The sequence below is a fragment of the Pleurodeles waltl genome, chromosome 3_1 (assembly GCF_031143425.1).
Source record: "Pleurodeles waltl isolate 20211129_DDA chromosome 3_1, aPleWal1.hap1.20221129, whole genome shotgun sequence".
NCBI classification, from domain to species: Eukaryota; Metazoa; Chordata; class Amphibia; order Caudata; family Salamandridae; genus Pleurodeles; species Pleurodeles waltl.
The window spans coordinates 991564285-991708463 of NC_090440.1; the positions used below are offsets into that span (position 1 = coordinate 991564285).

A 144179-nucleotide genomic window follows, 5' to 3' on the forward strand; every position below is an offset into this window, starting at 1 on the left:
CAGCACCCCTGCGATGGTGACCTGGGTGGTGTGGATGTCCCTCAGGTCCTCCCTGGTCCGCCATATTACGAGTCCATAATATCCCATGGAACTCATAATACGGTGGGCGGGATATCCGTCACATTTGGGACGCATTAAGTTAGTTTATGGTAAATTTGTTCTCAAGGAGTTGTAGGAATGGGCTGATAGGAATGCCCTCATCCTGATGGAACAGGGAGAAATTAATGAAGGGAATTCTACAGCAGATCATTGTTTCAGTCTTTGGTCAATTGCCAGGAACATAACTGGCTGTAAGTGGAACTTGTATTGTTGTTTTGTAGAGTTCAGGGTAGCAATCAACCTAGTAAACTGAAAGATTCTGTAGAATAAACTTAACTTGAAAAGCTGGGAATTTCAAGAGGTTTCCGAGGGACTCTGAAAAAAGTCCACAAAGGGAACTGGACAAGAGTGGAATTAAATAAAGATGGTAGGCTTTCAGAGAAGATTGAGATAAGGAATGGATTTTGACAAAACTGCCCTGGGACCTCCACTATTTGAACCTGTAAGAAATGTTCCTGCGGTCTTATCAGGGACTATGTCGTTCTCACCAAAGATGGGAGACCAACATGTGTCCTTTTTGCTTTAATGTGAACGATCTAGTAATTATGGACAGGACTCAGATAGGCCTTGAGAGAAAATTGGATGTATTCGCTCATTACTGTACGGAAAATAACTTAATGTTAAATATGGAGAAAAACAAAATATTGGTGTGTGTTGGCATCAGAAGAGAGACTAAGCGGTACCTGTGTAGGACACAGATAGACAAAGTGGACATGTAAAAATACCTTTATATGCATTTCTCGTCCGACCTGAATTAAAAAACACAGCGTGGAATGGTAAAACGAAATGTCACCCTGACAACAAAAGGGTTATGCAAATTTAGTAGAGGGTATGGGGGTCAGATGTTAGCCCAGTGTTAACTGCACTTAAATTAATGGTTCTGACTAAGGGGCATATTTATAAGTGGGATGCGCCATGCTTGCACCAGGCAACATGTTACCTGCCTGGCGCAAACCACTATGTCATATTTTTAAAGGCACGCAAAGCCACATTGTATGGCTTTGAATGGCTTAAAAAATATGGAGTAAGGCAACGCAGCGCAGCGCAAATCAGGCATTGTCTTACTCTGCCCCAAGTAGGCGTTCCATGGGTGTTGTGGTGGGTGTTCCAACGGAACTCCTATGGATTTTGATGCATTACCAGATTTACCAGGACTTACAAACCTGGGCATGTGCAAAAATCTTACGCCTACCCAGGAGAGGCGTAACAAGGAGAAATATCTTTATTTCTTCTCATTTGTTTCCTCTTCTACACATAGAAAGGGGAAAAAGCCTTTCCGGATTGTTTTTGTGCATGAAGAGAGGGATTGTTTTTGTGCAGAAAGGTGTCCCTTCCTGCACAAAAACAATCCTGCATGCAACGTTTGCACCCTTGCACCACGGTGAAAGGGTGCTTGCATTGGCACTAGGCTGCCAAAAGGACGCCAGCACAGGAAGGAAAGACCCAAATGTAGTTCTAGTAAACAAAATTAGAGAGTTATTGCACTTTCAGAATACCATGGGTAGCTTTGCAGTAGTGCTGTAAAATTATCACATTGCTACTGTGATGTTCCGGTTGCTAGAAAACTTTCAACCACATATTCAAGCTATCATATTCATCAGCTGCCTCTTGCAATCTACCCAACAGGATATCACAATGTATTGAATTAAAAGCAGCTGGCATGTCTGGCAATACCAAAGGTGTAACTACAGCCTGGTCTGCGGCCTATAATAATTGCTCTTTTTCATCCAAAAATGTTATTTAATTTCTTTTGTTTGGTGTAAATCCAGCAGACATACGATTTTAGTGGCAGAAGAGCTGATGATTGGTCACCTTAACAATTAGTGTAAGGAATGGATCCCATGCTATGCTTCTGTCTGCTATGCTTCTGTCTGCTTGTTTTATTGTGAGAGGATGATCCATACCTAAATATTTTAGACAAATGCTCCTGATTATTGACACATTAACGATCCCTGCACTGATATTTGAGAATAAATGCCACAGTGTTTACCCATCCAGGTAGGCCATTGATCCTAGGAACAATGAGAAGTATTCAAAGTTTGAATACTGTTGATAGAACACAGGGCAATATTTATGGCCTGGTTTGTGTTGCTCTTGCACCACGCAACATGGTGCAACAGCGACGCAAACCTTAAGTAAGATTTATGAAGCCATGCAAGGCCACTTTGCGTGGCCCTGCATGGCTTCTTAAATCTCAAGAAATGTAATGCAGCATGAGTTGCTGCATTACATTACTCAACGTCAGGGAGGCGTTTCCTGCACAAAAACAATCCTGCATGCAATGCATGCACCCTTGCACTATGGTGCAAGGGTGCCTGAGTAGACGTTAGGCTGTAAAAACGGTGCCTGCAGAGGGGGGAAAAGACAGGAATGTGCTGTATTGGATAAATACAACTAATTCCTGCCCTTTCCCTGTGACGCAGGGCAGTGCAGCAAGTCATCTTGCTGAGCTGCCGTGTATCACATGGTGACTTGCTGCACTGACCCAGAAAGCCCATAAAAATGGGACACTGTTTCTTGGATGGCATTTTAATCAAATGCATTTGTGGTACAGTAGTGGGGCTATTAAGACTGTGGTGGTCATTATGAACACAGCGGGAAACACCGCCGACCACCGTGGCGGCGGTGAACCGAAGACCGCCGCTGGCGGTGAATGGAAACCTGCCACATAATGAACGAAAACCCCAACCCTGCGAAAAATCACCAGACCACCACTCCCCGCCATGACCCTGTCAGCGGGAATCCCGGACCTTCCCACCCGCCACCGCCGAGCACACCCACATCCTGCCCTCCAAATAATGATGCACAAATCACCTTGGCGGACAGTGGAGGCCGTACGACCATTGGCGGTTCCGACTGCCACGGGCTTCAAGTGGACTGAACAGCAAGAAGTGCACACATTGGATAAGCGTGTAACTCACACACCTGACACACATCCATAACCCCATAAACACCCCTAGATATACCCCACAATCCTTTGCAACGAAACCAGGCCAAGAAGATGGAGAGCACTAGAGGCAGACACCGAACGCCACTATACACGAGACGCACACCGACCCACAGAAGTGCACCCTCACCACATTCCCAGCCCCACCACCATTCACCACACACACCAGGTCACCCCCCAAACATTCACGCTTCTCAGAAAGGGAATTTAAGACCATGGTGGACCAGATCCTGAAGGTGGAGCCACAAATATTTGGGGCCGAGGTGCAGCACACACCCATCGCAAGGAAGATGGAGCTATGGCAGACCATTGTGAACAGGGTCAATGCAGTGGGCACCATCCACGCACTAGGGACGACATCCGGAAGAGATGGATCGACCTGCGGGGGGAAGGTCAGGGGCATGGCATCAAGGCACCACATTGCAGTCCAGAAGACTGGGGGAGGACCGCCACCAACACCACCAGAATACACAGACTGGGAGGAAAAGGTACTGACCATCCTGCACCCTGAGGGACTCACTGGAGGAATGGACTCAGGTAAGTCATCAATGTATACCCCACATACACCATACCCACACCCACCAGGACCAACACCCCACCCAAACAACAGCCAATAAATCCACCCCCCCCTGCATGACAACAAACCCACAAACAGGCCCACATCTCTCCCCCTGTGCACAGCCACCTACCCATGCAAGTACCCACAATGGAACAACACCCCCCCACCACAATGCAACCCCACTGTTGAAGCTAAATGCAGTGTCAACCTCACAAAGACACCCTGTAAGGTCACTGGAAGTAACCCCAGCACAAAATAGCCCAGTCCTGTTCACCCCAAACGCTCATGCAGCTGTAACAGACATGTCTATGTCCCCCAACAGGCACCACCACCCATGCCACCCTAACGGACGGGACAAGGAATGCCATTGCCCCCCAGGGAGACAGAGCCACCTCACAGGACACTGGTAAAGGATCCCTGGACACTGATGAGCAGGCAGGCCCCTCACTGTCACCATCCTGTCACTGTCCTGGACTGTCACCATGCAGCAGCCCCACCCAGGAAACCACTGTCACCCCTACCACCCAATCAAGACCAGCAGCCCAGGGCAAGCGTCCCCACACCAGTGCATCCAGGCCACAGACTGGTGGAACACAGGTACAGAGGCCTCAGTCTCCCACTCCCAACATGCAAGAAGGCGAGGGCCCCAGTACAAGTGGTACTGCCAGACCTGTGCAGGGGACACAGGCACAGGGGGCTAGGGCAAGTGCAAGGGTGTCAGTGGGCCGGGGGGAGGCCACAGGATGGATGCAGCAGCCCAGGACATGATATCAGAGGTATTGGGGGCCTACCAGCATACCCATTACAGGTTGGCACAGAGAGTGTCCACCCTGGAGCACAGTCAGAGGATGCAGCAGGAACACCACCAACAGGCCATGGAGCAGTGGTAACAGCACAACGCCACAATGGCCACCATAGCAGGAGCACTGCTGCAGCTGGTACAAACCCAGTCAGAGACCCACACAGGACAGGAGGCCCCCACTACAGCACCGGACACCCACCATGAGATTACACCATCAGCAGAAACATCCCAGGAACTTCCCTCACAGGAAACCCAAGGGTCTACCATGTCATCCCCTCAAGATCAACAGCAGGCGCCCAAACAGACCCTCAGGCCAAGATATGGCACTGGAACCCCAGCAAAGAACAAGGCCCCCTTCAAGAAGTAACTGAGCAACAACCTGCAAAGCAACCATCCCACTCAATCAGCCACCACACATTGCTAAGAGGCAATATGAACTAATGTAAGAAAAGATGGACCCATCAATACTATCAACAAGGCTGCCACCATGTTGGCTTTGAGGACACCCACCCCTTACGACTTGCCATCACTGTAAAGAGCACTATTGACTCCCTGCAACCAATAAAACACATATCACACCTGCAACACTGTCCCCTGTGTTAAAATATGAACAAAGTGAAGTATGGATGCAACTGGCTGATAACTACTTTATTGTCAAATCTTTGCATGAAGGGAGTCCTGTGTGCCTAAATGTGGGCCCTAAGTAAATGCTGAAAATATCAATCTGTGACGTGCAGAACTGGACCATGTTTCAGCTATCATTATTACCCCCCCCCCCCATTTGACTGAGCACACTGACAGTATGTGTCACAAACCCCAATGTCAGCCCAAAGACCCACACAATTACTGGAAGTAGAGTTGTATCAGTTGGGTCCTGGAATTGACGTCTTCCTCTTCCTCATCATCACCATTACTCTTCTCCCTTCTCTGAGGTAGCTGGTTAGGACATACAGCACCCTCCACCTCCAAGAGGGGGATAGAATGTCTCACTGCCACGTTGTGCAGCATACAGCAGGCCACCACTATTCTACACACCATTTCAGGCCCATATGCCAGGGAACCCCCAGAGATATGTAGACAACGAAATCTAGTCTTCAGGAGACCTATTGTGCGCTCTATCACCCTCTTAGTACGTCCATGGGCCTCATTGTAATTCTTCTCTGCATCCGTCCTAGGATTCCTCACTGGTGTCAGGAGCCAACGCAAGTTTGGATAGCCAGAATCACCTAGAAAAAGGTTCAATACAGAGTAGCCATTGTTAAGCCCCTTAGTCAGACAGCCTGGCTGTCTGCTATGTGTCAGTTAGTGACAGACACACTTACCTATGATCCACCCTTTGTCTTCTTGGAGTTGTTCCATCCTCTGTGGCACACTACTGTTCCTCAACACAAAGGAATCATGGACTGAACCTGCGAACATGGCATTCACATGTGAGATGTACTGATCTACAGTACATACCAATTGGATGTTCATGGAGTGAAAGTTCTTTCTGTTTCTGTACACCTGTTCACTGACTCTTGGGGGGATGATCGGTATGTGGGTGCCATTGATGGCAAAATCATAGAATTCAGACTTGATGGCAGGGAGGTCAGTACTTTGGGGAAACCTCACATAGGACTGCAGGTGTCGTACAAATGCATTTAGAAATCTTGTCAGTACCATGCTGAACACTGGCTGTGAAAATCCACCCCCCAGGCCCACTGTCACTTGAAATTAACCCGTGGCCAGGAAATGGAGTGCAGAGAGCACCTGCACTTCAGTAGGGATGGCAAGCTGATTACGATTTCACGTAGTTAGTGCAGGATCCAGTAAAGCACAAAGTTCCTGAATTGTTGCACGTGTGAGTCTGTAATTGATTATGATTTGACGCTCCACCATGGTCCTCATATCCACAAGTGGTCTGTACACCGATGGTGCCCTACCTCGCCACAAGGGTCGGTACTTACGAGGGGTATCAAACGGGTTTGATGAACACACATAAATTGTCATCAATTGTGCACTGCATATTTCATTGTAGTGACTCTACATTAACTGCTTGTTGACAGATCTACATCTACTCTTCGATGAGGGAACAGTGTTTTTCATGTGTGGGATATTACGGAATGGTCACATGCATAGGTGCTTCATGTGGCTAGTAGGGCCTGCATTGTGCACATTTTTATTTATAGATGCGTAGTTACTGCCAAAATGTCTGCCCACTGTAATCCAGGCCTTTCGTTGTGGAAGTGACCTCATACCGCTAGCGGTTGACGTCACAGCGTAAGGCGGTGTTTACCGCTGTTTGCACGTCATTGGTTAACATGGATGCCAATGTGGAATCCTGGCGTATCATGATCGCTGCCGGCGGTGACGGTGCATACCGCCATGGTACGTACGCTATTTTGTCATCTATTATTCACTTGACTCCCTGATCTCGTGCGCACAGGTACTCCACTGTGTGTACTGCTGTGGCCAGCCTCTGGCAATGAATGTGGCTCGTGTTGCAGGGGAAAGGACCCCGGCCTTCACCCAGGAGGAACTGGAGAGGCTAGTGGACAGTGTCCTGCCCCTGTACGCAAAACTGTACGGACGGCCAGAGGTACAGGTGAGTCTGGGTTTGGGGGGCACTGTTTGGGTGTAATGGATGGTGTTGAATGGACATATGTGTGCACCTCTGAGCCTGCATGGGCCGTAGTGCATGGCATGCTGCATCCGTATGGCCTGTAAGTCTGAGAGTATTGTCCGTCCCATAGTGGACAATAAGCCAGCTGTACCTATCTTGCAAGTGCCTGACCTCTGTGTTCCATATCTGTGTCACCCTTTTAGGTCAGTGCCCACCAGAAGAAGGCAGTTTGGCATGCCATCGCCAAGGAGGTGCGGACCCTGGGGAACTACAACCGGCGGAGCACCCACTGCAGGAAGAGGTGGGAGGATCTGTGGCACTGGGCGCGTAAGATCTGTGAAGCCCAGCTGGGGAAGTCCTGCCAACGTGGAAGGGGTGCCTGTCGGGCACTGACCCCCCTCATGCGACGTATCCTGGCGGTGGCGTACCCAAACCTGGATGTGCGCTTGAAGGCTGCACAGCAGTCACAAGGGGATGAGTACTCATGTCACAAACTTCAGTCTGGAAGGATGTCTGTGTGTGCATTAGGATTCATGCTGCATAGAGGCAGGGACTGACTGGTTTCCATGTACATTATGGTCCCCAAAGGGTGTAGGGGTGTCTTTGTCAGGTCTCCCACACGTCACCTCCTTAGGTAGTCCAGGGGATGGGTGTAGAGCAGTATTCTGGTCAGTAGTCAGGGGCATGGCCATGGGCATAGTGAACAGTGCTGCCTGTTGGGTGTGTCTTCTGGGTGGGTGTATGTCTGGCCACTATGTACCTCCATTCAGCCATTTACAAATTTCTTGCCTTTTTTGTCTCCCCATCCCTGTTCTCTTGTGTTGGTTTGGTACAGCTTCAGCATCTGGCGAGGGAGCTGAGGCACCGGCAAGTGGGGAAGCTGCGGCCCCCAGATCCTCAGAGGCAGAGACATCCGGCGCCCAGGGGACCAGTGGGTGGGAGGGCGAGGGGAGTTCTACGGGGGAGGCAACTACCACTGGAGGTAGTGACTCCGAGACCTGCTCCGATGGGGGCTCCCCGGCGGTGGCGGACCCTAGTGGCCTCACCACTACAGTGACATCATCCGCCAACCCCCATTTCATCACCGCCCTCCCTTCTGCTCCCCACGAGTTGCCTGTGCCCGCTCACCCAGAAAGGTGGGCATCTCCTTTGCCCCAGGCACCTCCTCCCCTGCCCCAGTCATCCCTGCTGCCCTCACAGAGGAGGATATTGACCTCCTGAGAACCATCTCTGTAGGGCAGACAACCATTGTCAATACCATCCAGGGGCTAGCATCTGAGGTGCAGCAGACAAATGCCTATCTGGATGGCATTCATGGTGCCGTGTCTGCCCTACAGAGATCTTTTCAGGCTCTGGCCTCCTCTTAGATGGCAGCCAGTTTCCCTGGCCATTCCGTCCCCCCTCCAACCTCCTCTACCCCTTCCAGCACCCCACTCCCTTGCCCCGTCCAAAGCACACATTCAGACACACAGTCAAGCACATCAACAGACAAGAAGCACACTTCTAAACACAAGCACCACACCTCCCACCACAAGCATTCACACAGCCAACAGACACATGCACAAACAACAACATCCACTTCCCCCAGTGTGCCCACCTTTTCCACCCGTGTCTGTCCCCTCTACATCCACACCCTCATGCACTGCACCTTCAGTCACTGTTGCTGCTCCTCTTACTGCACTCACCACAATACCAGACATCCATACATGCACCCCATACACCACACCAGCACTTACCCCAACTACTGTAGTTGACACATGCAGCACACTCACCAGACTTGCAGACACCCACACAACATACATCCACACTAGCTGCCTGTCTTCTCCCACTGTGTCCACCCCTCTTTCAGAAACACAAACGCACCAAGACACCCACCCAACACACATCCAACACACCACAGCATACTGTCCAGTCACCTGCACCCACTACACGCACCCCTACACCACATACATCCACAGCCTCTGCCTCCACTCCCACACCCTCATCCAGTACCACCCCAATTGCACCGAAAAAACGTTTCCTCTCCCGTGCTGACCTCTTCCAACCCACTGGCCCACCCCGTCTTGTCCCTAAGCGTGATCACCTCCTTGCCCTTTCCACTCCTTCCACCTCACAGCCCGTCCCTGTCTGCCCTTCCCATTCCCATGCCCCTTCCCCAGAGAAAAAAAGGCCCAGGCAGAGCCTAGTTCATCTGGCTCCACCCGCTCAAAACACCCCCCCCTTACCTTCGAAGGACAAGCCCACACCCCCTCCACCTTCCAAACGAAAGTCCAAGGCCCACCCCATCACAAATCCCCCCCCTCCCGTCTGTCCCCGTTCCGTGAGGTGCCTGGATGCCCCTTTGTTGCCCCATTAGGTGGAGTACTGTGCACTTTTGGGAGTCAGGTTGGGTCCGTTGTGGCCCATGGCACTTGTAGCCGTATGGACTGGCCATTGGCCCTGTTTGAAGTATTTGGCTCTGTGAGCTTTAATAAAATATTTCTGTGTGGCCTGTGTTTTGGCGGCACACTGTTGAACCCTGGTCTTTCATTTAATTGTTCATGTGTGTGGGGCATTTGTATCTACTATTGTCAAGTTGGATTTGCCTTGTGTCGGGTAAGTACCTCTTGCTGTGGGGTGTATGACTTGTGCTGCTGTGAAGGGTTGGGGGGGGCGTTGCTGGGTGGGTGGAGTGGGTGGGTATGTAACTGTGCCCTTTCCTCCCTTGTTTCGAGGTTGTGGTACTTACCGTCGTCCTCTTCGTCGGCGGTTTTAGTCGTGGAGGTATATGACAAGGAGCAGGGCTGGCATGATCTGCAGCTCTCTATCCATGTCTGCTTCGGCGCGTTGTGAGAGCCTCCGGTGAGTGTTTCATTGGATTTGGTTCATTTCTGCCTGGCTTTGCGTGGCGGTGGTTCCCGCCCCGGAACTGGCGGCGGACTGGCGGTTCATAATTTGATGGGCGGGTTGGGCCTTTCCGTCGGCCTGTGGGTAGACTCTGCCGTCGTCGTTGGAGGCACTCCTCTACTGGCGGTGGGTGGTTTTCTGGATGCCTGTGTTTCGTTTGGTTCATTATTTGGCGGTCCGGACCGCTCCACTGTTGGCGGTTTTTACCGCCACCGCTGCGGTACGGACCCCGTGTTCATAATGAGGGCCTGTGTCCTGATTTCCTTCCCCCCATTAATTATGCTTTCCGCAGTCTTGACACAATCAAGGTTGGTACCAATGTATGGTGGAACATTTTGAATGTTATCCTGCCCTCCACAGGAGACACCATTGCCACAGCTGGTGCTTATATTATGCGATGGAGGTGTTAAATTCTCTATCATGATATTTGTTTCCTTATTGTACTTGTTTTATTTTCAAAATAATTGAGTAACCTCACAGGAATCCATGACACAATACCAGTTTCGCCCTGCTGGCTTGGGTGATATTCTATAAATGTCAGTCTAGAATGCCTAGGCTATGCTTATCATCCTTGACATATCAGCTGCTTTTGTCGCTACAGGTCACAAAATTCCTCCTGCATAAATCCTAATCGAAGTCCAACATCTTAAAGAACACACTCCAGTGGTTCACCTCCTTCCTGGTCAAGCACAGAAAATTTGGAGACCATCCTCACCCAATCAACCCAGTTGTCTTTGAAGTTCTTCAGGGTTCCCCCATACCACCCTTACTATTTAAGATCTACTTCGAACCCCTTGTTAATCCCCTATCTTTCAATTAAACCCACGTCCGTTCCTATGCAACAATACTAAAATATCTATGTAATGGCACAAGTAAGTAACCAATTCATAGGTCTAAGGACTCAACTTAACTCCTTTCAAGCAAATAAACACCTTATGCCTCTTCCACCTTTGCCACCCAAGCTGCACTCACCAAATCCAAGTTCGAAAACCTGAGAATTAATTGATATGCAGAGCATAAACCTCAAATCTCATACTGGAGCTGTAGTAGAAATAACCATTTGACATCCGATGTGCCACAAAAGGTCCCAGTGCAGTGGTTGTTGCAGCCCTTGTCAAATTTAATTTTCCTAAGTGCTTGTCATACCAGGTGAAAAGAGTGCAGAAAATCCAAAATCCAGCTGTACGCCTCACCTTTGAGCTTCGAAAAACACCAGCCCAACTAAAAACATGCACTGGTTGCCTGTGCAAAAAAAAAGAAGAGAATTCAGACCTTTCAAGAGAGTTCAAAGTTTACTTACACACACCCAGTAGTCTCTGCCCAATCATCTGCCCCCAAACCTTTTCCACTGACACTTCTGTGGCAAGATCTCATTGGTTATACTTTCCTGTGTGAAATGCTGATAATTGCTCTAATGGTAACTATTGTATCCTTCCAACTATTAATTCTCTGATCATTACTCCGTATACAACTACATGTTCTTGCCCTGTATGTCACTACTGTTCCTTCACAACTCCAGAGTTCCATCCAGTCAATGTGATCTCGAATCCCTCTCTCTGACTGGCAGCTTTCTGCAGCACCTAACTGAGTTGTGCACAGTTCACTGTATAAACAAACCAAAACCAACTTCTAATTTCAGATTTCTGTGTTGTGCAGGGGAAAACAATGAATAGTATCCGTCATATTACAAATAAGACCCAACAACAAGTGTTTACTTAATTCATTTAACATCTTCTACTGCTTATTGACATACACAATTTTAGGGGAAAGCTTTGCTTTACTAAAATCAAAAAAAGATGGCACGTGCAGTAGGGCAGCCCAAAAGTCCGACCTAAGTGAACAATATCTCTGACTACCTTCATGTATAAAACTTTAACAACATTAATGCCAGTGCAAAAATGTACAAGAATATTCATGTCAACTCTTTTCGATCCCACGTGGGCAGTGTTAGGGTCTGTGTGGGATCTGATGTGTGTCCAATAAAAAAATGTCTTATGGTCTAGAAGAGAGTAGTAGCTAGCATTTTTACAAACCCCAGCAACATTATTTCTTTCTTGCAGAGCTTGCATCCTTCCCTTTGAAAATAGCTTATCTGAGCCTTGTTATCACTTTGTATTGTGAACACCAGGCAAAAGGGCCAATATCAACTCCCTCCCTGAAGTGGCCAAGAGACAAGGTTAATATAAGGTTAAAAGAATAATCAAAGTAAAATGCAAAATGTTTTCCTTCATACCTAAAATCCAAGCCCACCATAAATTTCCCTGGTCAATATTGCTGTAATAAATGTCTTCTAGCATCCCATACTTGTCAATTTTACCTGTTGGTTCCTTTACTTTCCAGACTGCCTTCCCTGCTTCTGCCTTTGTTTATTTCTCTTCCTGTAATAACGAAGCTGTTAGTCCCTAAAAGCTTACTTTCTCCCTGTCGCCATAAATAACACTTATTTCTAGTACCATAACATTGTTCCCTTCCTTTTTGGGTTTTGCTTATTAGACAGTGCATGCTCTGTCTGTTGCAAGATGTACTGTCTACTTACACTTAGCTTAAAGCCTGCCCATTAGTTACCAATGGTTGACTTTATTGTACCTCTCATATGGCTGCTTCTTTTGTTTTTGTTAGTTTCGGTGGCCTTTACTTCATCTTCTTGTTTTTGCCCCGCACCTGGAGCATGGACAGATTACTTGAGACTTTCTGATGATTATTGTTCAGGCACTACTTTTTTTATGCACTCCATGAGAATGCATGTGTTTTTCAGCTGTCTCCCTTGTGTACTTGTACCCCTGCGCTGCAATGGTATTCTGTTGCTCTTTATCTGCCTGCGTGCTTCTCTCCATTCCCCTGGCCCAGCACTGCTTTCTAGCCCATGTGCTTGCCCACCACTCAGCTCTACATTGCTCTGTAGCCTGTTGGATTGCCGTCCTCCACGTTGCTCTCTCTCTGTTTGCTTCCACACACCCATTCCCCATGTTGCTTCCCCTACCTGTACCCACCATGAGGCTTTCCCACCACCGAACCTGTGTATTGCTTCCATCTACTTCCCCTGTCGCTTGTCCCCTCTGCCCTCCATTTTGCTCCCTCCACCCGCGTTGCTTCACTTTACCAGATTGCGCTATTTTTTTCTGTTTACTAATCCAACTTTACAAAAGGGACAAAAACACTTGCGTCATTTTATAGGCATGCTTGTTATGCAGTCTTACAGAAAGACACGGCTGGCCACGTCATATACTATCTTTTTTAGCCATGCTGCACAGGATCAGGGATGCTCACAGCATTGTTACAATTATCGGCAAATCCAGTGTGTCCCACACGCACAATCTATTTGCTTTGCCGGTGTTTGTTCGTTTGGGTGCTTGCTCATTATAGATGTTTGACTTCTTTACCTCACTCTGTATTTCACACACACCACTCAAACTTTCCCTTGCAACCTTAAAAACACAAATTTCCAAACCGGACTCTCCCGAAGACCAAAGCCTTTCTGTGGCTATCTGATGCCTCTGTTAGTTTCACAGATCTTCAGGTGACCTCTGTGTTCTGTATTTAATCATGGGGAGGTGTACATCTGCAGCTCATATTTACTGAAGTTTCAATAACATTAAGATTGGTTGATTCTTATTCTGAACACACAAATATCTTGGTAAAAAAAAAAACGTGCTATCCAGTGCTAATGTCTCTGTCACTCTCCACAGTTAGGAAAACTATTGTGGTTGAATGGTGGGGATCGCAGCGCCCACCAATTCACCCCTCCTGCACTGCTGACTCAGACCAGAATCCTGCTTACCTCTTAGAACCTTGGAATAAGAAAAAAACTGGACACAGGCACAAGGAAGATGCTAACCGTTTCCCCCAGATTTAAATAAGAAAGCACACAGCCTTACCTTACAAATTTGGGTTATCAGACTACTGTAGGAAAACACCACTAATCTTTAGGTTTGAGATCTATTTTATTGGTATCAATAAAGCACAAATACAAAACAGTAGCCCACCTACATCCACTGGCTGATGGGAAGTTACCACTTTAATGATCATGGGGCTAATAATGTACTGAATAACTACATAGCAAGGGGAGAAAGGTGGTTAAAAACAAAGAAAGGTGGAGTGGGGAGGGAGTGGAGGTAGACACCATTTCTAAAATGTATTGTCTGGGGAATGGTTATGGCTAGGAAGCTTAGCAGGCAGTGGGTATGGTGGGCTCTTGGTCTGGGTGAGTAATTTGGAGGATCCGCAGCTTTAGTGGGCAAGATAATTCTTGGAACTCGTCCGAGAGGTAGCAGATCCCCAAGTTTGATCAAATAGTGGTAACTAGTGGGTCGCTACAGCCGTCAGTTTTTCCATTCCTCGTAGCTCCCACAGCTCTCATCTGTGCTCCATTTAGAAAGAAGAACCTGTGTGGCGGCTCCCAGTGTCAAAGCGATTGCCCGCCCCTAGGAGACCTCAGGGGGTACGTCAGAGGACTAGGGAGGCCCAGTAGAATGTAGCTGGGGAATCTAGGAATGTCCATCTCAAACATGTCATGCACAGCAGCCAGCACCGCATCCCAGAAGGATTAAAGTTTAGGGAATTGCCATAAAATGTGGATGAGAGTGTCCGTCTGCCCGCAATGCCGCCAACATGCGCTGTCTTTATTTGCATTCCCATCAAGCAACTCTTGCTGGCATAAAATACCAGTAATAGGTGATCTTTAAGAACATCACTTTGTTTGTAGTGTTATGGGCTGAGGCATGGGTGCGGTGAAGGATATCGCTCCATTTTCTGTCAGTAAAGGTTCACACACACTCTCTTTCCCACCTACACCTCGTGAGGGATTTCAGTGGCTTCTGGGGAGTGGAAAGGAAGGTGTATATATCAGAAATAATAGCATATCTGAAGAGTGCCTGAAGAGCCACTTCTTGAAGGGCGTGATGAGTCTGTTTGCATGTGGGCGCAGCCACGGCTGCGTCAGCAAGTGGGAGATAGCCAGCTATTGCCAGTGGGCTGTGGACAGTACTCCAAATGCTGAATTAATCTGTAAGAAGTCCATGAGGCCTTTCTCATCAAATAGGTCTCCTATCCATATGCAATTGGCCTCCTGTCAGGAGACAAACGTCGAGCTATGTTGTGCCAGGAGGAAGTCCAGATTTCCTATTATTGGTGTCTGCGGGGACCGAGGTATGGAGAGTCAATGTCAAAGTTGCACCGTGTCCCACACTCCCACCGTGGCTCACACCACCAGAGAAATATACACTCCCACAGGCCAGTGTAGTTTTGGCAGTCATGGCACCGTCCAGATTGAAGTGCCCGCCACCACCTGATCAATAAAGCACCCGTGTTTACAGTGCTGGGCCGAGACCACTGCACCATGTAACGTAACTTCGCTGCCTGATAGTAACACTGTAAGTTAGGAATACCCAGTCCTCCCTCTGCCTGTGAAAGATACGCTTATGATTTAGCCATCTGTGCTTTCTTGCCTTCCCAAATAAAGTCCCAGATGAGGGTTTGCAACCTGCTGAGCACCTCAGTGGAGGTTGAAGAGGCACTCTGTGCATCATATATAGGATTTTCGGTAGGAATGTCAATTTGACTACTGCCAGGAGGCCCAGCCAGGAGAAGCCAGGAGTTTTACATCTGGAGACGTCAGACCACACAGTTGTCAAGAGGCTGTCAAAATTACAAGTCACTCTACGGTCAGGTGTGGGATATATGCAGAGGCCTAAGTAGGTGATCCCTTGGGTAACCCGTATAAAGGGGAAGTCCGAGGCAATTTGCACCTTGGTAGCCTCAGGTAGGATTAAGTTAAGTATATAGGACTTTTGAGGGTTAGCCTTAAAACAGACACTTTCCCAAAGGCCTCCAAATCCTCAGTCACAACCCACATAGATGTATGAGGGTCGGATAGTGTCAGGAGGACATCATCAGCGTTTAATATAATTTTATAGTCCCGCTCCCCATTTGGATACCTGCAATTTGTGGATGATGGCATATTCAATCCACAAATGGCTCCATACAAAGAGCAAATAATAAGGGTGACAGGAGACAACCCTGCCTAGTACCTTGGGTAATGGAAAAGGCCCAGACAGGATTCCCATTAACCTGAACTCTGGCTTTGGATGAAGTATAACAGCATTGGACCCACTGACGAAACCACTGCCTTAGGCCCAAGCATGCCGAGACAGCATGGAGATGGTGCCAGTGGACCCAATCAAAGGCTTCTTGAAGTCAATAGACAGAAGAATAGCAGGGATGGGAGAGCATTGCGTTTTGTCCAGAAGGTGACAGACTTGTTTTGTGTTATCACTGCACCCCTTCTCTGGGAGAACTCCAGTTTGATCAGGATCCACCATGCCTTGCGTTTAGGGACAGGAGTGGCTCACGGGGCTTTGTTGGGGAGGGGTGGCGCGTGGGACGGCAAATTATTAAAAAAAATAAAAATCACTTACCTGCTTTCCCGTCGCTGCCATCGTGCCGCTCCTCCCTGCACTGCAGGCACAGGCTCCCAGCCCACCCTGCAGCATTCAGATTGGCTGAGAACGCCCATCCAGGGCACTGTCAGGCAGATTGGGAACATGTGCCTGCACTCTCCAGTCTGGCAAATGTGTTGCTGTGCTGGAGAGAGACCTGTGCGCATGTATGTTTGGGCGGTCTGAGACGGCCGGCCAAACATACATGCGCACTCAGTGGCAGTGCTGAGCACTCCTTGTTCCCATCATAGCCCGTGCCCAGCCCTTTTACTACAAAATGTATTTTTTAAGAAAAGTACTGCTGCTGCTTCTGGTAGGGGGGCGACACTCTCCTCCACAGCAGAGGAGGCGTGCCTATATAAGGAGCTGGTCTATGTGCCAGGATACCAGTGAAAATCTTTGTGTTAAAGTTCAACAAAGAAATCGGGCGATTGGAGGCGCAGTGCTTGGAGACCTTGCCTGTCTTGTGAATCACTGTAATGGTGGCAAGTTGCATTGAGTCCGTCAGTGCACCACTAGTGCTAAACACATTGTACTCCATTAATCTTTATTTAACTTTTAGCCTTGTGTTGTACTGTATTGTGTTTTTATAGCATTTACCACCGATGAGTAAGTATGGAAGCATTTTATAGCACGTAGCACACTACTCTGGAACCTAAGGTTAGTAGGTAATAGCTATTGTTAGGCTGCAGGCATATGTTTCAAAGAAGGAGAGGTTGTGATCTAGGAAATGAGGTGTGGACAATTTGCAAAAATGCAGTAACAAACAGCAAAGTCAAAGGGCATATGACTTAGAACTGACTACAAGCAGAGAGAGTAAGGTATGCAGAGGATGGCTGGTAAGAAGAGGATCATTCGAAAGAAAGGAAGAACAGAGACAACTTGGTAGTTTGAAGTAAAGGTAAATTTTCCATTTTTCATCTTTAGGAACACGGAGATTATAAATGCAACTGAGGATGTGAAACTGTAGAAAGAGAGATTGCATGTCAGACATCATATCGTACTGTAGCATCAGTAGAGGATTTACTATCCATATGTGGGGTGTCCGTGCGCCTACCTTGACTGATAGCATGCTACACCAAGATATGTAAAAATATGCTAAAGTATGTAAAAAAATGACTGGCCCACAACGAAAACATACATGCAAATTTGTACAAAGCACATACTAGACAAGTAAAAGAAGCACCGAAACCACGATATAAGATGTGGGGTTGGTTATTTTATTGTTTGCTAGATGTCATTAAGAAAAGACACACAAGGTAGGTAATAAACATGCATTAAAAATTGTTACTTTCAAATAAGGGGAAATATCTTAGCATACACATGAAGTGCAACCAGGTGATGGGAGAAAACCTGTTGACTGTGACGAGCTGTCCTGGACCATGACTGTAGTGTACACCATCACCAACCATACTGCTTCACTGGCATTCTGCCTCTTGACTTTCTGAACTGCCAGTTCTCTAGGGCAAGATGTGCTACCCGTGGTTTCCTCATGTCAGAGAGTGGACACAAGGCCTTGCCCTATCCCAGGCATCTTGGTGCTACCAGATGAATCAGCAGGCCACGCCCTTGCTTCGTCTCACTCTTGGATGTGGCAAGGATCAGCCTCCATTCAGCCATAGTTCGTTTTAAGGGAGGTAACTGGAAGAAGTATGTTTTCTGGCTCCAGCAAACAACAATGAGAAACCAGCAGCTATGCTGGACCGCTTTTCAACTGACAGTGCAGGGAGTGGAGGCAAAGGCCGACCGTATATGCAGAAATGCATCCCTCACTCTTGGCGACCTCAACTAATACCAGTCATGGGGGCGCATTTGCCTTTTTACCAAGACTATGGCGGTCATTCCTACCCTGGCGGTCCGAGACCGCCAGGGTAGGGTACCGCGGATGCACCGCCAACAGGCTGGCGGTGCATCCAGGGCAATTCTGACCGCGGCGGTACAGCCGCGGTCAGAAACGGAAAACCGGCGGTGTACCACCGGTTTTCCGCTGCCCAGGGGAATCCTCCATGGCGGCGCAGCTTGCTGCGCCGCCATGGGGATTCCGACCCCCATACCGCCATCCTGTTCCTGGTGGTTTTGGCCGCCAGGAACAGGATGGCGGTATGGGGTGTCGTGGGGCCCCTGGGGGCCCCACCATGATTTTCAGTGTCTGCTATGCAGACACTGAAAATCGCGACGGGTGCTACTGCACCCGTCGCACGCCTTCAACTCCGCCGGCTCCAGTCGGAGCCGGCTTCCTCGTTGAAGGCGCTTTCCCGCTGGGCTGGCGGGCGGCCTTCTGGCGGTCGCCCGCCAGCCCAGCGGGAAAGCCAGAATCACTGCGGCGGTCTTCTGACCGCGCAGCGGTGTTCTGGTGTGGGTACTTTGGCGGGCGGCCTCTGCCGCCCGCCAAAGTAGGAATGACCCCCTATGTTACTAGATGCTACAGGAGCATGCCTTGTAGGATATCTAGGATAGCTTGCTCTTTGCTGCAGAGGCAGCAGACATACTCCAGTCAACATCTGGTAAAGGGCAGAAACCCGGCATCAGCAGTACCGCCCATTCAATAGACATTTTTGGATCACCCCTGAGAAATCTGTATCCCGCAGCTCCTGTGCACAGGTGCAAACAGTAGTACTAACAAAGTAACGGTGAGGCTGGAAGCCATGAATTGCCTTTAAATGTCAAGAGTGGTCAGGAAAACAATCTGGCTGGGTAGTACTCCTACTTCTGCTAGGTGTCATGGCTGTTATTGGGCCCTCTCTTAGGGTTGACTCTTGACTGGTCAAGATATTGACCTATCTGGCAGAAATATTCCCCATGCTTAAGTGGCTGCAGTTCTTTTTAAAAACTGAGCTGTGGCCCCACTTCTCAAAAATGGGTTAAGTGAGGGCTACAAGTGCTACTTTGGTAATGGAAAACACTTCAGTCATCAATCTATGTGAAAAAGTATAAACTTCTAGGTACTTAGATTTTCAGCTGGGTCTCTGACCTCGTGAGGGACACAAACCTGTTTTAATCTGAGAACTAGGTCAAGCAGATGGCGGCTCCACCAGGGCATTGGCACGTTAACCTTGGTGCTTTCAGCCAAATTTGACACAGTTGTTCATGAGCACATTCTATCTTGCCATCTGGACATTAGAGTGGCTAGATAGTGGTAGGCTACCATTTACTTTTTTACATGAATATCACACGTATTTCCCCTGCTTACCTGTACTTAGCAGTAACAGTTGCTACATTTGGTGTTCCCTGTGGGGTCCCCTCTCTTTCCCCCTGTCTTTTCAATGCTTATCTTGTCTCACTTGCATTTCTCATCCGTTTTCCAAATGTATATAGATGACTCCTTACCCTCCTCAATATTTGAGGCAACATGTGTGCCACGAATGATAAATTCCGACATAGTGCGGTGTTGATCTGACACCGGATGAGCAGCAATTGGTCACTTTAATAAGACTGAGACAATGATTGTTGGGGGCTGCCACAGAAGTGTCGTTCTGGACAAGGAAGAAACGTGAATCGACTATTAATAAATATCCTTCTCTTTGTAATGATTAACGCTGCAATTGCATTTTTTTATTTAATTTATGAGTAATGGGCAGAATGTTTCAGTGTTCACAAAGCGCATTGCCTTCTGAGAGAGCGTAACTTATATAATCTATATTAACATGAAATGTTTATGAATTAATGTGTGATAATGCTGCATAGAAACAATAATAATAATAATTTTTGCTTAAACGTGCACTTGAAATGTGACCACGGGGAGTGGCCGCTAATGACCAAAATGTTTTATATCACGTTTAAATAAGTTTGTACTAATGACTGCGTTATTGAATCTGTGCTGAAATTCCCATAGGCCTTAAGTTAGCATGAGCAGAAGTTTAGCTGTTTGGCTTTCATATTAAATGTATTTTCCTATTTTGCAGTGTGCTGACTCATAAAAGGACACAACCCTGCCTGTTCTTTTTCTTCAAATTAGAAGACAAATGTAACCATGTTAGATCCGTTCTCATACATACTTTTCCCTGCTCGTGGAATAAATGTTAAAAAACAAACTGAAGCAGTGTAGATTAATGTAATGTACAAGGTCATTCAAACCGGTGAAGACAATGGAACTGCGACCAAAAGATGTGCAAAGAATTACAGAAAGATTAAATCATACCGGACGTGCCACCTCTGAAGATGTCAATTATGAAGACCAATCAAAGACTTGTAAAATAATATGGGGTGAAGAATTAGGTTACCTAATGTATTTTCTGATAGGTTAAAGATAGTGGGGTATAACAATGACAATAATTTTTGGGGGAATGTACAATGGAAAAGGGATAAAAACCCATGTTACAGGGAGTCATTTAGGTGGGTTAGGGAATGCTATTGATTTTATCCAGAAACTCTGTCACTCTGTTTGGTGACTTGTTGGTTTACTTAAATCCATCCTCGCCCTTAGATTGTCAATTTTTACACTTTACCTCCTTATGAGGAAAGTGCCCTTTTGCCCCGGAGCTGCGTTTTGACTGATGGCGAATAGACTGATGTCCTGAGGACGAAGACTGAACCTGTGCGCTGACCTAAACCTTGGAGGGTAATTATGACAATGCATTTGTGATTTGTCTGTTTGCTTTTCCTTTCTAGGTACCAACTGCTTACTTTTGACAGCGACCATAGTTAGATGTTTTCCAAATTGTTGTTCTAAATTGTTTTGCATGATGCCCAACATGCGAATGCTAATCAATGGTTAGGACAGGTGTTCACCAAAACTGACGCAAATAGACAAACGACCGAGACTATGCTTTGTTGAACTGACGCATTATTGACACTCTGCTGAATTTGACCTATGTTCACGCTGTATTATGTTCCGATGTTTGTGATTCTTGCTTTAATGAAAGCTTATCAAAGTTGCCATATCGTGACTATGCTATTATGTTTCTTGATATTGAGATTAACGCATCTGCTTTTAGACTGTAATTAATAGGGAATAAAACTCATAAAATCCTACTAAATCGGTGTGGTTATTCATGGCTGAAAGGTCATGGTAGAGTCTTGATTTGATTAATTACTTTGACTAAAGTAAAATGTATTGTTGTGATAAATATTGATGACATTATTAATGTATTGATTGACATATTGAATAGCTATCTCGTCCTAAGGTGTCTCTCAACTGGGTCAAAAGATTCATTGGCCTAAAACGAGTCCTGATGTGTAAAAAATTATCATAAGGGGACGCGTTAACACTTCCAATAGGGAGTTCTGACTAGATCATGGAAATATATTTTCCCTTTAAGCAAGCCTCAGTGGATCATGCCTGCTTGCCTTTAAGATGTGACCTGATCACATTAGTCGTTTGTCCAGCAGCCAGCATTGGCGGCCTGGATTGGTTAGTATGTAGTTGAAGGCCAGGTCTAGGACTCAAGATTATGAATACATCCAGCATCATTGAAGGAGAAACTTGTGATCTGTGGTCCATATATATACATATCACACAGTAGTGATAGCCAGTCCAGCCCCTGGCACCATCAAGAGTCCAGGGGGAGCAAGAAACAATAAATACGAATTTGAAAAAAAAGAATGTGGGTTGGGTGGGGGCTGTGAATGGTTGCCCGCTCATAGGGGTTGACTCCCTTTTATTAGATGTGAACCATGGCCGGGCTACAGGCCTGAAGCCAACTCCCGCCACTCTGTGCAGGGCCGGGGATGTTGGCTGCAGACGCTGTTTCATAATAAGATATTGCTTTACATTAACAAAATAGAAATTCACTTAAAAAACAACAGTTAAAGTGGGGTTATACATTAGTAAAGTAGTAAGATTTTGGTGTAAGTTTAAAAAAAATCCAAAAAAACAAACAATAAAGTGGGGTTATATGTAGATCTTCCAATACAAAAACTGGTGTCAGTTTTACATCACTGGTGAATTTCAGTAGTTTTACAATGGTGGTTGCCAGTAGTTAGTTATAGGCAGGACATAGTTTGCATAGGAAAACCATTTTTTGTTTTGTTAATAACTTTGGTGCTGTTTGATAAAGATTCACAAAAGTTTTAAAACTAGTGTGCCAGTCACTACAGCTGCTGTCTGGAATGTTTTAGGGTGATTTGTCTATCAGTGGTCGAAAAAAAGGGGTTGGGGTCCCAAAACACATTTTCCCCTTGCAATTTCCCATAAGGATTTTAGACATCATAACCGCTGGACTAAATTACACAAAATTTGTCATAAAGCTAGATCTTGGTCCAGAAAGAGTGTTGTTTTGTAATCTGGTGTACATATGTTTCTTAGTTGTGCAGCTATTAAAGAAAAAAGATTTATGTGTATATAGAGCTGCTGATCCACCACAGTAAATTCGCGGATCCATGTGCTAAGAGCAATGCTGTGACTGGCTGGCCACAACCTGAGAAAAAAGTTGCAGTTACCATTTTGTGAATCAGGACACAGTTCCGGGATGTCAGCAATAAACATTAAATAGGACATAAGTGGTTAAAATTGATGATTTTCGACCCTATGGGACTGATGAAGGGGTCTGTAAGGTACACCTTATGGGCAAGAAATCACCCGAAAATGCTATGTTGGGGTGCGTGAAGATCTGCAACACCACCACAGCGCTCATCGCAGTACCCCGTGAAAATCAGCGATGGATCCAGACCCCAATTAAAAACACACATACACCCACTCACAGACCCACACAGCCACTTACACACTCATTCACACCCCCATACACAGCCCCACACAGCCACCCCATTCACACACTCAGACATCCACTCACATAACCATTCACACACTCACATACCCACAAAACCACTACCACACTCACTCACAGACCCACACAACATCTTGCACACCCACTCACACACCTATTCAAGCACTCATGCACCCACTCTCAGACCCACAAAATGACTATCACACCCCCTCACAGAGCCACACAGTAACTCACGCACCCATTCTCACACACCCACTCACAGACCAACAGAACCACTACCATGCCCACTTATAGAAGCACACATCCACTCACACACACTGACACACCTACAATCCCACTCCCACACCTAGTCACTGACCCACACAGTCACTCACATAGCCATTCACAGTGACACATCCACTCAAAGACCCACAAAACCACTACCACACCAACACACAGACCCACACAGCCATTCACACACCTAGTCCCACACCCATTCATATAGTCACACATCTAGCAAACCACTACCACACCCACTCACAGACCCACAACCACGCACACCCATTCAGGCACTCACACACCCACTCAGACCCACAAAACGTCTCACACACCAACACAACCACTCAGACACTCAGTCACACAACCATACAGACACCCACTCACACACCCACTTACAAATTGTAGTACAATTTATATAAATAACTGTTAAATTCACTAAAAAAACAAAGGTTACAGGGACATCTTATTTAGGAAATATCATCAAAAAATGTAGGAATTCACAGGAAAAAAACAAAGCTTACAGGGACATTATCATTATGTTCAGATTTTACACACACAAAACCACAGGAATTCACCAGTTATAGTTAATGTAACTATAAACCGTGCCCTAAAGTAACTATCACTTGTGCCCTCGCCATGCATTGCTAATTACCCCACATATTACATCAGTCATGACATAATCCATCATATAACTGATAATATCACTGCAATATTTGCAGTGAAATTATTGATGAGAAAACTGTGCATTCCGGGGGCCCAGGTTATTATTCAACTTATAGTACAAGTTATATTTACTTGAGAAAACAATAAGTATAAGTGGTGAATTTCTGTGGTTTTCTGTGTGTAAAATTTAAACCTAACTATAACATCCCTGTAACTTTTGTTTTTTAGCTATAATATATATTACCTAGTAGCTGTCGCCACTAGGTAGTTATGGTTAAGACCATGTTTCCATAGAAAAGCATTTTTTGACTTGCCTATATCTTTGGCACAGTTTGATGAATCTTCACAAAATTTTCCCAAAAAAGTATGCCGGTGATTCTTGTTGCGCTTGGGAAGTTTCAGGGTGATCTATCGAGCTGGAGCCTAGAAAAAGGTGAGGTCAACTGACATATATTTGTATATCTAGGGCCACGGATCCTCCCTGACAACTTTACGTAGAATAAGACTTGTGCACAGAGCTGCAGAGTTCTGATTGGCTGCTAACACTTCTAACCAGGAAGTGTTGGTAGCCATCCTGGGACGCAGCTTCAGTCAAGTGCCAGAAAAAAAGTGAAAAAATAAGAAAAGGAACCAAGATAGGGACTCCTGTACCCCTTAACTCTGGTGGTGGGCAAAAAAGCAATTTGCGAACTCACAACTAAAATTTCAAAAAGAACCAAGCACAGTCTCCCAATCTTGTTTTTATTAAGCCCCTGGGTGTGCCAGGACTGCTGGGCATGTTGAAATAAAGGAGGGGGCGCACCCGAGGGCGTTTCGATGCCCCAGGGACCCGCACCTCCTCAGGACTTTATTTTTAATGAATGCGAGGTGGCTGCGTGCCCCCCCCCCCCACAGCCTGGGATCCGCCACCGCCCCAGGGCTTTGATCAAATATAATGGTGGGGCTGTGTGGCCCCCCGCAGCCCCATGGACTGCCACCTCCCTGGGGCTTTAATCAAATACAATGCAGGCCGTGCAGCCCCCTGCGTCCCCAGAGGCTGCCATCACCCCAGGGCTTTAATCAAATACAATGCAGGGGGGCGCGTGTCCCCCCCCACAGCCCCGGAGACCACCAACTCCCTGGGGCTATTTTACATTGGAGGGGGGCCACGTGGCCCCCCTCGAGGAGCCATAGATGGCATTGGGGGCCGTCACCTCCCAGGGCCAGCTCCTGCGATGTCCTGGGGTGCCCACCTCTGGGACATAGCTGTATTTGTCTGACTTGGCGGGGTTTGACAGCTTGCACCAAGTCAGAGCAAACACTTCACTTTCTGCAAGTCAGAGCTGTCAAACAGCTCTCACTTGCACAAAGTCAAGTTTTTATCTGTTTCCCTGCATGCAAATATGTGTGCAGGGAAACAGATTAAAACATTGCTCCCGCAAGCAGGGAGATATTTCAAGCAGCTTCTTGCTTTTGGGGAGCAATGCCGGCTCCTGCAGGTTGTGGACAGCCGGATAGGACCGTGGGGACCTTGAGGCTCCCCCAAGGGTCCTCTCACTCTCCCTCTCTCTCTCTCCTCCATCCCATAATGAGATGGAAGTGAGAGAGATTGTTATTGCGATGATCACTCCATGCAATGACTTCAAAGGGTCAAACTAGCAAGATGTTTCGCGCAAATATGATACTTATGTTTTAATGGACAACAGAGTAGGGTCACATCTGTCCTATTGGTAAAGCTCTTGGACTGTCAGTAGGTTGAAGGCTCAAATCCTAGTATCTCACCAGTGTGTCTATTTATTCTGCAGTGTTTTGACTGTCAAACATTCCTAGTGATGGAATATTGAAGGCTTTTCCCCTGAAAATCTGTGAGATGAATTTCATAGCTAAGTCTGGACACTGCACAGGAAGGAGTCACCTCTGGCCTAGTGATTAAGGTGTCAGACATGCACACTGAAGGTTAAGGGTACCAGTCTAGATGAGTCTGTGGTCATTTCCTGCTTTAGTTTCTTTTCAACTATAGATATTTAAGTTACATAGTGAAAGGTGATCTCACTCTTTTTAAATGACAAAAACATTTTTCTTTTTAATTTGTCCAGAAATATCTCATATCCCGTATATCATTCATGAAAGCCTCAATTGCTCTCTCTCTCGCAATCTCTCACTTTCGTTCTCCCTCTCTCACTCTCTCAGGGTTGGGTGACTAGGGTGGATGGCCGCAGGCCAGGCCCTGTGGCCAACTACACTGCGCATGGCCATAGGCATGGTCGGTGCAAGGTTGGGTGATTATAGGGGGCCTGGCCGCAGGCCCTAAGGTTCTTCATTCTCCAAGGTAACTATGGGCCAGATGTAACAAAGTTCCATTTTGCATTGGCTAAATAGCAAATTTTAGGTAATCAGTATTTGGTTAATGCAAAATGGAATGTAACAAAATAGCGATTCTCTAACAGTGATTACTTAAAATTAGCAATTGCTATTAGGGCGTCGCTATTTGGGAATGAGACTCAAATTGTTCCTATGGGCATTAAGGCTCATAGCTGCGAATGGTTTCGCATTTCCTAATTTGCAAATTCCTTTTAGGAATTCACAAATTAGGAAATGCAAAACCAATGGTATTGAGGGTCTTATGCCCCCCTAAAAAATGTGCACATGTAAAGTGCACACATGCCCTAGCGGCATATGTGCACTGCATGGTACTTTTAAAAAATTATTTTTAATGCATTTTTTAAAAATGTTCCTGGTTACCACCAATTTGGAGTTGGTGGTAATTGGATTTCCTAAGTGCCCAGTTCGCATTTAGGAAATGCTTGATATATGGGCATAAGGAATCACAAATAGGAATTCCTTATTTGTGATTTCCTATTTAGGGAGTTGCAAATTGCATTTCCCTCTTTGGAGTCGCAATGTTAGGGAATTGCAAAAAATTGTGATTCCCTAAAATGGGACTGTGATGCCTTTCATACATCGTGAAAGGCTATATTGCATTCGCAAATGGTGGAATTTACCGATTTGCCCTGTTTGCGAATGCAAAATCCTTTGATACACCTGAACCTATAAATTGCGCCCTCGCCATGCACTGCTAAATACTGCATAATGACGGCACTCATGACATCTTTGATAACATCATTGATAGTATTAATGTAATATTTGAGGTAATATTTTGGATGAAACAACTGTACATGGCAGGGGCACAAGTTATAGTTACCTTAGGGCACGAGTTATAGTTACTTTAGATGGTGGGGCGCACAGCCCCTTTGCATTCAATTTTAATAATGCCCCAGGAGATAGTGGTCATTGGGGCGGGGGGGGGTGGACGCACGCTGCCCTTCTCGCATTGACTTTAACAAGGCTCTGGGGAGGTGGTGGTCCCCGGGTGGGGGGTGGAACGCGGCCCCTCCACACATCATTGTAATTTGTGCCCAGGGAGGTGTTGGTCCCTGGTGCTGCAGGGGCGTGGCCCCCGCATTACTTATACTGAATGCCCCTGGGAGGTGGTGGTCCCCAGGGCGCCACGTGCCCCTGCATATATTTTATGTATCGCCCCAGGGAGGTGGTGGTCCCCGGGGCAGTGGGGGAGGACGTTGTTCAAAAATACAATTTTTTTTTTACCCATCTACCACTTTTTTTTCTCTGCCCCCGTTTGATAGATCACCCCAAAACTTTCTGTGCACAAGAATCACTGGGACACTTATTGGGGGAAATTTTGTGAAGATTTGTGAAACGGGCCAAAGATATAGCCAAGTCAAAAAAACACTTTTTCTATGCCAGTATATATATATATATATATATATATATATATATATATACCTTCCATGATACGGCTAACACCATTGCACAGGTTTGATGCAATTACAAAGAGCTGCAAAAGGCCTATTTCAGCTCAGCATCACGCAAAGATTCCCATACTTTCATTTTCCAATACGGACTCGCAGGCTTTTGGCTTATGAATATCATCCTTGGACTGCTGATGAGCAAGCATACAGTTCCAATGTCAAAGGCCTCTTTCTAGCTTGGGAAAAACGAATTCCCAGACAGGGCCAGGTCTGTGCCCAGAATAAACCCACTCCAGACCTTCTGCGCCCAGAAATAGGACACAGTTTCTCTTCAGTGGGTATTTCAGAACTAGGCTCAGCCAACTGTGCCTCGGCTCCAATAGTGGGGGATTTAACGCTCTGAAATGTAGACAAAGGACAAGCAAAGACATTTTATTCTCATTGGGTATGTCCAAGTCCTTAGCAAAAGACACCATGATTGACCGTGCGCTACGACATGGTATTATACTGAGCGCTATACAAATGGCAACCGCATAACATTTTGGAGTGGGTTGGGGGAGGGGATGTCAGTGAAATGTGATGCATGTAACACAGGATCCAATCTCGAGTGTCAGGTATCAGAACAAGCTCAACCAAAAAACACACGCCTCGATAAACTTTCTTTATGTTCCTCCATATTGTATTAATAAAAAGCTCAGACACCTTCGAATTCTATTTTGGGGTGCTATAACTGTCACTCCTTGTTCCTCGTTTCATGCGAGGATGAAGGTATTTTGGTGCTAGATTCCTTAAAGGGGCTCTTGTGATATAAGGTATGCTGGAAACCTTGGTCAAGCATCATCTTGTCTCAGGGACTTGCTTGCAATGATGGGGTGGGGTTGGGGGGAATGCTTCTACCCTCCCCTACACAGATTTAAAGGTCGCTTTTTAGGAAAGGACGAAATTATGTCACAACATAGCAGGTAAAGACCACATAGGCAGTGGCGTGGCTATCAATACAGCACCAGGCCCATGATGTGAGAGCCCTCTGGACCAAAAATATGGGCGTGTCTTTGCTACTATATTGTAGCTAGAGGACTAAATTCCCTTGCATGGATGAAGGCCACTGACACCCTTGCTATACCACTGTTAGGATAGCTTTAGGGGTCGCGCATTTTTTTCTATTTTTGGACACTAATTACCCTTTCCCATAACTCAGGCCCTCTTGCCCCTTCATCTTCACCTTACGTATGGTGGTCTCAGAACCTTCTTACCCCCACATTTCCTATATAAGGTCACCTTGGCCCTTCCTTCGTGCTTCCTCGTGTCAGAGTTGGGCGGTGCTCTCCATGGCACTTTCGTGTGGTGGTCCCTGGTCCCAAATGAACCACTGGCGGGGCTGGGCCATATTGTGCGGTGATATTTGACTTCCACTTTTGCTATGGATCTTACTGTGCCCCGTGGTGCTCCTAACCCTCTACCTCTATTCTTATTGCACTCTGTGCTCATTGACCCTCACCCCTAGTCCCCAACCCCACCAGGGTTCTCTCATGGTTCCGTGGGCTTCCCTACACTTTCCACATGAGCCTACGAAGAACCCCCGTTTGTGTTCTCTCGGGGTCAAATGCGATGCTCACTGGGCCTCCCCAACGCCGTAAAATGCCCCATGAGCCCCCTTCAGGTGACGTAATACCACCCCCGCCGCCCCACAACACGCACACACCACGGTTCCTCCTTTAACAACCGGTGCTCGTTTGGCGCCCGCTGAACGATGCCCCCGACCCGCACCTTCTATCTCACCGAGCCCGCCCCCCCCAGTCCACCCTAACGCGTTTGTATGGCGCTCTAAGAGCCCCCTTGTTCACCACGTGACCCCCCTTCCCACTCCACGGAACGCTCCAAAAAAGTGCCTCCCCCGCCGCCCCCCTCCACGGCCCAGGTGCCGCACAAGGCCGGCGCAGACAATGCAGGGCTGGCAGATGGGTGGGAAGGTTCCTGGGCTGGCGTCAGGCTGTCTGCTGGCTCCGGCCTCCTCCCTCAGCCCTTTCCTTTCTGTGCAGCTGCACGACACACAATCAGCCCATCACCCGCCCCCCCATGCATAATTAGCCACCAGGACCCCCGGCTCCTTTCACAGCCTACCCAGCAACAAAGGGGCTTTATATGGGAACAACACATCCAAGTGGGGACGAGGGGCAGCAGCACCCCTCAGGAGGGGCTGGGGTGCCTTCCATTCCCCCATGTGTGGGAAAAGAAGAAGGAATGTACTTATAACCAGCTTGTGGCAGTTTGCTGCCGCCTGAGAGGGAACGGGGTGAGGCTGCTGTCCAAGGGCCTAGCCTGCTGGGGACAGATGGGTGGGGGATAAAGGGTGACGCTCTGTGAAGGAATGAGTGACCCAGAAGGAGTGAGAGTCCGTGAAGGAACGAAGTTATGAGGGAATGTTTTTTTGCGCGGAATGAAGGACTGCAGGGGGCCTGTGAAGTAATGCGTCTATGGAGAGAAATAGAGTTTATTAAAGAACACGGGGGTTTGTGTGAATGAGGGATGCGAAGGAATGTTAGGTCTCAGAAATGATGAGAAACCCCATGGATGACATTCTGTAGAAAACTGACGGCCTGTGACTGAATATAGGTCGGTGAATGACGTTCTGTTTGACGGAATGAGGGTATACAAAATCAGGGACGGAAGAAATGAGCGTATAAGGTAGAAGAATGGTTTATATAGACATGATTGTCTAGTGGGATGGCGCTATGCGTATCGGTCTGACGAAATAAAGTAAAGGAAGAAGTGTGAGGGAAGGAGTAATCTGAGGAAAGGAAGGGTGAAAAGGCACGCGCAGGATGAAGAAAGCAACGAGCGGGTTGTGAAGTGGTGAGGGTTGATGGAGGTCTGAAGGAATGGACGGACTCTGGAGGGCATGAATCGAAGAGTGGTCTGAAAAGAAGTCATTTTCTGATGGAATGAGGGGTTCTGTGAGTATACTGGGGCAGCGAACGAACGAGGGTGTGAAGCAATGAGGGAGCTGTTATGCACTGCCAATAGACATTCTGTGAGGGAACAGGAGCTGTCACGTGCAGGAATGGGGCCTGAATGAATGAAGGTCCTGGAGATGTAAGCAGTCTGTAGGTGTGAGAAGACATTGTGGCCTGTGGAAACGGGTGTGAAACTAACGTGACTTTCTGAAGGGTCTGAACGAATGAGGGTGTATCGCAGGTTCGTAACTTTGTGAAGGAATCGAGCTTTGTGTAGGAAGGTGACTAAAGAAATTAGTCTATGAAGGGAAGTGATTAAGAGTTGGGAGGTTTGAGGGCTCTGTAGGTATGAGCGGTCTGAGAAGAAATCAGGATCTGTGAGAGATTGGGTTTGCAAGAGAACTGCGTCTGTGAACAAAGGTCCAAAGGAATGAAGGGTCTATGAAAGAATAGCGACGTGGATACAAAAGATTTGTTTAAAAAATGAGGGAGGGTATGTGAAAAAACGATAATCTGGAAAGGCTGTGTGCAGGAATGAGACAGCCCGCACTAAGTGATGGAATGAGGGGGTCTGTGGAGGACTGAAGGTTTGAGGGGGTCTGCAGTGGGGAGGCTACTATGAAAAACAAGTGTAATTGAAAGCGTTAAACACTATTGATATGAAACATAATCATTTCTATTATTGTTAGTATGAGTTTTAAAATTATATTTGGATTTCCTAGTTGCTAGAACATTTTAACAGGAAATTACTGACTACGATCATTATAAGGGCCACTGGAATCATGTCATTTGGCGGCTATGGCGTTTCCCCATTATTGTGGATGCCACATAATGTTGTAATACCACCATTAAATGCGCCGAAATACTGCACGTAATTTGCTTTCTCGTGCTGCATAACGTAGCGAACCTATTACATAATTTGGGCTTCTTGGCCGCAAAATTTAAATGACACTGATTGTCAGCAATGCTGTTAAGATGAGGCTGGAACGTTACAGATAAAAGTAGTGCTTTGGCTGAATTGCACACCGGGATTTCGGGAGCTGACACCTCGCAATGTTGACATTTTCTTTGTGGGGTAAAATCCCAGTTTTGTTTACAGAGGTGGGGCTGGGGTTCCATGGAGCCTAATGCAAGCAAGGAAAACTACCCTCCTACCCCCGGTTTGATAGTATAAAAAACAATATGTACGTATCATTTTAGTGTAGGCTCATCAGACCCCTGTGTCTCGGTGGCACTAAACCTGCTACACCGTTGATAGCTACGCCCCGTCCCTAAATATAGCGCTAACGGACGGGCCGAGAACGCAGCTGGGGCAGATAATTCCCGGCAGGGGTTTGGAGACCTCACGACAGCTGCTTCCTGCCAAAGCTATCGTACGCGCGCATCTTGTAGGATGTGCAGCGCGGAGCCGAAGCCTGCTCCTACCAAAACCGGGTGCTTCCGATCCCTCCATTCCCACGCTTGGATCTCTCCGGCCATGACAGCCAGAACCGGCTCGGACCCGCTTTGGACAGATGAGGACGTGCCTCTAGGGACCTAGGAAACCCTTCTGACAGTGCCTTAGCCATATTGGCCTCGCGCAGGCGAGCCTGCCTCACGAATGACTGTCCATCCCTGTCAGCCCTGCTGAGGTAATCGTGAAGTGGTTCACAGTGGTGCAGGAAATCAGCCTAACAGAAATGAACCTCTTTTTCTAGCCTCATTGGCCTTTCAGGGGCAAACCAGGTTAGGTACATTCTACCAGTTTAGGCTTGAAGCTCTCGAATATTCAAAGTAAATGGATGTTAATTTACATTATTTATACCTAAAACATCCTCCTAATGTAAGGTAACGTCCAATCCCCTGACCCTACAGAGGGGTTGCCTGAAATATTTCTGGTTCTCCATTGCCTCACGTGACAGCCTTTCACTGGAGTCACAGTCGGATATCAGGTCTTAGAGTAATGTCACATCTTGTGATCAAACTACAGAAGTTTAGTCACAGCCTAAGGTCAGGTTAGTTAGTGATGTCAATGTTAGATGTCCAGGTTTGTGGAGTGATGTTATGGTCTTATCTCAGTCTCTGACAAATAATGCCCTATTTTGTTGTCAGGCTCGTGGGCTGATGTCATTGTCTACTGTCAGGTACTTGGGAGGACGTCACAGTCTCGCATCAGGTTCCTGAAATGATGTCATTGTCCGATGCGACATACCTGGAGCGATGTCCTTCTGTGACTGGTATTGTTAGCACATCTGACCTTATTTGGTTAATTTACATTAATTTATAAGGGGACATGTTTGTAGGTCGATGGACCTTTTGACTGCGCTTAGAGTAGTTCCCACCATGAGACTTCGTACCAATACAAATCAATAGCAATGACAATAGCATCTATAATCAAAGGAGTCAGTAATTTCCACACACCATGACCTTTCGATCATGAATAACCACACCTTTATGTGAAAGTTAGAATGTTTATTTCCCTATATTAACAATGCTAATATCATGTAACTTAGTCACAAAATCAAATGATATGCATACAGAAACGATAATGGCGGCCCAAATCTCCTAAAGAATCGCAATTTAATCAAGGCTTGGACCACTACACATTCTAAGATTACAGTACAAATCAATAGCAAGAATAACTGCGCAAGAGAAATGGCATACATTTAGATTCAGCAAAGAAAAGACATCAACTAATATTATATGTAGCAAACATCATCAGTGAGAACCCTAACTAACCTTCAGATTAGAATAGCCAATAAAAACTTTATTTCGGCATCCAGTGCCGTAAAAGTCCAATAGCACCACAATAAATATTAGATTCGTAAAAACTTACTTTAAAATAAACAAAAGCAATAGAGGAAGAACAGTACAATCAAAGTGCAATTCCAAATTACTGTCTGGGACTAAAACGTGCAAATTGGATTACAGAGGGACATTGGAGCTAAACAGTCTTGGCCAGCTTCCTTTTAATACGCCACATTCCTCCAATGAATTTGGCAACTGCAATGGTAATGGGCGGGCTTGGGTCTGATTTTAGAATCAGGCACTGGCTGTCTCCCATCCCAATGGCGATCCATGATGACTTAACTCAGTTGATCCACTTCATCTTATTGGAAGTATCAAGCAGACAAACTTCCCTAAACACAATGGCAGAGGAAGACAGTTCGGGATTAGCCATGATTCTCCTCTGAAACAACAACGATCTAAGACCAACTATAGCAGCAAATGGTTGAATACATCCCCCCATAGCTTCAGATCTAGTTCAGCATTTATATCAGTGCGTACCACACGCAAACACCTCTCCTCTGCTACCCCCCCATTCTTGCATGTCAACCATCCATTGTTTAACAGTCGGTGATTCGGGCTGTGCTCACTTGATAGCGACACAGCGCTTAGCGAGCACCGGACCCAGGAGCACAAACCTGTGTCTCATCCTGGTCCCTCCTTTACGGGTCAGGAGCACCTCCAGCAGGCAGTGTTTGACTGAGGTTTCTATTTGTTCATGTGCTATCTCTCGCAGATCCTGTAGCACCGTCAAGGAGTTCTCCAACCCCAGCGCCAACGCCGTCACACCCTCACAGGATCTGTGCGAATCCCACGCCACTTTCTTCCATCGCAAGATTAGCGACCTCCACAACAGCTTCGGACACCAGACCCAACCAAACCCCACCGAACCGGCATCCACGGCCATCACCCTCAACAACTGGTCCCACATCAACACGGAAGAAACCAAATCCATTATGAACTCTATCCACTCCGGCGCCCCTTCGGACCCCTGCCCGCACTTCATCTTTAACAAAGCCGATGACATCATCGCCCTGCACCTCCAGACCGTCATCAACTCTTCTTTTTCTTCTGCTACCTTCCCCGACTGCTGGAAACACGCCGAAGTCAACGCCCTACTAAAGAAACCTACGGCTGACCCGAGCGACCTGAAAAACTTCCGCCCCATCTCTCTTCTGCCTTTCCCAGCCAAAGTAATAGAGAAGACCGTCAACAAACAGCTGACCACCTTCCTGGAAGACAACAACCTGCTCGACCCCTCACAAACCGGATTCCGAACCAACCACAGCACTGAAACCGCCCTCATCTCAGTCACTGACGACATCAGAACCCTGATGGACAACGGTGAAACAGTCGCCCTCATTCTGCTCGACCTCTCGGCTGCCTTTGACACCGTCTGTCACCGCACCCTAATCACCCGCCTCCGCTCCACCGGAATCCAAGGCCAAGCCCTGGACTGGATCGCCTCCTTCCTCTCAAACCGTTCCCAAAGAGTTTACCTCCCTCCGTTTCGCTCAGAACCTACCGAGATCATCTGCGGCGTACCCCAAGGCTCATCACTCAGCCCGACACTCTTCAATGTCTACATGAGCCCCCTCGCCAACATCGTACGCAAGCACAACATCATCATCACCTCCTACGCCGACGACACGCAACTTATACTCTCCCTCACCAAGGACCCCGCCAGCGCCAAGACCAACCTACAAGAGGGTATGAAGGACGTCGCAGATTGGATGAGGCTCAGCCGCCTAAAGCTGAACTCTGAAAAAACGGAAGTCCTCATCCTCGGCAACACCCCGTCCGCCTGGGACGACTCCTGGTGGCCCACAGCCCTCGGCACCGCACCGACCCCCACAGACCACGCCCACAACCTCGGCTTCATCTTGGACCCTCTTCTCACCATGACCAAGCAAGTCAACGCCGTGTCCTCCGCCTGCTTCCTCACCCTCCGCATGCTCCGCAAGATCTTCCGCTGGATCCCCGCCGACACCAGAAAAACCGTGACCCACGCCCTCGTCACGAGCCGCCTGGACTACGGCAACACCCTCTACGCCGGGACCACAGCCAAACTCCAAAATCGCCTGCAAAGCATTCAAAACGCCTCGGCCCGCCTCATCCTCGACATACCCTGCAGCAGCCACATCTCTGCACACCTGAGACACCTGCACTGGCTCCCAGTCAGCAAAAGGATCACCTTCCGACTTCTCACCCACGCACACAAAGCCCTCCACGACAAGGGACCGGAATACCTCAACAGACGCCTCAGCTTCTACGTCCCCACCCGCCTCCTCCGCTCCTCTGGCCTCGCACTCGCTGCTGTCCCTCGCATCCGCCGCTTCACGGCGGGTGGGAGATCTTTCTCCTTCCTGGCGGCCAAGACCTGGAACTCCCTCCCCACCAGCCTCAGGACCACCCAGGACCACTCCGCTTTCCGGAGACTCCTAAAGACCTGGCTGTTCGAGCAGCGATAACCCCCCCTTTTTCCCCTAGCGCCTTGAGACCCGCACGGGTGAGTAGCGCGCTTTATAAATGTTAATGATTTGATTTGTATGACCTCTCCATAATATTCCAGTAATTTACTCCACTCCCTTGTCGTATCTTGGAAGCATGTTGGCTCCAACCCACGCCTAGTGCAAGCAGAGGACCGCAACCTGTTAATCCTATGTAATTGTTGCAGAGTCAAGTAGGTAAGGTGTAGTTAATAAAACTGGGTAAACTTGAACCATGCGTGACTAGCCACCTCTCTAACCTGAGCAAAGGCTCTCCTCCAGTCACTCTTGGAGAGTGGCTGTGGCAGGTCAGAAGCCCATGTGTCACCCACCCTTGTCATATCAGTCTGACAATTGCCCTTAAAGACCTTGTAAGTGCAGGATATTAAACCTCTATTGGAACCATGATCCATTAGAAGTTGCAATGTCTGGGACTCCTCAGGCTCAACAGGAAAATCCGTCCAGATCTCGCGGATCGGTCGGGGCACCTTCTCATATTACAAAAACTAACCCTGCTGCAGCTGGAACAGCTCCTGTTCTTTACGTATTGTGACAAAGTACCATTGAGATACCCGCTGCTTGCCATGGTGCAGCCCCCCTGGACTGATTTCCGCTTTCATTTGGAATAATAAATCCCCCGGTTGGCTCTCCATGTTGTATTTGCGCCCATTGAAGAGTGAGAGCTTGGTCTTTCTGACTTAAAGCTCTATTACTTTGCCAATTTTGCACATTTTTCATCACACTTTTAAAGGGGGAGATTATTTCAGTTTGACTTTATGGACATAATGTTTGATGAATATAATATTAGAGATTTTGGGGGTCATTCCGACCCCGGCGGGCGGCGGGCGCCGCCCGCTGGGCGGAGACCGCCAGAAGACCGGGCGGTCATTCTGACTTTCCCGCTGGGCGGGCGGGTGTCCGCCAAAAGGCCGCCCGCCCGCCCAGCGGGAAAGCCCCAGCAACGATGAAGCCGGCTCCGAATGGAGCCGGCGGAGTTGCTGGTGTGCGACGGGTGCAGTGGCACCCGTCGCGATTTTCAGTGTCTGCTAGGTAGACACTGAAAATCATTATGGGGCCCTGTTAGGGGGCCCCTGCTCTGCCCATGCCTGTGGCATGGGCAGTGCAGGGGCCCCCAGGGGCCCCACGACACCCGTTCCCGCCATCCTGTTCCTGGCGGTTTTTACCGCCAGGACCAGGATGGCGGGAAGGGGGTTGGAATCTCCATGGCGGTGCTGCGAGCAGCGCCGGCATGGAGGATTCTTTTGGGCAGGGGTAAACCGGCGGGAAACCGCCGGTTGCCCTTTTCTGACTGCGGCTTTACCGTCGCGGTCAGAATTGCCCATGAAGCACTGCCAGCCTGTTGGCGGTGCTTCCTCCGTCCACCCCCTTTATCTGTTTGACTAGGTACCCAAAGAAAATCAGGCATAAGACGTTGCTCTGGGCTTTAAAAAGAAAGGATCAATGTGTGTTTCTTGTTGGGCCACTGCAGTCCCTCGATTGGGTCTTTAACATGACTGGGACGGCTCTCTATTAGGCTCTAGTTTGACCAGGGTATTTGTGGCTAGGGAGGGCTGAATGTGATGAGTTTGAAACCGGGCAGATGGGCATCATTTGCCTAAGCTCATGACAGCTTGGGGCACTATAGTTTAGTGACTTCATATTCCAATTCCAATTGGCACACTGGACCCCCCTTATAAGTCCCTAGTATATGGTGCCTAGGTGCCCAGGGCATTGGGGTTCCCGGAGATCCTTATGGGCTACAGCATTTCTTTTGCCACGTATACGGAGCTCAGGCAAACCGTTTTTCAGGACTGCTGCTGCAGCCTGCGTGAAATAGTGCACACACTATTTCGCAGCAATTTTCACTGCCCTTAAGTAACTTGTAAGTCACCTATATGTCTAACCTTCATTTACTGAAGGCTAGGTGCAAAGTTACTAAGTGTAAGGGCACCCTTGCATTAGCAAAGGTGCCCCCACGCTGTCCAGGGCCAAGTCCCCGGACTTTGTGAATGCGGGGATACCATTACACACGTGTACTACATATAGGTCAATACCTATATGTAGCTTCACAATGGTAACTCCGAATATGGCCATGTAAGGTGTCTAAGATCATGGAATTGTCCCCCCATTTCAAATCTGGTTTTTGGGGGCCAATCCCATGCATCCTGGGGGCTCCACAATGGACCCCCAGTATTGCCAAACCAGTTCTCTGAGGCTTGCACTGCAACTACAGCTGCTGCCACCTCACAGACAGGGCTCTGCCCTCCTGGGGTCTGTGCAGCTCATTCCCAGGAAGGCAGAACAAAGCATTTCCATTGGGAGGAGGGTGTTGCACCCTCTCCTTTTGGAAATAGGTGTTACAGGCTTGGGAGCGGGAGTCTCTGGAAATGCTTTGAAGGGCATAGATGGTGCCCTCCTTGCATAAGCTAGTCCACACCGGTTCAAGGACCCCCAGTCCTTGCTCTAATGCAAAACTGGACAAAGGAAAGAGGAGTGACCACTCCCCCGTCCATCACCACCCAAGGGGTGGTGCCCAGAGCTCCTCCAGTGTGTCCCTGGCATTAGCCATCTCGTTTTCCAAGGTGTGGGAACACTCTGGAGATCTCTGAGTGGGCAGTGCCAGCAGGTGACGCCAGAGACCCCTTCTGATAAGTGCATGCCTGGGTAGGTAGCCAGTCCCCCTCTCAGGGCTATTTAGGGTCACTCTTGTGGGTTTCTCTTCAGATTCGGCTTGCAAGGCTCTTCCAGGAATCCTCTGCATCCTCTGCTTCAGCTTCTGACCGTCAGATCAACCACAGACTGCTCCAGGAACAGCTGTAACTGCAACAAAATATTCAGGACGATTCCTGTGACCTGCAACTTCAGCTCCAGCCAGTATTTGCAACAGTTTACGAGGTGTGCACACTGTGAGGACTCCACGTCTTCACCTTGCACCAGAAGAACCAAAGGAATCTCCCGTAGAGTGATGGGGTCACTTCTCTGCTCCTGCTGGCGCCTTCCAAGACGACGACTGGTTCTCTGGGACTCCTCTCCTGATGACGAGCGTGCTCCCTGGAATACAGGTGGTGGACCCATCCGATCCAGACTGTCCTAAGGTCCAGCTGTCCAAAGTTGGAGGAGGTAAGAGCTTGCCTTCCTGGTTTGCGACTGTACCCCTGTGCACCACAACATTTCAAGCGCCTTGGGCTTCTGTGCACTTCTTCCAAGGATCCTTTGTGCACAGTGTAGCCCAGGTCCCCAGCACTCCATCCTGCAACGCACAACTCGTTGAGTTGTTCTCCGGCTGCGTGGGAGCTTCTTTTGTTGTGCTGCACCAATCGCAATTTGCACCTTCTTTGTCCATGTGTCCTCGGACTCCTGTGGGTGCTGCCTGGTCCTCTGTGGGCTCTCTCCAGTGTTAGGAGCCCTCTCTGCCTCCTCAGTCCGAGTTTAGGCCCCAGGTCCCTCCTGGGCCCAGGCAAGGCCATTTTGACGCAAACTCCGACCTTGCTTGAACCAAGGCTTGTTGGAAGAATCCAGCAACGCAAACAGCATGCATTCAACTTCTTGACGTGGTACATCTCCTGCACCATGCAGGAACCCGCAGCCATCTTCTTTGGTGCTTTTCTGCAGACTTCTTCTAACTGGAGAATCCTCTTTTGCACCATCTTCTAGGTTGGCAGAGGCTCCTGTCCTTCCTGGAATCTTTTGGGACTTCTGGACTTGGTCTCCTCTCTTCACAGGTCTTCAGGTCCAGGAATCCACCATTTGTTGCTTGCAGTCTTGCTTGGTTCCTGCAATAACCCTTATTACGATCTGTAGTATGTCCTGCGGAAACTTGCAGTACTTTACTCCTACTTTCCTGGGCTCTGGAGTGCGGTATTTTACTTACCTTTGGTGTTCTCATACACTCCCAGCACCCCTCTACACACTACACTTGCCTAGGGGGAAATTCGAGATTCGCATTCCACTGTCTTAGTATATGGTGTGTGTTGCCCCTAGGCCTATTACATTCTATGGTATTTTATACTGTTTGCACTATTCTATGACTATTTACTTACCTGATTTTGGTCTCTAGTGTATATATTGTATATAATACTCACCTCCAGAAGCAGTATTGCCTCTAAGATATTTTTGGCCTTGTGTCACTAAAATAAAGTACCTTTATTTTTGGTAACACTGAGTATTGTCTGTTATTGTGTATAAGTACTGTGTGACTTTAGTGGTATTGCAGGAGCTTTGCATGTCTCCTAGTTCAGCCTAAGCTGCTCTGCTACAGCTACCTCTAGACAGCCTAAGCTGCTAGAACACTGACTACATTTAACTAATAAGGGATAACTGGACCTGGTATAAGTTGTATGTACCTAGGGTACCCAATATAAACCAGGCCAGCCTCCTACAGGTGCTTAAGGGCATTCGCTCAGAGCAGTGCTTAATTTGTGAACAAAAAGTCACAGTGCCCAAAGTTCTCCTTTGAAACTCGGGGCTGCTGCAATTAAAGGTGCAAGCACAGAATAGTGAGGCAGCGTAATGGTAAAGCCATCTCAGGCCTCTTTAATCAATATACAGCCACTCCCTGCCCCTTCAGGTCACTTTTGCAGCTTCCTGCTTTCTCCCATTGTGACACTTTCTCCTTTTTCTCTTCCTTCGTCTTTCCCATATGTCTTTCGTATGCAGTAAATGCCTGATGCAGAAAAATAAGTGCTGGCCCTCAAAATTAAGTGATGGTGCCCCCCATCAGAGACTCACTGCTTGTAGGAGATTAAGGAACTGTTTTAGAGTTTGCCAGACGGGTTACTCCACTACAAACGTGGCAAATACCACAATATGATATAATGCTCTTGTAATAAGATGGACGCATTAGTCACTATGTTCGTGATGAAGTAACCTGTTCACCAAACTCTAAATCAAGCCCCAACATTGTTTAATATTGATAAGAGTTTGGCTACCAACAGCTGGATATTGTTAAATTTCAGCCGTACACTGTCTACAGCAAAACAATAAATAGCTTCTGAGATCATCTAAGTATCTCCACAAAGGGAAAAAAATAATCACTTGGCAACAGCAACTGTGAATGCTACTGATATACCTTGCCATCAGATGTACCTTTACTGAGCATTCAAGAAAGTCATAACGATGGCTGAGAACGTGTAGTTCCATATTTGAAGGAATATACAATGAACTGAAGCAATAAAGACAAAGGATGTGAGCTGGCAATCCACACCCTGAAATATTTATTTTTCCCTGAAGCAAAAATATCGAACATCTAAGGAGAAATTAACAAATTAAGCTAATAGCCTTCTCTCATAAAACTTCCTATAAAACTTTAAAATATTCAAGTCAAAGTTATCTCAAACTTGTTACTGAAAATTAAAATAAAATAAACGTATAACCCACAACATTTGGATTCAAGGCATGTCTGCAAAGGTCCAGCAATGGAGCAATGTGCCACAGGGGACATGACATAGAGAATATGTCACATTGGTAGCGATATTTATTAATACATTCTAGGATACATGCTGAGATATGACTCAGTCCTCGAGAATAGACTGCAGCTAGAGTATTTTATCCAGAAATACCTTCTATGATCATAATTACCAATGGCAAATGCTTTTGTAGGGGGACTTACCTATTCAGTAAATCTGACCAGTGGGATAGTGACAGTCACCCTCAAGAGGTTATTGGAAGTGTGAATAAAGAAAGGGACAATATTCAAGAACTCGACTTTCAATAATCAAGAGACCAGCATTCAGATAACCTACATAGCCAGACCCCAAAGTGTTGTGAAGCATTAAACCCCTTAAAAAGGGGGCTCTTTTTTCACCAACCTGCTCTACCACATTTGTTTTTTAACAGAGTAGAGATATTTGACAGACAAGCTGAAATTTACAGCAGCGAGCATGCACATTAAGCCCATTTGTCCTGAACAGCGTCCTGAACAGTATTTTTCAAGCTATCTTTGCTTTCTGGTCAATTATAATTAGAAACGTCTTTCAGCAGCGGCCTGGTTGCAACCACTGCGCAGTCCATAGCCTGGATAACACACACAACCCCTTGACCAAAGACAATGGGGCTTTCTCATGGGCCTAAAGGGCAGAAAGGGTGACAGAGACAAATGTTACTGATCATTAGCAAACAAGCCCCACTAGTTCATGGGAGTGTGTTGTACTAGGATAAAGGGAGTTTGCTTGTCATCTGTAATTCAACTGCAAAGAAGAAACCTTTCAACTGTAAACTTCATTGTTTTCCGGTGCACATCATTTGATGCAGCTTTGGGTTGTTTTTTCCAAATGTAGTGTTTGAAAGTTGCTTTTGTATCCATTGTTTTAACTTTGAGCTTTAAGTTATATGTAATGTAAATCAGGCACTGCAACATTGTGTTTTGTGACTTTAAGTTGAGACAGAAAAAGCAGGCAGATTTGTCTAACTTAAAAAGTCTAATTGAAAATCACTCAAAGTAAATTGAATACGCTGATTAACAATATTGAATCACATACAAAATGTACCTTTAATAATAAAGCACAAATTACTTCATTTAGCTATGTCTGCGGTGAAGGCGAGGTATTTTAGTTTGTCTATAGTGTGCATTTTTACCATGTGACATTGGGTTTTTGAAGTTCCAGATTAACAGAAGACTGATTAAATGAAGGAGCTGATAGGTGAGTAAGGAACATCAAGGCTGCAGTATATCTTGCAAACGTGAGGGTCAAACTGAGGTGAATCAAGGCAGAAAAATTCTAAATTGAGTTATTGAAGCTGTATGATACTCACAGCTGGGGCTTTTATTCTGACCACTCACACATCCCTAATACAACAAGGGCAGCTGTCACCACTAGGCCATCCAGTATGCTCTTATTGGTTACACTTCAAAGAGTATTCCCCTGCATTACAGTGCAAAACATGTGGTCAATTTGCACATTGCAGGCATACCCAACCAGGTAGGATGTGAAAATCTCAAGAGCTAAAACAATTGTGTGACTTTGTTTCTGATTGGTGGCCTGATTTTACTCACCAGGTTTTAAACTGTTGCTAATAAAGGCCTTTCAGTGTTCTTTGCCAATCACATCCACCTGGGCCTATGATCGGATGTGTCACTTTGCATTAGGCTTAATTTGGGTACTTTTTACCATAAGCATTTAACAAAGCCTGGCCTGTTTTTTTGGATATCATTATAGTCAGGATAGCAACTAAGGTCTCTGGTTTTGGTAATAGCCAGTGATGATCACAAATTACAGCATATGATTGTGTGTCTATCATTGGCTTTGATTCAGTGTTCACTTGGGTCTTTTCTTGCAGAAGATCTACCATCCATGTACTTACCCGGTGCTTGAAATAGAACACAGAGATTTACTATTATTATCTGGGCAACTTAATGGTGAGTTTGGCTAGTTTAATGTCATGTAGCACTTTCTGTATGTGGATCAGGTAGTCTTCATGTCTGGTACTGAAAGCTTCTATGTCATCTATGACAGCAAAATAGAATTCAAATGTATCAGTGAGGTCTTAATAGGCCAGCTTCAGGAATTCATAAAGTGCATTCTCTGACCCTAATGGCATCACTCAGCAAAGGAACAGACTACCTGGTGCTGAAAAAGCAGATTTCTCCTTGGCACTCGGTCAGGACAGTGTTCTTCTACCCACAGATCAAATCAATAGATGATCTTGGACCAAGGACCCTAAAACTATCAATAAGCTTGTCAGCTCCTCAAATGGTTTTGACTTCAGTGTTGCTGGGCACACTGAGTCTTGGTAGTGAATACACAGTCTCTGATACATTGTTCTTGTCTCGTAATTCATATATTAAAAAATAACCCAGAGGCTTTGGCAAATCTTAATGTACGAAACACAGTCTAGCATGTATAATGATAGAGGTGTGGACGTTGTCTGAAATATTGTAGGTTTTTATTTTCACACTTGTGTTAATGTACCAGTGTTAGTAAGGGAGGAGATCTTGGAGAACTGCCACAGAAAAACCTTGCAATTGTGCCGCTTCGATGTCAGTGTGGATGAGAGTTCCCCTGGCTACACACAACCAACTTTCCTTTAAAGCGGATGATGAAATGCCTCAAATTTCTACTTTTCCTCCTTGATGCTGTATAGATATTTCCAGTTGGTAATGATATGGGCATATTGACATTGAACATGATGGGGTTGCCTGGGGTACCCGTGTTAACCTTGCTTTTGTTTTTGTAAGGACGATGTAAGGGACAGATAATCTCGTTCTCAATGCTATTGGCCTGGAGGGCTCCATAATCAACACCATGTGGTTTAGCTGGTTAGCACTCTACTCTATCTATGGTCTATTCTAAGTAGGTTAGTCTATCTGCCATTCAGAAATCAATTTTGTCAAGACTTTCATCTCTAGGTAACTATTGCACCTAAAAGAGGTCTTTATGGTCAGGCAGCGAGACTTCCTCCACCAGCCATCACAAGAGAAATTAAATTTCTGGGACACCTGGACAACCCACCAGTGACATGTTCACACTCCAATCTAAGTTGATCACATTGTAGAGCCTTACATCTTGGATTTCTGGCCCGAACACTCCACATCACTAGGCTGACCCTATTCCTACTCAACATAGTTGTTAATAAGCAAGCAGGTAATCCTGAAGTAATCTTGTATTTCCACTTAAACAAGTCTGATCTTATCACTTACCCGAACGGTCAGTAGAGTCCCCACAAGGCACATTGAGATTTCCATGTGATAAAAACAAACTGCCTTGTTGACGTTCCTAAGGTCAATATTTTCTGTCCACTATAGTGACCCACTTTTTTTCTATCTCTAACCCTTATAATCTGCTCTCCAACAAGAAAGATGGACTCCAGAAACGAGTAGGTGTTCTTGATCACCCTGCCCAGAATCTTTAGTCCACCTTCCTAGGGTTATTGTGACTATCCTGGAAAGGTTTCTGTGTTTTTCTCTTCTACGTTGCAATTGGTCTGGTTACCTATGATCTTTCCCGGGCAGTTGGCATTCCATCTCAAATGAGTTAGGGAAAAGCAATCCTAGCAGCCCTAGCATCATCTATGTGTGGCCTGTGGAGGCCTGCCCAGCTTTGAACCAATTGAGTTTCCACCTTTATGGCTTTGACGTCCTCTCTTCGGATTCCTTCTGTGGGCCTGGGCATTTTATGGATTGTGATGGAATGTGGGGCTGCAGCTTAGGTCAGTGTGTCTGATTTTGCTAAATCCACTGCCCCTTTTGATTCACTTGGTTTGCAGTCCATCTGGCTGCAGCACATATATTACAAATAAGTTTCAGGGACTGAGAGTCACGCAGAAGGTGATGCAAATTCCTGGGAGACATGTCCAAGGCATCTTGTCTGACAAATAGATTGAATAATTCCAGGTAAGAACGTATATAGTTCCACAGTACCCCTTAGTTTTATTTGTTATTTTCTCTGTTCACCCATAAATCTCAACATATGTTCTAATTTTTATTAGCAGCCCTGCAGCTTCTCAAACTCTCTGCAAATGTCTGCTCAAACGTCCTTGCGGTTGTTTGCGTGCACCTTCTGATCAGGCTCATCAAGTTCCATGTTGATAGTTATGTTAAAAATAATAATATCAACATGTTTATACGTAGCTCTTACTACCCCAATTTTCCTCTTTTGAAACTGTGTAAATAAGAAGTTTCAATATTTCTCAATGTAATTGTACTCTATCTATCAACCTCAGATGGATGAACGACTAAGTCACCCTGCTTGGATTTTGATGTGGACACTGCAGAGCACACAGAGATCAAAGGAGGGCACTGAACTCACTGGGCCATTGTGCCAACTTGTTCTCCTCATTGAAAGTAGATAACATATAAGCCTGTAGACTTTTCCTCACATACCATTTTATACATGATATCTGACAAATCAGACTCTGGAACCAGCACATGCACAGTGAAGAACAGAACATGCTGCTGGAGGGACATTTGTTGCAACCAAGTAGGCAGTGGTGGAGCAAAGAAAATTTACCCCTCTGCTTTGGAAGTAAAAGGCAGCATATTTGGGGTTCATTGGACCTTCATGCCCCATTGCCACTCTGGCTGCTGCACTCATGATACGTACGCACCTGTACCTAGGGAACTTTTGGCTTTAGTTACAACTTGGCCCTGTTGGCCAGATCTCACTTGAGAGTCTAGCTGCTTGTGCTTTTACTCATTAACTAAGTTAGTATTAACTAGGACTGCATGTGAAGAGCTTTGACCTGGGAAGCAGGACTTCCATTTGCATAACCGATCAGTGCATAGAGAGGAGAGGCAGGGAAAAGCAGTCTCTTAATATCGAAGGGTAAGGAAACCAAAATGTCCATGCACAGAGGAAGAGAAAGCCGTCTGGGCAACACACACAAATTTCTCTTCAGAGATTCTAGCAGCTCTCCACTGATATCCATTAGTACAAAATCCCCAGACGTATAGGATGTTTAGAGATGAGAAAGGGTCACAGGTCCTGTTATGCATCTTACATGATCAAATAGTACAGACCACACAGAATCAAGTGTATTTTACTCCAATCTCACTGAGCCAACTAAGGGGTCTGGACTTTAACCATGAATTGCCATTCTATAACCTCCAGTAGTAAACCCCTTTTTCTCTATTTTCATCTTGTATGCAGGACAAGCTTGCCTAGCTTTGAAATGTAATCACTATTACCATACCTTTACACTGTTTTGATACAGTTCAGTCACAGCTAGGTGTACTTAGAGGTTGGATGAAACTCTTGTGCTGGTAAACCAATATTTTCTGTTGAGATGAAGGCCATGACATTTCTACACAAGGGGACGAAACATCAACACCTTGACTGCAATAGACTGGTTAAATTTTTACTAGGATACTAACTTGTGTGCTCTATGCAGGTGCTCTAAAACTTTTTGGCTGTCAGTCTGATATATCACATCTGTTTGTTACTAATGTACACTGTACATATATATGATATTTTTTATTGCCCACAACAGTCACTCAAGTCACTGATACTGGCACAATTGTCATGTATATAAGTAAATATATTTTTGTAAGATCTGATAAAAACTGAAATGTTTAAAAATGATGGCAATGTCATTGCTTTCTCGTTAAGGACCATTTTTAAATAAAAATGCTAATTATATATAAACGAGAAAAAATAAAAAATAATTAGTTCTATTAATGAAATTATAAAAATGAGTTAAATAATAAGGCACTGAGGCAAACAGAATTAAAGATTTTCTTACCGAAGGTTAGCCTAAGGAATTCCTTTTGTGTGTGGCTGGATACCCTGGTGGGATGAAACGTGCTGTACAGTTTTGTGACAATCAGTCTTTTGGTGAATTTCTAGTACTCTCAATTCTGGTTTGGCAGTTTTGTTCTAAATGTTAAAGTGTGCCATGCTAAAATAAATATTGTTTCGTTCTTTCAAAGCCATTTAAAGGTATTTTGTTTAAAATAAAATACCACCGAGAGTGCAACTCTGGATAAATGTGACTTGATCAAACACCATAAAAGGTCCTCACTCAACTGGACATAAGCAACCCAATTAGACTTATTGCAAGCATTCTTTCCCGCACCTTTTATGTTTTAAAGGGTTATGCCCAGACGTGGACCCTGCTCCCTTTGCCCTTGGAACTAGCTGCATTTGACTGATGAGCCTAAATCAGGGCAAATTTAGTCTTGGGTTGCTTCTGTTTCGGTTCACAGAAGACCTGGCCTAGTAATTCAAGCGGGAGAGTTTCTGTTGGAGCAGAGTCAAGAAGGATTTGAATATGGCTAGGTCAAAACTGAGGTGGCATGGTGAACAAAAGAACAATGAGGTGGAAAGCTACCTCGAGCAATTTCCATTGGCTAGACTCATTGCAAGTTTTCTTCCCATCACTTTTTGTGTATTAAATATGCCTGGACACACAGGCAGTTCGGGTGCAACTCTGTCAAGTCCAAGTGCACGAGCCACTCAAGAGGCTGCTAATGCCTTGTCTCCTTCCGATCCTATAGAAACTGTCCAGCACAAGATCATGTAATAAAATAATGCAGTCTCCATACATGTCTGTCTGCCTTTGATTTTAGTGTGGGTCATTTCTTCCAAGCCTCTTCATTGCAATTTCTCAACCTTCTTTATCTCCCTTACTCTCCCTCGTCTTTCATCGTGACACGTTGCCTTTGATAGCGCGTCCAGTCCTTATAAATTACTTGTACTTGGACACACTAGAGGTCGGTGGACCTTTTAACCTAGTTGGGCTCTCCTCATCCAAGAATAGTCGGATCACTCAAATCAATCATCGACAACTAATTATAATCAACAACCAATAATTGATTAGTAATCAATCAATACGTTAAGAATCAATAACAATCAGTAATTGTCACACCATGACCTTTCAGTCATGAATAACCACACCAGTTTATTAAAAGTTAATGAGTTTATTTCCCTATATTAACAAAGCTAATACGATATAAGTAAGTCTCAAAATCAAATGATATATGTATACAAACATTACTAGCTGTCCATAGCGGTGGAAGAAACGCAATCTACACAATATCTGGATTATAATGCACTCGGTTATAGCAATGCAAATCACTAATATAAGCAATTGAATTTGACTAATTTCATACATCGGTCAGCATAACAAGATTTCAATTTAGCATGATGTATCAGATGAATACCTCGACTAGCCTCTAATTAGCATTGGCATGTGGGGCTTCATGCAAAACAAATTTAGTCAACACAAATTTAGAAAACTTCTAGCTTGGGCCCTATCAAAATAAGCAGTTGGTACCTAAGAAGGAAAACACAATGCATAATACAATTTTCCTTTCATATTTACCAAATAGAATCAGCATTCAAGAAAAGTCTTCGTCCTTCAGGTATCGGTTCGATCAGCATGGGGCAGATTTCAAGGGGCAGAGTTTAGGCAAGTTTCCTTGCTGCAGCAAGGAGAACTGGGCAAAAGTTACTGCATGGACAAGACGGGGCAAAATTAAAGTTAAAGTCTCTAGGGTGAGAATTCTTTAAAGTCTCTTTCTCTGCGGCAGAGAAAAGGCATGAAGGTGTCATTAAAAATGGCTTCTTGAATCTTGCTTCAAATGGCATCAAGAGAAAAAATGGCTGACTTCTCTTTGTCTGGTGGGTTTAAGTAAGAAACATTCCAAATTCTTCAGGGTCCTCCATTGGAGGTTTCATCGGGTGGCTTCAATTTGACCAATGAATAGTGTCTTTCTCCTAGTACTCATTTTTGCATAAGGTGTCCTTGGGGCCTTGGAACACAAGTTGCAACAAAGTTTGCCAATTATTTCGGTATCAGTGCTTTTATTGTCCGCACCTGCAGAAACTGACCTTGCTTCAAAAGGGTTGAAACTAGCCTAGCACGAAACCTTGAGATAAGTGTATTAGTCATTTCTACTGGAAAAATACAACCTTAAAGTAAAAGAATATGTCTTTGTTAATGCAAGTGAAAACCACACAGTTAACTTTGAGACCAGGCAACTAGGCCAAAGCCTCTGCTAAATTTAAGCTAAGCATAAAACAGTCTCAACAAGAAAATCATAGAATACATTTGTAATTATGACGGATTACTACATTTCTCAATTCTTCATAATTAATTAAGCCCATTTATAATAATGGCGAACTACCCCGTGGACACAATTTCCCAAGTACATTATTTTTCTTTGCTAAAATCACACTACCTTATACGATTTTGATGATATGATATATGAATATTTGTTGGCCTCTCTTTTTCTGCGTCATCAATCCCTCCTCTGATGACTAATTATGTCATCACATCAAATCTTCCCCCACAAATTTTATTCCATTAAAATTCTGTTTTAGTAATTTGGCACTTCAGTCAATTCCCTCTTTCTTTTGGTTCCTTTAGATTTTTCTCTGTATATTTCTACCATTTTGTTTTGTTCTTTCTCTTCTCTTCTCCTTTTGTTTCTTGTTTTCAATAATTTAATACCTTTCCATATTCCCCAAATACCCAATAAGCAAATTAATATTATTACTATACCTTTTACTATTTTCAATAATAGTCCGTTCCAAATGTTGCTGAGCCAATTTCCCACGGAAGCAAACCCTTTCCCAACCTTTTCCCATACTCCTGGTTCTTTCAATTCCTTCAAATCTGTACTTTCGTTAGTTAAATTTGTAAGCATTTTCCTAATTTGCCCGCTGTTGTCCGGAATATAAGAACAACAGTGACGTGCACTAAGCATTTTGCAAACGCCGCCATCCTTTGCTAAAAGAATGTCTAAAGCAAGCCGATTTTGAAGAGTCATAGCTCTTTCTGCAGCAAGTTCAGCATCCATCAGGATTATAGCTCCTGAGAATTTTGTCAACATGTTATCCACAATAGTAGACAACTTTCGTATTTTAATTGAGTTCAATATGACTCTTATAGAAGGAATCATTGCTCCAAATATATCTCCTACCACACCAGAAGCTGTCTCCCTTTTCTGAACATGATGTGATTCAGACAGCTTTGGGAAATTCTTTAAGTCGTCCAATTGATAAATCTTTGGAAATACTATTCCCAAATAACATCTCCCATACCATCCTTTTGGAAGACGATAATAGGCATTGGGTCCACAGATATAATATACTCCTGGAATAGCTGGATCTAGGCCATTTAACATGAACGTCCATTTAGCTTGAAACAAAAACGTATGTTTACATTCACTCGTTCCCACAAAGATTGTGTCATAATATGATTTAAGTCTATATACACAAAGCCTCCCTACATGTATTGCATCTAAAGCTAGTTTCCCTTGTGTCTTTATCGCGGCAAAAGCATAGTTATCTACAGATGTCCTTTTGTGTAATTCCCTTTCTAATTCCTCCTTCCCCACTTTCCTCCTATCGTCAATGTGATCTGAAAAACCTTTCTCTATCGGTGAAAGCAAGCATGTAAGGTTTTCTCTGTGAGCGTAAGCTGTGTGAAAAGGTGACAATGGCTCAAAGAAACCCCTAACTAACTTTATATAATAATCTCTTGCTACTTTACTCAGATACTCAATTATGGGGACATATGAAAATACAACATCATGATTGGAATAAAAGTAGTGAATATACTCCTGGCCATAAAATCTGGTTGGTAACAAACTACATGAGATCCCATATATGAGAGGCATGCTATGATATGTCACTCCTTCTATTACTGAGGTAGGTATTTGTGTGCACACATAACAATCTTTTGCATCCATTGTCTCAACATACTCATTCAGCAAGCGATAGAAGACGTTAGAAGGGACGCTCTTTCTTGTCATGCAAATATTTCTCGTCTTGTTCGAGTTTCTTCAAAGGAGTAAAATCAGTAGGAGTTTTAGAAGTAGAAGCATCATTCGCGTCTCTTTCATTCTCTCCATGCATTCCAAAAACTATTGCTATAATTATTAGTATACATGCAGTTATCAAGCCTATACATGTGTATTTACAACACTTCATTTTATGTCCCTTTGTATTATTGCCTGGCATGATCTATATAGAATCAGAAAGTTGAAGGCACTTTATCAAATCAGATTTGCAGATATATATAAAGCTGAACGAGTTCAATGTGGACACGGTTTTCTTTAGCAGCTTAGTCTCTTATCGGTTAGCAGCTTTGTCTCAAAATCGGTTTCAAAGTCAAATCAGGTTGTCAATGTCTTATCCGGTAATGTTCATGGAATTTTCATTTCTCAAGTACCAAAGTGTCGTTCTGCTTCTTCGTTTTCGAGACTGAGAGATAGAAATTCTTCTGACCAATCGTTAGTGGCTGTGTATGCCCACTCAGGACCAGAATATCTTCTGCTCGGTATTCTTTTCCTCTTTAATTTTGCATCACCTTTTGATTCTCTCTTGCTGACGTCTTGTTCTTTGGCTGTGCCTTTTTCTTCACTTGGTGATGCTATTGCGACAGACACTTCTTTTCTTTTCTCCTTCAACTTTGGCCCTTCACTTTCTTTTAATATTTCTTTAGTCTTTGATCTCACTGGCGATATGCTTTGTCTCCTTTTCGCACTGCTTTCGCCTGATGGACCTGCAACCGGTTCTGGAAGAGGTTGAACGATTTCACTTTGTCCCGCCTCGTTTTCTCCCCCTAGGAGGTCAATCAGGTTTTCCTTTTCTTTTCCTGTATCGTCTGTTTCTGGGAAAGCCCTCCTCTGCTCAGGCTCTCCTGCTTCTTCACCTATCGCAAGTTCTTTGTCACCTTCAGGATCTTCGTCACTTCCCGAGGCTCCTCCTCGGTTCTCCTCAAATGGATCAGCTGCTCCTTCCTCAGAAAATATTTCCCCTTCCTCTATTTCTGCTTGTTCGCCTCCAGGTTCTCTTTGTCCTGTCTCGGTGCCTGGTATTCTCTTGTCAGTCACTGGTGATTTCAGCGCTTCAACTTCCTTCTCTGTGGGGCACGTCACCCTTTTCGTGTGACTGGCGTGAATCCAGTTGGGAACTCCCGCACACTTCACAGCGGTGGTAGTTGTCAGAATCACTTGGAAAGGTCCTTTCCAACGGGGTTCCAGACACGACTTCCTCACATGTTTCTTTATCACGACCCAGTCACCTGCTTTCAGGGCGTGTCCTGGACCTTGGATCGGTGGCAAGGTGGTTGCCTCCAACTGGTGAGAAAAAGAGCGTACCACATCAGTTAGACCTTTGCAGTAGTCCAATACCATATCATCTGTAATATTTACAAGAGCATTGGCAGGGACTGCTGGAAGTCTCATGGCTCTGCCCATGAGAATCTCATGCGGTGATAGTCCAGTCTTTCTATCAGGGGTGTTTCTCATTGACATTAACACCAAGGGCAATGCGTCAGGCCATTTCAAGTTTGTGGATGCACATATTTTTGCCATCCTCGATTTCAATGTGCCATTCATTTGCTCCACTAATCCTGATGCTTCAGGGCGGTAGCTACAATGCAACTTTTGTTCAATGTTCAATGCTGCACACAGTAATTTGATTACTTCATTATTGAAGTGACTTCCCCTATCTGATTCTAAAGAGATCGGGAATCCGAAACGTGGTATTAGTTCTCTCAAGAGTAGTTTTGCAACTCTGAGGCTGTCATTTCTGCATGTAGGGTATGCTTCGATCCAGTGACTAAAAATGCACACAATCACCAACACATATTTCAAGCCTCCATGCACAGGCATCTCAATAAAATCCATTTGCATCCTGCTGTATGGCCCACCTGCTCTTCCAATGTGGCTCAAATTTACTACTGTTCCCTTCCCTGCGTTCATTTGTTGGCAAATGACGCAGCAGTGGCAAACTGCTTCAGCAACTTGACGGAATTTGGGATTAAACCAATCAATTTTGAATAGTCTAATCATGGCATCCCTTCCAAGGTGGGCTTGTCCATGATACAATCTGGCTAATTGCATCAAAAGACTGTCTGGCAGAACCAATCTCCCTTCACTTGAAACCCACAAATCATCTGGTTTCTTTATGCATTGTAATTTGCTCCAGGAGAGATTTTCATCCTTACTGACATTATTTTGTAGGAATTTCAATTCTTCGATTGTATCTACAACCTTTAGAGCAAAGGCTTCACTTGGTTCAAGTTCTGGCTCATTTATTAAGTTCCATTCGTCTCTGAGCAAAATACAGTTCAGTGCGCAAAACCTTGCGACTTGATCTGCATATCCATTTCCCAAAGAAACGAAGTCTTGTGATTTCGAGTGTGCACTGCATTTTACCACTGCCCCTTCTCCTGGCAACTGGATAGCGTGTAACAATTCTCTTATTCTTTCACCATTTTTCACTGGTGACCCCGAAGAGGTCACGAAGCCTCTCTGTGACCACAATTGTCCAAAATCATGCACTATTACAAATCCGTACTGACTGTCAGTGTAAATGGTGACTTTCATTAGTGCGGAAAGTTGGCAAGCTCTAGTAAGGGCTACTAGTTCCGCTACCTGTGCAGAATAAACTCCTTGAAGCAAAGATGCTTCCAGAACACCTGTTATTGTACAGACGGCATATCCTGCTTTCAATATTCCTAGTGCATCTCTTAAACATGAACCATCAACAAAAATAATTTGATCATTTTCATTGTCTTTGATATCAGGTCTTGGCTTTGTACAAAATTCAGTCACCTGAAGACAGTCATGCTCGATATCTTCGGCGTTCTCAATTTTGACATTTTCACTGGGAAACAAGGTTGCTGGATTCAACGTAGTGCACCTTTTCAGCTGCACATTGGGTGATCCCAAAATTATTGTCTCGTACCTTTTAAGGCTAGCACCGGTCATGTGCTGTGTTCGGGAACGTGTCAAAAGTATTTCGACTGAGTGAGGGACCATAACTGTTAAAGGATGTCCCATCACTATTCCTTCACTCTGATTCAGGCTTATACCAACTGCTGCTACAGCACGCAAGCATCCCGGTAAGGCTGCTGCGACTGGATCCAAAGTAGCTGAAAAATATGCTACTGGTCTGTTTATGACACCATGGGCTTGAGTCAAGACAGACAAGGAACATGCATCACGTTCATGACAAAACAATGTAAAAGGCTTTGTGTAATCAGGCATACCTAAAGCTGGGGCTCTGCACATGCATTCCTTTAATTCAATAAAAGCATCCATTTCATCTCTTTTCAACACTATTTCATCCAACACATCTTTCTTGGTCAGTTTCAGCAAAGGTTTGGCTAGAGCCGAGAAATTGGGAATCCATTGGCGACAATAGCTCACCATTCCCATACATTTCCTCACATCCCTCCTCGTTTTGGGTGGACTCATTTGAAGTACACTTGTTATTCTTTCTTTCATTATTCTTCTCGACCCTTTCTCTATTTGGTGGCCCAGATATTTCACTTTCTTCTGGCAAAATTGTAATTTTGAAGGGGACACTTTGTGTCCATTCCTTCCCAAATGGTTCAATAGGGCAATAGTGTCAACCGTACAGTCATTTTCTGTCTTGGATGCGATCAGCAACTCGTCAATGTACTGTACCAAGGTTGATTCAAAAGGTAATTCCAATGATTCCAAATCTTTCTTTAGGATCTGATTGAAAATTGATGGTGGCTCCTAAAACCCTTGAGGAATTTGACACCAACTATAGACCCTGTCCAGGAATTTGAAGCAAAAGAGAAATTGGCTATCCTCATGAAGAGGCACAGAAAAGAACGCTTGTGACAAGTCGATGACTGAGAACCACTCTGCATCACAGGGAATTTGAAACATTATCACAGCTGGATTTGGTACCACGAGACAACATTTGACGATTATGTCATTTTTTTTTCTCAAATCTTGAACAATTCGGACCTTTTCACTCGGTTTTATTAATCCCATGATTGGTGAATTACATGGACTACTTAGTACTTCTTTCAGCACTCCCTGTTTCACAAACTCATCAATGAGTTGGGCGACTTTTATGAGAGTGTCTTGTGACATAAGGTATTGTGGAGTCTGAGGAAAATTTGCATTGGGTTTTACAGTCACTTTCACTGGTTCTGCTCCTTTAACCAAGCCTACTTCTTCCCCTGTCATGTCCCACACTTCTTTTCCAACTGTTTCCTGTAATTCCGCAGGAATATCTGCTTCAGTGAGCATTGGATAGAGAGTAATCAGGGGATACTCTTCATCGACAGTTTCCACTTCGTCCTCTCCTAAACTGTCCTCTTCTTCCCCATACCTGTTTGTCTGAATTTTAATTCCATCATTCGAGCACATAATCGAGCATCCCAATTTGCACAATAAATCTCTCCCTAATAGTGATTTCGGGCTTGAGTCACATACCACAAATTTATGTGACCCTTGATAGTTACCGATTCTGACTTGCACTGGATCTGTGATTGGGTTTGTCAGATACCTATTTGCTACTCCCACTACTTGAACTGTTCTCCCAGAAAGTGGCAAATTTGGTACTTCAATACTTCTGACGGTAGAGCGTGTAGCTCCGGTGTCAACCAAGAACGAAACACTATGACCTATAACTCGTCCTTCCACATACGGTCCATTTTGATCAACTTCCAAAGATGCTGCAAGCACACAATTTCCCTCCTCATCTGAGCTTTCACTCTCCCACACATCGTTTATTCCATTCTCACTGTGTAACGGGAATTGGTGTACTGTGTCATTTTGATTCATTCCTTGACCTGTGACCTGTTGAGGAAGCATTACTTGTTGCTGATTCATTGGTGCTAAGGGTATTTGCATTTGCTGATTAGGTACCACAGGAAACTGCTGTTGCATTGGCTGCAACTGTGCCATCTGTACACGGGGCATTTGCACCTGCTGTGGTTGTACGGGTTGTAAACCCTGCATCTGATTCACATTATTTTGAATTGAATTTGGACCCCTCATTTTCGGTCCTCTCATATTCTGAAATGAATTGACATCGTTGTTTTGCTGACTTACACCTTCCTGCACCAACATTGGGCACTCCCGTTTCCAATGCCCGACGATTCCACACGTGTGACATGGCATCACCTTCTTCATTGCCTGTATACCATTTGGAACCACGACAGTATTCAAATCAGGACCATTATTCACAAAACCTCCTCGGCCTCTGCCTCTCATCTGTGGCTGAAACATAGCATTTCCTTGCTGTTGCAACTGCGGCAACTGTTGTTGGAAACCCTGCAAACCTTGCAAACCTGTCTGAGCTGCTCTAAGCTGCATCACCATCACTTTTTCCTTCAACCTTTTCTGTTTTGTCTCAATCTCATCACTGCAGTATGTTGCATAGTTCAACACTTCATCGATCGATTTTGACTGCCAACAAATCAAATGCATTTTAATCATCTGACTGATTTCGGGTCTCAATCCTTCCACAAATCTGAACACAAAGTGAAGCATGTCCTTCGCCTCAATCGTTTCCGTGCCACTGTAATTTTTAAACACTTTCAACAATCTCTCATAGTATGCATGCATCAACTCTTTAACTTCTTGTGCTGTTCTGTCAATTCTCTGCCAATCCACATTTTTCGACGCAACCTTTGTTTTCAAATGCAAAAATCACCTTATGGTACAAACTCATTACCGTAGGCGATGGTGCACCTGTGTCTCTGTCTCTTGCTGGTTCACTTGTTGGCCAACCTACAGCCCTTTTACAATCTTCCCACAAATCTGCCGGAACCACGATTTCTAATAAAGTATTCAGGTCTTCCCAAAGACATTTTGCGAGTTTCACAAACCTATCTGTTTGTTGATACCATTCGATCGGTTTCTCTCTCAATTTGGGGAAATCATCTGTAAAGGATTGAATATCACACCTATGCCATGGTACATGAACAAGCTTTCCCCCTCCCGTTTCTCTCATTGGTAGCATGGTTATCAGATCATCATTCTGTTGTACTTTCTCATTCCGGTCTGGGGTGCTCTCTTTCTTCTTGTCCTTTTTCTAAACCCACCTGCTCTCCCATTTGTCTAAACATCTCCAGACCTGCGCGCTCTGCAGTATCTCTTTAAGGTGTGTTTTCATCCCTGCAGATCTCATGTGTTCAAAATCTTTTGTCTCAAAGTCTAGCCTGTAACTTCTGCTCAAGTGTTTGGTCTTACCTATATCGATCTTGTTTCTGTCTGCAATTTCTTGTAACTTCTTATGTATTCTGTTTACTTATCTTGTAATTCTAGGGCACATGTATCTCAGCTCTTCTTCGGTGTATGATTCTAACCTGTTCAGACCCATCGTTCCCTCGACTAGTTCATCTGCTTCCATGCCAAACCTTATTTTATTCAAATACTCTTCTCCCTTTCTGCTGGGTGTACTCTGGGGGGAGTTCAGGCTATTCAACCATTGTGTTAACTGTTGTGCATCCAGTCCCATTAATGTGGCACTTACATCTACTGCTACTGATGGCTTCTGTAGCACTTCTGTTTTTGAAGTTAGCGGTACTATTAGTGGTGGACCTGACCTTACCACAGTTGACGGAACACAAGCTGTAATTGGACTAAATTCCAACAAATACCCAGATCTATTTAGCAGTTTACCTACCGGAGTCGTTTCTTGAGTATTTTCTATGCATCTCCTTCCTGTCTCATTTTGTGTCATTACCCCTTGATCGCATACACTCGGCTTTGCCTGTATATACAATGGCACTGGCGGACCTACAGTGATAGGCAGAGATATTGTGTCCAGATTCTGTCTGTTCCCCAAATTCTGTGGCATGTTAATTCCCACATTATGGTTCATCATTGCTGGCATATCTAGCTGGTTTTCTGCTGTTTGAATGTACCTTGGCACTTCTTGTATTTGCTTTTGAGGCATCAAAATGTGTGTTGATTCAGTTTGAGTCAATGTCGGTTTTTGGTAATTCTGTCCTCCCTGCACCATTAATTTAGAGGTCATTTCCAGATTATGCTCATCACAATAGCACATTTGAACCTGCGGCTGATAATCATTGACAGGTTTCAATTTAGGCACGTCAGGATATATCCTCTGAACTTGTGGTATTTGTGGTGTAAAAGGCATATCGGGACTGCTTTGCCTCTGCGATATTCTCAAATTTGGTGTTACAGTACCCTGTATTGGTTCTGAAGGGGCAGTACTAGTGCTTGGGCCACTTTCGCTTTCCACATATGGTGGCGGGCGGTCATTTAGCAATTGCATAATGAACTCCTCATCGTCTGACTCGTCTGACCTTTACGAATTTCTGTTGTTTTCTCTATCTCTGGACTGACTCTTTTTTGTTTTATAGGTAGCTTTCCTTCCTTCCGTCTCTGCTTCATCAGTAATTGCTGGAAACAATTTAATTCCCTGCAATACATCTGATCTCCAAACCTTTTGAGTACTATCCCATCTAGCATCCGCTAGTGTCTTTTCTACTTTTCTCACTCTTGTTTCAAATTTCTTTTGTTGTTGCCTTTTAGCCATTAGCTCCCAAATTGCTAATGCTTCAAACTGTGCTGGTCTTGGAGGTACTTTCATGTCGTATAGCGCAAATCTTACATTCTCCAAAACTCTTAGATTAAACGACCCATGGATAGGGAACGCTACACTTCCATGCTTTTCTGTTAGCTTACACCATTGCTTTAGCCAAAGACATGGAGTGACTCCCTTTTCTTCAATCATGATATAAGCTGGTGTACCCACCGGCGGTGTTTCTTCTCCTACATTTGCTTTAATATATACATCCCCCCTTAAGGCACACTTAAGTGCTTTGAAAAATGTCATCTTTCCATCTTTTATTTTCTCAAAAAAGTGTAATCAATAATTGACTTCAATTCCCGGAATACTCTTTGCTTGCCTTTCCCTACCAATTGCACTTCACGGACTGTGTCCAATCCGTGGGCAACCCTTCTCACCAACCAACCTATCCCAGTGCGGCTCCTAGTGACGTCACACTCACACACTGCGGCTGACAAAGTCCTGCGGCTTGTCCTCTTTCATTCAATTTAACTCAAGACTAATTTCCGCAATATATCGCGAGCACTAACCAAAAGAAGAAAACAAATCTGTCAGTTTACTACAGGAAGGGTAATACAATCGCTTCAGAAACCTTAGGGATTTTTCACTAGCCTCAGCAGTTATTCCATCTTTCTTGGTTTCGCACTTTCGCAAGCAAAATTTGACCCGCAAACTTTACTCTCAACTGATCAATGAACTATTCTAGCGCGCCTTAGAATTCGTCAAATCTCAAAGTCGAAAATTTTCTTTCATTCCTCAATATTCATACTGACTCGTTGACCACGCCCGATCAACCTATTAAATCAAACAGATTACAACATCAATCAAGTGTCTCATACAATTTTCAACATACTCCGGAGTCTCTTGACCTCGCAGGGCCCGTCTCAACATCAACAACCATGTGGACAATTTTTCCTGCACAAAGCGCTACACACATGTGAAGTTCGACGACTTCCCTACTCTCACACTTTGGAGTGTCACTCCTCTAAAAATTTTATTGGAGTTCGCAACCCCCTAAAAATCCTCACAAACTTCACAATTCATCTGCGGCATAAGCTTTGCAAGCGCGAAACCCTAACTTCACTCATACTGTCACTAGGAACGCCGAAAACATTCTCACACCTCCATTTCGTCCATTCACAAGCTCCGAGATTCCGGGAAAGTCATTGGGGATTTAGGGCATCATCATCTCTCCAACTTGTTTTATCAAAGAAAATTCTAACTTGATTCCGTCTATCGTTCGGATGGGGTCCCAAAGGACGAAACCATCAATCTCTGCCACCATCTACTGATAGCGCGACCAGTCCTTATAAATTACTTGTACTTGGACACGCTAGAGGTCGGTGGACCTTTTAACCTAGTTGGGATCTCCTCATCCAAGAATAGTCAGATCACTGAAATCAATCATTGATAACTAATTATAATCAACAACCAATAATCGATTAGTAATCAATCAATACGTTAAGAATCAATAACAATCAGTAATTGTCACACCATGATCTTTCAGTCATGAATAACCACACCAGTTTATTAAAAGTTAATGAGTTTATATCCCTATATTAACAAAGCTAATACAATATAAGTAAGTCTCAAAATCAAATGATATATGTATACAAATATTACTAGCTGTCCATAGCGGCAGAAGAAACGCAATCTACGCAATATCTGGATTATAGTGCACTCGGTTATAGCAATGCAAATCACTAATATAAGCAATTGAATTTGACTAATTTCATGCATCGGTCAGCATAACAAGATTTCAATTTAGCATGATGTATCAGATGAATACCTCGACTAGCCTCTAATTAGGATTGGCATGTGGGGCTTCATGCAAAACGAATTTAGTCAACACAAATTTAGAAAACTTCTAGCTTGGGCCCTATCAAAATAAGCAGTTGGTACCTAGGAAGGAAAACACAATGCATAATACAATTATCTTTTCATATTTACCAAATACAATCAGCATTTAAGAAAAGTCTTCGTCCTTCAGGTATCTGTTCGATCAGCATGGGGCAGATTTCAAGGGGCAGAGTTAAGGCAAGTTTCCTTGCTGCAGCAAGGAGAACGGGGCAAAAGTTACTGCATGGACAAGACGGGGCAAAATTAAAGTTAAAGTCTCTAGGGTGAGAATTCTTTAAAGTCTCTTTCTCTGCGGCAGAGAAAAGGCATCAAGGTGTCATTAAAAATGGCTTCTTGAATCTTGCTTCAAATGGCATCAAGGGAAAAAATGTCTGACTTCTCTTTGTCCGGTGGGTTTAAGTTAGAAACATTCCAAATTCTTCAGGGTCTTCCATTGGAGGTTTCATAGGGTGGCTTCAATTTGACCAATGAATAGTGTCTTTCTCCTAGTACTCATTTTTGCATAAGGTGTCCTTGGGGCCTTGGAACACAAGTTGCAACAAAGTTTGCCAATTATTTCGGTATCAGTGCTTTTATTGTCCGCACCTGCAGAAACTGACCTTGCTTCAAAACGGATGAAACTAGCCTAGCACGAAACCTTGAGATAAGTGTATTAGTCATTTCTACTGGAAAAATACAATCTTAAAGTAAAAGAATATGTCTTTGTTAATGCAAGTGAAAACCACACAGTTAAATTTGAGACCAGGCAACTAGGCCAAAGCCTCTGCTAAATTTAAGCTAAGCATAAAACAGTCTCAACAAGAAAATCATAGAATACATTTGCAATTATGACGGATTACTACATTTGTCAATTCTTCACGATTAATTAAGCCCGTTTATAATAATGGCGAACTACCCCGTGGGCACAATTTCCCACATACATTATTTTTCTTTGCTAAAATCACACTACCTTATACGATTTTGATTATATGATGTATGAATATTTGTTGGCCTCTCTTTTTCTGCGTCATCATCTTTCATTACTTTTCCCTCCACTCTCTCGTCCTCTTTCTTTCATTTTTCCGTATTAACTTTCTCATTTATTTAGCCCTCCCTTTCCTCTCACTGTCTCTTCTCATCTCCTGGACTGCGTGCACCCTTATGTAATTTTTCGTAATTTTTCTTTATTCTTCGTTTTTAATTATTCTCTCTTCTTTGCTCTCCCCTTGCTCTGCTTGTTCTTAGTCCCCGTTTCATTTCCTGCACTTTCAATCGCCTTATGAATGACTTGCACGCCCTCTCTTCTTTCTGTTGACCCTTTTCTCTAGCATCTCGACATGTTTCACCTTTTAGCACACTCTCTCCAAGTGTGTGTTTACTGTCTTTTCCACGCCTTCCTCGTTTCACGCTCTCGCAATCTTTTTACTGTCTCTCCTGGTTTTCCTGGCTCCTGTATCACTTCCCTATTTCCAATTCCTCCCTTCTTTATTTCTCTTTCCCTCTCTCACATCCCTTTGTCCCCGACTCCCCGTGGTCTCCCTTCCGTCTCCTTTCTCTTTTCTGCTAGACCTTTCCTCTTTCTCACCTGCTCCCCCCTTCGCATATCATTTTATTTTTCTCCAAGCTCCCTTTGCTCGCTCACCTCGTTGTCACCCCTTTTTCCCCGTGTCACTTTCCATCTTCTTATCTCCTCCTCTCCCGTAACCACCCACCACACATTTTCATCTCCCTCTCTATGTCCCTTCCTCTACCCTTTGCTCCCAGCACAGGCCACGAGTGAAAGTGCGCTGGGACTCCCTTTATGTCCCCGCCTCCTGAGTTCAGTGGAGGTGTGGGTGGGAATGTGAGAGGGCGGGATGCAGGTGTTTGCCTCTCAGGCATCGGGCTCACATTTGGGACTGCTGGCAGGGGGCTAAGCCAGAATTCACACACACACAGGTGCCTGGCCTGTGGTGATTCAGTCAGGCAGTACAAAAGGTCTGTCAGTGCCCTGGGCATAGGCAGAGTTTGGGAGTAGGTTCGCACGCCTAGGGCCTAGGCCGAGCGGGTGACGTCGTGTACGCTTCACGCCCATATCCTGGGTAGAGCTGTATGCATGCAAGCCGCGTGCCCAGGCCTGAGCAGAGCCACGTTAGAACCATGGCAGGCACAGCGCAGCCGTTTATCTTCCCAGGGCCCGGGAGTGTCATCCGCAGCCTAAGACCTGGGCAGAGGCAGCATGACATCTCCTCCACTTATTGATTTCAGAAGACATGAGCGCAGTCACCTTATGTGGTGAAGAGGTCGCAGTTTTACTAAGTTCGATAAAAGATTTTCTTGCTCGCAGGTGGGCCCCATCATTACAATTATTTAAAGATTTTAAGCGAAAGGAGCACCACTAAACTTGAATGATCATGTGTTAAGCAATTCTAGACGACCCTGCCCCCCCTAATTCCTCCCCTCCCCATGCCCTCTTTGGTCGTCCCTGCTGTGGGATGATGGTACGTGGACCCCTGTGGTCACCTTAATAATGCGCTTCCTTGTGTCTTCAGGTGCACGCTGCATACTCAGAAGACCTAAGGACCAGCTGGGCTCTTGACTGCATTCCAAAGGCCACTGGAATTATGCGATTCTGCAGCTGCAGTGACTGCTCGGACGTGTTGCCATTCAGGGCAACGTTCTTCGCAAAGGTTGTCTGACCACCTTCCAGTTGTTTATTGCTGTACTTGTGTGCTAATGAGGTACCAAAGAGGTGAAACCTTCATCGAGACAGGATTAATGTGTACAAATGACAAAATAATGAAGTAATACTATCAAAAATTGTGCTGCATTATGCCACATAATTTATGTTTGCTTCCCACAAAGTTTAGCCAGCCCAGCAGCATCATTTGGTTCTCCCCTGCTGCATAATTTCGGCGGCCATGGTTACAGCGCTGGTCCCTGATGCTAACTACGCTGGCTAGTACTTTGTTCGTGCTAGAATCAGCCTCTAGGCAGTCCAGAGTCTGGGAGAGCCAGTGCATAGACTACCCTACATAAGCGCAGCATAGTATGTGTGAAGGCTGCCTGGCAGGGGCTGGGAAGTGTTCGTTGGTGGTTTACCCTTTCTAGACCTGGGCAGAGGTAAAGTTTATGTCACCAGGCTTTAAGAAGAGGCAGGCATGGTCCTATTTGTATATCATGCAATTGTCATTAGTGTGTGCAGTGGTAGCACATATGGCTGTTGTGCAAGTAAATCTTTGGGGCCCATGCACCTTTTTTTTAACTACAAATTGAGCACTAGGCCATTGTGTGGGCACCCTTCCTCCCTGGACCTGGTCAAAGTCAGGGTGTGAAGTGACCAGCAGTATACATGCCAACAGACCCAATTCAGGCTCGAAACTCCCGATTTGTAAGCCAAATATGACTTTGTTTTTGCTGTCTCCCACTTGAAACTCTCTCCTTCAATGGAAGTCAATGAGGGAAATGCAATCCCTTGATTATGTTTTTTTTTAAATCTCCCTTTTCCTCTCCAAAGATGTTGGCATGTATGCAGCAGGGTCTGTGGAAAGACAGGGCCCAATTCACAAAGGGCTTCCACACTCGTACCATAGGCCCTTTAGTTGTGACAGGGCTCCTGCACTCGTGGTGGGACCTGCGTACTGCAGTTACCCATTGAGGCGGTCTTGCCACGAGTGTGGGACCTCTGCCACAACTGCGGGCCTCCGCCACAATTGTGGGGGAGACCTATTTGAGAATCGGCCCTTGTGTGTTTAGGTTTGCATTCTTAGGCCTGAGCCATCACTTTGCAGGCCAAAAAGCAGTGTTTAGGCTGCTTGCTCAGGGCCTAGTGGATAAGCTGCACACTGTGCTTCTAAGCTAAATTCAGAGTGCCTCTGCAGAGTCAATGGTTAAGATGCACTCCCTGTACCTGGACTGTCTTTAAAGGCCACATGACTAGGGTCTAGATAGTGATGGTGCTACTGCCACAGGCTACAGTGCTGAAATAATTATGGTTAGCATATTACTCCGAGGTAAATGAGTACCTTCTGGGATTTGTTATTCTTGGTGGACTTCAATTCACCCAATTCAGCTAACACACCTGAAAAAAAAATCTAATAAAAACTTACATCTCCGGAAAATGTGTGTCTCAGTGAGCACAAATAACTATCAAGTTTATTTCTTGATTGCCCGAGGAACTGGCAACTCATCCTAATAGCCATGGTCTCACTTTGCACGTAATAGTATGCGCAAAAGATGTCAAGTGTCTATTAGGGAGTTCCACTTTGGAGGAAAAAAAACACAACCTCCTTGGCCATTTTGTAGTTCTCATCCAGGGCCAATGGAACTCATTTTGTTGCTTTTCACATATTTATGGATTTTCAACATTTGCCACATAATCTATCACCTGCTGCATAATCTGCGAATTTTAGCAAAGAAAAATGTTTCTAACTCAAATGAATCAAAAGTTACTAAAAATGCAGCTACATGTTGCTGCACAGTGGAAGGCCTTTTGCAAAGGTTGACTGGTCACCTTTCTGTTGCATATTTCTGTATTTGGGTGTCAATGTGGTACTAAAGAGGCAAAACCTTTGCCCAGTGTTAACGCATAAAAATACCCAAGTATCAATAGCCCGCACGCGCATGCTTCAGATCTGCCCCGTGAAACAGGGCAGGCCAACATATGTGCCCAATATATCTCTGGTGGGCCTTCCCTGCTTCCCTGGCTTCTTTACACCAACAGATGTGACAGTTTGGTTGACCTGCTCACAACTAGCGATCTTTACTCCGAAGGCCAATTTCTCTCTTTTGATCAACTTACTACAGACTATAGTTTACCCATTGGTCAATTTCTGACCTATGGGCAACTCCGCAATACCTATCGCACCCTGTGGGAAGATGTAGACACAGAGCCCTCATATCACCCAGTCTTATATACTACTCTAATGATGGGTGCAGGTCAGCATCTCATTGCCTGGCTTTATAAAGATATACGCTCTTTACAAGACGTCTTTCTTGCCACACTGTGGGGCACCTGGGAGGATGACTTTGGGAGAGCCCTGCATGTTAAGGGATGGGAGCAAGCATTGTTCCAGCCCCTTTAGGTCTCGTGGAATTTGGATTTCAAGAATATCCAGTTCAGTATGCTCCATAGGGTGTATCTCACACATGCACACTTGAATGCCCAGGTTGCCTGTCCTTGTTGCAGCATCCTTGGCACAGATTTTAAACATATCCTAAGGTCTTGTGGTAGGGTACAAGGATTTTGGTACTCAATACATACCACATTGCAGGAGGTCACTGAACTTCCAGACTTCTGAACTTGGGAAGCAAGCTATTTAGACATCTATCGACGCAGGAGGCGGCATAGGGTATGTGCCTGATTCGCAGACCTAACACTCCTCCTTATGAAATGCACACTTACATTGCACTGGCACTCTACACCCTCACCACTACTGGTGGCCTGACAGGGTGCCCTCCACAAATGGTTTGCAGCCGAAGAGGAAGCCTTCCGTAGTGAGGAGGCTTGTGGCCTCCAGAAGCACCCTATCTCCCCACATTGGGCCATCCTCCTGGTCGACTTTCAGCAGAGAGCGCGTGATGACACCTTACCGCCTTGACGGCTACAGCGTGTACCAAGCAGTACTTCAATCCTGCTGCACACTTCTTTCTTACATATCTCATTCCCATATACCCATCACCTTATTCCCTTATGAACCATCCCTCCATTCCCCCGCATTCCCATCTCGTGCTGCCTGTGCGTCACCCATGGCAAGCATCCTTGTGCTTTGCTGACACTTTTTCCCACATTATTGCTCTTTGCCCCGGGTCTCTTCCATAAATCCGGGTGCACTGGGTTGGTGTAATTTTAAACTCACAACCTACCCCTCCCTCCCAGAATTGCTCTTGTGTCTTTTTTCCTTAGTAGGGCTTTAATACACATTGTATATCTTGTCTTTCCTAATATAGAGACTGCATAATTCTGTCACATGGAGTGACTGCATTGTCATACATGAAGCACTATTTTATTTTGGATTCTACCATTGTGTTTATGTGTCCAAGTGAACAAAACCTTGCATGATGCCTCTCTCCTACGTTTCTACTTAGCAAAAACCCAATAAAAGGATGGTTGAAAATGTGTAAAGATACCAAAATAATGAGGTAATACTAACACAAAAAAGGCCCTATTATACTGCATACGTTTCTTCCCTGCCCTTAACTGAAGATTTATGTAGAAGAAGATAATCACCCAACACCCTCTGGCCTAATGAAAGAGAAAAGAGCCAATTAAAGACTTTCTGAAGAAAATCAACAGAGAAATATTTTTGTAGAGAACAAAAGTTAACCATAAAATTAGTAGCAAGGCAATAATGAACTCAACAAAGAATAACGGAATTAATGCACTGAGACTCAACCGTTACTCTTTATTGCGTCATTAAAAGTGGATTGAAACAGCAATTGGCATCACAAAAAAGACTCAACTTCATCTTGGATTAAGAACTTCAGGCACTAATCTTTGGGCAGACCACCATCTTGAAAAGGGCATTTTCTAAGACTTCATCAAGCCTTTTTCCTTTAAAATGTGGCATCAAATAAGTGCAAGAAGAAGAAAACATCTTGACATCTTTTCACCAATGCACGGCTCTGCAACCCCACAACTCTCCTTCTCTGTTGATGCCCATGCAAGTCACTGAGCACCCCTCTCAGTGAATGCATATGTGGATACACAGGCACAGGTTAGGCCTTAGGGATGCTCAGCTATATGCTGCGCACAGAGTCCAGAGGTGTGATTTCTGACTGTGCGATCCTTGCACTGCCTTCTTCTCAACACTCACTCTTGGGTGGGGAATGTTCCCTGCATGGTACACAAGAGTGTACCCCCACTCTGATTACCTGACTGGATGTTAAACAGGTATCCTGACCTTTATTCTGGAGCTGTTGTCCTGCTAATCTAGTGTGGGTCCAGAGGCCTTAACCTGTCCCTGATGATGTCAAAGTCCAGGATCTGTCCTGTGGCCTGGATGGGCACAGGGAGTGTGCCCTAATAGTGAACAGTGGACAAGTGTCTGTGTTCAGGGTTCTTCACATAAAGCAATCCATCAAAGAATTTGTAAAGCATGGCAAGTCACGCGTGAGGGTCTCAAGGTGCTGGAGTAGCTAGCTTCTTTATGGTGATCTGTTCATTCGAACAGCCAGGTCTTGAGCCCTTTCCTAAGTTGCTGGAGCAATGAGGCAGCCCTGAGGTGTAGGAGAAGGTCGTTCCAAGCTTTGGCTGCCAGATGTGAGAAGGAGCATCCTCCGCTATTTCCTGGGTATGTCTGCGAGGAAGACGGAGGTGCATCATTAGTGTCTGGTCGGTTGGTGGAAGGTCATGCGTTTTTTTGATGTATTCTGGTCCTTCGTTGTGCAGGGCTCTGTATGCATGTGTCAACATCTAGAACTGGCATCTCTTCTGGATCAGGAGCCAGTGAAGCTCCTTGAGGTGGGGTGTGATGTGCCTTTATCTGAAGGGGTCGAGAATGAGTCTAGCCGCTGAGTTCTGTATTATCTGTAGTCTCTTCAGCAGGCATGCAGTGATTCCTACATAGAGTGTATTCCCATAGTCCAGCCTGCTGGTGACAAGGTCCTGTCTAACAGACCTTCATATATCGAATGGGAGCCACCTAAAGATTATGAAAAGCATATGTGGCGTGAGGAAGCAGGAAGATGAGGCTGCGTTGACCTGCTTTTCCATAGATAGCTTGCTGACCAAGATGATGCCAAGATTGTGAGCTTGGTCTGGGGAGGTCGGGGGATGAGCAGAGTACAGTAGGCCATTATGCATCCTTCCATGGAGAGGTGTTGTTCCCGAAGCAGGGGTAGGAGATCACCATGTCTAATGATGTGACGCATACACAACAATTTTTATCTTTGTCAACGAGAGAGTGGCCTACCAACCCTCGTGTGTAAAGTTTCAGTTATGTGAGACCCAGAACCTTGCAAGGACATCGTGTGCACATGTTGAGAATGGAATGTGTGTATATAAAGTGATGTATAATAGAAGTACTGTGTGTCTTGGGGGGGTAGATTCTGAGTGCTAAGGTCAGTAAAATCCATTTTAGTAGCCCCTCGTTCAGCACAGCACAAGATGGAGGGTAAGAATGGCTTCCCCCAGACAGTGGAAGCATATTGCCTACATTTTATTTTTTTAAACAGCTTTTTTTCTTTTCCAGAACAAAACAGCAAAAGACAGTGCAGTCACCAGGTTGAAAGGGAGGCACACCAATATAACATATGTCATTACAGCTTGTTGGCACATAGGGAACTGAGGTTTGAGAAACAAGTGCACATCTATGCTCACCACCAGCACACCATACATCCTAATTGTGACATCTCCACATCACCGAGCCTAGGGGCCTCCAGTTCCACGGTAGGCACTCCAGGCACTCCATATCTTTTCCCATTTTTTAGGGCACGCCCTACTCTGGTACAACACTTTCTCTGCCTGTTGGCACCAATCCATGTCTTTCTCTGCTTCAGGCATTGCAGGAGGTTTCAGGGAGCCCGAGGACCATGTCACATTCCTTTTTGCCACCCTGGCTCCAACCTCCAGCCACAACATCATGTATTTGGGCCAACTACTCTCACCGTGCACATTCAGGAGGAGCCACTTAGCATCTCTCAGGACCTCCAGTGCCACAACCATGGACATCACTCCTGTCACTCCCTCCAAGAAGTTCTGGATAACTTGACAAGTCCTCAGAGTGTGAATAAAGTGCCCTCCTGCTTGCTTTGGCAAGTGCTGACCTTCCCAATTCTGTGAAGTAGTGTTCTAGATTAGTGGGACCTGTGGAGGATGCCGAGCTGAACCAATCTAAACCCTGCTCATATTGCAATTACTCGGGGACCAGTTAGTGCCTATCACCATTAATCATTGTCTAGTTCCCCCAGGTTAGGCACCCAGGTATCCCTCAATATGCCCTATGTATCTGGGGAATTATTCATTATCTTCTTGTATGTCTGTATTGCCTACATTTTAGTGGCTGGAGGGTAGAGACCCAGGCACTAGACTTAGGTGTATGGAGACAGGGTTGACTTTAGAAATTCCATGAAGACTTTATTAGCAAGGGGCTTTTGATTATTTGTTCCTGAGCAATACCATTTTTAGTTTATAGAGGTAAAGGATGGGGTACAATTATGTGTTGTTTAAGGTGAGAAAGTTTGTAGGCCAGGCCTACCATTTTGCTTGTCCCTGATTATTGCTTCATACAGGCTGATAGCAGTCAGGTGCATGGAACTCACACTTCATTGTGCCAATGTTTTGGGTGCTTCTGCTTTGAGATAGATCCAGTGCTACCTGCTGTCTGTAGCATTACTTTACATAAAGATCTGGAGAGCTGTATGAGAAGGACACTTGAAAGAGAACTACCCGGAAACTGTTTCTGAAGTTTGAGACAGTGGATACAAAGCCCCTTTTAGGAAAATGTTTATAATAGTGGGATCTAAGCTACCCAATTTGCTCCAATCCCAAGTTCCTATTGGCAAAGGAAGGGAGTGCACAAAGAGCTGCTGTAACCAGGGCTGGTGTTTGCCTGATAGCCAGTCTCCTAGAGTTGACGGGCATTACTTGAAGTTGCCGCACTTTGCTGGAAGAGCTGAGGATGTGCCTGAAGTAACCAGCCTTGCTGCTAATAGATGAGTGCGCCTGGTCTTGCTGGAAGAGAAACTATACAAGAAGGAGAGGCCAGGGTCTTCCCAGTATGAGGAGCACCAAGAGGAAGGTTGTGAACTTAAGAAAACAATCCTGGACTCACCTATGCTGAAGCAGGGGACCCGTGTCTCTCTGTGTAGTAGTTGAAAAGCTGCAACTAAGACTCTACCGCAGTGCGTCAACCTCATTTTAGCTGGCAGCCTGCCGTAGATAAAGAGACTAGAGATGCCACAGATGAAATGAAGATTGAACTACTATTAAAGTGAGGAGCCCCAACTAGCCTGGTTGCCTGACATCCAAAAATGATTCGTCCTGGGGGCCACAACAACTGCAGCCCTTGGGCTCTGCCTGAGCCAATACCATGGAGATCGTCCTACACAAAGCAGACGCTGTGGTGAACAGCCCTGGAGGAGTCCACCACATTTGAGCAGAAACATCCCAAGCTCCTCCCGCACAGCCCAGCCACCACCCAGCAATGACAGGTAATCACTGGGCCTTGCTGCGCCTGGGAACAAAAGACTAAAACACGTTCTGGTAAAAGTTACCTGCTCGCTTGAGACTCTGTGGTAAAAAAAACATCCTAGGGCATTGAACACGCCTGCCTGATGAATTTATGAGAACTGTAAGCAATTTGCTCCTGAGTCTAATCCTTGCTTATACCCTAGCATAATAGAGAGTAGTAATAGTGGGGTGCTGGCTTCAGCGTTTTTTTGGGGAAGAGAGAGGAGTGTAGTACCTTAGGATTTTTAGAGCAGTTCACAACAACTCTGTAGAGTGAATCAAATGAATTGTGTAGTATTTAGTTTTGCCATGAGATTTAAAGTACCTTCTTTCACTAAATGAGGAGCACTGAGCTTGCATATCCACACTGAGGGTCCTTCATTCTACTTACCATCCTGATGATGGTTTCTTGGATATAGTCACTTGAGACTGAAATGTTGACAACAATCTCTCCACATCAGCCATTCAAAATTGCACACATTTGAATTGTTTTGGACTCTTATAGAAAGAGATTGTTTATCTAGGGTGAGTGGTTATTATACTATTCACGGCCATTTGTACAAACAAAAATAGTGATTGTATTCCATATGTCCTGGTGTGGAGTGGAGTACGTATTTGTGACCTGTCTCAACAACTTGCATACGGATGAACTGTTTTTGTCTTCAACTTTTAGTATTGAAAAAACAAAGAGCCTGATTGAGAGTTTGGCAGACAGGTTGCCCAGTCACAAATGTGACAGATAGCCCGTCCACCATATCACGATTGCCACAGGATAAAATGGAATTGTAATACAGTGGACGGGATATCCGTCACGTTTGTGACGGAATAACCCCATCTGCCAAACTCTAAATCAGACCCTAGGTATTGAAAAAACACTTAGGGCCTCATTACAAGTGGACTGCCGCACTCCAGGCGGTCCCACTGACACATTACAACCCTGACGGCGGGACTGCCTACAGACCACCATCACCACCAGGTACACTGTTCTCAACAGGCTGACGGCAGTCTGAGTTGTACTCATCCATGGCGGCATTGAACTCAGTGACGCCGTGCTGATTACAACTTCACCTTCTGCCAGCCTTCTATGGTGGTCACTGTGCCATGGAAAGGCTGGTGGAAAGCCAGTGCAACGGCCTCCTGCTTAGCACCATCGGAATGCACACTGTCTTCTTTGCAGACAGTGCTCATTCCAATGGTGCTGTTGTGCTACGGGATTGGTCTTGGCTCCCTTAAGGGAGCTGAGACCAAATCTGTAGCACTGTTCCCACCAAGTTGACTGGTGGGAACATCGTAATACAATGTTCCTGGTGGTCAGGCTGGCGAGAAAATTGTAATATGACTGGGGGGGCTGCCAGCATGCCAATGGAATCCTCCGCACAGCATTGGTGGTCCCATGGTGAGACCACCAATGTTGTAATTAGGCCCATAGTGTGTATTGAACATTTCTTTGTGTATTAAATGTTTTCTGGGTTTATTAAAGTACTTGCACATGGTATGTTTTTTCGCTTTGTATATTTTTTCTCTATAGTTTTTATTCATTAAATGGTCTAATTATTTGGCTTAAATCCATCATTCAAACAATTGATTTGTGTTGAAATAAGTCCTTCAAGAGTTTCTTTGTTTGCTGCAGGTAAACTTACCCATCTCCTCAGGGATGATGGGTTGTCCTAGTGTGTTTGCGAAGGTTGCTGTAGTCATCAATCTTCCTTTCTGTGAGGTAAAATGGTGCAACGTAATTCCTAAGCTAAATTATCTGCCCCATTGTTTGTATAAAGTGTTGGCCCATACCCACATGTTCCAGAACTAGGCCCACCATAATATACTCAAATCACATAATGCATTTATACCATGAAGTATTAAAATATCTTTGTTATATATGACATTCTCTTGCAGATTATATAATGAGGTACTTGCTTCTGTCTTTTTGATTTGACTGATGCTGACTTTACAATATCTAGGAACCTTTTGTGCTTCCAGAAACATACAGTTCTCCAGATCAAACCTTCAGAACTGGGCATAGTACTGTAGATAGACCACGAAATTGATAAACAGCTCCAAATGAGGTCTCTAGAACTGATCACAGTTCTACTGACAAGTCCTCCAGAAAAGTATACAGGCCACCAGATGTGGCCCTGAAACCTGAATACATTACTCCAGACGTAACATAACTTTAAAAAAATGAGCTTTTATTTTTGTTCATATGAAATCCAATTTTCTAATACTTTCTTAACTCTTCATTGCTTTGTCATGTTGTTTTGGAACATTGGGGCCACTGAATAACTATCTCCTTTGTGACAGCTTCTTCACACTCTTCCTCATCTTGTATCGCTTGTTTAAGTCACCACATGCTACCAGTTGCTTATCATTGAATAAAGCCCCACTCTATACAACATCTTGTACCTCAATCCGAGTGCCCCCCTCCAAGATCAAGAACCATTCCCAGGCTCCCTCTCCCTTATTGATTATCACTAACAATCTTCCTTCTCCCTTAACTTGTATGACCTTTTAGAGTCTTCCATAACTTCCATAATCCAAAGTCCAGTTGCCCTATTGAAGTACAGGAATGTGTTGGATAGGTAATGTGAAGGAGCCAGCCTGGGTGGAATGAGTGACAAGGAAAGATCTAGGAATGAGGGGAGAGGTGGTGGAGTGAAGCCATAGACTATGCTCCCTATGGTGAAGTTTGGAACAGTAAAATAGAACTCAAGAACACTACCTTTGTGGCTATAAAGTGTTGTGACAGTGGACAGAGAACTTGGAGAGAGTTGATAATGTAGATAGGTTTTCTGTAAGAAGTCTTGAGAGAGGAGATTAAGTTGAGGTTAGCCCTATGACAGGATGTCCTGTTTCATAGTAAATAGACTTAGAGCCTCATTAGAAGGCTGGCGGTCGAAGGACCGCCAGCCTTGCTGTGACGATCGGACAACCGCAACTGTGGTGGTCCAACTGCCACATTACGACACAGGCAGTGAAACCCCCAGGGGACCGCTGTCTCTGCCAGGAGCAAGGTTCCTGATGGTCAACCAGCGTTCTGAGTTGTACTCAGCCAGGGTGGTGCTGAGTTCAGCACCGCCTGGTTAATTACAACTCAGCTTATCACCAGCCTTTCCTTGGTCGTCTGACCGCCATGCAAAGGCTAGCAGGAAGCCAGTGCTGGGAGCGACAGGGGGCCCCAGATGCCCCAGACATGGGCAGTGGAGGGGCCCCTCTGTCCCAGCACTGTCGGGATGCACACTGTCTGCTTTTGTATAAAAACAAGAAAATACATGAAAGCAAATAGCCCTATACAAATCCATGGACCGAAATATGCGCTGGAGGAGCACAACAAAGAGATTTACTAAAATACATGTATTAATTAATAAGGGGCCAGATGTAGCAAACGTTTGCGACTCGCAAACGGGGCGAATCGCAATTTTCGACAGTGCAAAATCGGAAATGGGATGCAAAAAGCCAATTTCCGACTCGCAAAAAGCGATGGGACCCGTTTGCGAGTCGCATCCGGTGCGACCCCATTTTGCGACCCGCAAATTGCAAGTCGCAATTTGCGAGTCGCAACCCATATGCAATAGCAACTCGCAAATTGCGACTAGTCGCAAAAAGCCCAGTTTGCATGTCCCATTTACCACTAACTCAGAGCAGGTGGTAACCATTACCAAAGTATAAAAGGGGACCCAGAAGGCATCTGGGTTACTCAAGATATACCTGATAGCAGTGAGGAGGAGAGTCTACGCAGCCCAGCAGAGGAGGAGGATGGGCCACAGACAGGAGAAGATATATAGAACCAGGCAGACTCTTTTTCAGCAAACTGAAGAGGAGATCTATGACAAATACCGCCTTAGCAGCGCAGCCATTCTAGAATTAATAGATTTACTGAAACCACAGCTAGAACACAAGACTCTGCGTGGCTGCGCCATCCCTACGCATGTGCAAGTACTATGCGCACTGCACCTCTTGGCCTCAGGGAGCTATCAGGGGGTCATTGCCGTGGCAGGTGGGGTATCCCAAAGTGCAGTGTCAAGGTTCCTCAGGGCATTCCTAGATGCCTTAGTCACGCACATGTCTCACTTCATATACTTACCAAGGAATGAGGCAGAAATTAACAGCACCAAGCTGGACTTTTACCGCATTGCCCACCTTCCCCATGTCATAGGGTGTGTAGATGGGACACACATTCAAATATGCCCCCCTGCTAATCTGGAACACATTTTCCGCAACAGGAAGTGTACCCACTCACTCAACATACAGGTTGTTTGTGATGCCCATTATGTCATCACGGACATCGTAGCTAAGTTTCCTGGCAGTACCCATGACTCATACATGTTTAGGCATAGTGGGATACATCAACGCCTGGAACGTGGGGAATTTGGAGACGGTTACCTCCTAGGTAGAGCCATAGAGACTTGCAGACATACACACAGGTCACTGTGCACGACTATCTGGAGTTCCTAACAGTGTACTTTTGTGCCCAACAGGTGACAGTGCATATGCTCTCAGGCCTTGGATCATGACTCCGTTTTTAACACCCAGAACTGAATCTGAGAGGCAATACAACAGTGCGCATAAGAGGACCAGGAACCTGATCGAGCGCACCTTCGGACTGCTGAAGGCAAGATTCAGATGCCTCCACCGCAGTGGAGGCGCCCTCCAATACACCCCCATTACCGCTTTCAAAATTGTGGTTGCATGCGCCATCCTCCACAACATAGCCACCCGACGTGGGCTACCTCTCACCCCTGCAGACCCAGATCCTGATGATGAAGAGCAAGAACAACCACATCGCCATCATGGGGATAGGAGTATCGCTAATCAAGGCAGACTGAGACGGGACCACATTGCAACGCAATATTTTGGACGGTACGTGTCAACTCCCACCATACTCACCTATTAACCATAAACTCCATTTGTTAAGTGGAACAAAAATAACTGTTTTATTAATGTCATGAAGAAACTATATACAAGTTGAAATTGTCCATGGGCAGGAAAATGCCAACCAGTCATGTGGCACATTAACGCCATGTGCCACATTAATATGTCCTGGCTGTTATCTATGATCTCCTGCCCCTCCTGCCAGCCTGGCTGGTCCCTGCTGCGTCCATGGTGCTCTGCCTACCACTCCTGAGCACCCTACTGTCAGTGGCAGAGACACTGCTCACTGTTGAGCCCTCCTCACTGTCTTGGGGTGTTTCCCCGGTGGCCCTCGACATCTCCCGTGTCTCCATAAGTTCAACTATGTGGGTGAGACGTCCCAGGCCCCTGGCAACATCCCCAGCAAAATGGCCCATCTCTATTTGCAGGCCAACTGTCCTCCTCGACAGGCCTGTTGTATTGATGGCTAGCCTGCCGATCGATGTGGCCATCCTGTCCAGTCTTAGCATTATCTGGCGATCTCTGCGCCGCCCAGCCTCTGCCTGGCCCAGCAGTCCAGCCGCCAGTTCCCTGATGGCAAGGGCAATGTCCCCAGTGTTCTGGCACATCAGGTCCATGCGTCTTTTGAGGTGCTGCATGCTTGCATGGTTGTTTCTAACAAAGCGGTGCAGCACACCACTAATCCTGCCCAATATTCTGTTCTGCAGGCGCTGACCCCGCAGCAGATGTGCCTCACTGCTGGTTGGAGGAAGTATCCCGGATCCAGATGGTCTTGCCCTGTGCCGCCTGCGCAGCGGTGGCTGCCCTGTGCTCACACCTGTATCCTCCCTGCCTGTTGCTGGGGCAGCTCCTGGCGTGGTTGTTGCAGCAGGCGTTACCACTGCAGGAATGCTGCTGACTGTGCAGGTGGGGGTGCTGGCGGGTCCTGGGGTGTCCTCCTGGGCCTGGGTGCTTGGGGTGTTGGGGGTGTCTTGCTGGAGACCTGTGGGACATGGGGAACACACTGTCAGTGTCTAGTATCTATTGCACAATTCCTAATAAACATTTGCCTATGAACTGCCTCTTTGACTACATTTCCCATAATGCATCATTCTGGCTTTTTCTACCCTGAAATGGAGCTAATTTGGTTGTGCATGCACCTGTGTACATGGTGGGTGGGGTATGACATTGATAGGGGTACAGGCTTATCACATGGTACTCACCGGTTGATGTGCTGGGCTCTGAGGTGTCCAGGTCCCCAAATCCACACACTGCCTCCTGCTCAAATGTTTCCTCAACCCTTTCTTCCAGGGGTGTGGGTGGTGGCACAGATGATGGTCCCCCTCCAGTGCCTCTCATCTCCCGAAGCCTTTCTGCCACCCTCTCCTTGGTCCGGGAGCGGAGGTCATACCACCTCTTCTTAATGTCCTCAATTGTCCTGTGGCTCACACCCAGGGAATTCATTTTTTCTTGCATGTCCTGCCAGAGTTTCTTTTTGGTTGCCTCAGGAACAGTGAGGGCTGCTCTCCCAAAGAGCTCATCATGGTGCTGACAGCATTCCTCAGTCAGCACCTCCAGCTCCCTCTCAGAAAATTAGATTTTTCTTTTTCGTGGGGTTCCCTCCATGGCTGCTGCTGCTTGTTCACTGTGAAGACTGGCAGTTATAAAAGGGTGTGGTCCTGCCTCCTCCCAGGTGTATTTGTTAACTTCCTGGCTGTGATGTCATCATCATGTGCCAGGAAGTGTTTCCAGAGTGTTCTGGTATGCTTTCTGGAGTGTTCTGCTGCACCTGCAAGCAATTTTGAAGGTAATCGCAATTTGCGACACCTACTCGCTAATTGCGAGTTCGTTTTTTGCACACTCGCAAACAGCGACCTCGCAAACTGCGGACTCGCACACAGCGTTGCGAGTCCGGCTGCAAGTCGCAAAATCGGATCGTTTTTTTTTCTGGCATTCCAATTTGCGACTCGCATTTTGCGAGTCGCATCAACTCGCAAAATGCGAGTCGCAATTTTTATTTTTGCTACATCTGGCCCATAGTTTCAGCAGTTGCAACAGAAGGACCAGCATTTATGTGAGCACTGTAAAAATCAGAAAGTCGATGTCACTAGAAGGCTACAATAGGAATCAAAGATATCACTCCAATTAGGAGTAGGAGATAAGGAGAATAGAGAAAGGGAGAAGGAAAATAGATTATTTTAGAGGGATCAGTGAGGCAGGGTAAGGGAAATGAGATTAGCTCTGATGGATAAGCGATACAAAGAAAATATAGAATTGAAATATATAAAATATCTGTGAGCACAATTAAAGTAGGGATACAAAAAAACAATATGAGCTGAGAGTCACAAGATCCGATCCACCATAGAAATACCCTCAGACATCGGTAAATCCTGAGCAGTCTTATAAACGCCAAACAGCACCAGTGGACTATTGGAAACAGTGGATATTGCAGTGAAATAAAAATAAAATTAAAAGAAAGGATCATAACTGGATACCAAAAGGACTGCAAGGAGGGCTGCGGAAAATTGAGTTAGAAGAAATTAAAAGGGAAGCCATGATAGAACAGAGGGCCCAGGGAAGAGGTACAGAGGTTCCTTTGCCAATAGGAAAACTGGAAGATTTCCTACAGATGACACCTCTAAAATCAGCCTGGCATGTAACTTAGTCATCCCCATCTTTACTGGCCTTACAGTAAAGGCTTCTGTGTATTAGGACATGTATTTCACAGTGTTCTGACCAAATATTGTGGAAAGAATATTGTGAGACACAAATAATGTTTATTAAGTAGTGTAATGTCAAAAATATTGTGGGTTAGAACATAGCAGGTAAGAGTATTATTTTTAAAGATTCTTATTACTGTTTTTTAACATATCACTGTGTATCATTGCAATGTACATCTTTTTTTAAAACATATTTTGTGTATTTCTAGTTTTCATATATTACATTTATAATTAAAATATTTTTTATTTGTGGATGATTTTTGATTTAGGATTTTGGGTTCATAGGGCAGCACGGTATGGAGAGATTTAACATTTTCAATTTTTTAAGTTTGTGATGTTCAAAATTGTTGTTACTTTTTAATTTTTCATTTTAATACTACATTATGTTTATGAAGTTATATTTTTTAATCTTGTGTAATAATCAGATTTTTATACATAATATTTTTATTTTTTATTTTGTTTTAATACTTTAAAATTATAATAATTATGTTTTTGAATATAATTGTATTATTTGTTTGTTCTTAATCAAAAATATTTAAAAAACAATAAACAAAAACTATTGATTGTAATTGATTTTAATATTGTTCTTAGTTTTAAATAAAGATGTATTTATAATTTGTATTTTCATATGGGGTTTGTACATGTATGTAAGTAAATTTATTTGAAGGTGAAATAGTAAATTTGGAATCCCACCAAAGTCTGATACTTTCCCCAATGCGGTTAAGTTTGGAGTGTGAATAGTAAATCTGGCCCTCTCCCAAATACAGTTCTTACCCCAGTGTTGTTAAGATTGGAATAGGTGTAGTAAATGTGACTCCCCACCTTAAAGTCAACACTTCACCCAATATGGTTATGTTTACAGTTGGAATAGTAAATATGACACCCACCCTCCTCACCTCAATGCAATACTTCTCCCATTGTGCTTTTGTTTAGAGAGGGAATATGCATCCTCTGCCAAAGTACATATTCCCATTGTGGTGAAGTTTGGAGTGGTATAGTAAATTTGATTTACCCCAAATTATAACACTTTCTTAAATGTGGCTAAGATGTTACTGGCAATGGTAAATGTGATATGCATAAATTGTTAGCATTTGATATATTTTTTATTGTATACATTAAAACGCGATAGTCCCTTATTGTATAAATTATTTGTTTAGTCATATAGTTTTATAAAATAGCATTTCTTATATTTAATTGCAATATACATTTTCAAAACATTCATTTTATTATATTCCATATATAAAGGTATGCTTTTTTGGAATATGTATTCATTTATGGTGGGGGACATTTTTAGGTTCAGAATAATTACAATTACACATATGATTTAGTGGTAATATACATACACTTTGGTTGTACATTTTTAACGTTCAGTATTTTTTTAACAAACGTAATTTTTTTACAATACTTAAATTATTTAACTATATAATGTATTCAAAAAGTATTGCAAATTTTGGTTTCATATTTTGATCAGTATCTTAGAATATATTTACACATAAAATAGTTTGTATTTTTTGTAAACAGAACATTTTAAAAACATTTTCACGTTTATTATTTTATAAACATTAATAAATAAAATACATTATAAGATTGATTTTTATAGAACGAAAATCTTGTATTTATTTCAGTTTCTTCTCAGATTTTTTATTTTCCAGTTTCATTGATTTTGTAATTTTTCTTTTCTAAGAGTTTAGTGTCAGTAGGTGTTTAGAATTAGGTTAGTCTTTGTAATTGGATGTTGTTATAATGTGTTATTTTTAGTGAAGAATATGTTTGTTTACAGTATATGCTTTATTGTGAAATTTAACATTTAGTTGTGTATGTGTGTTCAATGTCTTTAACATTGATTTAAATTTTTCGTACTATGCTTTGCTTTATATGGGGGTTATAAGTGTTCTTTTGATGGATGTATATGTTTTTCCTTTACAGGCTTATATTTTTTTAAATCAAAAGAGCTGATTATCTTTTAACTAAAATTGTGCTTTACCTTTTCCTTCAGTTTTTTGTTTTTCTTGGGGTGTTTATTTAAATTTTCTAATGTTTGGGTTATTGATAGATTCGTCATACTATTGGACTCAAATTCGATATTCTATTTTTCTGTGGGTTTTTCACATTAGTTTTTTGGGTTTTGCACTTTTTTTCAATCTGTTTTAATTTCCAACGAAAACATTACAAACTTGTATAATAACTTAACACAGTGCAGGTGTAACAGAGCTGTATTTTACCTATATATACATAGAATGATGTCCAAAGAGCGAACACAGCTTTTTATCCTCATGGGGGACAGAGCCACACCCCTGATCCACCCTGAATCCCAAAAAGCCCCCGTCCTACATCCCAAAGAGACCAGATGTTACATAGCATAACCAAACAAGGTAACTAAATTCCTCGTTTGGTTGTCAAGAGTGCGAAGAGGAGATCATGTGTCCCCGTCCCCCACCGTCCCACTGCTATTCGCAGAACTTATGTCCCCCTCTTCAGTGAACTTGTCCAGCAGAGCGCCCCAAGCAGCCACATCAGTGAGTGCCCTATCATCACTGCGTGTCATATGCATATGTTGTTCCTCCGCCGCCCCCGTTCCAGAAAATCTCGCAACCAATCAGATGTCGCAGGGATCCGCACACTAATCCAGCTAATCGCTACTCTACGCTTAGCCAATACTAACGCTAACTGTACCAACCTAGAGGCCGCCCCGCTGCCTGTGCACCACTCCCAGGAGACAAGACAAACGAGTAACCTCCAACTCTATCTCCGTAGCCTCGGATATCGCCTCTACCACCTTCTCCCAGAATGTTCCAACAACACTACAGGACCAGGCCATATGCAGAAATGAAGCATTAAGCTCACCACATCGAGGACAACAAGCCCCTCGACCTGGATCTATCTTATTTAGCTTACTGAGAGTGATATACTTTCTGTGGACAAAGTTAAAATGCAAAAGTTTAAACCTGTGATTGCAGGAGACTGTTTGAACCAAAGACAAGGCCGCATCCCAATCATCGTCCTCAGTAGGCATCCCCAAGTCGACTTCCCATGCCTTATGTGCCACGCTAGGCACCCCTGGTCGATCCTCCCATAAAGCCTTATAGAACCGAGCGATCAAGTGTGTATCTTCACCCCAGTTAAGAAGACCATTCAAGCCAGAAGAAGCCCTGGGGGCTATTGGGAACCCATCCCAGATTTCGTGGGTTACACTTTCAAGTTTGGCTTATTGCAGAAACTGGCCAGAGCCCAACTCAAAGTGTTCCTGGGCATCGGGGATGAAATAAATTCACCATTAGAGTAAAAATCACCGACCACCTCACAACCACCCGACCACCAGGCATCCATTGACATTGTTCTTACTATATCCCGAAACAGAGACAGGTCCCATATCCTTAATTCCCTGTCAAAAGGAGCCCGTCTAAGCACCTGTTTAACCACCTGTTCCCAGATCCCGGCAGTAGTTCTCACCAGATAAGGTGCGGCGGGGTCAGATCTGCCCCCAGACATGAGAACAAGTGCCAATGCCCTCCCATCGCACATACCAGTATACAACCTCTTTTCCCAATTATCCGCCTCTGACATCCATTTCGCAGCACACTTTAGCTGCGCTGCAAAATAATAATATCTTATGTTAGGGATTGCCAGCCCCCCACTCTAGGTCATTCTGCATAACGGACAGCGCCACCCTACTTCGCCTGCCCGCCCAAACTAGGGAGATCAACAGGCTATCCAAGCGTCGAAAAAGCCGAGCAGGCAGTGGATACAATGAGTTCTGTACCAAATAGAGGCACCGGGGCAAAAACACCACCTTTGCTACTGCTGCCCGACCCATAACAGAAAGGGCAACCTATTCCAAAAAGCTACCGAGCGCTCCAACCCGGCAACCACCCACTCAACATTGTTTTCATTATACACATCCACAAAATTGGCGTCCCAGATACCCAGGTTCGCCTTAACCTCCATAAAGCCTTTACGAGAGTTCTGCACCTTATTGGTGCAGTCAGGATAAATTGAAATCTTGTAGTTCTCGTATATCGCCTTATCCGACTCCTGCGCTGTGCGCAGGATAGAGTCCCGGTCCTTATAAATGAGCAAGCATGCGATAATGGCCCTAGGAGGAGCACCATGCCGCCGCCGCGCGACAAGGGCCCGATGAGCACGCTCCACTACAAACACTCTGGATAGCCCAACCGGCTATAGCACGTCCTTGATCCAGCTCTCCACAAAGGATTCCACAGCTGACCCCTCCGCTCGCTCCGGAAAGCCCAGGAACCTGACATTGTTCCGCCTGGATTTTCCCTCCGCGTCCTCCAGCCTCGCCTCCAGCCGACCCACAGTAGATGTAGCTTGCACCACCTGCGACTGCAATGTCCCCACTTCAGACTGCAGCTCCACAATGGAACCCTCCATCATCTTCACCTTGTCCGACACCTTCCGAAGATCCGCTCTCAGCAAGTTGACCTCCACTACAACTGTTTCAATCTTGCCCTCCAGCGGGTTTTGCACTCTTTAATATTTTTTGGATTGGCATTTCACTGACCAGGACTTAGTTACAAAATTATTTCATTTATTTTGTTATTGGATGGGTAACATTAACTTTTTTTATCTTATGTTTGTTTATGTGTTGTAGATATATGTGTTCATATATGTTATTATCATATTTTTATAGGTGGTAGTCAAGTTGTCGTTTATTTGGAAAACAATTGTTTATTTAGCATTGTGTATTAACTAATTTTAAATATCTATTACATTATCAATCTGCATGTTTGTCCTTTGAATTCATTTTTACCCTGATTGATAGTTTAAGTTTGCTTTAATAATATTAAAAAATAAATATTAATAAAGAATGAGTGTTTGTGTTTTTACAGAGTTTAAATAGTAGTGTTGCTTAGTGTGTGTTTTATAGTGTGGATTTTGTTATTGACTCTCTGTATCATAGGCCTTGGAGTTTAGTAATGAATGTTTCTTTGAGTGCTAGGAATTTATGCATTTGTTTAGTTTGTTTGGAGATTTTTGGGTGGGTTTGTTCCATTGTTAGCTCCTGGTAGTTTTGTTCTTTACAGGAATTTGTAGAGTGTAGGGTGGCTTCATCCAAGGGTTCCTTGAAAGAAATTTTGCCAATCTTCTACTGAAGTATTTGACTTTGCTTTTTGGAACATGGTACTGTCATAGATATTCTTTGGTTGGCATATGTGGCCTGATCGGTGCAGACAACCCAAGAACCCTAAAAATAGTACATTATCAAAGCTAGTTTTGTCAGGTGTTGTTCGTAATAGGGGGATTCAATTAGCATATCATAATGTTTAGTGATATCTGTTACAGGGAAGTATGCTAAGGATATTAGCTTTTTTATTTAATGTGCAAATTCTAGGTGAGTTACATATTCTATGCTCAGGCTTGATTTTTGTAGGTGCTTCCATATGCTCCAGTTAGAGTGATAAGTTATCACTCCTGAATTTCAGCTTGTGTCGGTTTAAAGTGTGTTTGAAATTGTCGCCTGTTCAATGATTTGCCTATGATGATTTTTAGTTGTTTGTCTGTTATTTTATATGTGTTAACATTTTATTGTAAGTTGCACTGTGTTAGGTAACAATAAAAATGCTGTTGGGATATTTGTATTTTGAAATTGAACAAGTATTGTGTATATTTGACTCGTTGGTGGAGGGCACAACTTAAAAGTCCATCCATCATTCATGTGTTACATTGCTTTAAGGTTAGTAAATTGTTATTGATAGCATAGACATTTTTTTTTAATTGTTATTGAAGTTGTTATATAGTAAAAAGATAACTGTTTATGTGCGGCTAGTAAGTATTATGATATGTCTATACCTTCATGTTTTTAGGTAGTGTTGGTGTTTCTCTAACTGTTCTATGTGTTTTGCCAATTAATCTTTTTAGGGTTGGTATGCTCGGGAGTTAGGTCCTGATTACGACCTTGGTGGATGGGACACCCTGTCACAAACTTGATGGATATCCCGCCCGCTGTTTTACAAGTTCCATAGTATTTAGGACCTTATGAGTCTGGTGGTCAACAGACTTTCAGACTCATGCTGGTGGTCATGACCGCTGCGGCTTTGAGGGTCTGACCGTCAAATTAAGAGTTTGGCGGTGGACTGCCAAAAGACCGTTGTCTCTGCCTGGAACATTGTTCCTGACAGGCTGATGGAGGTCCTGGCTGTAATCCGCCAGGGCGGCGTTGAACTCACCACTGCCTTGCTGATTACAATCTTGTTCTCCGCCAGCATTGTAATGGCGATCCAATCTCCATGAAAAGACTGGCAGAGAACAAGTGTAGGGGGCCTCAGGGGAGTCCCTGCACTGTCCATACCCATGGCCCACTGCCCAGCACCCTTAAAATGCACGCTATCTCCTGTGCAGACAGTGCGCATTTTGAGGGTGCTAGTGCTCCCTGCATGCAGCAGCATTGCCACAGGCCCTATTATGAACTGGCGACAATGCTGCTGCACCTGTCCCACTGGGCTGACTGGCGGAAACCTTGGTTTCCGTCAGGACTTTGGCAGACTGATGTTTCTGTCCACCAAACTCATAAACAGCCCCATAATGCAACGTGTAATACGGCGGGCGGGATATCCGTCACATTTGTGACGGAGTATTCCATCCACCAAGGTCATAATCAGGCCCTTAGTCTGTTGCTTGTTCAAGAATGTTTGATATAACAATTTTAAGTAATGTTCCTGTTGCCTCTTGTCTGCTCATACGGACCTAATTTAGGTACTGTAAAATATTTCTGAGTTTTATCAGGGGATGGTTATATTCCATAATAGTTTTAACTATTTCATTTTTAGTGGTAGCCCTGCCATAGCATGCTTTGAGTCATATTTGGCATTTCCTTGTTGTTTTTACAATGGTGGTGCATTTCTTACTGCACGAATATCCTATATAATTGAATAACAGACAGCTTTTCTTACTGGTATTTGATGAATTTACTGTTTCTGAGATTTTATCTGTGGGTTTTAGAGCATAAAATATATACTTTAATTTTTAGTATTACTAATATGGCAATTGCTCCCGAAGGTCTAAATAGCAGAATCTCTAGTATGGGTAGATCTCAAATTCAACTAGCAATCAGTGAAGTAAGGTATCTGGTGCTGGAAGGTGCTTGGAGAAATGATCTGGTCTCCAACTAGTCTTTCAGTCTCATGCAGTCTGGATCAAGAGACGTTTTTAATGGTCCATGAAATTATACTGATATTTGGATCCTGTGAAGTTATCACCATACCAAGGTTTTGCTAAGATAGTAAAGTATACTACTTAATTAGAAGTATACCTAATCTTCTATTGGAAGTAATCAATAACTAAGGTTGGTACCACAGAACCAATTACTTTTTATAAAAATAATGGACCGCTGTACCCAGGAGGCTTGAGAAACCCAAGGACTGTGCGCCACTTCATCGGGTGAAACACGTGTCGGCAGAGAAACATAACTTCACCACAACTGCATCATCTTTTGATATTATCAGTAATATAACTTCAACTCTATGGGCCTCATTAAGAGTTTGGCGGTCCCAGCGCGGGACAGCCAAACTCACATAAGGACGCCACCATCATGGCAGTGGCATCGCCTTGTCCTTTTACAATATCCCCGCCGGTCTGACCGGCGGGAACATTGCAATAGAGTGTTGCAGTTGGTCAGACCAGTAGGAACAGTGCTACGAGATAGCACTCAACTCACTTAAAGGAGCCGAGTGCTATCTCGTAGCACAAAGTGGGCTGACCAGCACCTTTGGAATGCCCCTTTGTGCAGTGTGCATTCCAATGGTGCTGGGCAGAGGAGCCCCTGCACTGCCTGTGCAATGTGGAGGGGCTTCCAGCACACCTCATTGTCATCATTTCCACACCGGTCAGACCGCCATGGAAAGTCTGGTGGTGAAAGGAGTTGTAATCAGCCAGACTGCGCAGAGTTCAGTGCCACCCTGGCTGAGTACACCTCTGACTGCCGACATGCCGTCGGGAACCATGTTCGCACCGGAGACAGCGGTCCCCTGGTGGGTCTGCCTGCCAGGGTTCTAATTGGGCAGTCAGACCACCGGGAGTGTGGCGGTCCGACCATCAACGCAAGTGTGGCAGTCCTCGGACCACCACACTCTAATGAGGCCCTAAATCAACATTTGATCAAAGGTGGTTCCAGCAAAGACACTGTAAACTAGTCAACTATTGTATAAAATACATTAAATAAATACATTGGAAAATTGAAACAGTTGTGATCAATATTTTCAAAGTACTATTTTATATTTTTTGTCATCTTAAGGATTTTCGGGGCCCCTCGTACAACATATTTGAGGGGCTACTCTACATATCAATTTTTAATTGTATTACCCATTTTCTGTCACTTCAACAATTCATGATGCCTAAGAGCACTAAGTCATATGTTAAAGCTTAACAGGGTCACAAAAATAGCTTAAACGTGTCTTGCACGGGACCCCCAAAAATCCTTACAATTCACTGGGTGGATAGACCAAGTCAGAAGTAGAGGTAGACAGAGAGGTTTAGACAGAGAAATATAATAGACAGAAGGTAAAATAGAAAGTTCACTTTCCCTGGCGGGGCCTCATAAGTTAGGGGTGCTGAGCAATTGCCTACTTTGTTCATGCATTAAAACATCTCTGGTTATGTTAACTGATAACTTGCAACAGATGTTTGACAGTGTATTGTATTGAAATTCAATTATTAGTTGCATCTCTTCATGGATATCTTCAGAAAAGGAGGTAGAGACACCCTTCAATTAGAGTGCATTTAATCATAGTGGAGGTGAAATGGGAAGAAACAGTCTATGGGCCTCATTACAACTTTGGTGGTCCGACTGTCAGACCGCCAATATGGTGGTGGGGAGGTGGCCACGAAGCCAGCGGCCTCCCCACCTCTGTATTATGAACTCCCCGTTGGATTGGCCAGTGGAAACAGTGCGGATGCATTGCTTCTGCTCTCATGGAGGAGCCAATGCTGCCACAAAGTGCCGCCACACTGTTGCTGCTGCCAGCACACTCGGCATGCGCACTCTCATGGCAGACAGTGTGCATTCCGCCTGTGCTGACAGGGGGGCCTCTGGACTGCCCATGTCATGTTCATGAGCTGAGCAGCGGGCCCCCTGTGGCCCTGTCTCTTCCTTTCCGCCAGGGTCCCCACCATGGAAAGGCAAATTGTGATCAGCACAGATGTGCTGACATCGGCACTGCCATGTTTGATCAAGACTTGCACCGCTGCCAACAGGCCCGGATCTATGATCCTGGCAGTGGCAGCCATCTTCTGGCGGTCCAACTACCAGCATCGTAATGCGGCAGTTGGACTACTAAGATGTTGGCAGTCGGGCCGCCATTGTGGGTATGGCGGTCTTAGGACCACCATACTTGTCATGAGGCCATATGTCTCATTGACAGAACAAAACAGAAGAAGACCCTGTTTAGGTTTCTGAAGTGTATTTTGTAGTATGAACTTTTTGACTAGTTTCCTGAAAGTTGTCAAAGTGAATCTATGGTTTATATTTAGGGGATTGTATTCTGTGTGTCTTGACCTCTACATTTTTACACTAAAGTAACTTGACACAATACATATAACACATTATGTGACTCTGCTGTTTTCAACTTTTGTTATCATGATTTTCTTTTAATTTCCCCAGCCCTAAAGGCTGCCAGCAAGCGCTCACCACTCTAGAAGTGAGTGGAGGTGGTTTGGGCCTATGAGTGGGTGCTGTCTCATCACCACATAATATGCAGTTTCTCGCAAAACAAATGACACATTGATAAAGAAACACCAACGCAGTCCGATGTGCTACTTTTCATTTAGGCAAGTTGCCAAAAAAAAAAAAATGTTTTTTGTTAATAAACTTTTGACGCATACCTTTGCTATTTGTGGGTCTAATTCACAAAGGTAAACTTACATGTTTCTTCTGTAACTTTAATATTTTTTTGTTATTCACTATCTCCGAGTTAGTACTACGTATACAATTGCAAAGACTCTGCATTTGGGGTGAGAAGTCTACACATAAAAAGATAGGCCTGCTCAGTGCTGAATTTGTTAAAAGTTAAGTGACCGGACAGAAGGTATCACCCGTTGGCTCACTGCATCTGGCACAGCCTGGGTGCCACTTTAAACTGCAGGTAAAAGTACATCTTTTATCATTTTTTTAAAGATATATTAAATAGGGCCCGATGTACAACCGCTACAGATTGCAGCTCGCCATTTGCATTATTTTGCGAGTGGCAATCTGTGATGTACAACAGTGTCTAAGACACTGTAAGTGATTCCAAAATGGGTCGCAAAGAGGCAGGTCACAAATTGTCACCCATTTGGGAATGGCTGCATTCACAGGGATGGTGGCCTGCTGGGGTCAGCAGACCACCATGTTTGTGGCTCTGTAGGCTTTTAACCACACCCATGTCAAGCTTATCAGTGTGGTTGGTTTGTGCCTTTTACAGTGTTTAGCCCTCCTCGAGAGCACCGGTAAACTACTGAAAACAAAGAGGCTCCGTGTTTTCAGCATGGCTTCTGGACTACTTTTTCTTTTTATTTCCTATGCAGTGCGATTTCGCTGGGCAGTTGTCAAGCACTTTGCATGACAATTACCCTGTTACATGGATAATTGCACTTTTGCTGGTTACATGGATAATTGCACTTTAGCCGATACGTTTGACTGTGAGCGAAGTTCTGTTTCCTTTTTTGTGTTGCCTTCACGCTCATGGTGACCGTCAGCTCGCTTATGTGAAACTGTATTACTTTTCAGTTTATGTGGCAAGAAAAGTCTAGTTAGGAGTTTACAACGCTAATAGCTCTAACTCGAGCAAAGGCGAGACCCATTCCATTGCAAATGCTTGTTTTAAATACAGCCAGTTTTAAGTAAAGGAAAATGGGATGCATTTCAAAAATAAAAGTGACAAGTTTTCTTTTCATTTTTCCAGAGTAGGCAGTGGTCCCTGGGATCACTCCCTGCTCTGAAAAAACATTTTTGCTACCATTCACAAAGGGGAAGGGGTCTCATTGGTACTCCTTCCTGTTTGCGAAGGGGTTAACATTTATTTGAAATTGGTGTTAACTGCAATTGTTTTGCGACCGCATTCAGGGTCACAAAACAATCATGCACGGGCCTGCGAGTTGCAATTAGGAGGGGACCTTGGCATGCCCCTTCCTAATTGTGAGTTGCAATCCCTATTCTGTAACTTGGTAACAGGATACCGACTCACAAAATAGGGATGGTACATTGTACAAGGCTATATTGTGGTCACATATGGCGAGATTTGCCTTTTGCGACCACAAAATTGCTTTGGACATAGGGCCTATAATTGCTTAAAAGTACACATATTCTGTAACATGTGGTGGTTCTTCATAAATGCTTGCCAGTGTTTTCAAAGCAGTGTCGGCAAGCACCGGCACATATTCAGCACTGAGCCTGTCTTAAATTATTATGTGCAGAGTACTTCATCATAAAAACAGGTTGTTCTTAGCTTCTCAATCTTTGCTTGTCTTTTGCACCTCCAATGGATCTCCCTGCAGGTTGATGCCTCTTCAGACTGGGCCAGGGCCAGACAGGTGTCAGACGGTGGCCTCTCAAAGGCCACTTGTAATGGGGTGGGGCCAGTCACATTTCTAGTTTGCTATAGAAAGGTCAGTTGGGTTGAGTTGCATCCTGTTACATATCAGGCTGGTGATTCTGTAAAGTCAGAAGAGCTAGACCTGAGTAAGGTACATGCCAAGCTGTTGCATCTGAAAAGCCAGTAACAATGGGGCAGAGTCAGTCACACAAGTCTGACCATGAAAATGCAATGCGCTAAGAGGTCAAGTAATTAGTGATCGCCTCGCTATGAAAAAGAAAATTAGAAAACTCACATGGGATCCAGATAGAGGCACATTGTCAAGGAGACAAGGGAACAAGAGAGAAGGGGCGACGGGAATCGCCGTATTAGGACTGCTTGGAGCAAAGCATAACCACAGACATAATTCCATACTTTGACCCTTGTTTAAGGATTGCACGGATGACAACCCAGTGACCAGACATTAGAATGAACTTAAACAATCTCAGCAATGCACTCAGCAGCATACACCCCACACCTAGGAAAGTACTGTGAAACCCCTTATAGGATGTGGGTCTGACGCTCCACCAAGACCCCAAGCAAAAACTGACATAGCTCACCCTGACTAGACAGATGATTGAATGAAAACACATTCCTGCTGCTATGCACCTTGCAGAGACAACTCGAAAAAGACTGAAGATTCACACTAGTTTGTCTAGTAGGCAGGTGCGGCTCCTGTAGGGGCAAAGCGGCCGGGGTGGGGACACAACAGCATAAAGAAATTTAAAAAAAATGAAACTTACCTCCACTGCTGCTTTGCCGCTGTTCTGGCTCCCACTCCACTCACTGCAGGCACAGGTTCCCAGCCTGCCATGAGGCCGATCCTAACACTGCTCTCGCATGAGAGCGTCATGTAGGTTCTCATTATCCTAATGAGACTACTGGATTTGGGTGGCAGAATCGCCTGGACTGCGGGGGACTGAGTCTGAACCTGCTCCAGGTGACACCTGTCAACCTAATTCGGGTTTGTTCCGGCTAACTAGCAGTGCCTCATCCCTACCCAAGAGCAGGGATGATTGGGCAACCGGGCGCATGACATAAATGACTCCTCAGGGGAATTGTGGTAACTCAGATCTCTTCGGTTTCTCTCAGATACATTAGTCTCACATATGTATGGACAATCAGAGGCAGAGTAAAGTTCAATAAGGTTTTATTGAAGTAACTGCATCTTAGATAATAAAGCATGTATTGCAATAACTAGGACGATGAAGCACAACAGGATTAAAAAAGTGACAAGGAGAGTAAAACACGAGAATAACGCTACCATAATGTCACTAGTGTTTGTATAGATAGTTCCTACCTAGGCTATGTCAGAGCACAGCATGTTAAGCTCTAATTCTGCCCTTCGGGTTCCCCCTGGAAAGACATCATCCCTCATACCTCAGCATGCAGCCGTGGTCATCTGCCGGAGTCTCCCTCTGACGGTCATGGGTTAAAGTAGTGTTTTTATAATACAACAGCTGAAATTCCAGGAAAGTATCCTCACGTAAGAGTGTGTATGTTTCTCTGAATATTGGAGACAAAGCGTACCACTTTTGCCGCAAACTATCTCATTGCAGCCTTGAGAAAGCTCAGAGTGAAAGACATGTCTTTATTTAAGAATGCAGTGCTGACCTAGCCGAGGAGCAACTGGATAGAGAAAATAAAACAAGACCGCAAATGTGGCTGTTAATAAAATAATATAACGAAGCTAGAATGAAACACATCTAGGTTAAAGTGCACAACGGCAGGCCTAGTTTGCTCAAATAACGTGTGTAAAGCTATAACTAAAATGGCTACACAACAAGAGCAGCGTTAGGATTGGCCGGAGTGCCCTCGCTTCACGCTCCGAGGCAGAATGGGAGCCTCTGCCTGCTCTCTCCAACCTGGCAACACAGTGTCGGGTTGGACAGATCCCAGTGCGCATGTGTATTTGGCCATCCCAAGACGGCTGGCCAAACATACATGTGCACTGAGGGGAGTGCTGTGCACTCCCCCTCCGTCCCTGTCATCGCCCATGGCCCCGCCCATTAAAAAATAAAAACAATAATAAAGTCTCTTTATTATTGTTTTCATTTTTCAATTTGCAGCTCTTGCTGCTGGGGGCGGTGACGCTCTTCCACCAGAATGGAGGAGCCACGCCCGCTAGTAGGTCACAGTAGGAATCCCCTTTCTAAATGTAACCTCATGGAAAGCACAATACCCAACACAGTACCACTCTTACCAAGGACAGCCCCACAGATGACCATCCAAGGGCAATTCACAACCACAGACATCCTTCTGCAAAGAAAGGCACTAAGAGGCCATGTAATTAATGGACTTACTCTGTAGAAAAAACAAAAAAATGTAACATGCCATGTGTGCACTATAAAGGCCTGTAGGAATAAACTAGAGTCACTAATATGTCAGCCTGGTAGGTTCTACTTGGACACAGGTCTGCGGGGTAGGTTAATCAGCCTACTTTCAAGGAATTGCAAAATATCAGTTCCTTTTCCTGACTTGTTAAGAGCCCTATCCTGATATTGGGGATGGGTGACCTTTTTTGTACGAGTAGAACTAAGTAAGTGACTACTTATCTTTAGATATTGATGAGTATTTGTTTTGAAAATTTTGGAGTAGATTTTCTTTTTTGGTCCTGAGGAAGCGTCATAGGATCTGGCTGGACCATTCGGACGCGAAACATGTAGACCCGCTATAGAGAGATACCATATAGTGTTTATCCTCTTTTTTGAGAGTAGGTGACCATTGTCTATCACCCATCGCTCTCTGACTTGGTTTTAATCTTGGTCTTCATCACATAATACTGATTAAACTATGAGCAATAATCGTTGATGATGAACCAATTTTAATTATTTTTTTTCTATTCACTCCATTGACATTTGGGTACTCCTAATTGGGCACCCGCTCAAATTAAATAAATGTTTTGGATGTGCGACTATCTGAGCACCCCGGTTAAGAGCACCCCCTCGGGGGGAGCCCGTTAGGCATTGCAGTACCGGCCTAACGAGGAGCTTTCCCAATGATGAAGCCAGTCATCCATCGTGATGCATGAGGGTTCTTGCTCCTGTAGATATTCCGTTCACTCTAACAGTTTACTCTCAATAGGAACAGTGTACTTTTAGATTTATAATCACTAATATGTCAGCCTGGTAGAGCTGGGGTAGTCAGTCACATGCCAGGCAAGTGCCCCTGAAAAGGTGATAATCACTGGAAAGAGTCATTGACATGTCAGATGTGCACTTGAAGCCCATGCTCATTCATGACAGTACTGGGACCACCTTTGCATAACTGATAACTAATTTCAAGTTGTCCACCATACAAACATTGCCTTTGCCTATAGAGTGCAACAGATTCTTGGCACTAAGAAGGTGAGCAGCTATACCACTGAGGCCAAAAGAATATACCAAAAATTGAGAGAAAAGCCAAATTTGCAGAGCCTTGCAAAAAGAAGGAAGAACCTAAATGGTTTCAGAAAAAGAGCCAAAGTATTTTGTAGGATGGTGGAAATGATAGAAAAAGACTGGTCACAACTCAAATCTGACAGATTAAGTTTTCAATGTCCCTGAGACTTTTTAAGAGGAGGCAAGTTCAGTCCAAGCCCTTGGAGAACCTTTGGAAACAGAATGTAGGATGCAAACTTCCGTCCTTTCACTCCCAGAACAGAAGCAGCTGGCCAGCCCAGCAAATCAACAGACAAGGTGGCAGTCCCTACCACAGCATCCAGTTCTTCTTCCTGGCAGAATGTCCTCAGTCCAGAAGGATTCTAACTTTGTGGGGTCAGAGGTCCAGTACTTATACCCATTTCTGCTTTTGAAGTGAACAAACTTCAAAGAAACATCTGGGTCCAGTGCTCACTATGCCACCAGATTCAAGCTAGCCTGGCTCAATAGGGGTGATACCCCGAAACTGGTCCCAAGATGCTTTTTTCTGGTCCAGGGAGGACCTGGCCTGGGATTTCGGGCTGGACTGTTCCCATGGGGAACAGGGTCAAGACTGATTTGCGTATGGCAGGGCCCAAAATGGAATGGCATGGTGAGCAAAAAAACTGATGGATTAACCCCAGATCTGTAGCTGGGGGTGAATATTTGATTTGGTCTACATTCCGTCCATCAACTGTTCTTTTTGCAACTTTCTAAACGTGGCATTTTCAAACTTACAGTTTAAAAAACAACTTCACCAAAAGATGTATTTTTAATTTGTGAGTTCAGAGACCCCAATCTCCGCCTCCCTATCTGCTCCCAATGGGAAATGACACATAAAAGATTTTCAAGGCAATCCCAATGTTACTCTATGTTAGAGATAGGCCTTGCAAAATATTGAAAAAACAAGTTTAGCAGTATTTTACTACCAGGATATGTAAAACGGCCCAGTACATGTCCTACCTTTTAAATTCACTGGACTCCGCCCATGAGGCTGCTGTGGGCCTACGTTAGGGGTGACTCACAGGTCACAAGAGGGAAGGTCTAGGCTGGCAAGTGGGTGCACTTGCCAGGTCGACATGGCAGTTTAAAACTGCACACACCGACACTGCATTGGAAGGTCTGAGACATGTTTACCAGGCTACTCATGTGAGTGGCACAATCAGTGCTGCAGGCCCACTAGTAGTGTTTGATTGACAGGCCCTGGGCACACATGATGCTCTCTGCTAGGGACTTACTGGTAAATCAGGTATGTCAACAATGGATAAACCAATCACCAATACAATTTAGACAGAGAACACTTACCCTTTAGCACTAATCACCAGTGGTAAAGTGCCCAGAGTCCTAAAGCCAGCATCAACAAAATGTAGCACACAGTCAAAAACAGGAGGTTAGAGGCAAAACATTTGGGGAAAACCCTGAAAAAAGGGCCATTTCCAACAGGGTGCTTTTAAAAGAGCCTAAATACAATACATTTCCATATTCCAGTCTGTAGCCAATAACAGTGGCCACAAACAATATTCTTCCTTCGGCTTTAAGACAGATCTACATAACTCATGCATTTCAAGTGGACAGAGAAAGGAGAGATGACAGTATGGATTTGAGGATGTGGGTATAGGTTGACATCAAGAAAAAAGATAAGATTTTGGTCAAAGCAAAATGGTTCCGGACAAGTGTCCTTCTCTGGCGGCCAAGAAGTAGAAAACAAGCTTTTTAATGCACTTGGGCTCCTATTTGCTCGAGTTGGAGCTATTTGCATTGTAAACTCCTAACCTAACTTTTCTTGCCACCACAAATTAAAAGTAAAAAAACACAGTGCGATCGCACTATGTAAAATGCAGCACGATCATGCTGCAATTAAAAACGGAAAAACTGAGCACGATGGCGCTATGTAAACCCCAGCGCGATCGCGCTGCGGGTAAAATTAACAGATAAAGTAGTCCGGACCCCAGGCTCAAAACATCGAGCCTCGTATGTTTTTGGTAGTTTACCGGTGCTGTGTAGGTGGGCTAAACACCGGAAAAGGCATGACGTATGCATGCCTTTCACAAATGAAAGCAAGCAGATTTTTAAGAGCAAGCCCAGGAACCAATGAAAGAGACTGACGTGACCTGGGCGTGGTTAGTATCCCAAAGAGAGATTACTTTATGGACGGAGCGCTTTGTGCTCGCCCATAAAAAGAGGATTGACAGTTGTTTTATAAACATACTGTTTTTTTCTCCTGCATGTAGGTCCACCCACTGGGAGCCCATCCACTCTTGAACCTTCCTCATACACTGGTGAAAACAGGTACCCAGACTTTTTAAGATCTCAAGTTGCATGAGAATAGGGGTGCCACCAAAATACTTTAAAAAAAATAAAAAACGAAAGTGGAAGATGCTGGGCAGGGGCTTAACATTAGCATTAACGTCATAGTGGGAGCCGGCAGAACTAGGATAGACAAGTGTCAAGTTGCAAATGGCTTCCTAACACTAGCTACCTTTGCCTCATGTTATGATATGCACTCAAGGCCTTGACACACCTTCATGGTTTCACATCTCAAATGGGGCACATTTGGAATTTGCTCAAGACTTCTAGTTCTCGTCCCCCCACCCTTCAAATCCACAGGCCATCAACCAAGAGTCTGACCTGTATAATGATAAATGAACACAGCAGTACCCATTTTATCCACCCTGGAGGCACAGAAAAAAGCTGGCCATGCTGGTACTGAAAATTTAAATCTAGGGTTTTTATACAAGTCTCTACGGTCGGATCAGAAACCCACTGAGGTATCTTATGCGTATGTTTGACTATGGTGAAGGAGGGTTGCCCCCCTGGCTGAGCCGGCAGCAGAAAAATAAAGCAATAGCTGTGCAGGGTGGGGCGGGGCTGGGCCACGGGAGGTGGGAGGTGGGAGAGGGTGAGGAGTGGTGTGCACAAAGTGCGAATTTGTGTTTGACCAGCAGTCTCAGGCCGGCCAAACACATATGCGCACTTAGCTTTCTCCAGCCGGCTTTGTTTAACAGCCGGGCGGGAGAACCTGCACAGACCCCAGGGTTGTGTCTGAGGTGCAGCCCAAGCTGCTCAGACTAATCCTAATGCTGCTTTCATGCTAGTTTTAGCATGACAGCAGAACCAGAGTTGCATGAGGAGCCTGTGCTGTGTCCCAGCAGTGAATGCTGGGACACCACAAAAGGAGTGACTAGCGAGGTGGCAGGAACAAGGCATTGAGGTAAGTGAATTTTATTTTGTTTTTTTTCACCTCATCTCCATCCCTCCCCCTGACCCTCCACTTGAGTTATGCGGTGGCCACTGCTGTGTAAATGCAAGAGCATTGTGCACATAAAACAGAGTGGGGAAAGGTTCAAGAAAAATCCCAAGGCCAGAGGAGGGAGGTTCCCAGGGGCGTAGCTTCAGGGAGGGTGATTGGGGTGTTACACCCCCAAAATAAATATATTATGTAATAAATTGTTGGGTACATGAGCTTTCAGTCGGGTCTGATAAGGTGTCTGTCAGATTTCACCTGGGATTTTTAAATACTGACTCAGACAAAAACACACACACATGCACTCCCATGACTGTTTTGAAGGTCCTAAAACATGCCTACTTTACAAAATATGTTTGAGCATTCCTCACATTCTGTACTCCTTTTCACTGAGCCTTAGCCCTCCTTCATGCGCAGCTTTCCATATCATGATTAGCATGACATGCCAGCATGATTGTCTGAAAATCTGAACCTTATACCCCTTAAGTCTTACTGACCAAGCTTCTCCACTGGAGTGTCCTTAGCAGCGGGTGAGGTGCTCCTTGGAAAGATGTGGTTATGTCTGGCATTTGAGAGAGCTGTAGTTAACTCGCCAGACTATTGTTTTTCCACCACAAATTATACATAATATACATATGCAGAGGGGCTTTTGGTCAATTGGCTTTATCCATTGGTTTGTTCCCTTATTATTAAGATACTAAGATTTTTGGTTCAGTACGCTACATACAGCTTTGGGTCAGCTCACTTTACCTACTGGCTCCTTTCACTGGGTGACTGAACAAAGCCTCTTCACATCCTCCAAAAATAATTCCTTTCTCTTCAGGTGCAAAGCTGGTTCATAGTGTGATTTTTATTTTGATTGCTGTTTATAAAGCATTGAAAGCCAAACTGTTGCACCAATAAATGTTTTTTTTTAATCCTAGTCTTCTATTTGCAAGTAAAAGGTGGTCATGTTTAGATGATGGCATGTTCTGTTTTTCCATTTCATTTTTATGACATAAGCTTGCATTGTTTTAAATTAGCCAAAGCCCCAGCTTGCCAAGGCCAGACCTACTGGCTTGGCCAACACTTGTTTTAGCTTGTTTTTAAAGTTTCGGTTTAAGTCGGTGAACCTGATGTGTGAAGGGATGTTGTCCAACTGTGTGGGTGCAAACGATGAAAGGATTTGTCTTCTCTTATTTCCTTTTTTACACCTCTCCTTTTCAGGTCTGGCTGTATCCTGACTTCTAAATTGTTATTGTTCATATGAGACAGCAAGTTTGGTTTTTACGGCTTTGTAAGGACAGGAGCTACAAGTCCATGACAGTGGGAGTAATGTGGTCATACTACATTAAAGGTCTGTTGAGGAAATCATGGAGGAGGGTCTTCGGTGGAGCCAAAGTAAGAATCCTGCAAAAAGCGGGATTAGGCCGCAGTCTCACATTAGTTCTTGACACAATTTCAGCATCTATGAAGGCAGATATCATCGCTTGTCAGTAGTCTAGCCTTTGTGAAAGCAGGCCTAATTATTTTTCAGTTTACTGGACATTAGGAAGTCAGACATCAGTCCTTCTCAGCAATGCAGGGTCTGTGAAGACATACTTTAGTCCTTCTTAGTATGTTTCCCTTTACACAGACAGCAGTCCATCCCTGTTCTCAGCTCCCATGCAGGCACACAGCACCACATCAAGCTGCGCAAGACTTTCACAGGCAGACAACAGTCGTTACTGCTGTGCTACTCTATGCAGCTGGACACCTGTTCTTCGCTGCTCTGGGGGCTTACACTGGCTGACAACTGCCCGTAGCTTCTGTGGGGCCTTAGGCAGGCAAAGACAATTCTTTAATGCTCTTGGGCCTTAAACATGCAAAAGGCAGGTCTTCGCTGCTTCTTGAACACATGCAGACAGATAACCTTCACTGCTCCTCTCGAGCCAGACCAGTGGTGTAGTAAAGGCCCCCACAAATTCCCCTCCTCCCTCCCCGAGCTCCGTGGGGAGGGGGGGGGGGGGGGCTCAGCACAACAGGGCCTGAGTGAGTGTGGGGGGGGGGGCGCCTTCGTGTTCTTTGCAGGCGGCCCCCGCCAGTTTTGTTACGCCACTGAGCCAGACACTTATTCCCATGAGCCATACCAAGCAGATATCAGTCCTCTGTTTTTCTCAAGCCATGTTCATGTTGAGTCATTCACTGCTACTGGGCCATATGCAGACAGACATCAGTTCTCTGATGTGACTGAGCCCTATGAGCAGGGCCACTGGAATTGTGCGGCAGGGGACGACCAAAGTATGCAACAGGGTTGAGTAAATTATGCAGCAAGAAAATGCAAATTATGCGACATAATGCTGCACATTTTGGGATAGTTTTACTTCATTATTTTATCATTTTCAAACTTGTTAACATTGTCTGGGCATTGTTGGACCCTATTACTTCCAGTTTAACACCTAAATATAGCAATAAAACAACAAAAATGTAAGTTTGCAAAGGCATGCTTGTGCTGCAGTTTTAGCAACTTTTGAACCGTTTGAGCTAGAAACACAATTTTTTGTTAAAATCTGCAGATTATGTGGCAGATGGTGGATTATGTGGCAAATGCGGCAAATCTCTAATTATGCGAAAATCGCCGAGGTCGGACAATCGCATAATTCCAGTGGCCCTGCCTAATGGGTCATGCACAAGCAGACATAAGTGCATTGCTCCTCTTAGACTATACGTAGGCTGGTAGTCTTCACTGCCGTTAGGCCTTATGCAGGTAGACGCCTGCCCTTTATTCCTTTTAGGCCATACGTAGGTAGACATCAGTCTTCGCTGCTCTTGGAACACAAGCAAACAAATGACATACTCTGTACCTCTTGAGCCCTATGCAGCCTTCGTTCTTGTGAGCCACACACAAGCAGTCATCAGCCCTTTTCGCCTTCTCACACCCTATGCAGCTGGATGGCAGTCATTTGCAGCTTGGGTCATATTCAGATATGAGTTCTTCTCTGTTCTTGGGATAGACACCGCAGACAGTAGTCCTCCAAATACAACGTGGATGGAAAAAAATAAAATGATAACAAATTCGACTGGCAAAAACAATTTATACTTTTACAAATTTCTCACTGCAATACTGTTTTTTTTCCTATTTAATTTCTTTTATTGAATAGAATTTCTCTTTGTACAGTGACTGAAAGTGATTTTTCATTATTCTTAACGTAATTTTTTTGTAATTATACCGCAATCCGCTCCAATAAGAGTTGGGTGATTTATAATGTATTCTTATCCTGTTGGGTGTTCTCATCAAAAGAGTCACGGGGTGCGGGCTCGCACCTTAACTGGGAACCAGGGTCCATCATTGACTATCCGCTGGACATATATTTGTCTACTGATTTCCTCCTTGATTGAATCACATATGATACAAGTACATGAAGTCAATATTCACTTTATCACTGGGGAAAGTTGTTGAAAAAACCTTCAGATATGAATTTTGTGGTTGATCAGTGGTGAACCTAGTGACTTGGATGTTTCATTTATTGCTGGTTTGAAAGTGCTGATGTTACAACAGGCCTGACAATGACGGATTTATTACCAGAAAAACCCAGAAACATTTTCCGAAGATCATACATGGGACATGAAGACATTAGGAGTGATTGAATATTTTTTTCTATTTTTATTTAGCTGTTCAAACACAAGCCTTATTAAGGAGGATCATGAAATGCCATAATTACAGTATAACACTGTTTAACTAAATGTAAAGATGGCCAGGCCCATGACACACAGATGCACTCTTAGGCACACCACCCACGCACATAAATATATTTTAAAAAACTGTGATAAAAATTTAGAAAGAAATAGAAACACGCAGGATATTCACCAATGCATCTAGAAAAACACAAAAATATATTCCCTCATACTCTTAAAACTCACATATATACACACAGGCACATACACACGCACTCATACAGACAAAAACTCAAGCACACCCACACATAAGCACACCCAGCCTCTGGCCCATTCTCAGACAGAGCCCTGGAAAGCAGGCCACAGTCAGATATGCACACTTTGGAGCCTTCGCCTCTCACAGCAAACACCCAAACCGCCACAGGAAGCCAAGACTAGTGCGCTTGCAGATGGGGGTGGAAAAGAAAAGATGAAGACAAAAAATAGAGATAAGTGCTCTCGCACTATCTAAAAATAAATTAGGCTATCGAAACCTGCTGCGACCACGAGAGGTGCTGACACACTTTCCACGATTGTCTGATGTGCAAAATTGCAAGAAAATAGACAGGACAGGGGGTGAAACAGGCCAGGGAGGGTGATCTGAGATTAGACAAGGCGGCGAAACGGGCTTGTGAACCGAGAATAAACGAGTACTAAAAGCAAAATAATACAACTGAAGTAAAATGAAAGTAAAAAACGTGAAAGCAAGTAAATTGTGAAAGATAAACTAAAAACGGAGAAGTAATACTTCTTTAAAAAGATTAATCTAAAAAATGTAAGTGAAAACTGAAAGCATAAATAAACATCTGAAACAAAAATACATATTATTATATTTCCCACCAGGCACAGGAGACGAAGAAACAGTTAAGATTGGTTTCCTATAGACTCTGCATGTTGTTCAGTTGAACAGGACCTGTCCCGGACATATGACGGAGCAGCTGACAGGTTCTCTCCGTCCACCAATATGTTGATGGTGCCTACTTGCATCTAAGATCCTGTCCACGGGTAACTTCGCAGTACATTATTATAGCTGTCTGAGGTCCATCAAAGCGAGGCTACTACCTTCCTCCATGTGAGCAGGAGTCCATGCTACCTGTCCTGGGCGTTCATTTGATTTCCTTGTGCTTTCTAGCAGTTGTTGTGAAAGCTTGTTTCCTTAAGCCAGTTGGACTGGCACACATGACGACATTGGTTTAGAGGTGGCCCTGGACTGGAAACAGGCTTTTCGACTGGCATGGAGTTAAGTGGCAACCATGACCAAAGCAGGAGGACCCACCTCTTTCTTAAACTCTATCATCCTTGCGAGTGGGTCCAGATGGCCGCTGCCTACTTTGAAGCTAAGAGATTGTGCTCCCCATGCCAGTGCAGTGGGTCGTACATATTGCCTTGAAAGCCATGAAAGCCAGTTGAAGGTTCTGACATTTGCTCAAATGGGGGATAGCTGGGGGTGAATAATTAAACTGCTTTTATTTCATACCTGTGCATATGCCTTGTAAGGACTGGCACTAATACTGGTCAAGGCGTTAAACAACTGCTAAGGTGCAGTGAAAGCTACTCAAGAAGCAAAGAGCTTGAAAAACTACAGGCAAGATGGTCACTGTGTTTGCGACAAGGGGAAGGAAGAGAATTCCACAGCTTTACATCCCACACTGCAAATTTCTACTGTCCTGTGAACGTTTTTAATTTTTTTAAATTTTAGTTAGCTCCTCTAGGAACCACCAAAGTCTCATGACACTGGCACAGCATACTTGAACAACCACATCTGCTTTCACAAACCTTCCAGACACCTCTGCTCGCCCGGACTCCTACTTGCACAAATCCCACACATACAAAAAAAGAGCTAGCCTTCTCCTACATCGCTCCTAAAGTGTGGAACGACCTGCCCCTTCTCATAAGAGCCTTTTCACCTCTTCAGTTCAGCAAGAAGCTGTGTACCCGGCTTTTCCAGTAGCCTACTAGGCCGTAGGTGTGGCTGGGCTCTCACTTGCCCAGTGCCAGGATACCCTCCTGGATGGTAGTGCGCTCTGCAAATCTACATAACATTACAGGTGCAGCACTGAGACGTATTATGGCAGTAGAGAAGTGACAAACGCAATTTACATGAATTCACTGTTGTGCCTAATTTGGCAGATCTCTAAGGTATCCACCAAGGAGTGACAGAGAAGCAGCTGACAGCATGCACTGGACAGAGGCAGTCATGGCATGTCTCTGTACAATGGCCCCTAGTGCATCTGTGAACGACTTTCAAGCATGCAGCATGTACCGCCAGCCATTGTAAATAATCTGAGTCCATCTAAGAGTGACAAGGCATAATCCACAGGCACGCACTTGAGGTATGCCGCCCTAGAAATGTTACTAATGGGCTTCCAGGTGGGACCCTGTTCGGGGATCCTGGGTAAACAATATATAGAGTCCATACAGGATCAACAATTGATAGCCCAAAGCATGCAGGTATCCACCAGGGAGTGACAGGAGAGCTGCCCATGGGCATGCACTGGATCAGTTAGACATCATGAATGATGTAGAGAGTCAGTCCAGCAACTCTGAAGAGTAACCTAAAGGAATACAGCCACGGATCTTGCTCTTTAGAAGCTATCCAGGAGTGATAGAGTGGCAGTCCAAAGCCATGCACTGATTACTGCCAGCCAGAGCCCCATGGTCACTGTAGGATGTACAAACCATTAAAGAACATGGATAAGCATTGGCAAAGCCAGTAGGCCAGGCTTTAAAGTGCCAACGAATCACAAGCATTCACAAATGCTGTTTACATGCTTTATATCGCCACGTACTGTGCATGTATCATATTCAAGTTAGCCTTATTGGTTTTGCCAATATTGGGTAAAAAGTATCCAAAAAGGATTGTTTTTGTACAGAAAGCATATAGGAGATAAAGTACTAGACCTGACAAACAGCATAGTGGATAGTGTAGTTTCCAATGTAACATAGTCCCTCGTGTGTTACAATGGAAGTTATTTCCTTGAAGCCAGAAAGATACACTAAATAGCAAACAGTATGAAGTGGAGACAAAGCGTTTCTTAATTAGTTAGTAACAGCAAGTTAAAAGACAGCTGCGCTGACAAGGTAGACCTAAATAAACAAGCTAAACAAATGTGGCTAGTCATAAATCGAGAAGATAGTGGCCTACTGGCCAGTTTTGGGGCATCAAGTAAAATGTGACCAAAAGCTAGGCCACAAAGCCCCTCAAACCCTTGGGGAACGGTGCGGCGGTAATGGCTGCACTTTGGAAAGCTACGCCCCTGCATGGTGTGAGGCGCACAGATGTTCACTATCTCTCTCTTGCACTGTGGCTTCCTGCAAACATTTTCCTTTTGCTCAGCTGTTTTTGGGTTGTGCTGATTGCACGTGTTCTGTCTTCTTATCAGTGGTGTAGAAGGACTTCCGCTCGTGTATGTGAAATTCAAAGGACCCTCTCAGGACATGCCGCACTAAAGCTAAGGGCTGGGTGTGAGACTTGGGTGGTTCGTGGAGGGGGGAGGGGTGTGAGGGGGAGTTCAGAGCATGGTATGCCATGAAGAGAGAGTTCGAGTACTTTTAAACACCCCACGAGAACCATGTCTTAAGAGTGAACAAATAGGCACCTGCACAATTAGGAGCTCACTTGCTCTCACAGTCCTTGCCTTTATAGGGACCCAAACTCTTTCAGGACTCCCTACGACCCTGGCCCGTAGAAGCCTTGACACTCATGTTACTTTGATCTGCCCATAACATATCCGCACCATTACTTCAACTACATGATTATTTTACCACCTATGCGTGCCACACCATTAATTTGCTCTCTTTATTTAATGACCCGGTTATTTCACCACATTTACTTCCCGACACCATCACTTTGTCACCCTTTGCTCCTCACTCTACTTTGCACAGGTTTATTTCGTCCCACCCTTACTTCAGCTTTACCATTATTTCACCTTCTTTACTTTTCACGCCATTCATTCATTGTCCTTATTAATAAGATTATTTCACCACATTTACATCCCCACACTATTACTTCAGTTTTTCCTCACCACACCATTACTTCACCAGGTTTTCTTCACCACACCATTACTTCACCAAAAACATTACTTTGTCAAAAATACTACGCCACCACTACTTCTACACACCAATACTTTATCACCTTTACTTCTCCACACCATTACTTTGCCACGTTTAGTTACCCACTCTATTGCTTCACCATATTTGCTAACTCTACACTACGTATTATTCGCCACCTTAAATTCTTCATAATATTACTTTCTCACCTTAACTTTGCTGCACCATTGCTGCCACTTTTACCTACCCTGCACCATTAATCGCCACCATTCCTTTTCCATATCATTAATTCTTTATATTTACTTCCTCTTGTTATTACATCATCACCATTACTTTCTATATTATGCCTGCATGTGCACTTGTGCACTGCTTGCGAAATCTATTGTTAATAATTTAAAAAAACTTAAAAGGGGCTTAGAACCAGTCCCTTATTTACCTGAAATTACCATTGGCTTACTCTAATATCGCTCTGATTAGGTGCTTCGGATTCGCCAGCACGTTGTCTGCACGTCACTCCCTGTTGTTTTCTTCGCCAATCTTGCCATCGAGTTGACTCTGGACCAAGTACTCTTCCCGGATCCCTACCAGTTGGACACTGGCCAGTGTCCTTCCTCTGGCTACGACGCTGAAGGTACTTCTTTTTCCTTTCTCCATGTCGTCTTCTTTCTTCACTGACGTTACTTTCTTCGCTGCCATCTTCTTTTTTTTCCTCTGCATGCCGTCTTCTTACTTTGATGACATCTTCTTTCATCGCTGTAGTCTTCTGTATCTTTTTTTTACTTGCCCATCTTTTTTCTTTCTGCATGCCATCTTCTTTCTTCTTCAATGCATGCAATCTTCTGTCTTTTTTCTTCTCTGTCTTCTTTACTGCATGCCATGTTCTGTCTTCTTTCTTCTTTCTTCTTTACTGTATTCCATCCTCTGTCTTCTTTTTTCACTGTCTTCTTTGTTTTCTGCATGCCGTCTTCTGTCTTCTTCCTTTGCTGTCTTCTTTCTTCTTTACCGCATGCTGTGTTCTGTTTTCTTTCTTCAGTGTTTTCTTTACATCATGCCCTCTTCTGTCTTCTTTCTTTGCTGTCTTCTTTCTTCTTTACTGCATGCCGTCTTCTGTCTTCTTTCTTCGCTGTCTTCCTTCTTCTTTACTGCATGCAGCCTTCTGTCTTCTTTCTTTACTCTCTTCTTTCTTCTTTATAGCATGCCGTCGCCTGTCTTCTTCCTACACTGCTGTCTTCTTTCTTCCTGTCTTCTTTCTTCACTGCTATCTTCTTTCTTCTTCGCACCATGCCCTCATGGCAATAGGTTTTGTTTCTTCTTTCTATCTAACTGGATTACAAATATTAGAAAAATGTTAAAATAATGTTTGTTTCAAAATTGATAAACCATTAACAGTTTATCAAATTTAAAACAAACATTATTATAACTTTTTTGAATGTTTTAGAATCCAGTTAGATAGAAAAAATAAAGGCGAAAGCTATTGGCTTTGCCAATGCTTGTTTCAATAAGGATATTACTTCCATCTGACAATTATTTTCTCACACCATTTAAGGCAGAAAGACTACTTTGTAAATTAGCACGCACCACTGACATCTGCTGTGATTTACATTGATAGCACTTTCCAATGACCTATCTGTTTTGCTTATAGTTCCTTTCAGATTGAAAGTAGGGCCGTGTAGGCATGGAAAGATAGGTTAATTAGCCCAGAGCAAGCCTTCTCCCTGGTAAAGTGATTGGGATAGTCTACATTTTATGGGTCCCAATAACAGTGATGTGCATAAAAATTATTATAGTTTCATCTAACAGCCGGGAATGCAATCTTCACAGAAGCATAGGGCCAGGTGTACTAAACCCATCCACAAACTAAGCTGTGCAATTATACACCCACCCCTTAGTATATGGGTTGCATTGCAAATTGCTCACCAAATCGCAAATAGGTTATATTGCAAATTGTTCTATCACATGGAGTTGCAAAAAAACGGTCTTTGCTTTCTCACTTGGTGAGGATGCGAGTTTAGTTCGAGCGTTGTCAAGCACTTCTGATAAAGCCATGATCTGAATAAGAGAGGTGATTGAAGAGATACGAGTGTTGTCAAATGTATAGCAGCCAAAGTAGAATAACAGAAAAGGAGGCGGGTGAGAAAAAGAATGTAAGAAGAGGTCAGAGCGCATGAAAAAGGGGTTGGTCAATGTGGAATGAGTGGACAAGAGAGAGTAGGCGATGATGGATGGGCAGGTGTGATGCACGATGAGAGAGCATAAGATGTGAGAGGAGTAGAGAACGGAATTAATGAAAGAGAGAGAAAGGTGTATGGAGGCAAAAACGTGACGGTATAGGGAAGGGAAATAAATAAATAAAGAAGACAGAGCGTGGCAAAAGAGGAAAAAGAAGAGTTGACGAAAAAAACAACTTAGTGTGAGATGGCTTCTCAGTTCTCGCTCCATCTGTAATACACTTATATTTACGCGTATATTTAAATGTGTGGGTGTCAAGATGGATTTCACAACTCCTAGATAAAGAGTGTCTTGCGAAAAGGCCCGATCCGCGAACGTAGGCCACATTTTGAGGGACCTGGTGCATTTTTTATCCCAACCTGCACTGATGACGCGGATGTCTGTATACGTACGGTGCTGCTGTGCATATACATTGGCAGTATGAGGGTCATTCTGACCCTGGCGGCCACCGACCACGGGAGCACCGCCAACAGGCTGGTGGTGATCCAACCGCCGCGGTCAGAAGCGGAAAGTCAGCGGTCTCCCGCCGACTTTCCGCTGCTCGTGTGAATCCTCCATGGCTGCGGAGCACGCTCCGCAGCCATGAGGATTCCGACCCCCCCTACCGCCATCCTGTTCATGGCGGGAAAGCCGCCATGAACAGGATGGCGGTAGGGGGGGTCGCGGGGCCCCTGGGGGCCCCTGCCGTGGCATGGCATGGGCACGGCAGGGGCCCCCGTAAGAGGGCCCCGCAAAGTATTTCAGTGTCTGCCTTGCAGACACTGAAATACGCGACGGGTGCCACTGCACCCGTCGCACCTTCCCACTCCGCCGGCTCGATTACGAGCCGGCATCCTCGTGGGAAGGTCGTTTTCCCCTGGGCTGGCGGGCGGTTTTTCAGCAACCGCCCGCCAGCCCAGGGGAAAACTTGTAATACCCGCCGCGGTCTTTTGACCGTGGCGCGGTATTTCGGAGGGGGGAATTCTGGCGGGCGGGGAATGACCCCCTATATGTCTTGCCCCCTTCGGGTGCTGAGGTGTGTGCTCTCTGGATATGATTCCGGTGTGTGTAAAGGGATGTTGATGTGTGCACAGCACAGGTGCTGGTGCCTACACCCTCGGGGTGCTGGCGTCTTACAGTCTCCGGTGCTGTCTGTAGCGTGCTGGCGTCGCAAGCCGTGCCTGTGCGTAGGAGGTAGGCGTGGACGCTGTGACTTCCTCTGAGGAAGCCACAGGTGGCTCAGTGGAGCTTCTCACCTGCTTGCAGCGCTATATCGCCAGGAAGGCGGAGGCCTGTTTATCAGCTGCCTCAGCCCCAGCATCCTGTCCACTTCCAGGAAGGGGTGCGGGGGCAGAGCACTGTGCCACCCACTGCCCTACAGGTGTCACCTGTTCAGGCAAACAGGCCCTCGTGCACGGTCTGACACGGTGCACGTGAGTCCGCGAACCATTGGTTTAAACATTCACTGATGCAACACAATTATATATAATCGAGCCTCTTCTTGCAGCTGTGAGAGCGCGTGCAACGGCTCTGAAGCCTGCGAGGCCAGTCTTAGGGCAGATGAGCTGGCTACGAGTGGGTTGTAAATGACACGCTACCTCAAGCTTGGAGGCCATACAAGGCGGGAACAGAGCCAGGGATATGGTTATAAATAGTGCAGCAGGTGCAGTGGAATCCCCGCCCGGCGGCTGTGAAAGTACACTGTACCCCAAACACGGCTGCCTTTATCATCAAACGAGCAAGTAGTGGGGCTATTTTCCTTGCTTGAGTTGGGGCCCGAGGCACCCTTGCCGCGCCAATATGCTGAGTCACGGAGATCTGGCAGGCTGAGGCCGCAGAATCTGGATACATCAACAGGGCTTTATGGCGCCTCTCCTGCCATGATCCCGTGCGCTGCAGGAGACCAGCGCTACCATTGTGGGCCTCTGCAGGGAACAATTAAAGGACTTAAGTGGTAAGTGACAGGAGGGCCTCTAACCCGCCCTATGACACCCCCACTACGCCTGCAGTGCCCACCCTGCGGGGTGAACTAACCGCCCATGCTGGGAGAGCATAACTATGGACAAAGGGGAACAGTTATGTGTCCCAGCGGTCAAAGAGCAGCTGGAGCAGGAAGTCGGGACGTTTAGAACAAGCACAGGCAAGAGCGACAAGAGCATATGGAGCAGGCATTAAAAGCAATTGCAAAGCCATAGCGCGAGACACACACGAAGGAGCGACCAGGAGAGAACAGAGAGGGCTATACTTGTAAAGAAGCCCCTCATGCAGTTCACTGGAAGCACTGGAGTGGAGGTGGAAGAATACACACAGCTATCCAATAGCATAGATGTGAGATACATGCTACGCTGTGCTAAGCCAAGACATGACTGGCAAAGTTTGAAGCCACTAGTTGAAACGAGGCTGGTCAAAGGAAGCCAACGCTTGAAAGTACCAGACCAAATGCCTCTCTGTGTTTTGTCAGTAACTGATCTGTTGGAAGCAGCGCAGTCAGAAGCCAGATCTAACAAGGACTGTCAAAACCAATAGGTCTCACCTTTGGAAACTATTGGCTTTGCCAGTGCCTTTAAAAGATGCTCTACTGTGTTGGGTTTTTCCTCGCACTATTCAGGATTGTGGAAAAAAAAAAAAAAAAGTGTGATGATGCAGCTCCTGCAGGCGGTTGCACCATTCCACAAGCGCATGCATGAATGATGACATGGGCGCGCACCTGTGTGAGAATGTCTGAACGTGTCAGCAGAATGACGATCCAAGATTACAGGCACAACTTGGATCATTGTGCATTTGCATAGCAACACATATTCTCACCTGTTCAGGTGGCCTGCGGGCCACAACTGTCAGTGACACACATCAGGTTAGGCCTCCACCTTTTCCTTGATTGCAACTCCCATGAGCTTTTCAAGTTCTTTTTCTACTTCGCACTTAGAGGGAAAAGGAATTCTCCTATGTCATTGTGCCACGAGCTGGATTGATGGGTGTATATGGAGCTTGATGCTCGTGTCTTTCAGGCGCCCAGTGCCCTTGAAGATGTCTGAAAATTCATCAGGCAGGCAGTCCAGTTCACAGACTTGGATGCCAAATGCAAAGGCAATGAATTGTAGTTTCAGTGGGCTTGCAGCTAAAGATGGTACCCCTATGTGTGCACGTAGCATATCATTTGGATCCAACAGTTTTGTTAACTAAAAATGGTCATAATGGACGTGCAATCAGTCAGGAGAGGAGATGTGTTAGCAGACATATATACTTTAGTATGAGTGGCTAGGTTGAGAGACTCGTAATACTTTCATGAGATGACACATGTAGCATCAGTGTCTATCAGAGTGGTAATCTGCTTCTCATGAATATTCAATTTGAAATTCAGATGAGACCTACTTTTCTTGATCCTTCTTCAAGAGCCAATATGTGTACATGCTCAATGCTGTATCTTCCTTGTCATTCGTTCCCAATTCTTACATGGGTATGTCATTGGTCCACACTGGATATTCCTGACTGTTCTTCATGTGATAGTAATACAGTGATGATTAGAGGTGGGATGCCTCGCAGATGAACTGTGTATATTGGCAAAATGGTTGAAATTGCCACAGGAAGAACAGGTCTTTCCTGTTGCAGGACAGGTTGACTAATTTGGAAAGCAGACAACAGACACATGTCTTGGGTACTCTGCTGACTGCCAATCTTGTCAGGCCCGTGTTGACTTTACTCTCAAGCTCAACAGCTTCTGTCTTCCTGGGGACAGTCTCCAGCAAGGCCTCCATGTGTGAGGCTCAAGCTGTAGAAAGTTCAACATTATGCTCCTGCATCTGAATGGCTCTCAATGTCATGCACCGGTCTGTTATAATTAAACTGCAGTTTTGCTGAGTTACAGCCTTGAATAATCTAAGCATGAATCTCATCCTCTAGATAAGAGGTTCTCAACTTTTTGATTTCTGCGGACCTCCACTTAATCATTATTAGAATCCGGGGACCCCACACTGAGACCGCTGGAAGTCGCCTAAGCATTTTTGATCACCTGAACCGCAAACAGTACACCAAAAAAATACAGAAACAAGCATACGTCAAACAAACACCCTCAATTGAGTATTGTTTAATTCACAAATAAAGATATATAAAAGGAAATCACAATTGTAAGTTTAATGTAAAGGTTTCTAAATTAATTTGAGGCCATTCATCACCCATACTACATCCAGGGCTACTGGGATTATGTGATTGTGCTGCTGTGGCGTTTTTCACATAATTAGAGATGTGCCTCATTTGCCAGATAATTCATCATCTGCCACATAATCTGCTGAGTTTATCAAAAACAATTGTGTCTAGCTCAAAGGTTCAAACATTATTAAAAACTCAGCAGTACCTATTGCCAAGCAGTGGAAGACCCTTTGCAAAGGTTGTCAGGTCAAATGTCTGTTACTTATTGCTACATTGGGGTGTTATAATGGGTGTTAAACTTGTACCAACGAGGTGCAACCAATGCCCAGTTAGAGATATTAAGTGTAAAAATGAACAATTAATGAAGTAATACTATTACAAAACGTGCTGCCTTAATTTACCTTCTCTTGCAGCATAATTTTCTCAACCCTGCCCCATAATTTGGGCCTCCTGTGCCACATAATTCCAGTGGCCCAGACTATGGGGGTCATTCCAACCTCAGCGGTAAAAGGCGCTTACCGCCATGCAGAAGACCACCATAACACCGCCGCGGTAAACCGCCACGGTCATTCTGACCCACAACTGGCAAACCGCCAAAATACAGACATCCACAAAAGTCCGCCACACCAAAGGCCAGTGAGAAACTGGCGATGACCAGACCTCCACCGTCACGCCAACAGAAATACGCCCACACTATCACGACACACGAATCCACGCGGCGGTCTTTCAAAAGCGGTATTCCATTGGCGGTACACACCGCCGCGCTCAAAATACACACACATATACAAAACACAGCCACATTGGACAATTCAAAATACACACACCTGATACACATACAAACAACACTCCCACACACCCAACACAATATAAAACACCCACCCACATCACCCACAAACCCCCACTCCTAGAGATTCGTGAACACGTACAGAGATAAGAGACCCGAGCACCCAGACGCGCAATTCACTGTCACCCAGCATTATTACCACGCACTTCAAACTACACACCAATACACATCACCACACTTAGCACCACACAATCCACCCCACACATCACCCAAACCACCCCATGGCACCGCAAAGACACCCCAGGTTTTCTGAGGCTGAACTCAGGGTGGAGGAAATTGTACGGGTAGAGCCACAGCTCTTCAGGACACAGGTGCAGCACACCACCATTGCCAGGAAGATGGAGCTATGGAGCAGAATAGTGGACAGGGTCAACGCTGTGGGACAGCACCCAAGAAATAGGGACGACATCAGGAAGCGGTGGAACGACCTACGGGGAAAGGTGCGTTCCATGGTATCCAGGCACAACATCGCGGTGCAGTGGACTGGCGGCGGACCCCTACCACCTCCCCCAGAATTTACAACATGGGAGGAGCAGGTCTTGGCGATCCTGCATCCTGAGGGCCTCGCAGGAGTAGGCGGAGGAATGGAGTCAAATCTTAACTATTTTATCCCCCTCACCCCACCAGCATGCCAACTCATACCCCCACCCTCACCCCCACCCCCATCACACCTACTCCTTGCAAATGTCTCACCCTCACAACCCACCCATCCCAACACCAAGCCCTGCATGCGACCACAAAGCATGGACACCCATCACCTAAGCATGCCCACTGCACATACCCATCCCCCCCGGCCAAACCACCGTCACAAAAGCCCCCACACAGAAATGCAAGCACAGGGGTACACGGGCACCCACCCATTGCACGCTATGGCACACACAGAAGCAGTAACCATACTTTTATACCCCTGCAGGACCCGAACGCCACGTCACCGCGCAGGAGGGTCCACAAATGTCCACTCCACCCCCAGAAGAGGCCCACAGTGATGACAGCAGCTCTGTCTCCCTGGATCTAGATGACCAGCCCGGCCCATCGGGGACCTCTGGACAGTCGGTTCCCCTCAGAAAGCCACAGGCCACAGCAGACCTTCCCCCCTCTGGGAACACCAGCACAGCACCCACACAGCGGGCCCATATCTCTGTCCCCAGGACACGTCAATCAGCAGTGTGTCCACCACTAGAGGGCACCCAGGTTAACCCACCACCCCAACAACAACAGGGCCTTGGGGGCAGTGGTAGTGGGCACACGGTCCAGGGGACAGAGGCCCAGGGAAACAGGGGAACTGGGAGGGCTGCTGTGCGACATGGGGGGGGACAGGCCCAGGGAACCCACTCTCCACGAGGCCCTCTCCAACATCATGGGAGCATACCACCACTCCCAGGAGACGATGGCCACGGTCCTGGCCAGGTTTCAGGAGATCCAGCTTCTGCAGGAGCAACAGTATATGGGTTCAGGGAAGAACTAAGAAACATCAGTTCCGCCATGGGCACCATCGTAGTGGCTCTGAATCAGGTAGTCACCACATTGCGGGACACTGTTGCACCACAAAGGGCCACTGACACTAGCATGGACCAAGAACTGCCTACCACCTCTGCCGGCGCTAGTGGACAGGAGGCCCGACACAAGACCAACAGGCCACCAGAACCCCACCCCCTGCAGGAGGAGAACCACCCCGCAAGCGGGCCCTGAGATCCAGGAAGAAGACAGAGTAAGATGCCAAGACCCCAGCCAGGAAAGGATACCTCCCTGATTGTCATCCCACTATCCCACATTGACACCCTGTCCAACCTTACACTGCCCCTGCTCCCCTTTCCACAGGCATCTGGACAATGCACCTGTGATACTGATAGTCTGGACTCTGCCATGGACAATCCTCCACCATCACACCTCAACGATTTGCAAGCACCCACCAATTTTGAGCACTGTAATAAACACACTTATTGCATAAAACAATCTGGAGTCTGGCTGAGATTTTGTACAAATGTATTAGACATTACCGTGCCAAATGGCATATTCACATTGTGATGCCAACATACCAATGTCACACAGCTGTAGTCCATGGGGAATTAAAGCAGATGTCACGCAGTGGGGCCCACATCTCTGAAATCGGAAGGGAAAGTCACAACTCAGTTACCATACACTGGGGGAAAAGGTCAGACAGTAGAGAGGTAGTAGGGGTTAAGTATAAGTAAAATGCCGTTGTGGATTCTTACCTGTGTGTCATTGAAAATACTGCTGTATTACTGTGTTCCTGTTCTCTATGTCGTCCTCTTCGCCTTTCTCCTCTTCACTCTCCACAGGCTCCACAGCTGCTACAACACCACCATCTTGACCATCCTCCTGCAGAAAAGGCACCTGGCGTCGCAAAGCCAGGTTGTGAAGCATACAGCAGGCCACGATGATCTGGCACACCTTCTTTGGTGAGTACATTAGGGATCCACCAGTCATATGGAGGCACCTAAACCTGGCCTTCAGGAGGCCGAAGGTCCGCTCGACCACCCTCCTAGATCTCCCATGGGCCTCATTGTACCGTTCCTCTGCCCTTGTCCTGGGATTCCTCACTGGGGTCAGTAGCCATGACAGGTTGGGGTAACCAGAGTCTCCTAATAGCCACACACGGTGCCTCTGGAGTTGACCCATCACGTAAGGGATGCTGCTATTCCGCATGATGTACGAGTCATGCACTGACCCAGGGAACTTGGCATTAACATGGGAGATGTACTGGTCAGCCAAACACACCATCTGGACATTCATGGAATGATAACTCTTCCTGTTCCTGTACACCTGTTCACTCCTGCTGGGGGGGACCAAAGCAACATGTGTCCCATCAATGGCACCAATGATGTTGGGTATATGTCCAAGGGCATAGAAATCAGCCTTCACTGTAGCCAAATCCCCCACCTCAGGGTAGACGATGTAGCTCCGCATGTGTTTGAGCAGGGCAGACAACACTCTGGACAACACCTTGGAAAACATGGGCTGGGACATCCCTGATGATATGGCCACTGTTGTTTGAAATGACCCACTTGCTAGGAAATGGAGTACTGACAGCACCTGCACTAGAGGGGGGATCCCTGTGGGTTGGTGGATTGGTGACATCAGGTCTGGCTCCAGCTGGGCACACAGTTCCTGTATAGTGTCTCGGTCAAGCCTGTATGTCAGTATGACATGCCTTTCCTCCATTGTCGACAGGTCCACCAGCGGTCTGTACACGGGAAGATTTCTCCATCTCCTCGCATGTCCCAGCGGACGGTGCCTATGAAGGACAACAGCGAGCACAGAGTCAATCTACCCACAGGTACGTAACCACAGCTTGCACATAACACGATTCCCAATGCATTGAATGGCTTGTATGAGTGTCGATGCAAGGCCTAGGTATGTGTGACGCAGTAGAAAATAAGGCATGTGGGCCCTTGAAATGGCAGCTGCCTGACCTGTGAAGTGCGACAATGGGATGTGAGGTCAATGTGCTGGCGTGGCACACGTGGCGGTAGGCGGTCGAAGACCGCGGCGCAAAGCAGCATTGGTTAACATTGAACCCTATGGGTCTCAGGAGCCAATGACGATGTGTGCCGGCGGCCGCGGTACGCACCGCTGCGGTACACACCGCCGCGGGCGTGACTGCCATTTTCTATCTGCTTAATCACTCGATACCTGATCTTCGACAGGAGAGGACCTACACTGCAAGTGCTGCTGTGACCACGGTCTGGAAGAGACAATGGCTCAAGCGACTGGGGAAAGGGCCCCTGCCTTCACTGCTCAGGAGTTGGAGAAACTCGTGGATGGGGTCCTCCCCCAGTATGCGCTACTCTACGGTCCTCCAGACCAACAGGTAAGTACACTGGGACCATGCTTTGTGGCCAATGCCTGTGTTGAGTGGGGTGGATGAAAGATGGTGGGGAGGGGAGCGATTGAGGCATGTATCAAACGACAGATGAGCGCATGTGCCACATGGCAAGGGTGGGGATGGGGGGGCCACGCACATCGAGCATGCAGAAGGTGATCATTATTCTTCTCTCCCTGTACATGTCACATAGGTCAGCGCCCACCAGAAAATCGATATTTGGCGTGCCATCGCCAAGGACATCCGGACCCTGGGGGTCCACCAGAGACGGGGCACCCACTGCCGGAAGAGATGGGAGGACATCCGACGCTGGAGCAGGAAGACGGCAGAGGCTCAGCTGGGGATGGCCTCCCAACGTGGGAGGGGTGCCCGTCGTACTTTGACCCCCCTGATGTCCCGGATCCTGGCAGTGGCCTACCCCGATTTGGATGGGCGCGTGAGGACATCACAGCAGACACAAGGGGGTGAGTACACTCAAATCCTGGTGACTTTGTGCGCAGTGGAGGGGTCTGGGTGGGGGAGGAGGTCTGTGGGTATCCCTAGGCCAGGCGATATCTGTAGGCTAGGCCCCTCCGTAAGGCATGGCCCTGTGCCCCCACCCCCCACCTCTGTAGGGTGCCAAGTACAGCTATTCATTGCCCTGTGTCATGAATGTGAGCAGAGGTCGCCCATAGGCTTGTAGGCCATGTCCCACGGATTGCATAGTCGACCCCAAGTGCGCGGCGTAGTGCAGGGGGCTTCTGTGTCTGTCCTGTCCGCCAACGGTGTCGCCAATGCATGCACTCAACATTTCTTTATTTTTCCCCACCCCCCCTTTTTTGTTGTCTTCCTGTTCATTTGTGCATTAGCATCATCAGGCGGAGGAGAAGAGGCATCGGAGCACGAGGAAGCTGCATCTCACATGGCCATGGCGGGCCATGCAACAGAATCGGAATTCACCAGTGAGACGGAGGGCGAGGGGAGCTCCACAGCGGGGACTCGTGCGGATGTCAGTGACAGCGACTCGTCCTCTGAAGGGAGCTCCCTTGTGGTGGCGGCAACATCCGTGCCCCCGCACCAACAGGTACAGCCGCCACCCAGCGCACCAGCACCGCCCTCCCAGCCGCCCCTCAGCGTTTGCCCTGTGCCCGCTCACCCCGGAAGGTGGGCATCTCCTTCGCCCCAGGCACCTCAGGCCCTGCCCCAGTCACCCCTGCTGCCCTCAGTGAGGAGGTTATTGACCTCCTGAGGACGCTCATTGTTGGGCAGTCTACCCTTTTGAATACCATCCAGGGTGTAGAAAGGGAGGTGCACCAGAGTAATGCATACCTGGAGGGCATTCATTCTGGTCAGGCTGCCCATCAGCGATCGTTCAACACTCTGGCCTCAGCACTGATGGCAGCAATTGTCCCTGTCTCTAGCCTCCCCCCTCCAACTTCCTCCACCCATACCCAATCCCCTGTACCTCTGCCTATCCCAGACACACCATCAGACCAGCCTGCACACACCTCAACACCCAAGGGAAGCTCAGACAGACATAAGCACCACACATCACACATCACACAAGCATTCACACAAGCAACATCCACATGCAGACATACCAACACCCACTGCCTCCACTGTGTCCCCCTCCTCCTCGTCTCCCTCCTCCCTCCCTGTCACGTCTCCACTCACACCTGCATGCACAACATCTTCAGCCACTACCTCCATCACCAGCACACACACCAGAACCCCCCGCACACGTGCAGTCACCACCCCCACTACCATTCACACGTCCCCTGGGTTCTCTCCCAGTGTGTCTGTCACCCCCTCTTCCAAGCTACACAAACGCAGGCAGCCACCCACCCAACAGCCATCCACCTCACGACAGCCTCCAGCCCAAGCACCTGCACCCAAAGACAGCAGACTTCAAACTCCTACAACCACAACCTCTTCCTCCACTCCCATACCTACTACACCTACCCGTCCCTCTCTTTCTAAACATATTTTCCTATCAAAACTTGACCTCTTTCCAACAACTCCCCCACCCCGTCCATCTAATAGGACTCCAGTCAGCACCTCAGCCACCACAAAAGCAGGCCCTGTGAAGACAGTCTGCCATGGACTGTGGAGTCCCCCACCCTCAAGGACAGCCAGTTCAGTTGGGAGCCAAGGCACGGCCAGCCCACCCCCGCAAAAACATGCGAAGATTGTGAGTGGCCGGCGCGAGAGGCCTGCAACACCTGGAACCAAAATCCCTACCATGGCTCCGGCAGGGAGTGTGGTGCCAGCTGGCACACCGCCAAAGGTGGGGAAGGGCCACAGGCGAACAGGGAAGGCTGGGAAGGGCAGCACGCCCAACAAGACCGCCAGCAGCCCAGCTGTGCAGGAGGGCCCCGCATGCCCCATCCCAGGTGGGCAGGAGGACACCAACAGGCCCGGTACTGCAGCCCAGGAGGGCCCCACCAGGCCCATCCCAGGTGGGCAGGAAGCCGCAGCCAGCCACAGGTCAGGTGGCGAATGACCTCCACGCCATGGGCGGATCCGCTGAACTGGGCAGTCATCCAAAGCACCGCTGACCTGGGCACCGCCGTCTCAAGCACCGCTGAACTGGGCACCGGCGTCTCAAGCACCGATGAACTGGGCACCGCCGTCTCAAGCACCGCTGCGCTGGGCAACGCCGTCTCAAGCACCGCTGAACTGGGCCCTTCATCTCAAGCACCGCTGAACTGGGCACCGCCGTCTCAAGCACCGCTGAACTGGGCACCACCGTCTCAAGCACCGCTGAACTGGGCACCGCCGTCTCAAGCACCGCTGAACTGGGCCCTTCATCTCAAGCACCGCTGAACTGGGCCACGCCGTCTCAAGCACCGCTGAACTGGGCACCGCCGTCTCAAGCACCGCTGAACTGGGCACCGCCGTCTCAAGCACCGCTGAACTGGGCACCGCCGTCTCAAGCACCGCTGAACTGGGCCCTTCATCTCAAGCACCGCTGAACTGGGCACCGCCGACTCAAGCACCGCTCCGCTGGGCACCGTCGTCTCAAGCACCGCTGTGCTGGGCCCTTCATCTCAAGCACCGCTGAACTGGGCACCGCCGACTCAAGCACCGCTCCGCTGGGCACCGCCGTCTCAAGCACCGCTGTGCTGGGCCCTTCATCTCAAGCACTGCTCCGCTGGGCCCTTCATCTCAAGCACTGCTCCGCTGGGCCCTTGATCTCAAGCACCGCTCCGCTGGGCACCGCCGTCTCAAGCACCGCTGCGCTGGGCCCTTCATCTCAAGCACTGCTCCGCTGGGCCCTTCATCTCAAGCACTGCTCCGCTGGGCCCTTCATCTCAAGCACTGCTCCGCTGGGCCCTTCATCTCAAGCACCGCTCCGCTGGGCACCGCCGTCTCAAGCACCGCTGCGCTGGGCCCTTCATCTCAAGCACTGCTCCGCTGGGCCCTTCATCTCAAGCACTGCTCCGCTGGGCCCTTCATCTCAAGCACTGCTCCGCTGGGCCCTTCATCTCAAGCACCGCTCCGCTGGGCACCGCTGTCTCAAGCACCGCTGCGCCGGGCCCTTCATCTCAAGCACCTCTCCGCTGGGCACCGCCGTCTCAAGCACCGCTGGCCCATTGGCGGAAGGGGCAGGCCCGCATCTGTGTCGGGCAGGGCTGCACGAAGCACTCTGGGCACTAGTCCCCCTCCAGTACCAGTGGAGACTGATATTGACTTGAGAGACTGTGGCTTTGCACTCCCCAGGTTGGCACAGTGGGCAAGCCACCCACTGTAGAGACTTGAGAGACTGTGGCTTTGCACTCCCCAGGATGGCACAGTGGGCAACCCACCCACTGTAGAGACTTGAGAGACTGTGGCTTTGCACTCCCCAGGATGGCACAGTGGGCAAGCCACCCACTGTAGAGACTTGAGAGACTGTGGCTTTGCACTCCCCAGGATGGAACAGTGGCCATGGAGGCCCCTCGTGGATCTGGCGTCGTGGACTCATCTGGCTGAGGTGCCCCCCCTTCCCTTCCCCCTGAGGTGCCTGTAGTTTTCCTATCTGATGCCCCTGCAGTGTTCTCTCCGTTGGAGTCAGGTATCCTGTGTGGGCTTTGCCCATGTGATTTGGGCCCAGTGGCCCACGAACAATGGCTGATACACATATCGGACTGGACAATTTATGTATATAAAGTTTTAGATGTGTGATATATTTTATACTCAGTCATACAATATATTCCAAAGTTTATAATCATTTCCTTTTGTCTTTGCATTCTTCCGGGGGGTTTGGGGGGGTAACTGTGATGTGTTGCTATGCATTGATGTGTGTGTTGTAGTGGGTGAGGGTGAGGGTGGGTGTGTCGCATATGTGTGTCCCCGTAATTTTTTGCCTCCCCCCTCCCCTGTGTCGTAGGTGCAGTACTCACCATTGTCTTCTGCGCCGGCGTTCGTGCTCCTGGTAGAGGAGCAGGAAGACAATCGCTGGGAGGATGTGGAGTTCGGGTTTCATGCTGTCCAGATTCCTTGTGGGGTGTATGGAGGTGAGCGGTTTCCGTTTGAAATGGCTGTTTCCGCCGTGTTTTTATCGGCGGGGCTACCGCCCCGGAAAAGGTGGCGGATTGGTGGGTTGTGATAGGGTGGGCGGTACATTGTCTCCCGCCTGTCTGTTGGCGGTGACCTCCGCACTGTTTGTTTGTCCCGCCGTGGCGGGCGGTGTGTTGAAGTGGCGGTCTCTGTTGCCGGTTTCCGCCAGGGTCGGAATTGCATTTATTTTACCGCCAGCCTGTTAGCGGTTTTGCCGCTGCTTTAACACCGACCGCCAGGGTTGGAATGACCACCTATATCTTGTTTGATGCACTTCTAATGCTCCAACAAATCAGTCTGAGGCTATTAACTTAATAGTTACCTTCACGGTTACATTTTGCTTCTTTATTTATGTACACTTTATTAATTTGTTAATATTTAACTTTCTAAGCAGTCAAGCACACCCTGAGCAGGCTTCAAGGCCCCCCAGGGGCCCTCGGCCCACAGGTTAAGAACCACTGCTGTAGATTCCTGAGTTTGCACATACCTGCCAAATCACACAACCAGGCACAGAGGGCATCAACAGGTTCTTGTAGACTTTGTTTCATTTATTGCAAAATGATCTGTGGGTTGTCATGGATGGGTTGAATATCGCATTGTGTGTTTCGAGCAGCCAGTGGAGCATCGTAAGCATTTGCTTGACCAATGGTGGGAGAGTCAAATACAGCTTCACAAAATGTCCTTGTTAGTGGGCAAGTAAATCTTCAGGCTATCCACCACTGGTTTCCTTCTTATGGTAAATGATGGCACTATGTAAAAAGGTAGAATGCTGGTCGCCAAGTTATGTAGCATCATCACTGATGGGTAGAGACAAGAGTGTTGTAGGAAGAAAAAGTGTACCTGCTGTACATAGGGCTGGGGCCTTTTGCGTTGTAAGTCTCTTCTTCCCAGACAACGCTTAGTGATGAGTATGGTTCAAGACGTAGTCAAACACAACCACCACAACCACAGAGCAGAGGAGAACTTAGTAGCAAAGGGTGCAATACCCAACAGGCAATAAATCGTATCCAAAACAGTTTTAAGGCAAGAAACTAAGGGGGTCATTCTGACCTCGGCGGTAAAAGGCGCTTACCGCCGGTCAGAAGACCGCCATAACACCGCCGCGGTAAACCGCCACGGTCATTCTGACCCGCAACTGGCAAACCGCCAAAAACCCAACATCCACAAAAGTCCGCCACACCAACGGGCAGCGAAAAACTGGCGATGACCAAACCTCCACCGTCACGCCAACAGAAATACGCCCATTCCATTCCGACCCACAAATCCCCGCAGCGGTCTTTCAACCGCGGTATTCCATTGGCGGTACACACCGCCGCGCTCAAAATACACACACCTTTACAAAACACAGCCACATTGGACAATTCAAAATACACACACCTGAGACACATACACACAACACTCCCACACACCCAATACAATATAAAAAACACACCCACATCACCCACAAACCCTTACGACCACAATTGCGACTGAAGGCCAGAGAGAGACAGCACAGAATAGAGTACACCATCACACAGAGGCAAATCACAACATCACCCACACAATATCCACGCACAAAACACCACACACCACCACACTCACAACACTCTACAACACATACCCCACCCCACACCTCATCCACACCACCCCATAGCACCCCAAAGACACCCCAGGTTTTCTGACGCAGAACTCAGGGTCATGGTGGAGGAAATAGTTCGGGTAGAGCCCAAGCTCTTAGGGACACAAGTGCAAGCCACCACCATTGCCAGGAAGATGGAGCTATGGCAAAGAATAGTGGACAGGGTCAATGCTGTGGGACAGCATCCACGAAATCAGGACGATATCATGAAGCGGTGGAACGACCTACGGGAGAAGGTGCGTTCCATGGTATCAAGGCACAACATCGCGGTGCAGAAGACTGGCGGCGTACCCCCACCTACTCCCCCAAAAGTTACAGCATGGGAGGAGCAAGTCTTGAACATCCTGCATCCTGAGGGCCTCCCTGGAGTAGGTGGAGGAATGGACTCTGGTAAGTCAAATCTCAACTACTTCATTCCCCCCACCACACCTGCATGCCAAATCATATCCCCACCCTCACCCACACCCCCATCACACCAACTCCTTGCAAATGGCTCACCATCACAACCCACCCATCCCAACACCTAGCCCTGCATGCGTCCACAAAGCATGGACACCCATCACCAAAGCATGCCCACTGCACATACCCATCTCCCCCACAAGCCACCGTCACAACAGCCCCCACAAGGGAATGCCAGCACTGGGGTACACGGCCTCCGACCCACTGCACACTATGGCACACACAGAAGCAATAACCATACTCTTATACCCCTGCAGGACCCGAACGCCACCACACCGCCCAGGAGGGTCCAGAAATGTCCATCCCACCCCCAGAAGAGGCCCCCAGTGATGACAGCAGCTCTGTCTCCCTGGACCCTGATGACCAGCCCGGCCCATCGGGGACCTCGGGACAGTCGGTTCCCCTCAGACAGCCACAGGCCACAGCAGACCTAGCCCCCTCTGGGAACACCAGCACAGCTCCCACCCAGCGGGCCCATGCCTCTGTCTCCAGGACACGTCAATCAGCGGTGTGTCCACCACTACAGGGCACCCAGGTTGACCCACCACCCCAACAACAACAGGGACCTGGGGGCAGTGGTAGTGGGCACACGGTCCAGGGGACAGAGGCCCAGGGAAACAGGGGAACTGGGAGGGCTGCTGTGCGACAGGGGGGGGACAGGCCCAGGGAACCTACTCTCCACGAGGCCCTCTCCTCCATCATGGGAGCATACCACCGCTCCCAGGAGACGATGGCTACGGTACTGGCCAGGTTCCAGGAGATCCAGGTACTGCAGGAGGAACAGTACATGGGGTTCAGGGAAGAACTCCGAGCCATCGTCGTGGCTCTTAACCAGATTGTCACCACATTGCGGGACCATGTGGCACCACAAAGGGCCCCTGTTACTAGCATGGACCAAGAACAGGCCACCACCTCCGCCGGCGCTAGTGGACAGGAGGCCCCCACACAACAACAGGCCACCAGAACCCCACCTCCTGCAGAAGAAGAACCACCCCGCAAGCGGTACCTGAGATCTAGGAAGAAGACAGAGTAGGATGCCAAGACCCCCACCAGCAAAGGATACCCCCTGATGTCATCCCACTGTCCCACATTGTCACCCTGTCCAACCTTAAACTGCCCCTGCTCCATCCTTCCACAGGCATATGGACAATGCACCTGTGAGACTGAAAATCTGGACTCTGCCATGGACATTACTCCACCATCACCCATCACCGATTTGCTTGCATTATCCTAAATTTAGCACTTAAATAAAATCACTTATTGCACTAAAATTATATGGAGTCTGCTTGTCTTTTGAACAAATGTATTAGACATAACGGTGCCAAAATGTTCAGTTACATTGTGATGACAACATGCCACTGTCACACAGCTGTAGTCCATGGGCAAACAAAGCAGAGGTCACGCAGTGGGGCCCACATTTCTGAAAACGGAAGGGAAAGTCACAACTCAGTTAACATAAACTGGGGGGAAACTCAGACAGTAGAGAGGCAGGAGACTGTAAGTACATGTGAAATGGCGGTGTTGATTCGTACCTGTGTGTTATTGAAAATACTGTTGTATCACTGTGTCCCTGTTGTCTGTGTCGTCCCCGTCTTCTTCCTCCTCTTCACTCTCCACAGGCTCCACAGCTGCCACAACACCACCCTCTGGACCATCCTCCTGCAGGAAAGGCACCTGGCGTCGCAAAGCCAGGTTGTGAAGCATACAGCAGGCCACGATGATCTGGCACACCTTCTTCGGTGAGTACATTAGGGATCCACATGTCATATGCATGCACTTAAACCTGGCCTTCAGGAGGCCGAAGGTCCGCTCGATCACCCTCCTAGTCTGCCCATGGGCCTCATTGTACCGTTCCTCTGCCCTGGTCCGGGGATTCCTCACTGGGGTCAGTAGCCACGACAGGTTGGGGTAACCAGAGTCACCAATTAGCCACACACGGTGTCTCTGTAGCTGTTCCATCACATAAGGGATGCTGCTATTTCGCATGATGTACGCGTCATGCACTGACCCAGGGAACTTGGCGTTTACATGGGAGATGTACTGGTCAGCCAAACAGACCACCTGGACATTCATAGAATGATAACTTTTTCTGTTCCTATACACCTGTTCACTTTCACTGGGGGGAACCAAAGCCACATGGGTCCCATCAATGGCACCAATGATGTTGGGAATATGTCCAAGGGCATAGAAATCACCCTTCACTGTAGCCAAATCGCCCACCTCAGGGAAAACAATGTAGCTCCGCATGTATTTCATCAGGGCAGACAACACTCTGGACAAAACCTTAGAAAACATAGGCTGAGACATCCCTGATGAAATGGCCACTGTTGTTTGGAATGATCCACTTGCCAAAAAATGGAGTACTGACAGAACCTGCACCAGAGGGGGAATCCCTGTGGGTTGGCGAATGGGTGACATCAGGTCTGGCTCCAGCTGGGCACACAGTTCCTGTATAGTGGCTCGGTCAAGCCTGTATGTCAGTATGACATGTCTTTCTTCCATTGTCGACAGGTCCACCAGCGGTCTGTACACAGGAACATTACTCCATCTCCTCGCAAGTCCCAGCGGACGGTGCCTAGGAAGGACAACATGGAGCACAGAGTCAAGCAAACCAAAGGTACATTCCCACAGCTTGCACAGTACACGATTCGCTATGCATTGAATGGCTTGTATGAGTGGCAATGCAAGGCCTAGGCCTGTGTGACGCAGTAGAAATTAAGCCATGTGGGCCCTTGAAATGGCGGCTGCCTGACCTGTGAAGTGTGACAATGGGATGTGAGGTCAATGCGCTGGCGTGGCACTCCGTGGCGGTAGGCGGTCGAAGACCGCGGTGCAAAGCCGCATTGGTTAACATAGAACCCTATGGGTTTCAGGAGCCAATGACGAAGTGCACCGGCGGTCGCGGTACGCACCGCCGCGGGCGTGACCGCCATTTTCTATCAGCTTAATCACTCGAGACCTGATCATCCACAGGAGAGGACCTATACTGCAAGTGCTGCTGTGACCTCGGTCTGGAAGAGACAATGGCTGCTGCGACTGGGGAAAGGGCCCATGCCTTCACTTCTGAAGAATTGGAGAAACTCGTGGATGGGGTCCTCCCCCAGTATGCGCTACTCTACGGTCCTCCAGACCAACAGGTTAGTACACTGGGACCATGCTTTGTGGGCAATGCCTGGGTTGAGTGGGGTGAATGAACGAAGGTGCGGAGGGGAGCGTATGAGGCATGCATCAAACGACAGATGAGAGCATGTGCCCCATGGCAAGGGTGGGGATGGGGGGGACACTCACATCGAGCATGCAGAAAATGTTGATATTTTATTTTCTCTCCCTGTACGTGTCACATAGGTCAGCGCCCATCAGAAAGTCGACATTTGGCATGCCATCGCCAAGGACGTCCGGACCCTGGGGGTCCACAACACACGGGGCACCCACTGCCGCAAGAGGTGCGAGGACATCCGCTGCGGGAGCAGAAAGACTGCGGAGGCTCTGCTGGGGATGGCCTCCCAACGTAGGAGGGGTGCCACTCGTCAATTGACCCCCCTGATGTCTCGGATCCTGGCGGTGGCCTACCCAGATTTGGATGGGCGCGTGAGGACATCACAGCAGACACAAGGGGGTGAGTGCAAGCACATTCTGCTATCTTAGCGCGCAGTGGAGGTGTCTGGGTGGGGGAGGAGGGATGTGGGTATCCCTAGGCTAGGGCGATTTCTGTAGGCTAGTCCCCTCCGTAAGGCATGGCCCTGTGCCCCCGCCCTCCACCTCTGTAGGGTGCCAAGTACAGCTATCCATGGCCTTGTGTCACCTATGTGTGCAGATGTCGTCCATTGGCTTGTAGGCCAAGTCTCACTGACTGAGTAGTGTACCCCAAGTGCGCAGCGTAGTGCAGGGGGCTTCTGTGTCTGTCCTTTCCGCCAACTGTGTTGCCAATGCATGCACTCAACATGTCTTTATTTCTCCCCCCCCCTTTTTTTGTCTGCTCTTCCTGTTCATGTGTGCATTAGCATCATCTGGCGGAGGAGAAGTGGCATTGGAGCACGAGGGAGCTGCATCTCACATGGCCCCGGAGGGCCATGCAACGGACTCTGATTTGACCAGTGAGACGGAGGGCGAGGGGGGCTCCACAACGGGGACACGTGGAGACATCAGCGACACCGACACGTCCTCGGAAGGGAGCTCCCTTGTGGTGGCGGCAACATCCGTGCCCACCGCAACAACAGGTACAGCCGCCACCCAGCGCACCAGCTCCGCCCTCCAAGCAGCCCCTCAGCGTTCGCCCCGTGCCCGCTCGCACACCAAGGCGGGCATCTCCTTCGCCCCAGGCACCTCAGGCCCTGCCCCAATTACCCCTGCTGCCCTCAGTGAGGAGGTCATTGACCTCCTCCGGACGCTCATTGTTGGGCAGTCTACCCTTTTGAATGCCATCCAGAGGGTGGAAAGGGAGGTGCATCGGAGCAATGCATACCGGGAGGGCATTCATTCGGGTCAGGCTGCCCATCAGCGATCGTTCAACGCTCTGGCCTCAGCACTGACGGCAGCCATTGTCGCTGTCTCCTGCCTCCCTCCTCCAACTCCCTCCACCCAGTCCCACTCCCCTGTTCCTCTGCCTATCCCAGACACACCTACAGACCAGCCTGCACACACCTCAACACCCAAGGTCAGCTCATCCAAACATAAGCACCACACATCCCAAAAGCATTCACACAAGCAACATCCACATGCAGACATGCCAACAGCCACTGCCTCCTCTGTGTCCCCCTCCTCCTCGTCTCCCTCCTCCCTCCCTGTGACGTCTCCACTCACACTTGCATGCACCACTTCATCAGCCACTACGTCCATCACCAGCACACCCACCAGAACACTCCGCACACGGGCAGTCACCACCCCCACTGCCATTTACACGTCCCCTGTGTCCTCTCCCAGTGTGTCTGTCACCCCCTCTTCCAAACCACACAAACGCAGGCAGCCACCCACCCAACAGACATCCACCTCACGACAGCCTCCGTCACAAGCACCTGCACCCAAAGACAGCACACTTGACTCTCCTACAACCACATCCTCTTCCTCCACTCCCATACCCACTGCACCTACCCTTCCCATTGCTCCTAAAAAGTTTTTCCTCTCCAAAATTAACCTCTTTCCATCACCTGACCCACCCCCTCCATCTCGTAAAAGTCCAATCTGCACCTCAGCCACCACAACCCCTGGACCTACAAGGACCATAGTCCAGGGATATTGGAGTCCACCACCTTCGAGGGCAGCTACATCGGCCAGCAGCAAAGGGACAGCCAGCCCACCCCCTGGGAAAAAATCCAAAAAAGGCAAGGGCCGGCGCGAGAGGACAGAGACGGCAGCCTCCACAGGCACCACCCTGGCACCGTCAGGGAGTGGGGTGCCACCTGGCACATCTCCAAAGGGAGGCAAGGGCCACAGAGGATCAGGCAAGGATGGCAAGGGCAGCACGGCCGACAAGTCCGGCAGCAGGCGAGCTGCCCAGGAGGGCCCCACCAGCCCCATTCCGGGGGTGAAGGAGGACACCCACGGGCACGGGACACCAGCACAGGAGGGCCCCGCAAGCGAGAAGTCGGATGGCGAGTGAACACCATATATTGGCCGGATCTGGTGCCCTGGAGACACATGTGAAGAACCGCTGAACAGGGCCCCGCCGTCTCAAGAACTGCTGTACAGGGCCCTTCAAGAGAAGCACCGCTGAACAGGGCCCTTCAAGAGAAGCACAGCTGATCAGGGCACCGCCGTCTCAAGAACCGCTGAACAGGGCCCTTCAAGAGAAGCACCGCTGAACAGGGCACCGCCGTCTCAAGAACCGCTGTACAGGGCCCTTCAAGAGAAGCACCGCTGAACAGGGCCCTTCAAGAGAAGCACCGCTGAACAGGGCACCGCCGTCTCAAGAAACGCTGAACAGGGCCCTTCAAGACAAGCACCGCTGAACAGGGCACCGCTGTCTCAAAAAACGCTGAACAGGGCCCTTCAAGACAAGCACTGCTGAACAGGGCACCGCCGTCTCAAGAACCGCTGAACAGGGCCCTTCAAGAGAAGCACCGCTGAACAGGGCACCGCCGTCTCAAGAACCGCTGAACAGGGCCCTTCAAGACAAGCACCGCTGAACAGGGCACCGCCGTCTCAAGAACCGCTGAACAGGGCCCTTCAAGACAAGCACCGCTGAACAGGGCACTGCCGTCTCAAGAACCGCTGAACAGGGCCCTTCAAGACAAGCACCGCTCCACTGGGCACTTCCTCTCAAAGACCGCTCCGCTGGGCACTTCCTCTCAAGCACCGCTCCGCTGGGCCCTTCAACTCTTGCACCACTCCGCTGGGCACTTCAACTCTTGCACCGCTCCGCTGGGCCCTTCATCTCAAGCACCGCTCCGCTGGGCACCGCCATCTCTGCACCGCTCCGCTGGGCACTTCAACTCTTGCACCGCTCTGCTGGGCCCTTCATCTCAAGCACCGCTCCGCTGGGCACCGCCGTCTCTGCACCGCACCGCTGGGCCCTTCAACTCTTGCACCGCTCCGCTGGGCCCTTCAACTCTAACACCGCTCCGCTGGGCCCTTCAACTCAAGCACCGCTGACACATTGGCAGAAGGGGCAGGCCCGGATCAGTGTCGGACAGGGCTGAACGATACACTCTGGGCACCAAGAGTCCTCCAGTACCGTTGGAGTCTGTCATCCACTTGAGAGACTGTGGCTTTTCACTCCCCAGGATGGCACAGTGGGCAAGCCACCCACTGTAGAGACTTGAGAGACTGTGGCTTTGCACTCCCCAGGATGGCACAGTGGGCAAGCCACCCACTGTAGAGACTTGAGAGACTGTGGCTTTGCACTCCCCAGGATGGCACAGTGGGCAAGCCACCCACTGTAGAGACTTGAGAGACTGTGGCTTTGCACTCCCCAGGAGGGCACAGTGGGCAAGCCACCCACTGTAGAGACTTGAGAGACTGTGGCTTTGCACTCCCCAGGATTGAACAGTGGCCGTGGAGGCCCCTCGTGGATCTGTTGTCGTGGACTCATGTGGCTGAGGTGCCCCCCCTTCCCTTTCCCCTGAGGTGCCTGTAGTTTTCCTATCTGATGCCCCTACAGTGTTCTCTCCAATGGATTCGGGTCTCATGTGTGGGCTTTGCCCATGTGTTGAGGACCATTGGCCCACGTACAATGACAGAAAGCCAATTTTGACGGGACAATTTACATATGTGTATATAGTTATGGGATGTTCGACTTACTTATTTACTTAGCCTTACAATATATTTGAATTCCAATAACATATTATTTTGTCTTTGCATTCTTCCGGGGGGTTTGGGAGGTGTCACTCTGAGTTGTTGTTGTAGGTAGTTGGGGGGTGTCACGTATGTGTGTGCCCGTATTCTTTTCTCCTCCCCCCTCCCCTGTGTCGTAGGTGCAGTACTCACCGTTGTCTTCTGCGCCGGCGTTCGTGCTCCTGGTAGAGGAGCAGGTAGACAATTGCTGGTAGGATGTGTAGTTCTGGTTCCATGCTCTCCAGATTCCTTGTGGAGTGTGTAGGGTGAGCGTTTTCCCGTTCGTAGTCTGTTTCTGCCGTGTTTTTATCGGCTGGGCTCCCGCCCCGGAAAAGGTGGCGGATTGGTGAGTTGTGATAGGGTGGGCGGTACATTGTCTGCCGCCTGTCTGTTGGCAGTGACCGCTGCGCTGCTTGTCTGTACCGCCGTGGCGGTCGGAGTGTTAAAGTGGCGGTCTGTGTTGGCGGTTCCCGCCAGGGTCAGAATTCCATTTTTTTGGCCGCCTGCCTGTTTGCGGGTTGGCCGCCGCTTTAACACCGACCGCCAGGGTTGGAATGACCCCCTAAATGTTGCAACTCCAACATCAGAGGGACCCATTTGCGAAAAGTAGATCCACAACTGTGTCCAGGTGATAAAGCGACTCCACCCACACACAGGAAGTGTAGCACTGCAGGAGATGACAGCTACAAGGCCAAAAAGCCAAGAATTTCAGCTTCAGCGAGAGACAGAGCAAAATGCATGGGATCAAACAGCGAGGCCACACACTGAGCTCTGTTGGTTACAGAACAAGGAGGCATCTATGGTGATTGCAGGTGAAGGAGTAGTTTAGCCATGGAGAAAGGCGAGGCAGAGAAAAACTCAGAAGAAACTGGCTTGATCACCATTTCTCCCTCGGTGCAAGGACTACAGGTACCATGTTGGTCCAGTCAACATACTTTAGAAAAATATATGTACACAAGATATAGTTCTCTGTGAAGCCTGCATGCCCCTTATGTCCTCACCATATACTAGTTTTGTGATATCATGTAGTTTAAATCAAAACTGTACAGTACAGAGGGGATTATGATCTTCATTTCAAGACATGCACTTCTTCAGCCATGGAAACTACAATGAGGAAGTTGAATTATAGGGACGCATCTACAGCTGGCATAGTGAAGGTGGAGGCTGAGGAGGAAGGCAGGGGGTTGGAGTAAAAAGGGGTAATCTGAAGCAGGAACAGGGAAGCTTGAGGGGGAGAAGTAACCTGGAGCAGGCATATCCGTGTAGGAGGGGGTACAGGGATGTTGGAGCGTTAAGGAGGATTTAGGACCATGCACAGGGTAGCTGGAGGAAGATGCAAGAGGCTCAAGTAGGCAAAGGGAAGGTGGATCAGGCAGTGGGAGATAAATCAGGGAATAACTGGAGTTTAAGCAGAGGAAAGCTTAGGAAGATTGCTGAAGGCGAGCCATACAGACAATTCTGGACCAGACTGAGGAAACTTGAGAAGGATAAGTAATACTTTGGCAGACTAAAGACTGGCTTGTGGGTAGACGAAGGAAGCTAAGCTAGGCAAAGTGGTGGTTATGTAGACTGGTGAAATGGGACACAATGGGGAATTTATAACAGGCAATGGGGAACCTGGGCATTCTGGGAAAGCTGGTAAATGGCTGGGCATTCGAGTAAATTAGCAAGGATGCCTTGGGCCCTGGGGTAATCAGTGGAAATGACCGCTTTGACTGGTGTTGAAGTAGTAAAATAGAGTAATTCTAAGGGTTCAAAACGCCCTTCTGGGCTCCTTGCCCCGGTGCACTAGGCCAGCAGCATGGAGCTCAAACAGAATAGAAACATTTGGGCAGACTGAAGACCAGCCATGTTTGAAAACATTTTCGTCATGTGAGTGAGGAAGAAAAGCCTCTCGAGGGGGGCATGGCTGTAGAGGGCGGGGCTTTCAGAATGCCTCAGTGTGAGCTGCCATGGAGTGTCAATGGAGGGGGTGGGGCCTGGAAAGGGGGTGGCAGTAAGAGTTTTGTGCTTGAGCAGCCACTCATACCCCTCCCCAAAAACTAAAAGCTTCTTTCAGCTGCCTTTAAGGGACTGGGGAGGGTGCCAACACTATAATGGATTTTAAGTGTGTATAGCCTTCATGCACGATCTGGAAGTCTACTCTGTATATGTGTTTCCAGCTCATCTTGTGTGAGGTTGAATGTTTTAATCACATGCTTGACCTGGAGCACTACAGAGTGTGGTAAATTAATGAGACCCATGTTGCAGAAAAGTCAATGTAGTGCCAGACAGCCACCAATAAAGTAAGTTTGGCCTACAAATGAAAAATGGATGAAAACACAGGCATTGGCAAAGCCAATTGGTCTCACCTTTGTCACCTATGGGCTTTGGCAATAGCTTTTAGCTACACTGTACAGCATCCTGGATGCTGTGCAGCATGGCTGAAGTTTAAAAAAGCATTTGATATCATCATATGCGTGATTTTGTAGGCACACGCACCACACGTGTCTGCCTACCAAATGACATAGGCCCTTTTTTCCATTTTAGTTACCAATCCGAGTTGGATCGTTAGCTAAAAAGAACAGAAAATGAGCAAAAGTGTTATTTTTTTTCTTAAGACATTTGGGCTGGGGAGAGGCAAAACAAGGGAGGGTGGGGAGAACGGTGAAGCAACATGGGACAGGGTGAGCGAGAAATGCAGAAGCAACACAGGAGTGGATGGGAAAGTAAAAGGGGGAGTAATGGACTCTAATGGAGTGCACAGAAAATAATAAAGTAGGACTTAAAAAGCAAGCAATGGAAGCAGCCAATCAAATAAACTGAAAGCAGGCATTGCTCAATGGGAGAAACAAACACCAGATGGACACACTGGGGCACAAATAAAAAGCAGGAAAATGAAAGTGACAAGGAAAGTCAATAAATGTTAAGCAATGAGCGAGCTTGAAGTCCTTCTATGTTCAAATATAGTCACAACATGCCTCACAACAGACCGCTCATTTGCTGCCTTGCTCAACCTAAAAAAGGAAGCATACTTACTGTTACATTAGAGTCAAGCAGGGGAAAACAGTTTTAAATAGGCCTAATAGACCTTTAAAATGCTGGAAGAAATAACAAAACTTTAATAAATGACAAAGCATTAAAAGCACCAACACTAAATAATGGTCAAGCAAATACATTTTGGGTGTCCTTAGCGTAGGATCAAGGCACAAATAAATGCAAACGTTGCGACCAGTTAACAACGGTGATGCAAAGCTAAGAAGCATCAGGGATGCTGCACCAAATATATAAACATAAAATCTAAAACAAAACAATAATTTCTCACAGGTTAATTAGGAAACAATACAGTCTAAATGAGCATTGCACCCACGATCCACAATGCGTTATACAAAACACCAAGCAACAGACAGCCATCAAGATGCTACTGCACAGACCCAAGAAACTTAGAAAGGCTACAACTAGAAGCTAAAGAAGCCAGGCATAAAGTTTGCGAGTTGCACTGAAACCTAACCCAGCAAGGTGCCATCAATACACTACCTGAGCCAGCTGGCAGGGAACCCAGGAAGCGGAACTTGGCATGAACTGCTTTGTCAGGAACACAGCGGGCTCAGGTGCCAAGAGGCCTTGCAGGCGAATAAACACTCTACAAATTAATGTAGCATAATATATAAGGTTACCTGACGACTCCAGGTCATCAAGGCCTCCATGTTCCAGCCTTGGGCTTTCCATTTTCTGTCATGCCTACACAGCACATGCGCTGACCCTTCCATACCTTTAGCTTTCTATCAGTGAGCTTAGAGACTGCCCATTGCTTACCATAGATTGGTTTCTTTGTCACTGCCATTTGCTTGCTTCTTGTAGGTCAGCTGCCGCAGGCTTCCTTTCTCATAATGTGTTTGTCCCTGCCCTGGAATATGGACGCATTAAGAGGGTGGGAGCACACTGCCTCACATCTCAGCACTCAGTTTGCCTCAGCGCATCATGGTAAATGCAGTACATGATAGCACTTCAGTGACAGTCTTTAGTTTTTCACACTTGTTGGTGCAGTCAGTGCTGTGTATCTCTAGACACGCGTTTTAGGATAGTTGTCCTTCTTCTTGTTGGTGGGCGGCCCTGCGGATAACAAGAAAAACCAAAGGGATCCCTGAAAAACTATCAGATGATACGGGAGTGGGACAGTGAAAATACAGAACAAAAGAAAGAAAACAACCCACCTCCAAATAAGGCTCACAATAGTGAGTCAATTTTCTCCATAAAATGTTGTTCTACTAAGACATTAGACCTGAAAACATAGATTCACTTATACATTTTAGACTTTATGGATACATTCACAAACCATATATATTATTCTTGTGTGAGCTATTCAACATTATATATATATATATATATATATATATATATATATATATATATATATATATATATATATATATATATATATATATATATATATATATAAAACCCTTCCCCCAGACAAAACAAACCAGCATTAAAAGAAATTCACATGCATACCCTCAGTCATACTTATCATACATACCAAACATACCTCAATCTCAAATAAAACATTGTGATAACAAACCCCACCGGATATTGCTGTCTTTAACAAGATGGAATACATATATTCTCAAATGATGGCCCCAACGTCTAAGATACATTTGTAGTTGTGCTTACATATACCCAAATCAGTCCAGTGATCTGTTTTACCTTCAGCAAATGCTATTGTTTCAAAGAACAATAACTTAATACTGTGTAAACACATAAAATGTCAATACAGTCATGCAAACACAATATATTTTTGAGACAGAGATATAAAGTTAAATCGGAGGGGTTGATATGTTATTACCAACAAGCATTTCAGTGTCCAGCGGAGAAGTGCAGCGCATCTTCATCAGGGCACTATTATATGTACCAGGGTATAGAATAAAAATCCATTCCAGGGGAAATGAAGGGGTTCACCGTCTCAAAATTCCTTTTCAATCTAAGCAACAAAAAATGCTTAGATACAAACTTTACATTTGACAATGAATCCCTCCATTTCCCCTGGGATGGATTTTTATTCTATGCACTGGTATATATGATTGTGCCCTGATGAAGGTGCGCTGCACTTCTCCGCTGGACACCGAAATGCTCATCGGCAACAACATATCAACCCCTCTGATTTAACTTTATATCTCTGTCTCAAAATCTATTGTGTTTGCATGATTGTATTGGGTTGTTTATAAAGTAGGGGGGTCAGTAGTGTACTAATTGTGACGCTAGACCACTCGTAGTCCTCAACTAGAGGTGTAAATTGGGTGGGCTGTATAGTGATGTTCGGTCTGGGGGGGAAGGAGAGGAGCTGGGGAAAAAACAAGGAAAGGAAAGTTTCCTTTACGGACTAGGTGGTCTCACACACTATATAGTGTCATGCTTCATCATATGACCACCTAGCCCCACCCAGGTAGGACAGTGCCACCTGGGCGGACTCGACCTCACTGTTAAAAGAACAGGAGGGAGTGCGTAAATTGATCTTATTCCTGGAAATAGGGATCCAGCTATACTAGGGAAATAAAAACACCTACTCAGGTACCCGGGTAACTTTAATGGGGGTCCTGTGTGGTGTGGTTAAAAAGGATGGGGAACCAGTGTGAGAGCAATGACTCACAAGGTCACCTGTCTAAAATGGGGTAGCCGACATGTTTCTGCCCTTATGGTGGAGCTATGGAGAGTCTCTGGGCATTCATCAGGGCATTGGATCCCTGTAGTGATTCCTACTTAAACACTGCGAAAATAATCACAAGGGAAGGGAGGGCCTACCTTAACCAAGAAAATATCTGGGGAGGACCCTCACAGTTGAGGCTACTAGCCTCTGGTATCCTGGAGAGGGAGCGTCCCCTTATAGTAAGACTTGCATCAAAGGTGGGCGCTCTCTGTGCGCCTATACCGACCTCTCCAAGCGGTCCTTCAACTGTGAGGGTCCTCCCCAGATATTTTCTTGGTTAAGGTAGGCCCTCCCTTCCCTTGTGATTATTTTCGCAGTGTTTAAGTAGGAATCACTACAGGGATCCAATGCCCTGATGAATGCCCAGAGACTCTCCATAGCTCCACCATAAGGGCAGAAACATGTCGGCTACCCCATTTTAGACAGGTGACCTTGTGAGTCATTGCTCTCACACTGGTTCCCCATCCTTTTTAACCACACCACACAGGACCCCCATTAAAGTTACCCGGGTACCTGAGTAGGTGTTTTTATTTCCCTAGTATAGCTGGATCCCTATTTCCAGGAATAAGATCAATTTACGCACTCCCTCCTGTTCTTTTAACAGTGAGGTCGAGTCCGCCCAGGTGGCACTGTCCTACCTGGGTGGGGCTAGGTGGTCATCTGATGAAGCATGACACTATATAGTGTGTGAGACCACCTAGTCCGTAAAGGAAACTTTCCTTTCCTTGTTTTTTCCCCAGCTCCTCTCCTTCCCCCCCAGACCGAACATCACTATACAGCCCACCCAATTTACACCTCTAGTTGAGGACTACGAGTGGTCTAGCGTCACAATTAGTACACTACTGACCCCCCTACTTTATAAACAACCCCGTACTCCCCTTTTTTGTGATTGTGTTCTTATGGGAGTCGAGTACGGTTTGGTTTTTTCCCCTTGCTCCCATCCGCTCTCCCTTGTGTAATGTGCATGATTGTATTGACATTTTATGTGTTTACACACTATTAAGTTATTGTTCTTTGAAACAATAGTATTTGCTGATGGTAAAACAAAGCATTGGACTGATTTGGGTATGTGTAAGCCAAACTACAAATGTATCTTAGATGTTGGGACTATGATTTGATAATATATGTATTCCATCTTGGGGAAGACAGCAATATCTGGTGGGGTTTGTTATCACAACATTTTATTTGAGATTGAGGTATTTTTAGTATGTCTGATAAGTATGGCTGAGGGTATGCTTGTGAATTTCTTTTAATGCTGGTTTTGTTTTGTCTTTGGCGTGGGAGGGTTCCAGTGAGTAACATATATATATCTATATCTATCTATCTGTCTATCTCTCTCTCTATATATATATATATACAAATGTATATATATATATATATATATATATATATATATATATATATATACTATTGAATGTTGCGTAGCTCATATTAAAACAATATATAGGGTTTTGTGGATGTGTCAATAAAGTATAAAATGTATAAATTAATCTATGTTTTCAGGTCTCGTGTCTTATTATAACTTAATATTTTTTTGAGAAAATTGACTCACTATTGTGAGCCTTATTTGGAGGTGGGTTGTTCTTTTGTTCAGTCCAGCGGACAACTCTAAACATTGGCAAGAACAGCTTCACTGCATGCCCATATATGTATGAAATGTTTGACAGATGGTATTGTCAAAAAGACAGTACCATTGGCCAGACATTTAACATGTTTTTGTTTTTTCAAAAACAAAATCCCAAAGCAGGAATTTAACCAAACTTTATTTTACATTAACCTTCATTTTCAGAATGGGTTACCACCTCCTCTGAAGTGTCCGTAAAGAAAAAACAATGTTTTGCGACCAGATTTCAGTCACAAAATATTAATACATTACATACTCATTCAGTATTTGGAAAGGATGTCTACAACAAGCCCTTCCAGATTTCAAATCGGTATTGATTTGGAATCCCATTTTGGGAGTCAGGAAAACCTTTCTGACTCCTAAAATGGGATTAGTAAATAAGAAAAAGCATTTTAGGGGTCACAAATGGTGAATCTGAGCATTTACAACCTTTAAAATGCTTAGTAAATCTGGTCATTGAAGAGCTGGGTGGTCATGTTTGTGAAATAATGTTACTGAGCTGAATCACCATAAGATTTTCAAAAGGGGAGCAGTGACCTAGGTTATGTTACGTTGATTTGTATAGCGCAGTAATCACCGGAGAGGGTACACAGTTGCTTTGGCATGTATGTAGGTGTCTAGTCACCAAGGCGCTTATACGAAGAGCCAGGTCTTCAATGCGGAACTCAAGAAGTGAGGAGGAGGCTGTGATGTGTTGTGGGAAGTTGTTCCATGTCTTGGGTGCGATGTAGGAGAATGAGCGACCTCCAGTTTTGCTTTTGTAGATGCGGGGACTGTAGGTGAGTGAGAGAGAAGCAAAGCATAGGTGTCTGGTGGGTTGGTGAAAGTGTATGCTGCTGTTCAGGTATTCTGGTCCTGTGTTGAATAGGGCTTTGCATCTGTGTGTGAGAAGTTTGAATTGGCCGCACTTGTGTATGAGGAGCCAGTGAAGCCTCCTGAGGTGTGCTGTTCGTGCGACATAGGACTTCGAGTCTTGTGACAGTGTTCTGGATGGTCTGGAATATGTGTAGGAGTTGTTTCGAGATTCCAGTGCAAAGAGTGTTGCCGTAGACCAGCCTGCTGGTGATGAGTGCTTGTGTGACAGTCCGTCTGGTGTTCTGAGGCATCCATTTGAAGATCTTCTGCCGCATGTGCAGGATGCGAAAGCAGTAAGTGCACACTGTGTTGACTTCAGCCATCTTGTTTAGCTTGTCGTCTAGGATGATCCCTAGATTTCTTGCGTGGTTTGTGGGTGTTGATCCTAGCTCCGATGGCCACCAGCTGGAGTCCCAGGGGAGGTATTGTTGCCGAAGCCCAGTATTTCCGTCTTGTCGGAGTTAAGCATTAGGCAATTGGTTCGCATCCAGTTTGCTATTATGGTCATGCAGTTGGTGAAGTTTGTGCTGGTGGTGGTCGACTTGTCCCTTAGGGAGTGGATGAGTTGGGTGTCATCTGCGTAGGAGATGATGGTGATGTCTTGTGATCGGATGATGATGGCAAGTGGTCTCCTGTATATGTTTGAAAAGGGTGGGGCTAATGGATGATCAGTTTCTTGGTCTCTGATGTCAAGGGTGGCAGCCTGACCCTTTGGGTTCTTTCCATCAGGAAGCAACATATCCATTTGAAAGCTGATCTTTGAATACCAAACTTGTGAAGTCTTCTGATGAGGGTGTTGTGGCAGGCAGTGTCAAATGCTACAGAGAGGTCGAGCGAGATGCGAGTTGCTGTTTCTCCTCAGTCCAGGAAATTCAAAGGTGACCTGGGTTCAAAAAAGACAAAAATGAGAAGATAGTCATGGCAGAGAATGCAGGAATTTACAAATCTGTTTTAAGGAAAATAACAGCCAGATGCAATAGAGAGAGCCGACTGGACCTAAGGATTGCTCTATGATAATAACAACATTTACCCTTAATGAGGGTTGGGCATGCTGAGAAATAATAAAATGGTGACACCATTGGTTTTAATGGTCTGAGCTTAATCCAAACCCCACAGCAGCTGGCTGTTCTGCCCAAAAGTGGTGGTGTGCACAGTGCAAAATAACATATCAAGGCTACCGCAAATCCAAGATATAGAATAATAATGGCAAAGCTTAACAAGCAATTGAAATTATATTGTATCATCATATATAAAAAAATAGGACAAAGGCAATATAAAATATTATATTGGGAGCTACTCATCATTAACAACACAGCTCTTTTTTCGTTAAAGTTTTTTTGAACATATATGTTTTGTAATAGTCTCTTTCCACTGTTTACAGGCATACGTGTACACAAGGAAATACTACCGGATGTCACACAATGTATGGAATTTTTTTTTTTTTATATATTTTAAAAAGAAACTTGAGGAAGACCAAAATAAAATGTCCATCTTAATGAGGGTATGATTATTCAATACCATGTTAAAGAGTTTTGATTATGAGGAGTTTCCAGCTTACGAAGAATCATTTAAAGGGAAGGATTTGTCTTAGCAAGGGGAACAAAAAGGAAAAGGTCTATGTTAGCTAAGGTAGAATAGAGAAGATCCATTTTATAGAGGTGAGCAGGGAGCTCAGGATACATCCTATTAAGAACAGTGAAGATGTAGGAAGCAATGGATTAATCATCAGGAACATGCATCGCGTCAGAAAATTGCTGTTGGCGAGGAAAGACACAAATTTTAGGAAGTGCCTATTTAGTATGAGGGAAAGGTGTAATGATCTTTATAAAGAGGGTATGGCGGGAAATTATCCATTTCATCCACCAGAGTAGGAAGGAGATGGATTATTTTAAAAGAAAGATATTGGGGGAAAACATAAATAGCAACAAATAACAATGCAGTTTCAAACATTCAAAGTTAAATACCAAACCTTCCCATTCTTTTCAATATTGATCATGAAAAGTCTTCCTTCATGTTTTTCAAATCAACCAAATAAGTTTAATGCTCAGGTGGACAATACAGATTTCTTAAACCAAATTTGTTGGAGGTCATAGACTCAAAGTATGGAAATCCTCAATTTGTGCTAACACAGACCAGCAGAATGACTCAATGACTAAAACATTTATTTTCCAATAATAATGATGATCCTGGAGTTGAAATGAAAATATCGGGGGTGGCTTGGTGAAGGAGCATCATCCCCCTGTCTGAGCCAGCAGCAGAAAAATAAAACAATATTTGAATATTGTTTTATATTTCGTCTGCTGGCTCAGCCAGCCCCACCCCTCCCTACACTGTGTCCTCACTCTTTCCCCTTCTGTTGTGGCTCATTGATCTTGAGTAATGGATATGGGGAGGAAGAGCAGTTGGAGCACAAGCCCTAAATCTCTCCCTAAGGTTGCTAATTTGGTATGCCAACTCTTCCTGAGTATCTCTCATACTTCAGATGTGTGATTCGTGTGTGTGTGTCTCCCCAGGCCATTGTATAAGGAGTGGCCTCATGCCATTGTATAACGAGTGGCCATTCACCGGCTCCTATCCTATTTTTGTTATCCTTCAGCTTCTTCTGTAGGTTGGCTGCTTCCAGCCCTAATTAGTAAGTCCCACCTACTCTTGGAAATGTTTGTAAATGTTTGCACATGTGTTTACTATATTGTTGGTACAGAGTGTAGCATTCTCCACAGCCCGGGTTCCGTCCAATGAATACACTGAGCTATGTATTATATGTCTTTATTCCTCTGCATGTAATCGTGAACTCAACATTCTAAACCTGCATTCACTTCACTATGTTATAACACTTACGTCATAGCTCTACAGTCTTTCAGGAGCCTAGAGAGTTCCATCATACAAACTCACAAGACACTACATCTACACTACATCTCCCCCTCTGGTAAATAAAAATTAAAAACTTTTTAATAACATATACACATTATAACTCTTCAATGAGCCTTCATGGGCTTTGAGACGTGCCCTGATAGTTTCTTCAGAAACTGGGAATCAGTAATCAAAGTGTCCATGATCTGCTTTGGGATGTAGAAGCAATAGCAGTCTGGGGATCTCGAATTGTCCTCTCTGAGCCACTCTCTACATTGACATCAGTGTCTGATGAGCATTGAGCCACATGTTAGAAGTGCAAGGAATCTCATGTGATAGATTTCCCCAGACTTTGGGCAATCATTATGCCCTTTGCTGGTTACAACATGAAATGGCTCGGCATCAAAACGAGCATCAGATTTATGTCTTCATGACTGATGGACGTGCACTTATCTCCTTATGTGAAGACAATGTTCTTTGCATGTGGCCTTTGGCTGGCATAAGCCTTCATTTTCTGTTTATGACTCAAGTCTGTTGCACTTGTCTCTTTGTCAGTTCTAGATCTGGTGTTGGTCCACTGATGTAGCTTGATTGTCATGGCTCTCCCGAACATCAACTTTGCAGGGCTTCCACCTTTGGTCGAATGAAGGGTTGAACAGTAAGTTTGTAAGGTAGAATTCACAACAGTTTTGAGGTTGAGCTTCTCTAATGCCGCACAGAAAACAGCTTTCTTTAGCGTACTCATGAAACATTCAATGAGGCTGTTAACTTGTGGCCAAAGAGACCAAAGAGATTAAAGTGCTCTTCTGATGCTTCACATTAAGTAGATTAGGAAAGTCTCTGAATTCTCTACTGTTGAAAAGTGGACCATTGTCAGTTTTCAAAATCGTAGGAATGACCTATGTCGCAAATACATCATCTAATCTCTCAATGACTTTGTTCTGAGTGATAGACAAGAGATCTTCAAATAATGGGAAGCAAGAGTATTCATCCACAATCACAATCAAGTGATGTCCAGTGTCAAGTGGACCAAACAATCAACAGCAATCCTTTCCTAGGCATGTTTTGGCAACTCTGACATATTTAAGGGGTGTTGAGTGGTTTTCAATGACAGGCAATTTCATAGGTGACAAGTCTTTAACTCTCCTTCAACCTGTTGATTGTGATGAATAAACCAGACTCAATCTCAGAGAGCTTGTTTAGTGGTAACAATTCCATGATGTCCTTCCTAGGCCACTTTAATCACTTGCTGTCGCAAGACTCTCTGGAATGACAATTCTTGAACCCCTCAGGCTAATTTCTTCTTATGTCACGGACAGTTCATCTTTGACATTTTTATACTTTGGATTCTCACTGTCACTGGTAAGAGGTCAAGTATGTTGATTCCTTGACTGATGTGTAATGTCTTTTACTTTTAACATGACACTATCTTGATTCATGGCAGTGGCAATTGTTCCAACAAATGGCAGCTGGTGTGTTTGATCTAACAATGAAGTTTATGTAGGTTCCAGCAGTCTTACATGTGGTACTCTGACACTGTGTAGGCACTCTTGAGAAGAAGTCTGCAGGGTATTGATCTTTCCCTGGATAATGCACATTTGTGAAGTTGTATTTTGCTATTGTAGACCCTAATGTTCAATGTGTGGAGGTATCTTAGCCTTTGGATGCCAAATATAGTCAACAAAATATGATGATCTGTCACAAGCGTGAAAGATTTTTTGTACAGAAACATGTGGAAATGGTCACAAGCCCACACCATTGCTACATTTTCAGTCTGGGACAAACTTTTAATTGCATTGGTCACAAAGAGCATTTGGCTGTCTGCTGTGCTGTGCAAGGATAGTGCCTAATCCATCTGGGCTAGTTTCACCAATAACTTTTGTAAGTAGCTCTGGACCAAAATATGCCATTTCAGTAGTGTTTTTTATAGTTTATTTCTCTTGAAAGCTTGCCCGTATTCATGTGACCAGTGAAATGCAAAAAATATTTTTTGTCAATCCTCTTAGTGGAGCACTCAAAATGGCAAAGTCTCCTGTATATGAGGAACAGTAACTGGTCATGCCAAAGAATGAACATAACATGGAAACATAATTGACAATGTTTGTACTTTAGATGGATTGGGTGTCATGCCCCCACCAAAAGAGATATGTCCAAAGCCTTTTTGCTTTGTCTTATTGAATTCACATTTATCTGCATTTAGCGTTAAACCTGCATCAACAAGTAAACAACACACTTGCCTTAGAGCTTTGTTGTGTTCCTTCTGTGTATTTCCGAAAACTATGTCATCAATATTTTTCAAAGCATTTACAACAGGTAGTATGATACATCTAATGACATTTTGAAAAATCTCCTCAGCTGTTGACACAACAAATCCTAGGGCCTGATTTAGATCTTGGCGGAGAGGAATACTCTGTCACAAAAGTGACGGATATCCCGTCCGCCGTATTACGATCCTATGATATCCTATGGAGATCATAATACACCAGCTGGGATATTCATCACATTTATGAAGTATTCCATCCGCAGAGATTTAAATCTTGCCCTTAGTCTTTGGTATCAAAATAGACCAAAATAGACCAATGTGTGTAGAAAAGGCTGTATTGTACCTGCAATTCTATTTGGGTTCCAGCTGATGATATCTTTTATTTAAATCAAGGTGAGAGAAGACTTTCACACCATTCAATTGTGTTATCATGTTAGCAATGTGCAGAGCTAGATGTCATTCTCCTTCAGTTGCCTTGTTCGATTGATGCATATCTACGCAGATGTTTACAGCCCCTTCACTGTCCTTTTTCGGCACTACCACTATGGGTGTCAGACAAGTCGAGCTTATGTTTAAGTAGTGATTTGAGTTCCTTTCCAATAGCTTCTTCTAAGTAAAATGCAGTTCTTCTGTGTCTTTGAGCAACAAGACAAACATCCTCATTGATATGCAATTGTACTTTCATAGTCTTAAACTTTCCTAATCCATGAAATAATGAAGGGAACTGACTTAGTATTTCATGATGAGCATTCATATTGTAGGTCACTGATATCAGTCCCATATACCTTGAAGTACATGGATGGGCGCTTGCACTTTTGCTTTCTTGTGGTTCATAGTCGTTACAAATATATCTTTACTTTTCAAAGGTGTTGATGCAGCCCATGTGTTCCCTTTTGTTTTTGATGGTGTCAGTCGTGGTAGTTGAGATAGTTCATTATATTTCTCCTCAGGCATAATACTTATTGACTCACCACTGTCGATAATAAAAGGAATTGAACAATTATTTCTGTCCAGCATAATCTTTGGACAATGTTTGAATGATGTGGGTGTTTTTTCAAGTCAACTTTTGGCACTGCACAATCATCTTCTTCACTTTCACTTGATACTGATACTGACAAGCTTTCGAAGATGATTTAGAACACAATCAACTTAATTTGGTGTCAATTAGTCTCAACTGATGTTACCACCAGGCCTTGTGGGCATGCGTTGAGTGTCACTTCTGGAATGTTCAGTCCGCCATTTTGTCTTCTGCTGTGAGACACTTACTTTTTCTTTCACCTTGCAAACCATTACAAAGTTGTTCTCTTTACCACTGCCTTTGCATATCTGGAAATGACAATTCACATCTCAAATACAACTTATTTTTCTGTGGCAACATTACGTTGTGTCTTTCAGCTTTGTGTTTCTGTTTACTTTTCATGCTCATGAATAAGTCACTTTGGGCACCTCCGGCCTCCATGTCAGCAGCTTGTCAATCAGCACGCTCTTCAGCTGTTGCAGCCAAGAGGACTCGCTCCAGACTGAGTTTCTCTCAGCACTCATCGCAGGGTTTTATGAGTGTATTCAGTCTCTCAACAAATTCCCCTATGGTTTCACTAACTCTTTGTCATTCTTGACTGAAAATGCACCTTTCGTAATGTATATTCAGCACTGGATTGAACTTGAGAATCAAGGCTTCTTTAATTTGACAATACGTAACTTCATCAGTTTATGGCATTTTCTTTATGACTTCTTTTACATCATCACCAGCAAGATTCCTGAGGTGTTTGATCATTTATTGTTATGTGTCTCTTCTAGCACATCAATTAAGTCATCAAGGCCCGTATTTATACTTTTTGACGCTAAACTGCGCTAACGCAGTTTAGCGTCAAAAAATTTAGCGCCGGCTA

General features: G+C 46.0%; 1 long non-coding RNA gene across 1 annotated transcript; it reads left to right on the forward strand.

Moving 5' to 3' along the window:
- The first annotated feature begins 30471 nt into the window (after positions 1–30471).
- LOC138283305 (uncharacterized) lies at positions 30472–76353 on the forward strand. The gene is made up of 3 exons (XR_011201177.1): positions 30472–30615; positions 75092–75473; positions 76193–76353. It is a non-coding gene; the product is annotated as an uncharacterized lncRNA (long non-coding RNA).
- Positions 76354–144179: the final 67826 nt, after the last annotated feature.